Source organism: Rhinolophus hipposideros (assembly GCF_964194185.1).
Source record: "Rhinolophus hipposideros genome assembly, chromosome: 9".
Classification (NCBI taxonomy): Eukaryota; Metazoa; Chordata; class Mammalia; order Chiroptera; family Rhinolophidae; genus Rhinolophus; species Rhinolophus hipposideros.
Genome location: NC_138055.1, coordinates 10,902,400 through 11,045,675, shown reverse-complemented (window position 1 = coordinate 11,045,675; position 143,276 = coordinate 10,902,400). Strand labels below are relative to the sequence as shown.

The 143,276-nt window shown below is 48.7% G+C and overlaps 2 protein-coding genes across 11 annotated transcripts; both read left to right on the top strand.

The window, feature by feature from the left end:
- Window positions 1-64,008: 64,008 nt before the first annotated feature.
- HMGXB4 (HMG-box containing 4) lies at window positions 64,009-92,996 on the top strand (the record flags this gene model as incomplete). Of its 8 annotated transcripts, none has more annotated exons than XM_081061483.1 (12): window positions 64,092-64,168; window positions 68,693-68,897; window positions 69,413-69,561; window positions 69,823-69,901; window positions 70,009-70,123; window positions 70,987-71,933; window positions 84,900-84,981; window positions 85,574-85,638; window positions 86,631-86,736; window positions 87,708-87,874; window positions 92,222-92,344; window positions 92,833-92,996. In XM_081061483.1, the coding sequence occupies 7 exons, from the start codon at window positions 71,055-71,057 to the stop codon at window positions 92,875-92,877; spliced, it is 1,467 nt and encodes a 488-aa protein (XP_080917609.1). In that variant the 3' UTR covers window positions 92,878-92,996. The 8 variants fall into 8 exon arrangements, with proteins under 8 accessions (XP_080917603.1, XP_080917609.1, XP_080917608.1 ...); XM_081061480.1 differs by having other exon boundaries at window positions 64,098-64,168; window positions 68,693-68,791; XM_081061481.1 differs by lacking the exon at window positions 64,092-64,168 and adding an exon at window positions 64,803-65,185 and having other exon boundaries at window positions 68,693-68,791.
- A 1,889-nt stretch (window positions 92,997-94,885) lies between these two features.
- TOM1 (target of myb1 membrane trafficking protein) lies at window positions 94,886-131,492 on the top strand. 3 transcript variants are annotated; one of them, XM_081061487.1, is made up of 16 exons: window positions 97,885-98,021; window positions 102,405-102,463; window positions 109,500-109,584; window positions 112,790-112,868; window positions 113,814-113,963; window positions 114,284-114,418; window positions 114,525-114,671; window positions 117,161-117,277; window positions 119,574-119,707; window positions 121,503-121,536; window positions 121,915-122,008; window positions 122,664-122,784; window positions 125,199-125,274; window positions 129,535-129,594; window positions 130,459-130,498; window positions 130,584-131,492. In XM_081061487.1, exons 3-16 carry the CDS (start codon window positions 109,547-109,549, stop codon window positions 130,736-130,738), a joined length of 1,380 nt encoding a protein of 459 aa, XP_080917613.1. In that variant the 5' UTR covers window positions 97,885-98,021; window positions 102,405-102,463; window positions 109,500-109,546; the 3' UTR covers window positions 130,739-131,492. The 3 variants fall into 3 exon arrangements, with proteins under 3 accessions (XP_080917611.1, XP_080917613.1, XP_080917612.1); XM_081061486.1 differs by lacking the exon at window positions 102,405-102,463 and adding an exon at window positions 108,891-109,004 and having other exon boundaries at window positions 97,897-98,021; XM_081061485.1 differs by lacking the exon at window positions 102,405-102,463 and having other exon boundaries at window positions 94,886-98,021.
- Window positions 131,493-143,276: the final 11,784 nt, after the last annotated feature.

Here is a 143,276-nt window from a genome sequence, read left to right as displayed (position 1 = left end):
GCTCATCCACAATGCTTCCAGCGTGCCCAGTCTCCCCACCAAAGAAGTAGAGTTGGACTGGGTTACACATGAGAAAACGCTTCCCGGTGTTACAAAAACAAAATGTGTATATGGAGCGTGCCCACAAGTACAGGGCACAGGGGCAAGCGCTGGGGATGGGAAGAAAAGTTGCTCACAGCTACAGGAATCCAGGGGTGGTGGGGGGCGGGGGCAAAAGCTGATTTCTTCGCACTCTCAGGAACGCTGACTGTTTCCAGAAAGCCCAGCAGGAGGCAGGAGAGGGCTGGTACAGCAGAAAGGGTCCTGGATTCAGTGTTTAAAGACCCACGTTTAATCCTGGTTGTGCCATTACTGGGTTGCACGACCACAGGCAAATAAATCCTCCACTTCAATTTTGGGGGGAAAAAAGGGGGAGGGTTTGGTCGCTGACAACATCTCTAAGAAATTTTCCATTAGTAAGATTTCAAGATTCATAAGAAAACTGTGTACATAGAAGTTAGCACACAGACAACTGTACTGCCTGGCTTTGTAGCCTGCCTCTGCCTCTCCTAGCTCTGTGACGTGGGGCGAGTTACTGAACCTTTCTGTGCTTCAGTTTCCTCATCTGTAAAGAAAACCTACTTCTCCTTCATAAAGTTCTCAGAAAGAATAAGTGAATTGATTAAAAAACACTACCTGGCCCTTGGTAATTGCCACCTGAGTATTTACTATTATAATATGAAGTGCTCTTAACTCCTTATCAGTCCCTTTAAAAACCTCATTAAGCCCGGCAGAGTGAGAGAAATTCTGAAATGGTGAGGGTTCTAAATTATGGAATACTTTAAAACCAAGGCAGTTTTAAAGTGCTGGGCATAGGAGTACTTTCCCTGCCCCTTTGTTTCTGGTCCCAGAGCAGCTTTGCAGGGGAAATCCCATCCTCAACTGGCCTCAAAAATCAAACGTACATACATACACACACACACACACTTTTCAAGCCATCTCCTTATGAGCAAGGTTGGCCAATCAGAGCTCTCAGAGGCTCAGAGGCTCAGTGATTGGTTCAAGAATGGATACATGACCCAAGCTAGGCCAATCAAAGAAATCTCTAGAGCTAACTATTGGGAAAGAGACACCTCTTTTCTCTGGGATCAATAATTGTGAAGAACTGAAACTCTGGCACTACCTGTGTCATCTTAACTATCACAGAGAGAGCCTGCCTGAGAATGGGGCCAAAACAGAAGAAACCTGAGCCCAAAGATGGAAAGAGAGTTCTGAGGGTATCATTTGAATTCCTGACCGAGACAGTCCTGACTCCAAACACCCAAACTTCTGAGTTACATAGGCCAATCATTTCTTTTTATTTCTTAACCTGGATTGAGGTTTCACCTGAAACTTTACTAGAGAGTCCTATGATGGGTATTATGGAATGTCTCTTTTCTGTCCTGTGAGGTTCTAATCTAAAGTCTCTTTCTTTGTGGAGGAAAAGGAAACACCTGTCACCACAATGCAAGATGAGGGTAAGTGTGCCCACTGTACAGATGGGGAAAGTGAAGGCAGTCGCACATCAAGGCCACACAGGTGAGAGAACTCTATTAAACCTGGTCTATCCAGCTCCAAAGGCCATGCTTTCTACATTAATCCACACTGCCTTCCTTGAACCCACCACTCCCCTCCCCCTGAAGGAAACAATGATGTTAAATGTAGATTGGTGGTTCTTAAAAGGTGGTTCCTAGATCAGCAGCAGCAGTATTGCCTGGGAACTTGTTAGAAATGCAAATTCTAGGCCCCGCCAGACCTACTGGATCAGAAAACTCTGGGGGAGAGGGGGGTATGAATCTTTTAACAAGGCCTCCAAGAGATTCTAGTGCACATGAAAGTACGAGCACTTCTGCCAAAAGTGAACAAATCAGCTTCATTTGCATTTAATTAGGCATTTGCTGAGCACTGTTTGCCAGAGCTGGCAGTGTAGAAGTAAGCCAGACACGGCCCTTGACCTTGAAGAGCTCGGAGCCTGGTGGTTAACAGTCAAATCTGCACTCTACAAATACCCAACCAGCATCTCTGTTTTAGGGGCATCCGCCACCAGCATCCCCGTTTTCTTGGCCATGACAAACACCTTCAAAGCTCCAGATCTTCGTATACTCATCCCATCTGCTTCCATCCTCTCCAACTTGGAAGACTGCTGCTCTTGCCTCAGTATCACCTCCCTGAGGCCTCCCAGCAGAATTCATCAGCCCTCCCCCGGAGGGGGGTCCCACAGCAGGGCCTTCAGCCCTCTCTCGGCACTACTCACTGCATTCATTAGCCGGGCTTATTGAAAAGGGATGTCTCCCACCCAACTGTAAGTAATGTGAGGGCAGACACTGCGGTCCATTTCCCTTCTATCCCCAGAGCCCAGTGCATGGCCTGGCTCACAGTAGAAGTTAATAAATATTTGATGAATGGCTTAATAAGGGACTTAAAGGTAGTCTTGAAGGACAGGAACGGCTCAAAAGTACAGTCGCGTGTGGGCTGGGGGGCTGTCTACACCTCGCTCTTCCTTGTGCGGTCTGGGGCCAGCAGCATCCCCTGGGAACCTGTAAGCACTGCACCATCTCAGGACCACCTGGACCCACCGAGTCAGAGTCTGCATTTTAACACAATGACCAGGTGACTCGTGCATTTCAAAGCTTGAGAAACTGCACGGGGCAATCTCACCCCTCTGTATTCATGCTTTCAGGAACCATCAGCAGGGTGGATTTTATACATACAGAACTCATATATAGACACAGTTGGCTACAGCTTCTTTCTTCTCCTCCTGGGAAAACTCCCAAACTTGACACCTTCCAGAAAACGGAGAGGCCCAGGGACAGACCGCCTCTTCTGTCCCCACACCCAGGACATAGCCGCTGTGGGCAGCATTCTGAGAAGAAAACAGAAATACGGCTTTCGCTCTCGGCTGAACCCGTGGCGCGGCAAAGACTTCCAAGAAAGATACACAGAGCTTAGTTCTGGTCGGAAAGTCTCCACTCATCTAAGAATGCAATCAATAACGGCAAGGGGAAATCGATGGCCCAGGAGATCGATCTCTGTATTTATGGAGTGCGGATCCCAAGCTGAAGGGAGGTTTCGGCGGACGGGACAGCCTGTGCCTGCTTCCCAGAGATCCTGATTCCCTTCCCAGGAATTATGGGGTGTCCTTTGTCTCTGCTCGATAACACCCTGGAGTTACACAGCCATTTAGAAACGAATTGGCTCGTTTTTCTCTCTCCTCCTTGCTCACGGTGACAGGTCGTCCTAGCCTAGGAGTTATTAAAGGAGCAGACAGGACACTTTGCCCGTTCCATCTGGCCCGTGTCTGGCTTCACCAGCTCCCTCTGTCACCAGCAGGCCTTGAAGCTTTAACTCCTCGTCAGACATATAACATTCCAGAGAAAAGAAAAAGTTGCAAAATTGAGGAGTAGGCATTTTATTTTATTCCAAGTTTGTGTTTTTTCTCGGAGGGGGAACATAGCATTTTTTTTCTGAAAGATGTCCCATTTTTCCCACCTCTTTATATGCCTTACCTAATAATCCTATGAACAGATGGAGTGATAATACAGGGTTTATTTTTCCCCAAATTAGCAAAGCCATCTCCTCAAATTAAATTTACTGCAAGAGTAGGATCGAGACAAGGCACTTTAGCTCTGAGCCTCAGTTTCCCCATCCGTGAGGCTGACAATCCCAACTGCTAAGGTCACTTCAAGGAAAGTGCTTCATACAGTGCCCGGGGCATAGGATAGTCCAACAGTCATTAATTCATATCCATCTATGACGTGTTATTGTGAGACTGTTAACTGCCATTTACTGAGCTCAGACTCTCTATGAAGTTGGCGTCACTTCTCACAGGGAGGGATGCCCTGTGCAGTGGCTAAGGCTTTGGCCCTGCTGGTTACTGGCTGGGGGTGGGGCATTGGATTGGTCCTCTAACCCCTGAGCACCCTCATCTGGGAAATAAGGATGATATTAAGGAATCACACAGGGATGGAGGGAGAGTTAAACGAGAGTGAGAATATTTAGTAACTCGTCGGGAACAGGGCTTGGAATGGGCTACGCCATCGCATTTAATCTTCACAGGAACCTTGGCGCTCCTTGTCACTGCCCACATTATACCAAGGACCCTGAGACTCAAGTAAACTGCTCAAGGTCACACAGCCAGCAAGTGGCAGAGCCAGGAATTAAACTCAAGGGTCTGATTGCACTGGGTCTCACTGATTCCTGAGTAAAACCAGCTCAGCTTCAGAGAAACCAGTTAGAGCTGCCCCCACGCTTGTCCTTGAAGGTGGTAAGCCACCTGTGCCTCCAGGCTTGGAACAGAAGCAGGGTGACCTTGACCCAGAGACTCTCTGGCCCTCCTGCTTCCTGTGGGGTTCAAACAGTGGGAGGCAGCAGAAGGGGACTGAGGGCAGGAGGAAAGAGAGGGTGGAGCATTTATTCCTGGCTCCCTCCATGCTGGGCCATGGTTGGCGGTGGGCGGCTTTCTCAACCCCACGCCAGCTCCTGTCAGCCTCTTAGGGATACAGTGCCCTTCATTTCCTGAGAAGCTCCCTTCCTTGCAATTTCAAGCCCAGGGCTGATAGTGACTCCAGATATTTTGGGGCCAAGAAATCTTGACCATTCCCCCAGAGTTTCCTTAGCTCCACCTACAGTTTGGATAATAATCCCTTGGGTAAACTCTCTCTCCCCAGTTACTGGGAATGAGTGAGCCCTTTGTCTCCTGCTGGGCTGCCTGCATGGAGGAGGGAGTTGGACTGACTTTCCTCTGAGGTGTCTTTGAGCTCTGGAGATAGCTCCAGGTGGGCAGGTACCGTAAAACACACCACCTGGCCTAGGATGACATTTCCTCGTGCCCTCTGAAGCCCTTTGGTCCATTTTTTTTTTAAGATTTTATTGGGGAAGGGGAACAGGACTTTATTGGGAAACAGTGTGTACTACTTCCAGGATTTTTTCCAAGTCAAGTTGTTGTCCTTTCAGTCTTAGTTGTGGAGGGCACAGCTCAGCTGCAGATCCAGTTGCTGTTGTTAGTTGCAGGAGGCGCTGCCCACCATCCCTTGCGGGAGTCGAGGAATTGAACTGGCAACCTTGTGGTTGAGAGGACGCGCCCCAACCAGCTGAGCCCCTGTGGTCTTTGGCACAGTTAACCGTACAGCTCTCAGACCAAAGGCAGGAGGGTGGGCCCAGGGCCTTTGGGGAAAGCAAATGTTTTCCTCAGGCCTGGCCTCTCCCGGGTGGCACTGCAGAGGACTGTTTGGATCGCCTGACACACCCAGGGTACTCCCAACGCAACTGTAGTAACCACAGCTCTGATTGGTTCCCGCAGCCTGTCCCCAATCTCCCTACTCACCCCTCCCTGGACAGGAAATCCTAAAGCAGAAGGACTATGAATGGGACTCAGAAAAGAGCAAACCCACCCCCCCACCCCCCAGATAAATCCTAGTCCCTAGGGAGAACCCTGGAGAAATCTCCCAGCACACATAGCAGAAGCCCCGTGCCTGGGAAAGTGCAACAGAATGAACTGCTAGGTCCCTCTATCTTAATTCTAGCCTGCATTTTCCCCATGGCCTTCGGGCAAATAGCTCCTGTGAATAGATATGCTAATCATTAGAAGAATTCTGCTGGAGGCTTGAGTTTTTGGAAGAACAGCCCCTTGCCTGGGGGTTCCTCTCCCAAGGAAGTGGGGAAACATGCGGAAATAATGATTGTTTATCAAAGATTTACGGGAGCCTCATGACCAGGCTCCAATCAGCAAGTGTGAACGGACTGGGAACAGAAATTTCAAGATTTCTACTCTTCCCTCATCCCTGTTGGTGCCCAGAGGTCTGCGGTTGTCCTTCACCGTTTGCCCCTCCCATTCTCCCTTCCCTTGACATAAAAGAAGCCTGAATTCTGGTTTCTCTTAAAGTGGATTTGAGGAACCTCTAAGGTCCCCATCTTCTCGAGCTGGCACCTTCTCTCAATCAAAACACCTTTCCTTACTCCAAACTCTGACATTTTGAATACTGGCCTTTTGAAGCATCAGGCTCAAGGAGTTCAGACAGGTAACAAAAGGAATCCCTTTGGAAAACCTAACTGGCTTTCGGCTAATGCTTCAATGGACTGCTGTGTTTGAGGCTTGTCTGTCAAGTTGTGACTGTAGGCAGAAAGAACAGGGCTAGGGAAATGGGGGACTAACGGAAGGAAGACGTGTGGGAAAACAAGAGCAGCTGAGATCATTCCCAAGAGAAGGTGCAGCTACAGCTAATTGTAATAGATTGTAACACTACTAGTGTGGCAGGCAGGGAAAAATCGCTACCGGGTCGCCAGGATAGTTCCTACAAGGGAAGGAATCCCACCTCCTAACTGGAAGGAGTGGTCGGCAACAGCAAGGACCGGTGGGGCCCTGGGAAGGCCAGCGACACCACCCCTGAATATTTTGTGCCCTCATTCAAATATAATCCTAAATACCTTTGTTCTTCAGGGCAGTTGCCCATTCTCAGTAAGTCTTCGGCTTGCTTGGCTTTGTTTGCATGTATTAATGTTTTGGTGCGTCCAGGAATTTCTTCCAGTGATGTTTATTAAGGACCCTCTCATTCTCCTGGTAACAAAGTAACCTCTGGGGTAAATAACAGAATGGGTGAAAGTGAGCTGACTCTGAAGCCAGAGGTCTCCGAGTTTGAATCCTGGTTCTGCCTTTTACTAGTTAGTTTGAATAAGTTAATTTCCCTGTGCCTCAATTCCCTCATCTACCTGAAATGGAAGTAAAAATAGGACCTCACTCATAGGCTGTCTGTGAAGATGAAGTAAAAATACATGGAAGCCTCTCGCACGTATTAAATACTCAGTAAATATCAGCAATTATTCTGACATCCATCTCCTGCTCACAGAGCTGGCCCTTTTACGGTTCTGAATCTTTGCACATGCTGTTCCCACTATTCAAAATGCTGTTTCTCTTTCTCTGCCTGGTAAACTTCTATTCATCCATCACGACCCAGCTTAAAAATCACCTCCTACGGGAAGCCGGTTGGCTCAGCTGGTTAGAGCGCGGTGCTCTTAACAACAAGGTTGCTGGTTCGATCCCCGCATGCGTCCCTGTGAGCTGTGCCCTCCACAACTAGATTGAGACAACTACTTGAGTTGGAGCTGATGGGTCCTGGAAAAACATACTTAAAATAAATAAAAGTTTAAAAAGAAAACAAGTCTTAAAAAAATCACTTCCTAATGGAAGCCACCAACCAAGGATAGCTGTCCCCCCCCCACCCCCCGCCCTATAGCAGCAGTTGTCAACCTGGGGCCATCATATCCTAGGAGAAGTAAAGGGAGTGCTAGTGTCCATGATTCAAACATACACCTATCACCCTCTAAAGGCTAAATAAGTAAAATGCCCCACATTGTATGAACAGCTGTTCTGTAAATGGCTGCTGCTGCTATGATCGATAAGATACGAAATAATTAGGATGTTGCTACATTCATAATATCATGTCATGCAATTCTATTACTGTAGACCAACGGTGCAAGGACTGCCATCTGAGAAACCTTAACACTGTATTTTTGTCGTGTATTTTGTGTCTATGTGTATGCGCTTTTATGCTCATAGGAAAAGGTCTATACCACCAGCCAATAGTGCACACGCTGCAGAGATTACACTAGAGGGCTCTCCATATACTCTCGGGGAAGACTTCTCCTCTCCTGGGTCCTCAGCGGGGACTGGGAAGAGCCAGGACACTTGCCTCCGGTCTGACTCCCCCTTGGCCCTCCGAGCAGCCTTCACCCAAGCCCCTCCTGCAGACCTGCCCCCACAACTCCCCAAACTGCCTTGTGCTTGACTCAGCTCTTGAACTACCTGCCTCCTACCCTCAGCTACCCAGACACCTGGAGAAACAGAGAGTCAGTGAGTGAGGGAATGAATGCATGAAAGCCGAAGGAACCACACTGTACCAGTAAGAACCCGTGCAAACCTCAGAAAGCCCAGGTTTTTCCAGGAAAGACTACTAAAACAGACAAAGATGTTTAAAATCCTCATAAAAAATAAATAAAATAGGACTATTCTGCAGAAGGCTTGCTAAGAGTCTCAGGGAAGGACCAGCCCAGGGTCAAGGCCAGGAAGCTCAGTGGGCTGTGAGGCTCGCCCCTGGGTGGCATTGGCAAGGGGTGCAGTCAGCAAGCAGCCGAGGGCCACTCGTCTACAGGGAACAATGAAGAGTTTGGGCGTTCCGAGTGATGAGGCCTGCGGGTCAATGCCACGGGAGATGTCAGGATGTGTGGTCATCAAGAGGCCCAGTGAGGCCCACCAGGCTGAAAAGGTCCCAACCAGTGAGTGAGGACGAGGGAGAGAGTCTAGACTCTGGAGAGGGAGTTTGCTGAGGCTGGGCAGGGTCTAAGGACCCCCAAAATACAGGCCGCAGGGTCAGGAATGCAGTGCCGTACACATACAAAGTCAGGCCCGAGCCAAGGACAGGGCAACCGTGGCAGAGGTGGGGAGAAAGTTTGCCATGTGGCCGCCATCAAGATGCCCAGGACTCACCCCATGTGCCCCAGTGACTGGGCTTATGACAGCAAGACTGGCCTAGGCCTCACCAGCTGGTGGGCCTGTGGACCCCTCTAAATCCTGTCAAGTTTGGCTCATACAGCTAGTAATTGACAGAGCCGGGACTTGAACCAAATGGGTCCAACTCCAAAGCCATGATGGTGATACTAGGACTCACACTTCTGCACTGGATGGATGACTACAGAACAGCAAACCCAGAAGGAACCCCCCACACTAGTAGGTCCCCTCAGTTTATAGAGGGGGATATCGAGACCCAGAGAGGGGAAGGGTCCTGCTTTGGGAGAGCCGGGACTACAACATGCCAGCCTGGTAAGAACATGCTTCTCCAGGGGGTTTCCATGTGTGGTATCCCCTTAGCCCGCTGCCTCTCCAAGGAAGGCTGTCTCAGTCTGTTTGGGTTTCTGTGACAAAAATAATACAGACTGAGTGGCTTATAAACAACAGAAATTATTCCTCATCGTTCTGGAGGCTGAGGAAGTCCAAGGTCAAAGCACCAGCAGATTCAGGGTCTGGTGAGAGCCCACGGCCAGGTTCACAGAACGCCATCTTCTCCTCACAGATTGCCATCAACCTCACATGGCGGAAGAGGTGAGGGAGTCTCTGGAGCCTCTTTAATAAGGGCACAAATCCCATTTCTGAGGGCCCCACCCTCGTGACCTAATCACTCCCAAAGGTCCATCTCCTAATACCATCACATTGGGGGTTAGGTTTCAATATACGAAGTGGGGGAGAAACACAAACATTCCGTCCACAGCAGAGGGACTGTCTTTCTTTCAGTTGTCACTTAGAGGAGCATAGTTTCATCATCAAGTGTCTGTGTGACCCCGAGTGACTCCCATCCCCTCTCTGGGCCTTGGTTTTCTCATATTGGAAGGACTGGGTCTACACTAGATGATGGACGCTGTCCAGGAGCCATTCCCCTTCTAGGCGTTGTCATTCCGTTAGAAGGGTTGCTACAGCCCAGAATTTCCAAAGGGAACAGGAAAAGGAAGAAAAGATTCTCCCTTCTCGGATGAACCAGTAAAGGACCATTAAGCACTCAAAAGTATAAAGGGACACAAAAATGCTTAATAACTGCCAGGGATTATTTGGGAGAAATGGCAGAGAGAAAAGAAATGGGAGAAATGAACGATTTCAAGCCTGCAAAGTGGTTTTGCTCGCAGAGGGCCTAAGAAAGATGCTGAAAGTTCAACTCCATTTCAGGACAAAATGAAAGCTGCAGAAGCCGGGGCTGTGAACACAGCAAAGTGAGAGCAAACATTTACCAGAAATATTACAGAATAGGGATTAATCGCATTATATTCAAAGATATCATACAAAGAGATAAGAAGAAACATGAATCCCTAGTGGAAAAGTGAGCAAAGAATAGCTCATAAAACAGAAATGGTTAATAAACAAAAAAATACAAAACCTCACTAACATAGACGTGTATATTAAAATAACAATTAGACCCATTTTTTCTACCCATGAAAGAAGCAAAGTTGCTTCCTAGTAAGAAATGTCCATATGAACATATCAAAAGTTGAGATGATCGGTGTAAATTTGTCAAATCTTCCTTGAAACACATAACAATAATCATTAAAAATTCATATCCTTTGGCCATTGAATTATATTCCTAGGAATTTAACCCAAGGAAATAATCAAAGATGTGAACAAAGATTCATATATAAGGGTCATCATCACAGGATTAATTATAATAAAGAAGTATCGGAAACTACCCAGACATTGAACAACAAGCAAATGGGTTAAGTACATGCCTATAATATACATACAATGAACATATGATAGTACATTCATATAATGAAACGCAAGCATGCTTGAGAAGTCAGATTTCCCAAAAACATTTGATGGCATGAAGAATTGCTCCCAAATGATGTTAAATAAAAATATAAGACACAAAACTGACTATGTAATATTAGGTAAAAATATGTAATATTTGGAATACATAAACACAGTACAGAAAAAGAACACAGAAGAATATACACCAGAATGTTCACAGTGAGAGTTTAATCAAGAAAAAAAGTTTACCACCTGAAAATAATAATAATAATAATAAAGCAAATAACAGTTAAGATATAAAAGGCCTTCAGATAAAACTTGGGATCCTACAAGGAACTATTAGGATAAAATTAGATTTCCGCCAGGTTGGGGGAGCGGAGAATATACACTAATGATCACGGTAGAATACAGATGGCCCATTAGAAACCGGAGCAGGGAAGGACTAAGTCTCAGCACCCAAGAAGTTCAGGTAAACTTTCTTGGAGAGGAGGGGTCCAGGATATTTGAACAAGTTTTTGAACAAGTCTATAGAAGTTAGCCAGGTAGACTAAGAGAAGGCAGGAAATTCCAGGCAGAGGGAACTGCAAGTGTTTGAGAGGCAAAACAATGGCCCCCTAAGGATGTCCATCTCCTAGTCCCTGAACCTGTGACTATGTCACCTTACGGGGCAAAAGGGACTTTGTAGATATGATAAAAGGTTAAGGACCTTGAGTTGGAGAGATTAGCCTAGATTATCTACTTGGACCCCCATCTATAATCACACGGGTGCTTAAAATCAGAGGATCTTTCTTGACTGGTCAGAGGGAGATGTAACTACACAACAAGGGTCGGAAAGATCCAAAGTTGCTGGCGTTGAAGATGGAGGAAAGGGTGCCACAGGCTCCAGAAGCTGGCAAAGGTAAGGAAACGGACTCTTATTTGCCTGGGACCCCAAAAAGGAAAGCAGCCATGCCCACACTGATTCTTGGCTCAGTGAGACATGTTTCAGACTTCTAACCTACAGAAACGTAGCATGATAAATTTGTGTTGTTTCAAGCCACCAGGTTTGTGGTAATTTGTTACAGCAGCACTAGAAAACTAATACATTGTGCAGAGGCATGGAAATGGGAGGCGGAAATGCATATGGAAGGAACAACAGTGAGCTCAGTGGCGTACTATATAATGTTTATTGATCGCCTGCCACACATCAGTTCTTCTCTTCTGCTTTGTGCAGAACCTTGCAGAGCTCACAGAGCAGCGCTAGAAAAGTGACAGAGAGCTCTGGGAGGCTCCCAGGAGGGCAAGACCTGCCTGGAGGACAGGGTCATGGCTCCATTGAGAAGGGGATTGCCGGACTAGCCCTGGAAGAGTGAGTAGCCACTGGCCTGGGTGAAGGGCCTTCCAGGGTGAGGGACAGCAGAGCGAAAACACTGAAAATTGCTAATCTGGGGCATGGCAAGTGGGCGAGGGTGACCTGGAGCTTGGGCAGAGCTGAAGTGTTGGGAACTCAAGCGGAGCAGGAATGACCAGTTTCTGAAGGGCCTGGAATGGTGGGTTAATGACTTTGAACTCCACCCTGTACAGAGCAGGATGGGGCATCTGGTTCTTAGCAAACAATGAGCCTGCTTCTCTTCTAAATCCCTGGTGCACCAGTATTTTCTGGACAAGAGGACTTCCAGGTCTGGGGTGGTAGAAGACATTCAGACAGCACTGAGCTGGGAGGCTGAGCCATTCGGGATGTCAGTTTGGGACTGGTGGGACCAGCTGGCAGCAGCTTTGCTCACACCTGCCTCCAGGCAGCGCTCCCTTTCCACAAGGCATTCCCAAAAAGCAGCAGGCAGGGATTGAAGGCCATCAGACGATGGCCAGCCTCCTTCTTCTGCCCCTAGCCTCCAGGCGGCCTCAGCATCACTGGAAGGAAAGTGCATCTGGATCTCCATGCCTCCCCACACACACTCTAAAGTCCCCTTTGCTATGCCTTCCCCATCCACCTCAAGCTCACCACTGTGTACACTGGCCTTCTCTTTGACAAATAAAGATAGGGAGAGCTCCATGAAGGGCATTGTCTAAATCAAGGAAGGCTAGAGCACATCAACCATGGTACTTGGTCCTCCAGCCTTTTCTGCAGCCTGCAGCCAGGTTCAACATCACCTCCTCCAGGAAGTCCTCCCAGACTCACCCAGGCAATGCTAACCCTTATCTCCCACATGCCCCCATGTACCTGTGAATGACACTTATCTATGGAACACAGAGCATGACTGGGGTCTGTGTCAAAGGCTGGTCAGAAACTCACAAAACTTATACCCTCTTCTTGTGTTCACAGCCCAACTCCATTTCCCAGTCCCTCAGCATCTAGGTGGGACCATGGGCCTTGCTCTCAGTAATGGAATGTGAACAGAAATGAGGTGTCCCTTGCAGGACATGGCAGTTAGGGGCTAGAGTGTCTCCTCTAGGCTCCTCTTCTTCACCTCAGAGGCCGTGTACAGGGCTCCAGATGGAAGAAGCCAGAACCCGAGTCGCCACCAGGAGAACTGCCTGAATAGGAGCATCCACAGAGGACTGAGCCCATCATGAGCTCCTCAGGAAGGTACAGTCCTCTGTGGTGTGCCGGCAGATAGCGGAGGGCTGAAATCTGTAAGTGCAACAGGGCCAGGTCCTGAGGTCAGGGGGAGTGATGAGGAAGGACCCCCATGACCAGGCACAGGATCAGGTCTCTCTCCATCTCTGGACCTCTCTGTCTCGGCATTTCCACACTCGGGGCATCGCCCCCTCCATCGTGAGCCCCACAGAGCCAGGTGGTCTAGTGTAAGCCCAGATAGTTGCTGCTTTTTTGCTCTTTTTGTAAAGGAAGTGCCTGACTGAAGCTTTGATTGTGAGGCATCCATTTCAAAGACGGCCGTCTGGCCAGGTCTAGATAAAGAGCAAGGCGCCTCCCCCACTAAGCCTCCTGTTTTAGAGATTTGGGGTGAGTGTGATAACTGACCATTTGGGCCACTTGTTTTTTCTGTTCCCGGGCTTTAAATTTCTGCTATTGTATTTTAAATTCACCAATAAAGAGTCTATGAAACCCTAGGCCCCTACCCCCCACCCCAATAAAAGCAGAACCCCCAGTGTCTCTCTCTTTCTCTCTCTCTCTCTTTCTCTCTCTCTCTCTCTCTCTCTCTCTCTCTCTCTCTCTCTCTCTCTCTCTCTCTCTCTCTCTCTCTCTCCCCCTCCAGGTGTGCAATGTAATTCCCAGGACCTTTATTTTTCTCAAAGTTTCCTGATGGGTATGGCTGAGGGCATCTTGCAACCATAATAAGAATCACAAGGGCCAGTCCAGCCACACCATTGGTTATTAACAGGCTGAGACCTGCACAAAACAGACTGTGCCTTGGTTTCCCCAGAGCCAAACACAGTGATATCATAGATAGGAGTGTTTACGGATGGACCGATGGATGACACATGAGTCAATGAACAGAACTCAGGTATAAGGCTGAAATACAGTCCCCGAGAAGAGACAGAAGCCCATTCCTGAGGCACAAAGCCAGAGTCGCTCTGATAGGAATGAAACGAGGACATGGCATCAGTGCTATGACCTAAGGCTCTGCAGTCCCAGGAGCAGGCCGGCCCGGAAGGCGAGAGCAGGCCTGAGCCTTCGGGTCGAGGAGCTGCAGCTCTGGGGGAGGAAGGCCATGAACAGGGAGCAGGCAGGTCAGGGCCCCTGCTGTCTCCTCCCACCAGAGGCCTGGCTGCGGCTTCCTGCGTCCCCAGAGAGCAGGCAGAGTCAGTGGCTGTCACCACTTCCTGGACACCCCCTGGGATGCCCCTGAGCACTGTGTCAAAAGGTGACTCCTTTTCCTTCCTTTTGAGCCCCGTGGGGCTTATCATAAAATACTGTCTGCTTCCAAGTCTATAGGAGAAAATGCCTTCTAAATCCATTAAGTTGCTAATGCGTGCATTCGCAGACCAGAGAGAAAGGTGCGGGATTGATGGATGGACTTGTCATATTTATGGTTTGTAGCCATGTGATTAATGGGCTTTGTGGTTTATAATGCAATGCTCATTTCACTCTCCTCTTTAAGCTCCGGGTGATTTATAGGGCCCTGCATCTCGGAGCATTTCAACGGGATGACAGTGATAACATTTTATCACCCTGGATTATCAATTAGTCTCCTGTGAGAAAAGGATGTCCTAGATTCGGGATGGGAACAGGATGGGGAAAGGGGATGCTTTGTGAGAGCACCTGGGCCCAGCCGCCTGGAGATCACGGCCTGAGAGCTGTGTCCCTTAGAGCCGCATCCCAATTCAAGTCTAAGATGAGAGGCTGCAGGCATTCAGAGACAGGATAGGAGCTGGGGCATTCCAGACGCAGCGCCTCCTCTCACCCTCCAAGGCCAGGCTTCGCAGAGGCCGCTCACAGGTCTCCTTACCCCTCCCTGCCCTCGCTAATCCAGCTTCCACATACAGCCTCCAGAGGGATTCCTATGGGCTGACATGTGCCCCGCCACCCTTGCCAACTTTATCCATTGCAGCCCTAACCCCCAGGACCTCAAAATGTGACGGCATTTGGGGATGGGGTCATTAAAGAGGTGAGTAAGGTAAAGTAAGGCCCTTCGTGTGGGCCCTAATCCAGGATGACTGGTGTCCTTGCGGGAGGAGACTAGGACACAGACATCACACAGGAAAGACCACGTGGGACACAGGGAGAAGACGGCCACCTAAAGTCAAGGGGAGAGGCCTCCGGAGAAACCAACCCTGTTGACACCTCGACTTTGGAACTCTAGCCTCCAGGACTATGAGAACATAAATTTCTGCTGTTGAGCCCCCAAGCCTGTGGTCTTTGTTGCGGCAGCCCCAGCGAACCAATATAAAGATCCCCCTTTGTACATTCTCATCCTTTCTTACAAACTCCATTCTTCACTACTTTCTCACTGTGTGACCTTGGCCATACCAGTTAGCCTGTCTGAGCCTCAGCTTCCTCACCTATAAAAGGAAATAATAACGATTGCATTGCAGAGTAGCTGAACGCATTATATTGCCTAGCACAGTGCCAGAGACACAGCCTGTGCTGCAGCCATGCAGCCATCCAGCTGCTCCCTGAGGCCAGAATGCCCGGCCCCCTTCGCCCCCCCACCAGGAAATCACATCCCTCCTTCAAGTCCCAACCCCAATGCCGCCCCATCTCTGAAACCTCTCTGGTTCTCCAACAGGACACTGCTCCCAGGAGGCTTCTCTGTACCTGCCCTTGGGTCTGTGCCTGCCTCTCTTTGCTCCACCAGCCTTGTCTCATGGTGAGACTGTGAGTTCCTGTAGGGTAGGATTGGGTCCAAGCCTCCTCTATGAACCACACGTAGGGCAGGTCCGGGCGCACAGTAGGTGTTCAATACAAGGACCTGGGATGGCCAAGGGCAGGCTGAGTAGGAGGCTGGGGCATGGGTAGGAGCCTGGGTGTCTCCTGGCGAGATCTTAGGAACCAGACAGGACACAGCTGGTTAAGAAACCCAAGTGTGGGTCTAACCGACTCGCACGCAGTCACCTGCCCGCTTTCATCCCAGCCTCTCCCTTTCTCCCCATCCTTGTTCTGCTTCTGCCCTGGGTCAGTCATCCAACAGATATGAATCAATGCCCACCAGGTGCCAGGTGCAGATACACATGGGAGCCAGACAGAGAAGGCCCGTCGCTCGGGGGCTTGCAGCCTGGTGGGGAGTCCAGTAATAAACGAGTCAGCACATAAATGCACGATTACAAATTGGACATGAGCTATGACCACGCATGAGAGAAGGGAGGACCAAAATAGCAGGGGAGACCTACTCCAAATGGGGCACTGACACAGCCCTGAGCAAGCACTCGGGGAGGAGAGGACAGGCTGGATTTCAGTCCCTACTTGCCCCCCATGGTCGGTGTCCCTTTGGGCAGTTCACAACCTGCACCACTGAATTCAATGCCCCAGTTGGACTTGCGGATTCTGACCTTTTGTGCTTCCGAGAGCCTAAGTTCACGTTCATCACTTGTCCCCTCCCACACTTGGCTGCCCTGATCACACTCTTAGGACCCAGCTTGACTCTGGAAAGCAGACGTTGGTTTGAGCTCCTGGCTGGTGTTTCCGGGAGCTCGTGTCCGCCTCCAAACAAGAGGACAGAGACACCAAAGCAGAGAACTCGTCAGTGAGTTAGAAGTAGGTCCCCAGAAAGCAAAGAGGGACAAGGACAAGGAGCCCCACAAGGGCAGGGACCACACAGTACCGTCACCGCTGGGTCCCCAGCAGCCAATCAGTGCCACACACAGAATAGGCGTGCAGCAACATTGATGGGAGGGGTCAGGAGGGAAGGAGAGAGGAGAGAGGGTGAGGGGCGAGATAGGGAAGCATAGAGGGAAGGGAGAGGGAGGAAGGGAAGACCCTGGGGACAAGAACCCAGACAGGAGTTCAAGCAGCAGATCCGGGGAGCAAGGGTGGAAGAGGGACAGCAATTAATGCCACTGGTGTCATCCAGCTGAGTGACGACAGAGGATATAACAGCAGACCTAGAGAGAGTGGACATAATTGAGATATATTTGGGGAGTTATGAGGGAGAAGGAGGAATTAAGGATGATCTCTGAGTCTCTGCCTTGAAAAAATAAAGAGTGGACATAAAACCATTACTGAGATGGAGAAGACAGGGAGAAAAGTAGGTTGGGGGCAGGGGTGAGAAGCAGTAGAATCAGGAGTTATTTTTGGAGTTGTAAATTTGAAATGTTTGTGAAATATCCAAGTAGAAATAGATACCTGTCAAGCAGACAGTTGGATATACACATCCAAAGTCCAAATATGCATGGGCAGAAGATATAAATTAGAGAGGAGTGAAAGTGTGGAAGGGGTCCAGGAGCAGGTCAGCCTTTGGAAGACGAAGAGCCAGACAAGAAGCATGAGTGACAGTGATCAGGGCAATAGGAAGAAAACCAGGGAAAGTGTGGTTTCATGAAGCCCCAACAGGGGAGTACTTCTAGAAGGAAGGAATGACCAGCAGGATGAAAAGTTACTCCGAGGTCAGTTAAGACGAGCACACAAACAGCAGATGTGGCCATTTGGGGTTCAAATTTGTGGGAGATGTACGAGCAGATGCCTGATTGGAGTCAACAGTGAGTGAGAGGAGAGGAATTCATTCAAGGGTGAATGACGGGAGTATAATAAACCCTTTCAAAGAGTTTTGCTGTAAAAGGAAGCAAAGAAAAGAGGGAAGGGTGAGCAGGAGGGAAATGTGGGGTCAAAGAAGGGTTTTGTTTAAGACGGAAAATATTACAGCATGTGTGTATGCTGATGGGAATGAACCAGAGCTGAGAAGGAAATAGTGATCCCACAGGAGAGAAGAGAGAGCTGTTGTAGTAACGTCCCCAGGAAGACGGAGCATGTCTAGTGCACAGGTGGGGGTGGGGGAGGTGGCCTGAGACAGCACAGCTCATCAATTGCACCAGGAAAGTAGCAGATCTGGACGCAGACACAAGCCTCACACACACAAGATGCTCAGTGTACGTAAAAATTACTCTCTAAGGCGGCCGGTTGGTTCAGTTGGTTAGAGTGCAGTGCTCATAACACCAAACTCGCTGGTTCGATTCCCACATGGGCCAGTGAGCTGCGCCCTCCACAACTAGATTGAAAACAGCTTGACTTGGAGCTGATGGGTCCTAGAAAAACACACTGTTCCCCAATATTCCCCAATAAAACTTTAAAGAAAAAAACACACACTCTACCACCTACCTGATCCCACAGTGGTTCAGCTGCTTCTCATCTGTCTTCTTGGCCTAGACTCACTGCCTGCCCTCTGCTTATTCCCACAGACCCATGGCTGCCCGTGGCTGGCCTGGCGTGAATCCTCTGCCTTCCCCCATCGTCCCCCACCTGGCCTTTCCTCCATTCTCAGAACTCGCATCCCTGAGACATCAACAAGCAGTGCCCGGAACAGGCAGCGATGGGCAGGAGAACGTGGCCATGCCCTTGGGAGCCACGGGGAAGCTTCGAGAAGCTGGCAGCCGAGGAACTGAGCCATCTGCGCAGCCGCACACAGTCAGCGACCTCTTGCCAAATGTTAATGTCTTCACGGAAAATTAAAATGCTACGAGTCCCCACTCTCTGCTTCCTCTCTTCTCTGAAGCAAGCCCTTTCCACCACCATGTCCCCCAAAAACTACAGGAGCGAGGCTAAGCCAGGCATGTCTGCCAAAGCCGGGGGGCAGTCTTGATTGAAAAGGGGGATTGGAGAGCACGGAACATCACAGAAGCAGGCGAGGAAGGCAAGGGAGACGCAGCCAGTGTTCTCTGCGGGTTCTCTGGGCTGGAGTGTCCATCCAAGCACGTCCAAGTGTGTGGCACTGCACAGCGGTCGGATGGCTGGTAGGGGAGTAGGCACAGTAGGGACGCTCCAGCTGATTCCACGTGGTCAGGGTTAACTCCAGGTTTTCTTCCTAGGGAGCTGCTACACACAGAGCTCAACCGGCAGGGAGCTAGAGCCAGGACGCAGGGGAAGCCTCAGCCCAGCTCTGCAGCTCCTGGCCCATCCAGGACTGTTCTGACTGTTGGAGGCCGAAGACCATCTTCCGGTTAGACACCAGCAGTCAGCGCTGTTAGCTGGAAAGTGGTCGTTCACTGGTCGGTAAATACTTCAAAATGGTGGGAGATAGAAAGAAGTCTCTGCCTTCAATGCATCAGAAAGAGCGTGGCTCCCGAGTTCTCATCAAAACCTTGATCGATCTGTCTGTCTCTCTGACTCCGTCCCCCCTCTCCTGCTCACCCCCTTGGCGGTTTTCTTTTTCTCTCCTCCTCAGCCTGCCTCTCTTTTCTGCCTCATCAGTCCTCTTCCTTTCACTAGTTCTCTTTCTTCACAGCCATGCCTTCTCTCCTCACCCCCCATCCTGCTTCTAAAATGATTAAGAGAGTGTAGGTATTAATATTTGCTATTTGCTAACTAGCCACTATTCCCTGACTATTAACATCAAGCTCTGAGCTAAAATCATTAGCTAATTACACACACACGCAGACATATGTATATACGTATATGTACATAGATATATTCCACACAATAGCTGCAAAACATAAAAATAAAATAATAATTTATATTTACTGTATGCCAGATGCTTTTCAAAGTAGTTTCACAAGTATTAAAACACATTTAATCCTCACAAAAACCTTAAAGCCAGGTACTATGATTATTCCTTTGTGACAGATGGAAAACAAAAAAAAAACAGACGCACAAGTAACTTGCCCAAAGTCACACCATTTTGTACTTTGCACAGTCAGAATTCACATCCACGCAGTCTGGATTCAAAGCCTGGGCCACTGAGACTCAAAGAGTCTAAAGTCACGGAGCTGAGAACTGGAAGCAAGCTCAGGAATGTCTGATCCCAAAGCCCAATTCCCACCTCCCAACACAGGGGAGTGCCATTGGTCCCGGCTCCTAATTTGGAAAGCAAAAGAGATGGACATTCTACACTTTATTCTGTAATTCCTTGCCAGCTTTTATTTCTTTTATAGGGAACCCTTAACGAATATTTTTCTCCCTAGGAATCCCAGGCTGTCACTAGGATTAAAAAATTATCCACCGCTTAACCTACCTGAATTATCTCTCTTCAAAGGATACATACAATTAAGTACACTCCCAACTAAAATTGCCATGATCAGGTACTAATCGTTCGTTTTTTTTTTGAATATTCATAAGTGCCAGTGATTCACATGTATTAGATCATTGAACCAACATATTTTGAGTGTCCACTGTGTGTCAGAGATAAAGTGTTTCACAGCCTTCAAAAAGCATGCAGTCTGGAAGGGCAGATAAGAAAGAGCCATTAACTCAGTCAAGGTTAAAAAAATAGGTGATAGGAGCTTAAAATTGGAGCAGGTAAACATGAGAATGGGAGCTTGGGGGCTAGAAAGGTCCTGGAAGGCTTCCTGGAGGAGGCACTAGAGCTGGGATCCCAGACACGCTGGATTTGGATATTTCCTTTCCTAGAGACTGCAGGTATGAGGATGAAGAAGGTGGGGAGACTGGATAGACTCTATGTAATTCACGTATCGATGTTGGATTGTTATTCCTGTTAACCCCTCTATTCTCACCTGATGCATATCATTTTATATAGGATAATTAGTCTCTTTCTCCTAAAAAGAGGAGAAAAACGTTTTTCATGGTTTTCTGGTTTGTTTGTTTGTTTTTTCACTTCCTAGTTGCCTCAATAACAGAAAACCAAAGCTAGTCTTCTTAAAACATCATCTCACCCAGGCTTAAAACTCAATGCCGGGCCGGCCTGGAGGCTCAGGCGGTTAGAGCTCCATGCTCCTGACTCCGAAGGCTACAGGTTCGATTCCCACATGGGCCAGTGGGCTCTCAACTACAAGGTTGCCAGTTCAATTCCTTGAGTCCCGCAAGGAATAAGGGATGGTGGGCAGCGGCCCCTGCAACTAAGATTGAACACGGCACCTTGAGCTGAGCTGCCTCCTGGATGGCTCAGTTGGTTGGAGCACATCCTCTCAACCACAAGGTTGCCGGTTCGACTCCCGTAAGGGATGGTGGGCTGTGTCCCGTGCAACTAGAAAACGGCAACTGGACCTGGAGCTGAGCTGCGCCCTCCACAACTAAGACTGAACAACGACAACTTGAAGCTGAACGGCACCCTCCACAACTAAGATTGAAAGGACAACAACTTGACTTGGAAAAAAGGCCTGGAAGTACACACTGTTCCCCAATAAAGTCCTGTTCCCCTTCCCCAATTAAATCCTTAAAAAAAAAAACAAAAAAAAAATCTCAATGCCTCCACATCCCACATGACTGCAGGATTCCGTCCAAACACATCAGCTTGGCACTGAGGTCTTCCATGGTCTGGTTCCAAATGATGGTTCTGGCCTTATCTCCGACATTTGCATTCACTCTAGGTATATTATGGGAGTGACCCGTATGTTGAAAAACAACACAGAATGCTCTGAGAAGAAGGTCAAAGAAGCACCCAGGTAGTAAGGTGGCACTATGTAAACACTAGGACATTCCCCACTGAGCGTGTCCTTCCCCACTGAGTTTTCCCAACTAGTTCTTGCCTAAAAATCAGGCTCAAAACACACCCAAGCACTGACACAGAGAGTGGACCAGACAGGCATCCAGGGGGTAAATCAGTGCAACTCTGGTTGGCCCAAAACATCATTCAACCATGTGGTTCAATCATTATGGGATGTCTAGTAAGTAAGGGATACAACATAACATAATAGTCAGTAGACTTGTGGGACTTGCTTGAAAGAACAGGCAAGGAGGGTTGGGGAGATCCTAGGTGAAGCACATGATATCCCAATAATAATAATAATAATAGTCACCACTGCAGATGGAACCACCATCTCCAAAAGCTCAAGGATGCAAGAAATTAAACTTATTTTGCCATCACTGAATTTAACTTCTCTCTTAAGATTCATTTTCGTTGGTGGAAAAAAACTAAACCGGGTTTCTGGTCTGTTTTCTCACTGGGTAGTACTCATATTCTCAGGAGTTTAATGTCAACGCACGGGCATAAAGAACAGAATGTGGTCCTCAGACAGCTAACCATTTGGCATCTTCAGAGAGTCTGCATTGCTGTGTGCTTGTCCCAGCAACAAAGCCTCCAGGTTCTCTCACGGCTAAGTTCTACTCAAGGCCTTCAGAAAACCCACTGGGGATGGCTAAGGCTTCTCCTAACCTGGGTGATACAGCTGGGGTCCAGAGAAGTCCTTCTTTGCTCTCCAGGAAACTTATGAGATTCACCCAGTAATCTCTACCTGACAGACACTTGGAACCATTTCTACTCAATTCCTCAGGCCACGTGGGACACAGGAATATCATGGGGCATTACCATTTTCCCAGGGTGTAGACAGGAAAAGGGGCACATATTCCCTCGGCTATCAGGTACCAAAATTAATAGTCTTCACTGACTGTTCTCTCTCTCTCTTTCTCAGTTCCAGAAGATTGGTGTCTTCGCTGTGGTGGGAAATATTTTAAATCATAATGCATTGTCACCCTTATGTTGAGTAAAGTACAGACTTTATGCAGTGAGTTAATCAAAGCTTACATTTTTGTTTGAAAAAACTTTGTTTTAAATTTCATTTCTAAATTTTTGAAACTCAAAAATTTATTTTAAACCCACAAATCCAATAAGAACAGTGGACTCCAAGCAGGATAAATACAAATAAACCCACACCTAATCCCATCATAGTCAAAGTACTGAAAAGATAAAGAGTATTAAAAGTGTCAAGAGAAAAATGCCACATCATATATAAAAGGGACAATAATAAGAATGATAGCTTATGTCTCAGTGGAAACAAAGGTGGCCAGAAACAGAAGAACAGCATCTTTGAAGCGTTGGAAGAAAAAAAAAAAAATCTGTCAACCAAGATGTCTATATCCAATGAAAATATCTTTCAAAAATGAAAGTGAAAAAAAAACATTTTCAGACAGATAAAAAAGCTAAGAGAATCTGTCTCTATTAGACTTTCACTATAAGTGCTAAGCGAAGTTCTTCAAGCTAAAAGGGAATGAAATCAAATGGATGCCTAGATCTGTGGGAAGAGATAGAGAAATAAGAATGGTAATGATAAACATGAGGGTAGATATTTACGTCATTTTAGTTACCTTTGCTTTATATATTATATATTTTTAAAAGACTGTTTAAAGTAAAAGCAATACAATTCATTGTGGGGTTTAGAACGTATAAAGAAAATATGTAACAAGTGTACAAAAGGAAAGAAGGGGGTAAAAGGAAAAATATTGTTTCAAATTCCTTACATTGTGAAGGAGTATGATATTATTTGAAGGTACACTCATGAGTTAAAGATACATGTTGTAATTTCTACAACAATCACTAAAAAGCAAACAAAGAAGTACAGCTAAAAATAATGAAAGAGATTAAATTGAATACTAAAAATTATTCAACTCACCCAAAAAAACTTAAGAAAGGAAGAACAGAGGAACAAAGTATAGATGAGGCAAATAAAAAACTCACCAAGATGGAAGATCAATACAAAACGTAATCCATTCCAGAAGACCATTTAAGTTCTGAAATGTTCAAAAACCAAGGCAGTTTCCCCATTGAAAGTAATGCAAAATGGATTCATCCATTCCAGACCTTTAAAATCAACCCCTAAAACTGCAAGTTTAGCATGAATTTTACTATCTAATGATACCGTAGATCCATAAAATGTACGACATTCATAAACCAAAATGTTTGTCAACGGAGACATTCGAAAACCAAGGTACTATTGTACTTCATTAAACATAAATGAACAAGCATTCCAATTCTAAACCAGAGAGTTTTGATTTAAAAAACAAAAACGAAAAACGAAAAAACAAGACCTAACATGTTATTTGTGACAAAAACACCTTAAATATGAAAACTGACAGATTAAAAGTAAAAATGTAAAAAAAAATGACATACCATGTGAACACTAAGCATAAGAAAGCTGGTATGCTCGTATCAATACTAGGCAAAGTAGACAACAGATAAAGTGGACAAATTTCTTGAAAAACACAACTTACCAAAACCAACACAAGAAGACAGAAAATCCAAATAGCCTTGTATTTGTTGAAGAAATTGAATTCTTCATCAAAAATCTTTCCACAAAGATGATTCCAGGACAAGATGGTTTAACTAATAATTGTAACTAATAAATTCTAATACTTAAGAAATAAATACAACCAATTTTACATGAAGTCTGTCATGGATTGGGTTTCCCAAGAAATAGACTTTGAGATGGAGTTTTTGTGAAGTGGTTCATTGGGGGATGCTCTTGAAAACAACACCTAGAATGGAGAAATTGAACAATAATGGAGGTGCCACAGAGGTTTCAGCCTCTTTAAAGTTGTCCCAATCAGAGGAGGGGTCCAGACCCTTCGTAGTCCTACATCATGCTAGTCACTGGGTGCAGATGAGGTGAGAGGGCTCCATTTGTCCGAGGGAAATTCATGGGGAGGGGTCAACAGGCACCATTCCTGGGAGCTGGACAAAGGGGTATCTGGAGTGGATGGGGGTGCTATAGGATCTATACAAACTTTTTCAGAAATTGGAAAAAGAAGAAACATTTTGCAACTCAATCTGTGAGGCCAGCAAAAATTCAATAACAAAAACTGAAAAGGATATGACAAGAAAGAAAATTACAGTCCAATACTCCCCTTGAGCATAAATGCAAACTTTCTTAATAAAATATTGGCAACTTGAATTTGCAATATAGTAAAAGGATAATACATCATGACCTAGTGGTGTTCATTCCAGGAATTTGAGGTTGGTTTAATATAAAAAAGAAAAAAATGTAATTCACCACACTAAAACAACAAAGGATTAAAATCACATAATCACCACAAAAGATGCAGAAAAGACATTTGACAAAACTCAATTCACATTCGCGATTTTTTAAGTTCTCAGAAAACTAGAAATAGAATGGAGTTTCTTCAGCCTGATAAAGGGCATTTGTGAAAAATCTACAGCTAACATCCCACTTAATAGTGAAACACTGAATGCTTTCTCCCTACGATCAGAAACAGGTCAAGAATGTCTGCTCTCACCACTTCTCTTCAGTATTGTACTGGAAGTCCTATCCAGGGCAATAAAGTAACAAAATGAAATAACGATAAAAATATCTCCTTTAAGGCAAAATAGAAAAGAAAAATACTAGAAAAAATGAGATGCATAGAAAGTCAAAATTAGATGGCAGAAATAAATCTAAACATACATACGAGTATATATCACAATCAACATAAATGAGCTAAACTCTCCAGTTAAAAGACAGAGACTGTAACACTGGAATAAAAACCCAATTATGTGGGTTAGGGAATGGGTTCTGCCTGGCAGCCTCTAGGGATTTTCTGTTCTGATGCAATCTCTGGGTCAGTATAGGATGGGACAAGGAGATGGATGAATATTTATTTGCTGATACCCTATTTAATATCCAAAAGGAATCAAAATGGCTTACAGAGATGTGTAGAGTAAAACAATTATAATGAAATCAAAGCCAAAGGAAAACAGGGTGAAAATATAAGATGAAGGCATAGCAGCACTTAATGCATTCATAAAGCCTTGCTGGAGGTTGTCTGGGGAGTTAACTCTGAGACTCTGAGTAGCAAAAGCAGAGAGGAAAACATGGACATCATTATAACATTCCCAATGTCCAAAGCATTAAACACAAACCAGTCAGGAAAATGGCAGCTTTTCCTGGTACAGACCTCAGAGAAATTAGTCCCAATACAGAGGAAAGGCTGCAAGGTCATGGAGACCACTTTCAATGTACCCTATAACCAATCCAAGGCCCTGGTTTGTTACAATGTATCCCTATAACCAATCCAAAGACCTAGTAAAGGCCAACACGAAAGCAATTCTACAAGAGCCAAGACAGTCAAGTCCAGATACACAATTCTCTGCTGTCTCACTTGATCCAAGGACAAAATTGATAAGAACTGAGATAATGGTCCTTGATTGTTTGGGGTTGTAGGCCACTCTGAGAATACAATTAAAGCACAGAGGTGTCAGGAACATTTCCCGAAAGAAGTTGCACATTTGCTGAGTCTCAATTCCAGTGCCCATGAGACTTGCTACATTAGTTTGCTACCCTTGGGTTCTATTAGAGCCGAACAGTAACAACAACAATGATAAGCAATAACAATAACAGCAGCAGCAACAAATGCTTACATGGTACCATGTACCAGGCACTTTCTTAAGCATTTGGACAAATTTTGTAAACCCGTCCTCCATGCACACACACGTGTTTCTTGAGCAAGCTTATACACATAGTCTTTCCTTAAACAAAGATTAGGCATTAAAAGGCCACAGTAGGTTCTTTTAAGAAGTGGAGTAAGACCAAGACACCCTGTTTCCTCTCTGAGGAAGCTAAGCAACCTGAGATGAAAGAAACAAGAAGCAGGAAGACTGGTAGGGAGGGGCTGCAGCAATCTTGGCATGAGGTAGTAGAGAAAGGATTAAATACATACATATTAACAGAAGAGTCAACGATGTCGGACCAATTTGATGAAAAGGGCCATGGAGAGGGAAGAGTTAAATCTAAGTGGCTGGGCACAAGTTGCTCTACTCTGCTGTCCTCGGTCTCCCCAGCTGTAACACAAGGCAATCGGGCAGTCTCTGACACTCTGATCACGTGAGCTGGCTTAGCAGCAGCAGGGCAATGCTGGGTGATGCTTATTATGTGTGTTGTCTGATTTAAATTGATGGCCTGAAAGTGCTCCAGAGCCTTGTGAACACTGAGGAAAGATCAAATTACAGCCACTGAAGCTTTGTTGTTGGGAGTTTTTTTTTCTTTATTCATCAAGAAGCTTGAGAAAGGCTACCAGGTGCCATAAACTGAGCTGGGGACCCTGAGATAAAAAGAGACAGCTCCTAGCCTGGAAGAGCGCCCAGTCTGCAGGCTCCGACCTGGGGGAAGAAGGATCTCCTCCAGATGCTCAAAGCCTGGGAGACACACAGAGACACCCAGGGAGGGCCTGACGATGGTGAGGGCGTGCTGCCCAAGCTTGCACGTGGGAGGAATCTGGGGTCTGACAGGAGGGCATGATGGATTCCGGTGCTGTGCCTAGAGACAGGTAACTGATCACTGGAAAACAGGAAACCCCGTGAAGATGATTTTGTTCTCTCCAAAATGAGTTAAATCCTGAAACCTTATTAAGTGGGGAGAAAAATGGCAGAGGGCTTTGAATGCCATTAAAATATAACCAGGGCTCTTAAACACATTGGTTTTTGCCATTGCCTACGAAAACACACTTTCACCAAAAAATATATAGAGCTAAATGGCGGTCTCAACCTTGAGAGGCGGCCTGGTGGGGCAGGAAGAACAATGGACAGGGACTCCGTCTTGTCTGCCCTATGCGAGTCGTACCATCTCCTACACAACTCGTACCATCTCCGGGCATGTTAATTTCCCCGTGTGCAAAAGAGCTGTAACAGTTTCTGCCCTGCTTCTCTCAGGAACTTCACAGTTACCACTTATTGAACACCTACAATATGCCGGCCACCACACTAGGAAGTTTACGTGCATTTACCATGTCGATTCACAGGGGCAGCTCGTTATTATTTCACTGTGACCGAGGCCACGGGAAGCTGACATAACTTCATGAGTTCAGAGGGCTGTGTGGGGTGGGGGGAGCTACGTGCTCTCCCCAGAGCTGTCTCGTTGTGTAGCCTGTGCAACTGAAGTTGTTTTGGGGAGTATGGAACTCCGAGGAAATACATTTGGTAGAGATACGCCGGATTGGAAAGCACCATGAACACCAGGCTGAGGGACAAGGTGACACCATCCCCTCTTTTGAACCACATCCTCTCCTGACCGAGGCAACCCTGCAGCCAAAATTAAGGATCCAGCTGTCCAAAGAAAGACATAGGTTCTTAGCACGCGCCACTCAGTTGGCAGGTGCTTGTGAAGAAAGAATCACAAGTAGATGGAGTCGCGTGAAACTTTCCCTCCCGCCTCTTGCCTTCTCTCTTGCCTCAGACCCGTCCAAGTGCTCTCCACCCCAACCCCCATCTCCACAGAGCCAAGCATGCACGCAGACCCACAGGAATCCCGAATTAGCTCAACCTGCCTCCCAGCTGCTGGATGAGCCTAATTAGACCAAATTAATAATTTATTCAAGCAAAATGAGACATGCCAAGAATCTCCGGGGAGGCTGTAAAATGATAATGCTATCTTATTAGAGAAATGTGTCAACACCCCATGCAAACTGGTTCTGGGAGAGAAGCAGGAGGCCGGCAAGACCGATGTAATTCACCTTCTGGGGCCAGCCCCTGGGCCCACCTGCCTACATCTCTCCACGCGTGACGTCTCCTGTCCCACTGCACACGCCTCCTGTCTGTCCGTCCTCTTCCTCTCCCTCCCTCCCCTGTGGCTCCTCCCCCTCTTCCCTCCCCTTCCTTCACCCTGACACATCATTAACCTAAACTATCAGGATCATCCTTCCCCACCAGAAAGGAAAGCCGAATGACAAGCTAATATTTCCATGTCACACACTGAGTGATTCTTACGCAAAAATTAACAGGCACTTGACAAAATCATAATTACTAACTAATGATGCATTATGCAATTTCCATAATTAGTCATGTTATTGATATTTCCTCCCGACCACAGAGCCGATGGGGCCACCTTTATTTATAGCGAGAGAAATGGCTGGTCTGTGTGTGGGCTGGTAAGAGAGAACTTTGGGGATACACTTTCCTTCCAGTACCCACCCAGACCCAGCTCACAGCCTCCTGTGGGCCAGTCCCCTCTGACCTGGTTCTCTTCTCAGAGCGACAGGAACAAACCAATCAATGTGCACAAGTGTCAATTTGAGGACAGTGAGGATTGGCATGGGGCCAATTTCCCACTATCCCAGCCATTTGAGGCATGTCGTGCAGGGTCTCTGGTCCCACTCCCAAAACGAGAACGCAGGATGTGGTGAAGCCTAAAAGGAACACCAACGAAGCCATAGACAGGGGAATCATACCACTATATTCTTGTTGGAGACACAGACAGGAGCCACATGATCCGCAGCCTGCCGTCCGCTTCTCAGCCAACCAACCCCACTTGCTAACTGCAATCCGCGCTTGCTAGCGTAGCCACAGCAGCTAGATTAGTGGCTAATGGCTCACTGGTTACAGCTGATGGCCATCCAACCACAGCTGATGGCCATCCAATCACAGCTGATGGCCATCTACTACCCGAGCCAGCACCTTTCCATGTGAGGCCGAGAGCCTGGAAACTGTTCTCCTGGCTCTGTCCCCACAAGGCATGTCAAGAAAGCAGACATGGAAGCTGAAGACTTAAAAACTTTGCAAATAGCCTTCACTCACCATGCTCATAGCAATCCTCCTAGAGGTTGTGTCTATTAACCCATTTTATAGGTGAGAGGACTGAGGCTTAGAGAAGTGAAATCGTGCCCAGTACACAGTGAGCATGAAAAGCTGGGATGCACTGAGCTGAACAAAGCACCTTGGTAAGGTGCTCAAAGCTGTGAGCTGCTCTTTCTAGCACCACTTGTACTGTAATTATTCTTCCTGAGTGTTAAGCACACCCAGCTCTGTGCCAGGTGCAGTGAGCAACACAGCTAACACATTCAGAGCTGGAGCTAAGAGCTTTACACATATTACTTCACTTAAGCTTCACAACGACCCGGAAGTAAGCATTATTACTATCCCCAGTTTACAGGTAAGGAAACTGAGGCATAGAGAGGTCAATTAATTTGCCCAAGGTCACTAAGTGACAGAGCCAGGATAAGAAGCCTGGAAGACTGGCACCAGCATCCATCACTTTGGTCACTAAACAGCCTCTGCCTTGTGAAGATAAGTAAGGCAGTGTCTCTGCTCCCGGCAAGGGGACCAGGTACCCAAAAGAGAGTAACTGCCCCACCTATAACTGTTTACTTAATCAATTAATTACAACTCATTGCATTTGGGGGGAGAGGAGCCACTCTGGGCCACAGAAACTACACTGACTGTTTCCTCGCTGCAGTCAGCGTGGATTTGCCCTCATTTAAGCTGAGAGGTCACTTAAGTCATAATTTCAGCTTCCTGCAACTCTGGATAAATCAATAAAGGGCAACCCTACCTAAGATCTTTTCCTTTGAAGATTGGTGGGGAAAGGGGAGGGAGGCAGAGGGGGCCTGTGGATTATATTCAAGCTTGTATTTGAAATAATTTATAAGGTGTCACATGGAAAATGGGCCTTTAAATGGAGCCCGATGCTCCTTCATGCTGCCATTTCTCTTCTCTCCATCCCTGAGAGGTGTTCTCGCTTCACTCTCCTCCTTCCCCCACCTCTGAGCTGTGTACAGGCACATTTCGGAGGGGCCAAGAATTAAATCAAAATTACACTTCTCCGGCTGTCTCTCAGACGAGTGAAATGCTTCACTCTCATTGGCTCCTGGAGGCTCGGGGGGCCTGGGGAGGGTTAATAACAATAATACTATGTATTCATAGACCACTGTGCAGCAAGGAGCGCCTGCAAACATTATCTTGCAGCAGCCTGTGTTATTAACCGGTAACTGAGCTTTCAGCCCTAAGTCACAGGCTGTCATGAGGCCCCCGAGGCATGTGAGAACTGAAAGCTGTTTGTAAAAATGGCTCAATCAAAGGGTTAGTGCTCTGTGTAAGCAGCCAGTGCTTCCTTGGCACCTACCCTCCTACATAGGCCCACCCTCCTGTCTGAAGGTCTCAGTGCCTTCACCTATAAGATGGAGCTTCACAAGGGGGAGGCAGAAGGCCTCTGTCAATTAGGGATATTTTCTGCTGCCCATAACAGAACATCAGACTAGCACAAACAAACAAGGGGCTGCCAGAATGGATTCAGTATCTCAGTGATGTCAGGGCTGTGGCTCTGCAATTCTCTAGTCCTTTCCCTCATAGTGATAAAACAGCTGCTACAGCTCCAGGCATCGTGCCCACACTCCAGGCAGGATGAAAAGCAGAGGAGAGTAAAGACAAGTCTAGCTATCCCATTTCCCAGTAAAGCACAAACTTTCTCAGAAGCCCTGCCCCACACCCAGCTGATGTCCACTTAACATTTCATTGGCTAAAATGGAATCACTTCGGGGCCGGCCCAGTGGCTCAGGTGGTTGGAGCTCCATGCTCCTAACGCCGAAGGCTGCTGGTTCAATTCCCACATGGGCCAGTGGGCTCTCAACCACAAGTTTGCCAGTTCGACTCCTTGACTTCCGCAAGGGATGGTGGACTTCGCCCCCTGAAACTAAGATTGAACACGGCACCTTGAGCTGAGCTGCTGCTGAGCTCCTGAATGGCTCAGTTGGTTGGAGCACGTCCTCTCCACCACAAGGTTGCCAGTTTGACTCCCACAAGGGATGGTGGACTGTGCCCCCTGCAACTAACAATGGCAACTGGAGCTGAACTGCGCCCTCCACAAGTATGACTGAAAGGACAACAACTTGACTTGGAAAAAATCCTGGAAGTACACACTGTTCCCCCAATGAAGTCCTGTTCCCCTTCCCCAATAAAATCTTTAAAAAATAATAATAAAAAAATAAATAAAATGGGATCACATTAACACAAACACACCCAGCTGTATTCTAGATTAATCATCAAGGGAGCAAATTTTGGGAGAGGGTGTGGGGTTACCAGCTAACAGTGCAGGGCAGTGAAAAGAGCACTGACCTGGGAGTCAGACCATCGGGCTCTTCTACCACCTGGGTCTATGGTCTCAGTTTTCTCACCTGTAAAATGGGAGCATTGAACCAGCTGATCAATAGCTCTGACACTGAGTTAGTTTATGACTTTCCTGGGGCTGACACAGAAAGAGGGAATAAGCTGTAATGCCCGGCTCCTTGCTCCACTCTAAAATTATTAGCCCCAAGTACTAGAGGCCTTGCGAACGTAGTGTGAGAGGGAAAGAATTCTGGCCATGGGGAAATGAGAGAGACTGAGGGGTTGGGGGGTTGTTGTCAAGACACCTAGGTTCCCTTTCCTTATTCATACTGCTCATTTCCCAAGGGTTTGGGTGTGTCCAGAATACTCGGCCAAACAAAAATCACGTAACCTGAAATAATAGTAATAGCAAAAATATCAAACATCAAATGAAACTGCACTGTTCACCAGACACTATGATAAGAGTTTCACCTGTGTTATCTTATTAAATCCAAAGAAATCCCATAATGTAGGTGTTATTAATACACTCATTCAGTAGATGAGTAAACTGAGGCTCTAGGTCATGCCCTTGCCCAACTTCACACAGTTAGGAGCTGGGGTTGAAACCCAAAGAGAATCTTACCAAAAGCTCAGGTTCTTAACACAAGCTCTATCCTCTACCCATCCATTACCCTGCTTTTCCTCATTGCCATGGCAACCCTATAGGGTATACACTGTCCTCATCTTTTACAGATGAGAAAAGCGAAGCTCTGAGACATTACATGATTTACCCTAAAGTGACCAGCTGTGGAGGCCAAATTGGAATGGGGTGCTCGTTCGAGCTGTGCTCTTGCCACAATGCCACGCTGTGTGGGAGAGTGCCCTGGGAAGGGTGTCTGGGAGGCGCCTCGCCTGTGGACAGCCCTGCCAGCCTGGAAGGTTCCAGAAAGCCAGTCAGTGCTGACCCTGCTTGGCCTTTCCTGTTAACTCTGGAATCTGCAGTCCGAGGGAGTCTGGGGAGGGTGTATCCTGAGCCAGTTGTGCTCTTTTGGGGGATCCTGGGGAAGGCAGGGGGTGTTGGCAGAGCAGTGCTACAACTGGGGGCTGACTAACACCACAGCACAATCCCTACCTCAGCCCGCTGTTCCGAGGCGCAGGGTGAGTGGTGATGGGGTACAGGAAGGGAGACTGAGCCCCACAGCCGCCCTATGTGACACTCAGTTCCTACGGGAGTAGAAGGCAATCGGACGATGGCTGTGGCTCCCTGGAAGCTAAAACTCCAGCACGCTGGTCTGAGGAATTCTGGCAACCTGACCCTTCGGGGCCACCATGTAAAACGATGCAGTGTGTAAATTCCCTCCACATGTGGCGGCCCATGGAGCCTCCCCTTACGTCTCACAGCAGACCACGCCCAGCCATACTCAGCTCCAAGATGGAGGGAGGGCACGTCCTGTGTTTTCTGGAGTCCAGAGGAAGCTCAGGAGAGCTCATGCTCCAAGTCAGCACCCCCACCTCCTCCCATCTACACATCCCCACAGACAAGTAAAGAGGGAGCCCCAGAACAAGGTGGGCTCCCAGCCAGACCCTTACCTCCCTCTCCCCTGGCCCAGTTCTCACCACCTCACAACTGGGAAGGAGCACCCTTTCCTCCTTTAAAGGAGCACCCTTTCCTCCTTTATTTTTTCCCATGGCTCTCAGCCCCATATGAAGTTCTCTACATTTTACTCACTGAGTTGTCCGTTGGCTGCCTCCCACATCAGGAAAGTCCGCTCTAGGAGGACAGGAATGTCACTGCCTAATCCCCGGTACCTTGAAGCAGACCGAGACATGGTGGGACCTCCCCAGACAGTTTTCCAACAAATGAACCAGTGAATGAATGATGGATGAGTGCAGTAACGGATGCCGAACTAAAAGTGGGGCCTTTCTTATTTTATTCACAAGAAGTGCAGAGGCAGCGTGCTTCCAGGATGGGTAAATCGGCAGCTCCATGACATGAGGGAATCCAGCTGGCTTCTCTGTGGTCCATCATGCCTGCAAGATGGCTGCCCCAGCCCAAAGCATCACATCTTCATGTGACAATGTCCCAAGATAGGAAAGAGCAAGTCCCCGCCCTCCGCCCCTTTTTAAGGACAAGGAAATTTTTCCCAGAAGATACCTGCAGCCTCGCTGGGCAGGAGAAGGTGGGTAGTGTGTTCAGCCACCACCAATCAGCACTCGTTACCCCTCCCCCAGCTGGGAAGGGGCCCATGGGCTACCTGGGCACCCATTACCTGAATAAAGCCTGGATGCTATAAAAAGAAAGCAGGTAGGGAAGAAACGCCTACTGGGGAGGCTGTGCTCAGAGTCGGTCACTGATGCCTACATTTTAAATGCAGTCTCCTCCTTAATTATGCTTCTCACACGGGCAGTGCATTGAGTTGTTCCCTAGTGATTTACTGCTCCCTCCCTGTTCTGCATCCCTCACAGAGCCCGCATGAAGAAGGCACGGCAGATAATGTTGCCCATTCACAAAGTAGGAAACAAGAACTGAAGAAGCTAACATCACTAGGCAGTGACAAAACCAGAACTGAGTTCCATGAGTGTCAGAAACTCACGTCAAGGCTCTTTTCATGTCATATGTCTCCCTGGTGAGGGTTACTTTATGGAGAACTCTTTCCTTAGGAGAACCTGAAATCTCTCTCTCTCTCCTCTCTCTCTCTCCTTCTTCCTCCCTCCCGCCTTCTCTCGCTCTCATATATATCTTAGTTCTTTGCCACACCATTACTTTTATTCCATGTAACCCCTATAAAACCGAGCTGCCTCAGGGTCCTGCCTCACTAAACACAATATTGCATTTGAAGAAGGACTGTATCCTAAACTCTACCCTCTGGTTTTTTCTTTTATTGAAGCACCACCAATCCTCACTTGACGTCTCGCACTAAACTTCTAAAGAAGGACATTCTATTTGTAACATGCAACTAATATCTCACTATCCTCTTTCCCCAATTCTCTCAGCATCTCCCATGAACACCACCCCCCAAAACTCCTCTCCTCCCTTTCTCCAAACTTCCCCAATCACAGTCCACTTTGACTCGTGTCTTTCTCCACCTTCTCTCACCTTTCAGATGCATTCATTTTGCTTGGCGTTGTGTCTCTCTGCACATCCTCCTGTTCCCAACATAAATCAATCCAGCCAGCCTGAGTAACCGCTGCTGCCCCAACTCACTATCTCAGCCCTGCACAAGGGCCCAGGAATCAACAGGACAAAGACAGAACCCCCTCAGCAGCCTGGGGGGGGAGGGGGCGCCATGTCAGGTGGCAATATCTTTTCCCATCCCTATCACACATCAGAAGTTCAAAGAGTGTCTCACACCAGTGCTCCCTCTAGGAGCAGCTGGTAAGGAAAAACACCAGGAATGAGAAAACATGCATAACCTGGCCCCACATCCACGGTGCCTTTTCAGGGTCTAAAGACTATTCCCTTTACATTGTCTGGTCTAATCCTTACAACGAGCCTGAGAAGTGACTGTCATGCTCATGCCCATTTTACAGATGAGGAAATTAAGAATCAGAGGTATAGTATGGTTTCCCCAAGGACAGAGCCAGGAGACCTAGAACAATCCTGGAACATAGCTGTTGCAGAAATGAGTGCCCACTGGGATGAACGCATGGATGGATGGATGGATGGATGGATGGATGGATGGATGGATGGATGGATGGATGGATGACTCCAAAACCCATACATGTTTCAGCACATCCCCAAGACAAATGCTACTTCTGAAAACTTCCTCAAAGATCTCTTCTCTGAATCTCCTCCTTGTGTCACTGCTCCCCTGGCTGAGATGGGGGGGACTAGATGAAAGGTGAGTCCCTGGCAGGAATTCCAGAATCCGTTTTGACAGTAACACTAGATTTACTCTGTAGCCCCACAATCAGGTCCTGCCTGGGCCCCGATGCCCTGAGTTTTCCTCTGGCTACAACCAAGGCTATTTAGCAACCCTCCCCCTGCTGTGGGTTCAGCCCCACTCAGCCAGACATAAAATGAGGATAGAGTCCCCTCCCGATGGATTTAAGCACTTGACCCTCAAAGTGGGGTCTCCAGACTCACAGTATCAGCACCTACTAGGGGAGCTTGTTAGGAATGCAGAATCAGCACCCCTGACCTAATAAGTCAGAATGTACATTTGAATAAGATGCCCAGCAGGTGCCCAGGCGACAACAGCCCCAATCAAGCCTCCTTTTAGGATGCAGCCCCTGCTCATGGCTGACCCCTCCCTGTGCCTCACTTCTGCAACTAAGGTTTTGCCTTATTTCCAAGAGAGGTTCCTACTTCCATTCCACTTAGGATAGCTATATTCCGGCATTGTTCCCTGTAACTTAGTGCTTTTGGGGGCCCTGCCTGCTGGCCCAGGCTTGCTAGGGCTGGGAGCCCCCATTTAAAATCCTGCAGTCTTATTAGAAGAGAAAGCATGTTCCTGTGTATCTATATAGATCACAGACAGACTTTGGAATTAGAAACACCTGGGCTTGAATCCTGACTCCACTATTTTACTCGAAGTAAACTGCAAACGCTCCAAGCCCTACCTGTAAAATGAAGGCAATAAACCTCTGTTGCTGGATTTTTATGAGGATTACATGGATCACAGAAGAAAAAGCCATTGGCCCAAGGTAGGGGTTCCATAAATGTCTGATGCCCTGCCCCCCCATAGATGGCTGTGTCACACCTGCAGACAAACCTCTATGGTTCTGACATTGTGAATCAGTGATTAGTCCCCCAGGTCTGATAGGGTGCTCTGGGCTACAGGTGACAGAAGATCTGACTAAAACTGGTTTAGAGGATAAGGAATTGATTATCTCACATAACAAGAAGCCCAAAGAAGCTCAGGTTGGCAAGTTTAGTGGCTCAACACCACCTTCAAGGTCCCAGGTGCTTGCTTGCTTGCTGCTCTGTGATCTTCAGCATGCCTGATGGGCCTAAGAAGGCTGCAGCACTTCCAGGCATCACACATAACATCCAGCAAAAAGGACGCCATTTCCTGTCATGCATATATTTTTTTCCTAAGCTTTCCAAATCAACAGATTTCCTCTCAGTTCCATGGGCCAAGACTGGATTATACACTGATGCCTTAACTATTCACTGGTCTGGCCAATAATGATTTGCTCCCTGGAGCTGAGAAAGGGCCCAGCATCTAATGAAGCGCATAGTTTCTCTCAGCCCATCCATCAACACCTGCTTGCCAGGGTAGACCTTCCCGACACCGCCTGCTACACAAAAGCACCACCCAGAGCCCAGGGCCACACTGTCAATATCCGCATTCTGCCTAAAGCGCTTGTTCTCAACCTTGCCTGGGAATTGTTCGGAGAATTTTTGTTTTGTTTTTAAATACTGATGCCTGGTCCCATCCCAGAGATTGTGATTTTAATTGGTCCAGAGTGAGGCCAGAGCCTGGGGATTATTTAAATCTTGTGAGAGGAGCTAATGTTTAAGAACCACCTGTCTATGCCAGGTGTGCTCAACCTTTAACATACATTAGAATCGTTCCCCGAATTTCTGATTCAGCAGATCTGAGGTGGGGCCTGAGGGTCTGCATGTCTAACAAGTTACCAGGATGCTGATGATGTTAGTCCAAAGACCACACCTTGAGAACCACTGGTCTAGGTTAGTGCTTTTTAAACTCCATTTGCATATGAGTCACATGGACAATCTTGTTAAAATGTTGATGATGAGAGATAAAGGCTGTGCCTGCGTCCTTCCATGAACATACTAAAATTACAACTAAATTATAGAACAATGAACCTGGAGAACCATCTGAAGTTTAGCTGAACAGAAGTTTTATAACTAAGACTATAAAAAAGAAGTCACATCGAGACTGATAGGAAGAGCAGAGACGCGAAACAGGCTCCAAACCTCTGTATGGCAGTTGAGAAACAGGAGAAATATCTCAGCTGCAGAGATTCCCCCCGGGAGGAGAGAGGGACCCCAGCCCCCCCACACCAGGCTCCCCAGCCCAGAGTACTGGTGATGGGAAGAGGAGCCCACCTCTGGCTATGAAAAACAGTGGGGATTCCAACCATCCGAGTGGTATGGAAGGCTGCGGGAAACCCAGACACCAGACATTCTGTTAAAGAGCCTGACTACAGACTCACTCATTCGCAGGCACTCACCCTGGGCTCTGGTGGAGTGATGGTGACTCATGGGGTGTTGGAGGCATACAGGGGGCAGACTGAAGTGTGTGGCTCTGGGACAAGGGCTGAAGAAAATTATCCATTTTCCCTGTGTTGGGTCCTCCTTCCTTGCAGCCAGCCGGCAGGCACCATTTTTCCTATGTTGAGCCCTCCCCCACAGGCAAAATCTGAATCTGATTGGCCTGGTGAACTCAGCTGGGACCCCGTCCCACTCAACACCTCCAAAGCCAGAAGCACTTTCTCTTGAGTAGCCAGCCCCGCACGCATTGTACTTTCTTGGCAAACTATCAAAGTCCAGCAGGCCCTAGGCAGGCTGTGACTGGCCTCAGTGTGCTCTGAGATTTTTGTTGAGTAGCTCCAGGCTCAGCACTGGCACCAAACCAGAATTTACATTAACCTGGTGACCATAACTCTTCCAACTCTGGTGACTCCCCAAGACAATGCCTCACCCAACTCGTGTACCACACAAGGCTCTATCAGAGGCCAAACCTTAAGAGAGACACCAGGTGGCAGCACGCCTCGGAGTGTTCTGACTTTTAATGAAGTCTCCCCAGATGCAGTACTGGTGGCAGACATCCTTCCTTCACAGAGTGGCCTCTCCCACCTGCCTCTAGGTTTAGCACAGGCAGCAAACAACTGCGGATCACTTTGTAGCTCCTACCAGCTAGCCCCCAGCAGGTCACAGGAGGTGGGTGACCTGAGCCTGCCCTGGAGCCCCTCCCAAGAGGCCCCAGAACCCACATCCTTGGAAGTCGGCTTCAGACCACAGCAGAGCACCACCCAATTAGCCCCTCAAGTGTCACACACAAAGGGAAGACGCAACAGACAACAGAACCCACTGGAGTGGATCTCACTCAGTGGGGTAAGCCCCCCGCACAGCAGCCCATAAGCTATGGGCTCCCACAACCAGTGAGCCTGAGGACCAATGCCACCCACTCACGTGACAATAGCAATCAAGGCTCAACAGGAGGGCACACACAAGGAACACTCCTGGAGCACCCAGAGCAGGTGACCAAGGAGACTGTGTCAGGGCCCCACAGGACACCTACCATATTTCTCCGAAAATAAGACATAACCAGAAAGTAAGCCCTAGCATGATTTTTCAGGATGCTTGTAACATAAGTCCTACCCCAAAAATTAGCCCCAGTTAAGATCGTCAGCCAGACAGACACATTTAGTATGTTCGTTGCAATACACAAAGGACATATTGAATTATAAAATAATAATGTTAATATATAATTAAATATAAATATATAATATTATTGACATTAATACTTAAAATAAATTATAATTAAGTATTTGTAAATAACCAAGCAGGTACCTTTGGACAACAGGTAAATGCCTTTGAAAACAGATGAACTCCAGACTTATTGCCAAATGACCAATTGCAGTACAGACACAACGCACAAATAACATGTGCTCTTGATAACAAACGAACGTGGTTGTGTATAATATGAATCTTCATAATTCAATATGTCGTGTGTTGTAACTGACGTACTTAATGCACTCGTGTGAAATAAAGAAACACGTTTTCTGAATTTTGGTGCCTACAATTTTTCTTCGCTTTTGTGTGGACCATCATTCTTAACATGATTGTCATCATTTTTGTTGCCACTCCTGTCTCATAAGTCTTCAATTAACACTTGATTTAACAGTAGATTTAAAGGGAATCATATTTTGACCCGCAGACAAGATGGGTGCAAAAAGAAAGAGCTATTCCGTCGAGTACGAGACAGAAATTGTGGAGGACTCCCAGGGCAAGAATCTTACTGCTTTCTGCAGAGATAAGAAGTTGGATCTCCAAATGGTCCGAAAATGGTGAGCAAATACGATAATCTCAGTCAACAGATGAACGAGGGAAATGCTAAGAAGTGCAAGTGTGAATCAGGTCGGCAACCATTATTTCCTGTGCTGGAGGACATCATCTGTGAATGGATTGCTAACAGGAGAGCAAAGGCTTTGGTTGTGTGCAGGGCTGATATTCAAGCATTTGCCATTGAAATGGCATCACAGTTAGAAATATCCCCAGAAGAATTCAAAGCATCACAACACTGGCTGGATGGCTTCCTTCAGCGATATGAACTCTAAGTTCGACAACACTGTTCCAGCTGGAAGATACTGAAGTTATGAAACGTGCACTTGCATTCAAGTCCTTTGTTGATGGCATTGACTTTTCTAAATATCAACTGTCCGACATGATGGCTATGAATGAAACTGCAGTGTTTATGGGCGAAGGAATTCAAACGACAATTATCAGAGGGGTGCCTCGTTAATCTACATTCCCTCTACTGGTTACAAAAGTGCGCGTGTTACCTGTATTTTGGCAATTCGTCTGGATAGAAAGAAAGCCCCACCTCTAATCATCACTAAGGGCAAGAAAGATAAGGTTGAATGTGTTTCAGGCATTTATGTTCTTGAAACTGAAAAAGCCTGGTGCACACAAGCAATTACAAGGAAGTGGGTCGATTTAATGCTTCCACTTGTTTTGTGAGGTGGTCAAAGAGGTCTGCTAGTCTGGGATTCAGCCAGCACACACTGTGGTAAAGACACAAAGAACTTTCTTGTAGAGCGAAAAATAGATCAAATAATGATTCCCACAGGAATGACTGCGTATCTCCAGACTCTTGATATTGCAATAAACAAGCCATTCAAGAACCATTTGCACATGGAAATCAATGAATACATTGAAAAATAGAATGGAGAGAAATCAGCATGGAAACTTTGTGAAGCCTAGCCTGTAAGAGGTCATACTTGGGTGAAGAATTCATGGGATAGTCACTGACAGCTGTGCTGCCAATGCACATGAGCAGGCGACATGGACAAGAAGTGCTCATTTAAGGAGAGCTCCATTGCTGGACATGAGAGATTGGGGCCAATGGTTCTACAGGAAATGGAGTCACAAGAAATTCAAGCTGGAATTCGGGGTATGGAGAGTTATGACGATGTTCCAGAAGAAGATGACTTGATTGTATTTGAATAAATGTAGATTGTTGTACATGAAAAAATAAGACATCCCCTGAAAATAATGAGTCTTTTGGAGCAAAACTTAATATAAGACCTGGTCTTATTTTCAGGGAAATGCGGTACTAAATAAGGCCACCCGGCCAAGACTGGGAGACATAGCAGATCTACCTAACACATAGAAACAAACACAGAGAGCACCCAAAATGAGGAAACAAAGAAATACAGCCCAAATGAAAGAACAGGAGAGAACTCCAGAAAAAGAACTAAACAAAATGGAGGCAAACAATCTACCAGATACAGAGTTCAAAACACTGGTTATAAGGATGCTCAAGGAACTTAGTGAGGACCTCCAAAAAGCAATAGCAAGCATTAAAAAAGGACATAGAAACCATACAAAAGAACCAGTCAGAAATGAAGACTACAATAACTAAAATGAAGAATGCACTAGAAGGAATCAACAGCTGACTAGATGAAGCAGAGAATCAAGTCAGCTCTTTGGAAGACAAGGTAGCAGAAAACACCCAATCGGAACAACAAAAAGAAAAAAGAATCCAAACAAATGAGGACAGTTTAAGAGAACTCTGAGACAACATCAAGCATAACAACATTCATATCATAGGGGCACCAGAAGAAGAGAGCAAGGGATTGAGAATCTATTTGAAGAAATAATGACTGAAAACTTTCCTAACCTGACAAAGGAAACAGACGTAGAAGTCCAGGAAGTGCAGAGTCCCAAACAGGATGAACCCAAAAAGGCCCACACCAAGACACATCATAATTAAAATGCCAAAGGTTAAAGACAAAGAGAGAATCCTACAAGCAGCAAGAGAAAGGCAACTAGCAACTTATAAGGGAGCCCCCATAAGACTGTCAGCTGATTTCTCAACAGAAACTGCAGACCAAAAGAGAATGGCAGGAAATATTCAACGTGATGAAAAGCAAGGTCCTACAACCAAGATCACTCTACCCAGCAAAGCTATCATTTAAAATGGAAGGACAGATAAAGAGCTTCTCAGATAAGAAAAAACTAAAGGAATTCTTCACCAGCAAACCAGTATTACAACGAATGTTAGAGTGGCTTCTTTAAGATGAAAAAAAAAATCAAAATTAGGAATAATAAAATGGCAATAACTACATATCTATCAACAATTACTTTGTTTTTAACTTTCATTTATTTTAAGTGTGTTTTTCCAGGACCCATCAGCTCCAAGTCAAGTAGTTGCTCCAATCCAGCTGTGGAGGGTGCAGCTCACAGTGGCCCGTGCAGGGATCAAACTGGCAACCCTGGTGTTACAAGCATCGTGCTCTAACCAACTGAGCTAACCGGCCACCCCAACAATTACTTTCAATGTAAGTGGATTAAATGCTCCAATCAAAAGATATAAGAGGGCTGAATGGATAAGAAAACAAGACCCTTACATAGGCTGCCTATAAGAGACTCACTTCAGATTGAAAGACACACACACAGAGAAAGTAAAGGGATGGAAAAAGATATTTCATGAAAATGAAAACCGAAAAAAGCTGGGGTAACAATACTTATACCAGACAAAATAGACTTTAAAACAAAGGTTATAACAAGAGACAATGAAGGACCCAGTACTCCCACTTCCTGGTATTTATCTGAAGAAACCCAAAACATTACTTTTGAAGGGACCATGTATGTTCATTGCAGCACTGCTTACAATGACCAGATGTGGGGGCAGCCTGGGTATCTACTGATGGAACAACGGATAAAGAGGAGGTGGTACATATATACAATGGAATATTGTTCAGCCAGGGAAGGGAGTGGGTTCTTGCCATCTGAGGCGGAATGGGTGGACTTGGAGGGTATTGTGCTGAGTGGAGTGTCAGACAGAGAAAGACAGATGCAATGTGGTTTCACTTATATGTGGACTCTAAAGAACAAAAGAAACAAACAAAACGCAAACAGACTCACAGCTACAGTGAACATATTGATGGCTGCCAGATGGGAGGGAGTTGGGAGTGTGGGTGAAAAAAGAGGAAGGGATTAAGAAGTACAAATTGGTTGTTACAAAGTAGTCATGGGGATGTAGGGTACAGCATAAGGAATATAGTCAATAAAAGTTGCTAAGACATCCATCCCGCCCCCATCGCACTGAGACACACATCGCTGTCTGGACTGAGCCATGGCATGAAGCCACAGCCCCAATGTGCTCCTCAAAAAAAGTACGAACTGTTCTCCCTGGAAAGAAGGCAAAGAAAGACAATTACTGGCAACAGGAGGTGGCTTTTCAGGCCTCTGTGTCCAAACGCAGTGGACAGGCCCTTGGCGATGGGCTCCAGTTGAAGTACCCCGAATCCCCTGATTAAAACACTGGCATAGTCCTTTAGAACACCTCAAACCCCAGTGTGAGAAGGAAAAATGTGGTTTTAAAAAATTAAATGGGCACTGCCGTCAAGTCAAACAACAAAAGCAGTCCTGCCACGTTCTCCAAAGCCATACAATGTACACGAAGACTGAACCCCAATGGAAACTATGGACTCTGGTGGTTATGACGTGCCAGTGTAGGTTCATCTATCGTCCCAATGCACCGCTCCGGTGCTGATGTTTGTAACGGGAGAGGTTGTTGGGGGCGGGGAGAGCGAGGCAGGGGATACATGGGAAATCCCTGTACCTTCCCTTCAATTTTCCTGTGAATCTAAAACTGCTCTAATATAATAAATAAACAGTCCGGCCACTTCACGACACACTCTGAGCTTGGGGGCATCTAGAGGTAGTAGGCGGGTATGTATTACTTAGCCTCCAGAGCGCTTTCGCCCTTATTCTGGAATCGCAGCTCCCCTCTAGAAGATGCTTCCACTCCGCCCAACCAAGGGAGCTGCCATCCTCCTCAACCTCTGTGCTCCTGGCCAGAGGGGATGGGCTCTGGAAGAAGCCCTGACTCGACTTGGGATGGTCATAGGATCCCGGCACCCTGGCCTTAGGGGACTGGCCTAGAGCTGGGCTTCTCACTCATGATGGGCCAATCAGAGCCCTTCCCTGCAGTATTAGGACAGAAAAAATGAATCTCCATCCCTCTCTGGTCAGGAAGTTGAGCTCTGTGAGGAAAGAAGTGTCAGCAATCACGTGTCCCAGCATGGGGACAAAGCCAGCCTGAAAGACTGAAGCCAACAGACAAATAAAGCTAAGATTTGGTGGAGAGAGAGAGAGAGAGAGAGAGAGAGAGAGAGAGAGAGAGAGAGAGAGAGAGAGAGTTCTTGCAGCATTCAAGACCCCATTGAATGCTGGGCCCCTCCCCTTGCCATCATCATTTGAGCCGAAACATCCCCTTTTTTGCTCAGACTAGTTTTAATTTGATTTGTGTGGCATGCAGCTGCCAAACAACACATGTCTGAGAGTGCATACTGTGCACTGGGACTCCTTCAGGTGGACCCAAGATGCAGCACCACGTGGGTGGGGCTCAGAGGAAAGAAAATAAATAGGGTATGTTTTCTGCTTTTATACTACAGGAAGGAGGAAAGGACATGTATTCGTTGTGTTTCTGCAGCAATAAAGCTGCATGATTAACTCCAAAACTCAGTCTTAAAACAAGCACCTATCTTTTGTACACCAGGTGTGACGCCCTCGTTCTACTGAGGTGGAATGGATTATTGTTCCCAATCCTTCACTCCCTTTTCTGTAATAGAAATGCATGCCCTTTGCCATGTAACCCTCCAGCCCCTGGAGAGATAGCCTATTTTCCCCAACCATTGACCTTGGATTCGATCATATGACTTGCCTTGGCCTGTGGAATGTGAGCGAACATGAAATAGACAGAGACTCTAAATGTGCTTGTGTGGTATGGTGCTAGTGCTGTCACAGCCCTGAGGGGAGCATGCCCTGGGTAGATGCCGGCCCCATAATAGAGACATGTGGAGCAGACTTCTACCTGGAGACAAGCCCACCCAAACCCAGAAGAAGTACAGCTGACCCACAGGCACATGCCAGAAAAGCAAACGCTTGTTGCTGTATGCCAGGGACTGTGGGGTTGTTTGTTACTCAGCATTATTTCAGCAGACACCTGACTGATACGGAAGTCAGCGATGTAGGAAGTACTCACTACACAACAGGCAGTGGGCTAGATGCTGAGCACTTGTTTTCTTATTTAAGCCTCCCAATAACCCTATGAGGTAGACCTTATTATCCCCATTTCATAGATAAGGCAACTGAAGTTTATGGAGGTTTTTTTCCCCCAGTTTAACATCATGGATAATGACAGGATCTGATTTTGACACCTACAGACCCATTACATTGTGACGCAGTCCTCTTACAATGCATGTACATTTTTTTGAGTTAGAAAAGAAAATGTTTAAAAGGGTCCCTGCCCTGATGGTTGGACATCTGTTATCACAGAGCCATTATGGTACAAATACAGTGGAGCTCAGTGGGGGCTGCAGCTGTCAGCCAGAGGGAGAGAAAGTTCCTTCTAGCTCTTGCCAGGCTGAGGCAAGAGGCCTGATGTGCAGGTTCAAGGTGTGGAAAGGGTCATGTGTACCCCCCTGTTGACATTCAGTTTTGTTCTGTCAGATACCAACGATGGCCTGTCGAGGTGCCATCTCCCCCCCCCCCCGCTTAATAACACATCAGTTTCATGCAGGTGACAAAGTCCCCAGCTCAGGAGATGAACCATGATCGATTGGTCCAAAGTCGTCATGCACTCTTATTTCCCTTTGCCAGGTACTAGGGCCAGATATGGACATTTGACCCCATTCTGGAAAATATGTTGTTCAGGGAAGTCTCCAGGTACTTCTGGAAAAGCTATTTCTCCCCAAACAAGAGAGAGAGACCTTCTCCCGTACTGCTGGCGAGGACGCGATGCTCGAAGCTGAGGCAGCCATACTTCAATCATGATAGGAGACATCACCTAACACACTGAGAATGACAGAGCAGAAGGAAAGACCTGGGTCCAAGACAATATGACTGAGTTGTTGAAACAACCCTGTAACTACCTCATTTCCTGTTACACAAACAATTCATCTTTTTACACGTTAAGCCACTGGTAACTGTGTTTTCTATTCCTAGCAGCCATACACATCTGGTTTAGTTACCCATGGCTGCATAAAATTACCACAGACTTAACCATTTCAAACCATAAACATTTGTTGTCTCACTGTTTCTGGAAGCCAGGAATTTGGGCACCACAGAGCTGAATTTACGCTGCAGGATGTGTCGAGAGACGGCAGTCAAGGTGTCTGCTGGGCCTGGGGTCTCACGGGAAAGGGCTCTGGTTGTGACAGGATTTGGTGTGGGCCTCTCTCTAGGGCAGCTCGCAGCACAGCAGCCAGCTTCATCAGAGCCAGCAAGAGAGAGAGGCCACGAGTATCACAGAGGTCAGAACGTCCGTAATCTAGTCACCTAATCTAGTCATAGACAACCCTTCACCTTTGTCACAGCCCATTGCTTAGAAGCAAGTCACAGTTCCCGCCCACTCACAGGGAAGGAATTAGACACGGGGCTGACTCCCAAGACGTGGCAATTACTGGTGCCATCCTACTGCCTGCCCCTCACTCATCCTTATTGGTACATCCGTCCATCAAATTCAGAGGAAAGTCCTCCCCACCCACCTGAGTCAAACAACCCAACTCCTAAAAGATACCCTTGAGGCACGTGGGAAATTTGGAATATAAACTACATATTAGATGATATGAAGAAAATTGTGTTATTTTGTTGTTGTTAGGTGTGCTAATAGCATTGTGATTAGGTAAGAAAATGACCATTTTTTTGGAAATACATAATAAAGTATGTTGGGATGAAATGCCATGCTATAGGAGATTTGCTTTCAAGTATTTCAGCTGGGAAAAAGTGAAAACAGAGAAGACAGAATAAACATGGCCAAAAGCATGGTAATTGTTGAATCTGAGTGATGAATATATGAGTATTAATTATACTATCTCAACTTTTGAGTATGTTCAAATTTTTTATAATGATGTTTTGTAAATCTGGCTAGCCTTTTATGACCTCCATAAAGAACTCCAAATGAAACATAGGGGAGGGAGCGAACGTGTGTTGAGAACACAAGGGTGGCTCTAAGCTGACAACGGAGTTGTCCTGGAATGAGACAGTGGTCCCTGCCTCCCTGCCCATCCTGCTGCTCTCCTACACATATGCTGTACCCCTGCCATCCCAAACCACACCTGGGTCCCCAAATAGACCTCACTCCTCATGGCCCCACCCCAAGCTTTTGCATTTTCTAAATCTTTGCCTGGGGATTTTCTCCAACACCTTCCTCAATGCCATCTATCTGGTCTACCTCCAAAATGCAATTTAAGGACCAAACCTTCAGTGAGGATGTCCCTGCCCTGAGACGTAGAATGGACCCTCCTTCTCTGGAGCTCCCACTGTGCCTTACGCAGGTGATTATCATTGGATGTATCACAATATATCACAATGATTTATCTTCACGTCTGATTCCCTCACCAGGATAAGAGATTCTTGAGAAAAAGAAAAAAAAAGGTTTCTCATTCATTTCAGGATCCACAGCAATTAACACAGAGCTTGGCACATGGTAAGTGCTAAATAAATGTTTGTTGAATAAATAGATGAATAATTAAGTGAATGAAAAAGAGGTAGCACCTTGCAACAATATCTATACACTCAGTTTCAATCTCTTGATGGGATGGAGATGAGTTTTGGAAGAGCTTCAGCTTACTAAGTTATTTCTCCAACCTAGCCATGCCCTCCTCCACCAGCTGAGTCCCCCTTGGTCTAACTAAGGGATCATTGCAAATCCCAGTACAGAAGAGACTCCGGGACACAGGAATTAAGACAAAGCACCAAGTGTAATTTCATCGTATGGCTCAGAAATAAGCACCAAAAACAACGCCTAAAGAGAAGCTTCAGGAATTGTCTTAGAATTCGTCTTAGAAAGGATAGCTCTGTTGGCAGCTGCCGTTGTATGCAGGAGGCGCTCAGAACAACAGGGCTATGTGATAGGAAGGCAGATCTGGGCTCAACACCAAGAATTTTCTTTAAAAGTTTGAGTTGTACAATAGTGGAACAGGCTACCTCATAGACTCAGGAGTTCCCCAATCACCCAAAAGTTAACAGTTGTTAATATTTGCTGAGTCCCCACTGGTCCGCGTGTTGGATTACAACAGGATGCAATATAGAAAGGTAACTACCCCTTGGAGATGATATCCTGTATAAGCCAAGGCAAAGTCTGGGCGATTCCAAGAACGCTGCAGAGGGGGTCCTCTCAATCTAGACTCCCAAACATTGGACCAGATGACTTCCAAATACAAGATCTGTTTCTCATAGCCTGATGATCCTTTCCCAGGTAATTTCATGGAAGACTAGTGCCTTCTAGGGATCTCCTGGAGAGACTGGAGAAGATACTAGAAATCCAGTACCAAAGAACAGTGGATAACTTAAGTCAACTTACATCTCAACAAAACTGGGGAAGCGGAAGAATGTAAATCTGAACCTTTGTTCATCCTACTTCCCCCGCACTTAGGTCCCTTTCCTGGCTTAGGTGCACCAGCCCCACGTAATTCTCCAAACAAGCATCACCCACTATCAAAACATTCCTGACCCTCCTTACATTTAACCTGTACAGAGGTCAGGAATAATGACAGCAACGATGAACACTTGAGCACTTACTATAATCAGGCACTCTGCTTTGCATTTGTCATTTAATGCCAAGCCATCCACTCTTGGCTAGGCACTACTATCCCCATTTTACAGATCAGGAAACTGAGGCTAAGCATCTTGCCCAAAGGGCAGGGCCCAGATTCAAACCCAGAGCCCACAACCTTGCCCACTCTCTGCATATTAGCACTTCATCACCTGACCTGTTTGTTGCTTTGTACCCCCCCAGCCCCCACCCGACTCTGAGCTCCCCAGGGCTGGGACCTTGTCTGATCTGTTGATCCATCTCTGCATGTTTGTGCTTCCAATACCTGGCTCCACGCCTGGTGCATGTTGGGCCTCACAAAGTCTTGGGGAATGAATGAACAAATGAATGAATAAATGAATGAATGCATGCCTCCACCTCACACTGGTAGCCACCTGTCACAGTGATCAGAAAATCTGCAGTCCCTTTGACAGTGGTTATTAACAAAGAATCTCAGTGTGGGATAATGAAAGTGACAGTGTGTGCCGTCTGGCCACACAGCCTCCCTCTGTCTCCGTGCCTGCACGTCTGAGTGAACAGATAACTCACGCTGAGATTTACTTAAAAGGCATTTAACTCAACTCACACGTCTGCCGACCAAGCCTATTTACTTGCAGTAATCTATTCCATGCATTACCATTTTGATTTTCAGCACGGAGACAGGGTGGTGGCTTGGTAGGATTTTGTTTTTCCCCTCTCGCCAGTTGAGTTACTGTCTGCTTTTGTGGAATAAATTGCTATAAATTGAGTTACCAGCACTCTAAAAATGGGGAAATATATTCTCGATGCTATATGGGCAGCTGACAACTTTGTGGAAATATACAAACTGTGTGTCCACGTCAATGTGGATGGTGATGAGCTGTGATGGATGATGGGAGAAAGGGGGCCACTGTGGTAGAGACACACACTGTACACCCTTCCTCTGACTGCAATGGGTTCAGCCTCCTAGAAGGGAGGCCTAGAGGTGGAACGTTAGGAAGACCACACAGCTATGAGGACAAACAAGGGGGCTGAAAAACCAGCTTGGGAAATCCAGTAAAACCGGTCCAGTAAAGAGGGTTCTGGGGACACCGTCGGTGCCCCACCTTTATCCACTGACACGGCTCTTCCTGGTCCTGTGTGCCCATCTGCCAGCTTCTAGGCACTTTGCTTGTAAAGGCCGCATCTGCAAACTCTCTTTGGAAGCCTGCCTTGGGCTACTGGAGTGGCTTTGCAGCTCTGCAGGCCCCGTGGGGCAGCTCTTAGCCAAAGACTGTCTGATGTGAGAATATGAAAGCCCAGTGACCTTGCTCCCAGTGGAGACGAGTGGGGACAAGCTCTGAAGTCTAATAGACACTCCAGAGTGTCCCACGGAATCAGACAGATGTGGAGGCTTCACCTAAAGTCACACGTTTGCTTGACTTCTTTCCCTTCTCTGTCCCCCTTTCCCAATGTGCTAACGGCAATGAGATGGTGTAACAGACGCTGGCTACCCAAAGCCATTTGCACCCCACTGTCCCCTGCCTCCTGCTATATAGAGTGTGGAAAGTGAAGCAGTCACCCATCCAGATTCCCCTGCAGCCGGGGGAGTCATGCGACACGGCTCTGGCCAAGAAGATGCAGGTGGAAGACCCCAGAGAGTGGCTACCTTCCCGAATAAAAAGACGAAGGCTCTCAGTCAGAAGGAGCTAGGGCCTGGGATGTGGAAGTGATGCTTGGAGAAGCAGCAGCTACCTTGTGACCACGAGACTCAATGCCAAGACTGAGGATGGTAGAACAGAAAAAGCAGGAAAAGCCAAGGTCCCCCATGACATCCTTGGGCTCCTGGTCCAGTCCTGAGCTGCCTGCACATGACAAATGTACCCTTTACCTTTTTAAGCCTCTGTAGCAGAGTGTTCTTGTACTCAGTCCTAGCTGATAGGAATGATGAGGGCTTGCCCCAGAGGGACAGAGGGGAGAATGTGGGTGATAAGACTTGACGCCTGATTAGACATGAGAGGAGGAAGGCATCAGGATGAAAAGAGTGAGTATCTTTCCCCAGATAAAGACGAGAGGAATACAAACACATTTGAGTGGACAGAGGCAAATAAACACCATTTTAATAAGTTGCTATGGACTGAATTGTGTCCCCTGCCAAATTCATATGTTGAACCCCAGTGTGATGGGATTTGGAGATGGGGCGTTTGGGAGATAACTAGGATCAGATGAGGTCCTGAGGGTGTGGCCCTGATGATGGGATAAATGACCTTCTAAGAAGAGGACGGGACACCAGAGCTCCCTTCCTGCCATCTGAGGACACAGCAAGAAGGCAGCCGTCTGCGAGCCAGGAAGAGCATTCTCACCAGAACTGAATCAGCCAGCACCTTGATCTTGGACTTCCAGATCAGTGAGAAATGAGTATCTGTTCTTTAAGCCACGCAGACTACGGTATTTTGTGTGGCAGCCAAGCAAAGTAATACGTAAGTACTGCGTGTTGTGCTCATGAATGGGTTTTTTCTATTGTCTTCCCATTGTGCATAAACCCCCAAACTGAGGACAATGGGCCCTCCATGCTCTCCCGTCTAAAGGGAGCTGTGACACAGCCATGAAGGAGGAGCTAGGAGAGGACAGAAGCACCTCTGCTCCCCAGTCATTAGCCCTTCCCCCCAAGTCCCTCCAGGCTCCATTAATGCAGAAGAGCTAGACGAATGCAAAGGGACAGGGGGAGAGAAGGAGAGAAGGAAGCCTTTGCACTAGGGGGAAAGGGCTGTGACTTTTGCTTTCCTGCTACACACACACACACACACACACACACACACACACACACATACACCAGCCAACTGTAAGAAAACCACCTACAAAGCTGAGGGCTCTGTCTCAGTTTGGGTTCTCCCAGAAGGAGACCTTGAAACAAGGATTCCAGGATGAGTGATTTACTTGAGAGGTGATCCCAGGAAGTAGCAGAAGGGGAGAGAGACCTCAAGCTACAGAAGGGAAGGCAGTGGAAAGGGTATCGTTATCGAGTGATTCCTCTGAGCAACAGGATATTAATCCTACTGGGGAATGCTGGGGGCCAGCGAAGAACAGGAGACCCCCGGCCCATGCCCCTGGAAGGTAAGGGAACCGGGTATTTATCCACCAACACTCATCAGTCATTGGTCCAGGGCTGCGGCTGGGTGTTGACTCTGCCCTTCTGGCTGCCACTCCTGCTGAAGGAATCCTAGAAAGCTGTGGGGCAAAGAGACGCAGTTGCTGCCCCCGAAGTCAGCCCGTGAGCATCAGGGCCAAGGACATGGGCGGGCACCCCAGCACCTGCTTCCGGCTGCCGGAGACAAAGGGAATGGGTCTATGTGAACACCACAGACTTTCTGACCTTCCCGCGAGGTCTAACTGAACAGGGCAGAAAAGCTTTGTAGGGGCTCCTGGAGAAGCAGGAAGCTGTGAGCTCCACTGCCCGCGATGCGGCTGAGCAGTCAGAGGGCCCCCATGGAGCTACCGCCCACGTCGGAAGGCTGGACAGTGGGGACGACTCCACGGGGCCCTCTGAGGAGTCCACACGGGGTAAGCTGTACTCTCAGCCTTCCCTATCCGCCTGCCAGCACAGGTTCCTGGGACCACAGGTCAAGCCTGACCTGGCGAGAGGGAGACCGGCGCTACGTGGAACCTGGAGTTGAGGTTCTCAGCTGCAAATAACCAACGAGCTACAGGGCCTGCCTGCCGTGTTGTTGGAGGGATACGGTAGCACATACTGTGTCCCACCTGGTTGAGAAGGTCCATACATCCATAGGTCAACCAGCTACTGAGTACCAGACACAGAGCCAGACGCTGGTCATGGGTGAGGTCATTTTGTCCTCTCAACAACAGAACGAGGAAGGTATCAGTGGCCCTGCCGTGCCGCTGAGACACGTGAGGCTCAGAGAAGTCCCCTGGTAACTCAGGACACACAGGCAACAGGTAGCAGAATCTGAATTCCAACCCAGGCAGGTCTGCCTGGCTTTCCGACTAATGTCGGATGCCTTCTTCACTGATGGGTCGGCGGATAAACGAATCATGGCCTAGCCACACAACAGACTACTGCTCAGTAATAAAAAGGAAAGAATTACTGATACGTGACAGGACATGGGAGAATCTCACAAACATGATTCTCAGTGAAAGGAGCCAGACACAAAAGACCACATGCTATAGGAGTCCGATTATATGAAATTCTAGACAAGGCAAAATACAGTGACAGGAAGCAGATCAGTAGTGGCCAAGGATCAGATTGGGGAGGCAAGGGGACGTAAGGAACCTTGGGAGGGAGAGGGTGATAGAAATGTTCTATATCACGATTGTGGTAATGGTTACACCTCTGCATGCATTCGTCAAAACTTAGAACTGGCCACTTGGAATGGTCAATCACACTGTATATAAATCAAACCTCAACAAAGCTGGTAAAAATCTTGGATGACTTGAGTTTGAGGTGCCAATGGAAAAATGGTAGAGATGAGTCTGGGGCTCAGAGGGAGTAAATGGGCTGCAGAGAGATTTGGGGGGTCATCCGGATATCCACAGTAGATCCTGGCGTGTGGATGAGGTTCCCGAGGGAGAGTGTGCTGAGCAAGAGGAGGGTGCAACCCTGTAGAACCCCAAAATTGATGGGACGCTGCATGAGAACTATCAGAGCAATGAAGGGAAAATCAGAAATGGTGTCCCAGAAGTGACCAGAGGCCTATTCTCTCAGTCCTTAATGTTTCCCTGGCTGGGGTGGCCCTGGGAACCGTGGTGACTGAAGTGGGAGGACGAGTGACGCTAACGGAGGCAGCAGAGATGGATCAGGCAGAAAGGGCCACAGAGTCATTCCCGGCACCTGAGTGACTGAGCGCAGGTTGGCTGACCCTCCCCCTCCCCCTGCCCACTGTATTCACCCAGGGTATCTTCGGTTTCAGACACAGAAACCCAGAAAAACACACTCCACTGAGGACTCAAAACCTTCCCCTAAGGGTGTTATCAGAACTAAGGGCATTCTGGCCACATTAAGGCGTGGGCTGGACGGAGGGAGGACAGAGCTAGAGAGATAAAAAGAAATTACATGCAAGGTGGCGGAGTGGGAAAAAGGGAGAGGAGCTAGAGTAAACATCTAGCTGGAGACAGCCTTAGAGGTGAATTCTAGACCCACGTCCCCTACACGTGAAGTTGAGAAGCTGAGACCCAAGGGGATAAAGAGGAAAAGATAAAAGCAGTGGCACTGGTGGGTGTTCACCCCTCACCCATTTCCTCAACTACCACTTACAGACCTCATACTGTGCTCTACATACCGGGAGGTCAAGGTCAAACAGGGCAGAGTCCAGCTCTGTGGGAGGCCACAGCCCAAAGCAGGGGACGGCCTTGTCCCGTGGAAATTTCTTCTCCATGCAGCTCAAGAGTAACAGCGTCCTAACTCCCAACCCAGAGTTATTCAAGTGTTTGCATGAGACGGGGTGAATACAGATGTTGAGGACCTCAAGCCTATTCAGAGCCCTATATGGAAAAGTAATGCAAAATTGGGTTTACAAAAAAGTACAAGGGGTCTATACAGGGGGGAGACCCTGAAGCTTAAGGGTGTTTTGGCTTTTATAGCAATTCCTTCTCTGACCACACCAAGTTCAAGAGGGGAAGTACTTCTAAATTGGGCCAACAGCATCCTCTAGTGGACACATGGAGGAACGCCTCAAGGAGCCCAGAGCCTCCCAGGCACACCCACCGCACATCCTACAGCCAGCCAGGCGGGTCTCCTTTTGCGCCATCAGCTTTCAGGAAATTTCTCGGCGGCCTATAGCGCCACCCTCCCAACGCCAGAGTCGTATAATCATGATTAGGGGCTCAGAGATCAGCATCTGGATGCAGTTACTTAAAGTTTGATTTGAGGCAAGTAACTACCCTTTTGAGCTTCAACTTCCTTTTTTGTAAATAAGATGTATCTAAATAAAATTGTCTATTTCAGAGGGTGATTCTAAGGATTTAATAAGATGACTCTGATTCAATGGCAGTGCTTTATACAAAGGGCTTTGATATGTCACTTATTTTTCAAGCAAAATTTATTGACGTTGACATATTTTTCTGCTCCTACATCAACTCTTCTGAAGAAATCATGGTCACTATGCACTCAAGAAGGCCCCATTTAAACTGTACAGGGTAGAGAGAAGGGTGTGTGTGTGTGTACACACCTCATGCACCACTCTGCAAACCCCCAAAGAGTGATGTGAGAGTTTATTCACCTCCAGAGTCACCCCAGCATGTCCTGTCTCATGGGCAGCACGGGCTTTGGAAAAAATCAGGGTGAATGGATAACTAGAGAGGGCCCCCTACACAGATGCATGATGGGTGGGACTAAATGAGCATTTGCTTTCTTTTTTACTTCTGGTTATATTTGGATATAATTTCAGATTTAGAAAAATGTTGAAAGAATAATGCAGACTTCTCGGGTACCCTTCACCCAAATTCCCCACATGTGCACGTGTTCCTTATCCTTTTCTCTGTCTTCTCTCCTTAGAGGCGAGCGCCTGTGTGGCATCTTCACAACCATCTGGAGTAAAGTGCAGACATGACGCTCCTTTGCCCCCAAATCTTCAGTGTGTATTTCCTAAAAACAAAGACATTCTTTTACATAACCACAGTCCAATTACCCAAATCGGGCAATTCACGTAAATACAATACTATTGTCTACTGCATGAATTTCATTTAGATTTACCAGTTGTCCCAGTGTCATCTGTACAAAAGAAAATCCAGGCTCATGCATTGCATTTAGTTGTTCTGTCTTTTTAGTCTCCATTAATCTAGTCTCCACTAATTATGCGCGCGCGGGCGCGCGCGCACACACACAGACACACACACACACACCTGCACACACCTCCACGCATGCTTCATGACATTTTTTAAGACTTCTGTAGAGAAGTTTTAGGTTTACAATAAAATTGAGAGGGAGGTACAGAGATTTCCATTGACATTTTCAAGAGTACAGGCCAGTCATATTGTGGGATGGCCTTCATTTGGGGTTTGTCTGGTGTTTCCTCATAACTGGATTCAGGTTATGCATTCTTTGGTAAGAATACCAAACATGTATAGTGCCATCCATGTAGTGTGTGACCTTGGAAAGCTCACTTGACCTTTCTGAATGTCATGCTCCTCATGTGAAAATGACAGGATGAGACCAACCAGGTACTAAAAGGAGAATAATTGGTGTATCTCAAACCACTAAGCACATGGCTGTGTGGGGACACGTGGGCTAGGCGGTACGGACAAGTGCCAAGTGCGTCCACCATGTCGATTTCTCGCACACTGGACTTGACCAGGAGATTGCAGCTTTGAGAGTATTTTGAAAGAATAAACTTCAACAGGCTATTCATGTTATTTCAGGAGGTCTGGATGAAAGGCGCAGTGTTGTTCCATCATCAGGGATCAACCTTAGTCATCTTGTAAATACTAGGAGGTACAGAGAGGGCAGGAGAAAGATGGAAGCCCCCAAGTCAGACATAGAACAGAACTCAGGAAGCCAGAGGTAGGAAAAATACGCAAGTCCATTCAACCACTCTGGAAAGCCACTTGGCAATATCTGGTAAAACATGCCTGAGACACAGCATTACCACTCAAGGAAATTCTCACACAATTGCCCTGGGGACTTGAACGAGACCGAGTGCTACTACTTAGAGTACTTTTGTGAATGGATGCAATTTAAATGCCCACAGTGATGAAAATGCATAAATAAAATGTGGTCCATTGCCACAATAGACTACTACACAGCTGTGAAACTAAATTACCTGAGTGCACAGGTATCGACATAGATACATAGCAAAGACATAGTAATTCTGTGCGTGCGCGTTTTACAGCTTGTTTCCAGTGTTGGTATTTTACGCCTTCTCCTTTTTTTTCCTGATCAGTCCAACTAGAGATTTATCAACATTATTGATTTTCTCCAAGTATGACTTTTTAAAAACAACCTATTTAGAATGATTTCAGACTACAAAATAGTACAGACAGTTCTCATGTGCCCTTCAGAGTTGCAATTCCCCTCAATGTTTATTATCTCACATTACTCTTGCTCATTTGTTGAATCTGAGAAACCAACACTGGTACACTAAACTCTAGACTTTTCATCTTACTCTGCAGACACCAAATGAATAATAAGGGAATACCAAGAACAACTCTATACACATCTGTAGGATTGTGACTCAGTTTTGTTTTGTATTTGACAAATAAAAAATTGTATATATTTAAGGTGTTCAGCATGTTTTGATATATGCATACATTAGGAAATGATCAATCAAACTCATTTACACATGTATCACCTCCCAGAGTTACCCTTGATCGTTATTCCTTTTCCTTCACTCCCCCAGCCTCTGATAACTACCCATTCTACTCTCTGTTACTATAAATTTGAGGGTTTTATTTTTTGTTTTTGTGGGCTTCTTTAGATTCCACATGAGATCATGTGATGTCTGTCTTTCTGTGTGTGGCTTATTTCACTGAGCATGATGTCCTTTTTTATGGCTGAATGATATTCCATTATAGTATAGACACACCACGTCTACTTTATCCATTCATTTGTCAACAGACACTCAGGCTGTTTCCATGTTTTGACTATTGTGAACAATGCTGCAATATCTGCAAGGGCACGCAGATATCTCTTCAAGATACTAATTGCATTTCCTTTGTATAAATACCCACGAATGGGATTGCTGGATTATATGTTTGCTCTATTTTTAATTTTTTGAGGAACCTCCATACTGCTTTCCAGAGCAGCTGCACCAATTTACATTCCCACCAGCAGTGCATATGGGTTCCTTTTCTCCACACTCCAACATTTATCTTTTGACTTTTTGGTAATAACTGTTCTAACATGTGTGAGGTGGTATCTCATTGTGGTTTGAGTTGCATTTCCCTGATGATTAGTGATTTTGAGCACCTTTTCACATACCTGTTCACTATTTGTATGTCGTTTTTGGACAACTGCCTATTGAGGTCCTTCGCCCATTGTTTTAATCAGAGTGTTTTCTGCTACTGAGCTGTATGAGTTCTTTATATATTAATATATATGTTCTTTATATTATATATATATATATATATATATATATGTAAACCCTTATCAGACATGTGGTTTGCAGATGTGTGGTTTCTCCAATTTGGTAGGTTGCTTTTTCATATTGTTGACTGCTTCCTTTGCTGTGCTGAAGTTTTTTAATTTTGTGTAATCCCACTTTTTTTGTTTGTTTTTACTTTTGTTTGTTTGTTTGTTTGTTTTTACTTTTGTTGCCTGAGCTTTTGGTGTCATGTCTAAAAAAAAAATAAATTGTTTTAAATCCTTCCCAAGACAAATGTTAAGGAGGTTTCCCCTGTTTTCTTCTAGGAGTTTTATGGTTACGAGTCTTACAGTTGAGTCTTTAATGTATTTTGAGTTCATTTTTGTGTATGATGTAAGAGAAAGGACACATTCTTTGGGTTCTTGGTCTGCTTTGTTCTCCCCAACTCTCAATGTCTTCTTACATTTGTTTGTATCGGATGTCCAGAGTTTTTTAGTTGTACTTAGCAGGAGGAATAGGGAAAAGTATATCTACTCCACCTTCCCAGAACCAGAAGACTTCTTGAGTTTCTTTTATGTTATATCTTTCACATCTCTGTTTAGCATTCTTTATCTTCTCTGTACCTTCTTCAACATATGGAATATAATTCTGTTTTTAATATCCATCATCTCTGTCTTTTCTGGGTCTGTTTATATTGAGTGATTTTTTGCCTTGTTATGGGTCATATTCTCTGGCTGCTTTCTAGGTATGTCTGGTTATTTTTATTGAATGCCAGACATTGTGAGATTACCATGTTGGGCGCTGGATATTTTGTATTCCTATAGAGAGTCTCCCACTTTGTTCTAGGATACAATTAAGTTACTTGGAAACAATTAGATCCTTTCAAAGCTTATGTTTAAGCTTTGTGAGGTGGGATCAGAGCAGCCCTCTGGGGCTAATGTTCCCCCAATAATGAGTGCTCTAGTAAATATCCTATGAATTACAAGATTTTTCCATTCCGGCTAACGGCAACCCGAACTGTTCCCACCCCTGCATGAGCTGCAGAGAACATTCTCTCTAATCCTTTGAGCAGTTCTTTGCCCAGCTTTAGGTAGTTCCTTTGCACACGTGAGCTGATTAGTCCTCAGCTGAAGATTTGAGGGGGACTCTGTAGAGCCCCCCAGAGCTCACTCTCTGAGCAGTGCTCTCCTCTTCTGTACTCAGCCTGAGAATTCCAGCCACCTTGATCTCCCAAAGTCCCAGCTCCATCTCCTCAACTCAAGGAGACCACCAAGTTCCACCTGGTTTGCCCTTCCTCACACTGCAGTCTGAAAACTTCAGGCAGGAAGCTGAAATAATCGTAAGGCTCACATTGTTCTCCCATATCTCGGAGATCACTGCCCTGGGCTGTCCAGTGTCTGCAATCCCTTGTTTCATATATTTTTCCTAGATTTTTTTTTAATTGTTAAAGGCAGCAGAACAAATCTGGTCCCCATTATTACAACTTGGATAGAAGCGAAGTCTCTCAAAAATATAATTTTGAATGAAAAACACCAGTTGTTACCAACAGGTACATCTGGTTCTATACCACTTACGTAGCTTTGTAAAACAGTGCTTGTACAGTGCACTATAACATAACACCCTATATTATTAACGGATAATGATAGCTAACACACATAGCATCTTCCAGGTATTGGGCACTGCTGTATAAGTGCTTTGCTTACCCTGTTTTTATTTTGGGAAGACAAAGTCTGGGGCTCAGAGATGTCTAGTAACTGCTCAAGGTCACACAGCTAGACAGGAACAGCGATAGACTTTAATGTAGGAAATATGGCTCCTGAGTTAATGCCCTTAACCATTCCGTGGCTCTGCCTGTCATGCATATCTGTGATCAGAACAAGGACAGGAAGGACACAGGCCAATTCCAATTCCTCTGAGAAGAAGCGGGGCAGGAGCTATGGGTGCGGGGGATAGTGAGGGGGCTTAAGCTGTGTTCACGTTTTCTCTCCTAAAATAATAATAATAATAATAATAGTAATAATAATAATAATAATTAAAAATAAAATGTAAAAACTGAAGCCATTATAAGTAGAATAATATTCACATTCATTCAGTCCTGGAGGTGGGTACATGGATATTTGTACTTTGAAATATAATTTTAAAATATTTTCCTGTGGCGGATAAAAAGGAAAGACAAAATAAAGGGTCACTACCACAGGCTAGAAATGTGCAGTGGGAAGAGAAAGGCAGGCAGGTCAGGAGGAAAAGGCAGGGGCTGGCCCCGGCCCTTCCAGACTAAGTACTAATTCTCCGAGTGGCCCCACCTCCCCGAGCTCTCCAAGAAACTGGCCCCAGACACTTGTCATTCTGCTTGTCATTCTGCGGTTATGATGCAGGATGAGCCTCCTTTCACCTGGTTGTCTCATCCTACCCATGGGCAAGGACCAGCTCAAAGGCTTCCTCTTTCCTGCAGCCTGGGGACCAGAGAGTGCCTCCAGGGTCCAAACAGCAGGGGAGAAACACGCCAGGTTACACAAAAGGGGCAGGGGGGATTCTGGGCTCACGTGATAAAGCATGCCAGGGGCGGGAATGGCTTGGCCCACACACTGAGCACCCTTGAGCCTCTCTGTGTCTTTCCCATTTTCTCAGATAAGCTCCTCCCCACACTGGGAGGCATGGCTGTTGGCATCCCCCAGTTCATATCCTCACAGTTAGGAGGAGAGACACAAAGGACTCCTTGCCTTCATCTGATGTTTTAAAACAGCCCCAGGAAAGCTCAGGCAGAAGTGTCATGATTACCACCGCTGGAGTTCTGTGCCCACTCCTGAAGTCCGGGCAGGGGTGTCAGCACAGAAGATGAGGCAGCCCGAGCGAACCAAACCCATCACCACCACACCCTCTATAACTCTCCCAAGCAGTTTCCATCTTTGTCTCCTAAGTCACAAGAAAAATGGTTTGTCCCATTCTTCATTCAACATCATCTAACCCAAAGGATTCGCCGAATACCTACTGTGTGCCCAGAAGGACAAAGACAACTTAGACCCCAACGTCGTGGAATAGGGAAATCAGGTGTGCAAAAGGATTTTTTACACAATGCAAGGTAGGACATTAGTAATAAAAGCATGTTATCAAGTGTGTGGGAACCCCAGAGAGGGAGGGAGGATTCGAGCTACATCTTGAAGAGTAAATAGGAGCTTTCTGGGTGCAGAGTTGGCAAAAGTGGTGGAGTGTGGGGGGCACACCACAGACAAGGAAATGTGTGTCCAATGGCACACATTGGATGCACGATGGGGCACTGCAAGCTTAGGGGACGGAGAGAAGGTCACTGGCTGGGGCCGGTTTCAAGGGATTTGGAGAATCAAGGCTGGAGAGGAATTCGAGGCAGATTAAGAAAGTTTTTTACTTTCCATAGTAAAGGGTTCGCTCTCAATGGTATAGGCAACATGGAGCTGTTAGAATTTCCTGAGCTGGAGCATAACCTCATCTCAGCTGTGCTTTATCCTGATAGCTACGGGGGGATAGACTTGGAAGTGGAGAGGGGGCCCTGGAGGACAGGAATCAGCCATGAAGCTGCTGTAATAGCCCAATGAGGTGAGGTCATCTATTGGGGGACATCTTTCCTTTCAATTTTTATCATGGTTTTTACAGACTTCACATTTCCCACAGAACACACACACATACACACACACACACAGAGGATAGTAAGCTCCTCAAAAGCAGGAACGCAGAGTATCACTGCCTCACTATGGAGGATTTATTATTTGTCTTTCCAGAATAGAATCCTCCGTTCTTTTGTGGAACGACACCTGTCCCATTCCAACTTATGGTTCTGCCAGAAACAATCCATCACAAGACCGACTGAGCACATGACCCCAAGCCAGCCAATCAGAGTTCTTTCCTAGAATTTTTTCCCATGGAGCTGGTGTGGGAAAGCTCTCTTTCCTCTCTCGTCTGGAGGCTTGCAAGGAGGTAAGCCTGGGCTACCTGTAGCCATGGGCACTGCCAGCCTAAGAGAACAGAGCTAACAGGGAGGGATTTAAGTCCCTGGACCTGGTTGCCTCGAGGGCCAGCTTCTCTCTGGCTCTCTGTGCTTTTTTACATGAGGCACAATTTTATTCTTGTATCTTAAGGTAGTTTTAATTAGGTCCCATCACTCCCAGTCAAAAGGGCCCTGACTCATGTTCGTACCCATCCCTGCATCACCCGTCTGGCCTGACACAAAGAAGCTGCTCAAAACGTAGCTGGAAGGAGCAATGCATGGGAAAAATGGTCTGAAAAGGAAAATGTCCAAATCAAACCCAACTGGATGGGCCACCACCTGCTACTGCCAGGCACCGGGCAGTGTTCCTCGGGTCAGGTGGACCACAGAACCACCCCAGCCCATGGGACAGCCAGTCTTCACATATCTCCAATGGCATCCTCATCATAGGACAAGGCGTCCTACTCACGAACCCACTGTGACAAAGTTCCTCTCCATATCAGGTGACCAAGCAATCCTTCTTTTCCCCTGTCCAAGTTTCAGAAGCAAAAGCATCACGACAGGATATTCAATAGAGAGTATTTTCCCATCGAGGCTCAGAGGAAGACTACAACCATTCGAGGAGCCATGACGTCCCCGTCCCCACCACCCACCCACTTCTCGCTGAGCTATCTCCCTCCAGGGGACGTCTCATCAGAGAAGCCTCTCCATCACTGTCTTAAAAAACAATCCTTCCCACTTCCACTCCCTCCCAACATTTTTCTCCACCTTTGATCATCACCTAAGGTGGCATCTATTTATTTGTTTTCTGCCTCCCAGGCCAACTAGAATGTAAGCTCCAAGGGAGTCAAAGACTCGATTTTGTTCACTGTCCCAGTCGCAACACCTAGGACAGTGCCTGATGCATGTTTTCAGTAAATATTTGTTAAATGAACGAATGTATATGCAGTGATACAAGATTGGGAGCAAGTTAATAGAGAGCAGACTGAGGAACGATCTGGCTTGAGATCTACAGGAAGTTAAGATGAGCAATAACTTCATATGTCCATCCTCAGCGGAATAAAGAAAGAATGGGACAAATGGGACTCAGGAGGCTTTCGGGTCCAAACTAGTGGTGCAGTTGGGTGGACAGCTATTGTTTCCACCTACCTAGCTGCCATTCACCCTTCTGACAATAACCCTTGATTTTCCTGGAGTCTACTTTGGAGGATGAATATTTAACCTGATTTAGCCAATAGGCATATCCCATGCTTTGGTTGTGACTGTTTTCTGTTTGGACACATGATGCAATTCAGCAAGAAGAGTAACACCATGACGTCTGCCTAAACGAATGGGAAAAAGAAACTTCTTCTCCAAGGACACTGTTAGTAGTAAAGATGATAAAACCTGGAGCCGTTGGAGTCACCACCTGGAGCCTGAGAATAAAGCCAATTCGGAGGAAAGCACCCTAGAGAGATGGCAAGAGACCTAGTCCCTCCCTGGATCCAGCCACGCCTGAAGCTACTGGACATTTCAATAATGTCAGCCAATAAATTCTCCTTTTCTGGAGAACCTCTTTGAATTGGGTTTCTGTCATTTAAACTGAGAAAATCCTGACTAATACTGAAGAATAAGAGGGAAATACATTCTTAAGCCTCGTAAATAGCTCACAGGGAAGCCTAAAATCAAGCCAGGTATCCCAGAAGCACAACTCCACACCTTTCAGTGAAATTCATTGCCTGTCTTTTTGGTGAGGAGGATGGGGGTCGAAAAAAAGAAGGCAAGAATGCTAGTTTCATTTATTCTTTGCATTTACATTTGGGGAATAAATTCAGCAACTTTGTCTCCAGTGTTTTAACATCTCAGCGTCTCACAGTTGTAAGAGCAGTGCTTAAACAGCATCTGATATGCTTCTCAGTGCAGAGGGAAAGAGTAGGAGATGGTGAAAAGAGCACTGAACCAAGAGTCCAATAATCTGGCTCTCTTCTAATCCTTATCTGATCACTAATTGGCCGTGCGATCCAAGACAAATCATCTTGCTTCTCTTGGTGTCAGTTTCTAAGTCTGTAAAACGATCAGCATGACTCCATCACTTTCAGGCACCTGTTCATTCCCAGAATGGCAAGACCACTAGGACAGGGGTTCCTAACCTTTGATGGGATGTAAACCCCACAAAAACAACCCTGTGCACAAACACATAATTTTGCCTAGTCTCCTGGGGCTCACAACTCTAGAAGCCAATCTATATCTCTAACCGCTCTGCTGTAAACTAACTAGAACACTCCTGCCTGGATTCCTCTAGTGACGGGGAGCTCACTACCTCACGAGGTCGTCAAAGAGACTTGAACTGCTCTAGAAAAATAAGTTCTTCTTCGTGTTGAACTAAGATCTGTACGCTGTAGTTTCCACCCATTCGTTCAAACTCTCCAGACACATCAGAAAAACCCGTCTCTCTCCCGTGTGCGAAATGTCTTCATTTCTCTGGAGACTGTTTCTTAACTTTTAAATGCAAATAATGTATAAGGAGAAATGCAGATGAGTTGCCATGCAAATTATTTTACAGTGCACCGTTCTAAAGGTACGTTCTTCCACCTCAGCCCGAATATGCCAAACGTCCAAATGCTGATGCTGATGCTTCCAAACAGGCACCCCCGCTATTGATGTGCTTGTATCTAGGTTTTGCAAAGAGGAGAGATACCGCGTAAAAATACCCTGAAGGAAATGGTAGGCTTTTGGAAAGAGCACTGCGTTAAGAACCAGAAGACTTGGAGCAGCACCTGCCTCCCACTCCAACTAGCGGTGTCTCCTGGGGCAAGTCCCTCACTCCGAGGCTGTTTCTCATGTGTAACACGTGAGGAAGCCCAGCTCAGTGAGATGGAGGATGCAGGGAGGCCTCAAGGATAGCATGTCCGCCAAGCTTCGAGCCCCAGCCGGGCCCAGGGCAAGTTCGACAAGCACGAGTCGCGGCGCTCGGCCGGCCCCCGCGGCTCGTTCGATGCGCTCGGCACTCCTCCCCGAGCGGGATTCCCCTCCGCTCGCCCGCGCCTGCGCTCTGGGCTCGACTGAGGCTCCCTGGCCGCTCGCGCTTTTCTCTCCTTCTCCAAGATGGCGGCGATCGGCGGCGCGGAGGCGGGATCCGGGCGAGCCGAGTGAAGGTAGCGGCAGGCGGAGCCCCCACGCGGCCGGGCCGGGCCCCCACCCCGAGGCGGCAGCGGCCCCGCCCCGCCGCCCCCCGCCGCCCGGGCCCCGCGACACCGCCGCGGGGGCGCCCCAGGCCCGTCGCGGCCTAGCCCCGGGGCCGAGCCGGGGACTGGAGTAGCGGCTGCAGTCCGCCCCCGGGAAGGGGCTGGCGCGGGCCGAAGGAGGAAGGCCGGCGAGAGCTATTCAAATGGGGAAGGCGGGAAAGCTGCGGGGCCGGGAGGGGGCGTGCGGCCGCCCCGGGGGCCTGCGGGCCGGGGCCGCCCCTCCCCCGGCCGGGGCCGTCTCCGCCCTCGGGGGCGCGGGGAGGCCGCCGGGGACGCGGGACGCGGGTCCTGCCGCGGGGCGGAGGGGGAGCCGCGCTGTCAGGGCGCAAGGGCGCCGGGGCCGGAGCCGCGGGAGGCTGGTCCTCGGCCGGCGGCGGGGGTGCGAGGGGCGTGCTTCGCCCCAGCTTTGCTGAGCGGGCCGTCGCTGCAGGAGTGCCGGGAGGACCCCTCGGTTGGCCGCGGGGAGCACCCAGGGGGGGGCCCGGGGCTCGGGGTGTCAGTGGCCCGGTGTCGTGCATCCTGTGCGTGTGACCCGGTCTGAACGCGCCTTCTCGCGGGGGCTTCTCCGCAGGGGCCCCTTCCCCGCCGCCGCCACTTGTAGGTTCCCCGGGTTTGATGCGCGAGAGGAGAGGAGCAGCTCGCGCTCTCCTTTCTGATGGTGAAGCTGGCGGGCTGAGGATACAGCCTCGCGCCGCGGCGGCATAAATAAAAACCTGGATCCCAAGTCCAGCCTGTTGATTGGAGGAAGCCTGTCAACATTGGTGTTGCCGGTGGTTTTGTTTTTTTTTTTTGGAAACGTGTGTGGTCGGCGGATCTGTGCGGTGGTCGTGGCTCCGCTGAATGGCACTGCAAGGAGAGGAGGCTTCCGTCCCCGTCCCGGGCCCCCGGCAGTGTGCAGAGCTGGCAGGGGCTGTGAGTGCTGCATAGGTAGGTTCTGGGAGGAGGGAGTGGCAACCCTTGGGAGTCGCTCGGGGGCGAGATTGGAGGAAATCGCGACGAAAAGGACAAGATGTCACCGGCTCGTCCCGTAGAAGTAACGACAGTGACACACATTGAGACGCGGGCTACAGCAGCTGGATGTGCCTCTTGCTTTTTCTGCACTGCCTGGCGATTTGAGTTCCAGAAAGGGGTTCTGGAAGAAGAGAACCCGGAATCTTGCTTGACCAAGGCTCTCATCCCGGACTAGACCTGGATTCAGGATTTCCCTCACTGCCCGGTGTCCGGGTTTACTTTCTTCACCTTTTCAATACTCATTCACATTCTGGGATGAAGAACCTTGTTGGTGATTGCTAGGGCTCAGATGACATCTAACACTCACCTTCTGAAACTTTTTTTTTTTTTTTTCACTATTTATAATTTGGACTTTGAAAATAGCAGAGTACTTGACTGAGGATTGGGGGCATTCTGCTAATTACTTTGGTAATCCGGAAAGCTGTGCCTGAACATGATGTGTATACTTATCTACACGAAGAGCAACTCTGCCACCTCTTTTTCACGTTCTGAAGAAAAATCCCGAAAGAGCCGTTTAACAATTTGCACATTTCACAAGTACACAGTTTTATGACTACGTGTTTTTTACTTCCATAAACAACATTGAATAATGAACTTTTCCTTATGTTGTCATTTCTTAGCACACTGATGAGAGGAGCAGAATTGTAAAATTATCCCTGCCTCTTGAAGTTGACAACATTGAATCCTATACACCAAAATTACAGAATTCAGGAGAATGGGTTTTAACACCTGTTTTTATTTGCCAACAGTTAATGTAATTATGGCCTGTTTTCTAATGTGAAACATCAAACCTAACAGTTTTCATTTTCACTAACCCTCACAACCTGCTGCCTAACCCTGAACTCCGAATTTGTCATGCGTAATATTCGAGACCCAGAAGGAATATCGGGAATCATCTGATCTTATATAAATGTTGCCCTAACTCTGCCTTTCTTCCATACTGTTGCTTAAGACTTCTTTATCTGGTTTCATCTTCTGTGAGTCAGCAACCAAAACTAACCCCTAGGCTGCAGTAATATCCTGATCTTTAAAGCATCTAGAAATTCAGGGTCGGTCAGTAGTTACCCAGCTGTGAGAGACATAGTTCGCTGTGTTTTTAATATTAGTTGTTTAAGCTCGTGGCTGTCCCAGTTTTTTAGTGACTGGCACTTGCCTTCAGGCCACGGTCATTTTTTTCTTACAGGTTATTGAATCCTATAATTTATGAAATGCTCTTCAGTGTTTTTTACGAAAATTTAAGTAGTAGCAGGCCTAATTCTAATACGTGATGCTAACACCAGCACTTGTTTTCTGTGTTGGCCTGTGCCTATGAGGATCGGCTCCTCATTTTCTGTTCCCTTGCACAACTTTTTAAATTCACTGGTTGTTTTTCAAAGCAGTCAGTTTTGACACCGTGAGCACTTTTTCATAGTCCAGTAAGAGACCATTATTTTCTTTTTCATAGTGTCTTTAGAGGTACTCATTCCTGTTTTAACGCTTAGTTGTTCAACTCTGTTTTATGTTTTGGTGTTACAAAGGGAAGCCCTGGTTATAAGTCTCAGGACCTGCCTCCGCTTCATATAGAAGTGCATATTGTTGTCGACCACGGATGGTGGCCATATTGATGATGTTGAATATTTAAGTTTTTTCCCCCCATTATTTCTCAAGCATTGTTTGCCAGAATTCATTTGGCCTGGGAAACATTTAACTTCAGGTCTCAAGCTGCGGTATTTCTTGGCATTAGCAGCCTATGAAAACTAATGGGATCTATATATTTTTCTAATAAATTTGATATTTCAGTGTCAATGAGATGATATACTATTTTCAAATGAATGGATGTCATTCCGTATGACATTCTCCCTCCGTTTGCCCTTTTTGGAGTTAGTGGGTGGAAAATGGAAGAGACAGTAATTTCTGTTTTTTAGAAAGTTTAATGCTTAATACTAAACGTGAGAAACTGGCTACGTTGTGTGTCTTGCTTCCTTATATTTCTACATGAGACCTGACCTTATATCCCATTCGTTTCCTATGAAAAGGCCTTTGAGCAAGCAGTTTTCCAGTTTATCTTTAAAATAATTCAGGTCATTTTGCTGCTTTTCTTTACTCTAGCTTCCCTTACCAAGTCCGTTCTTCATTCCCCTTCTTAGAGAAGTGAAGAAATGCTTTTTTGTGTTTCTTTCCTTGATCTTCTAAATCATTCTAGGTAATACTTTTTTCTGTTTTCAACTTAGGCAAATCTATGCGTTGTGCTTTATCTGACTTACACAGTTAAGCCTTTTCATTTCTTGTAAAATATAACTCTTGTGAAAGTTTTCCTTGTGAATTAAATTTGTCTTGTTTCACAAAAGTTACACACTTCAGTATTATCCATACCTATGTGAAGGGATTGGCAATGTCTCAGCGAAGTGTTCTTCAGCATTTCTAAATCCCATTATAGTAATGAAGGTAAAATAAGATTTAAATAAATGACCAATCAGATCAACTTTTAAGCATCTCACTAAGTGGATGAGAACATTTTCAATATATTTTGTGTGTAATTTTTAAATTTAACGACTTTTCATGCAGGAATTGTGACGTTGCCTGTCCCTAATATATTTGAAGAATTTTACCTTAGAGTACAGTTTATGGCTTGTTATCTTCAAAGTCAAAATGGACATATAAACTTGAATGCCAAAAAAAAATAATTTTAACAAATTCAAGGCAATACTTAGAGCATTTAAGTCATACTAATTTTTCAAATTACTTACTAATCACAATTTTGTCACCAGTGGACAAATGACAATTCTTCCCTGTTTTGACCTGGCCTTTAAGAAAGGCTTGATAGTATTGAAAGCTGCCGTATGGCCAACGAACATAAGTATACCTACTTTTACGCTTCTGTGATTTTGAGCAATTTCACATAGCTCAACAAAATGCATACAAAAATATGTGTTCTAAAGATCTTTAATGTCCCTGTAATGTGACCATTTCTGTCTAAATTGTCGTACAATAGATTTTAGCCTGTCACCAAATGGTAGGAGTTTATGGTCTCAAATGTGTGGTGTAATCTCTCTCCCTCTGCATCCTGCTTATCTGCATTTTATAACCATGATTGAACCTCTCCCTCTGACTTAATGTCGCTTTTTGCCCTGTCTCAGTGTTGTCAGTCCTGTTGGCATTTCAGAAATTGTCATTAATTTGGAAGTATTCTTTACGTGGGAGGTATTTCATATACTTCCCCAAACAACGACTTTAATTCGTGAGCCAAATCAAATTAAGCCAAGTGCACTTCCTACAGTTTCAAGCCCAATATACTTACAAACAGAATGAGGAGGTGACAAGACACTCCTTTATTTCTTGCCGCCCTTCCAGTCTGCCCTTGGATCACTCTGCATTTCCACCTGGAAGGTTGCTTCTCCACAGTGATTTCGCATTACAGGAGGGTTTTCCTTCTTTGTTCCTCAGGCCTGGTCCTGTAGCCGGGAAGGAGCCTGGACACAGTGACACATTCTCAAAGGCCCTGCAGGACCACCATGGCTTATGATGACTCCATGAAGAAAGAAGGTATGACCCCTTACTCTGAGAAGCTTTCCAAAGGGTGTGTGCTCTTCAATCCCTGCAGCCCATGGACATAGAGACCAGGACTGGCCATCACAGCCTGGACTCCCAGGTGATGATCCAGAGCACTGTTAAGCCTCCACGTCATCCCCAGACTGGGCCCATGGAAACGAAAACCAAGACAGGGTTCCAACACAAGAGTCTGAAATAGTCCATTGGGGTGATCCCTTGCAGCACTCGTGGTCCTTGCCAGCTCCAGTGTGCAGGAGTCTGGAGATAGCAGTCACATGTTGGACTCCCTCAGCACAGCACCTGAATCCTTATTCTTTTCAGCCTTACCTCTGCAAGTCTATGTCCACCTGCCAGATCACAGCTAAGGAACCATTTCTGAGGATGCACATTGGGCCTTTGCATAGCGTAGAACCATTGCTTCTTCAGGTTCGATTCTTGTGTTTGCAGCCAAGCCATCAAGAAATGCTCTGGTCCCCTTGGATCTAGACTTGTTCCGGTGGATTTAAGGAAACAGTTTCATTTGGAAATGGAGGGGCTGTGGCGTTGCGTATGTGGTGGTTTGGTCGTTACTTACTTGACTGTCTCATTTCCTTTCCCAAATGAACCTGTGCTCAGATTGCTTTGATGGTGATCACAGCTTTGAAGACATAGGACTAGCAGCTGGCCGAAGCCAACGAGAAAAGAAACGTTCTTACAAAGATTTTTTAAGGGAAGAGGAAGAAATTGCTGCTCAGGTCAGGAATTCTTCCAAGAAGAAATTAAAGGTAAATCCTACACATGTGAATTAGGAAAATTGTAAACCATCACCCATCATATTCCTGGTATTTGAAGAATTATTAGGAATATGTTTACTTTTAAAAACTTTTAAAAAGAAAAGTAAACGTCCTTCCCGTCTATCTTTATTATTTTCTGTGTTTTACTTTGTTGTCTGATGTCAGAAATCATCAAAAAGCAAGATTAGTTCCGCACTGCTTTTGCCTCATCATCTTGTTCATTGGTCAATTCTTCTTCCTCTTGAATTCTAGGATAGTGAACTTTACTTCTTGGGGACGGACACACACAAGAAGAAGAGGAAGCACTCCTCTGATGAGTACTACTATGGAGGTAAGGGTGGGGAAGGGCAGCAGGTGGGACAAACACATCACTGGTTCTTGGAGTCGGGGTAGGGGCGAGGGGTCCAGATGTTGCTGACTCAGTGGCCTATTTAACAGGACAGTGGTTCTTGTTCTGAGTGCCGATGAGCCATTGTGAAGGAGGAGAGAGGTGGAGGGCTGGTATTTTGGAGGATTCAGCATAGAAGAACAGTCTTCATTTGTGATACACCAGGTACCAGGTTCCTTCTCTCCCCAATCATCCACTTATCTTGTGCCCATCGTTACCCAGCATCCCTTTTGCCATCTGTAGTCCCGGGCCCTCTGGCCTGCCCCTCTGGGTTACTTCTCAGTCCAGTGCATATCCACTCACAGACCAGCTTCTTTGAGCTACATTATGCACATAGCTGACAAGACTAACTCTTTACTAGAATGGGTTTGTGCTGAACACAAACAATACTCTGTCTGCAGTGTAATCTAGATTGTAACTGCAATTGACCCTTGAACAACATGGAGGTTAGGGGCGCCGACCCCTGTGCAGTCGAAAATCTGCACATAACTTGTGACTCCCCAAGAACTTAACTGCTGGTAGCCTATTACTGATCGGAAGCCTTACTGATAATATAAACAGTTAACGTATTTTGTAGGTTATATGTATTATGAACTTTATTCTTACAATAAAGTAAGCTAGATACAAGACAGTGTTATTAAGAAAATCACAAGCAAGAGAAAAGTACATTTAGAGCATTTATTGAAAAAAATCTGCATGTAAGTGGGCCCGCGCAGTTCGAACCCGTGTTGTTCAGGGTCAGCTGTACTTATAACCCACAGCTGTAGCCATTCTTCTGGGGATGCTCTCTGGTTGCTTGTGAAGACTCGGTGAAGAAACACAACTCTAGTGGCGAGAACTGTCTCCAGGGTCAGAGGCAGAATCCACCAAGCCAAGAAGCTCAGGGGCATCGTCTCTGAATGTTAAGAATTGGTTGAAGGGCCTCCCCTTGAGTTATTCCTCGTGTTAGTTGGGTGTTTTGGGTGAGAGAGAAAACTTGTTGGAAGTTGCTTTGTTGTATGGACACTACTTCTCTTGATTATTTCTAGATATTTCGTCTTTGGAATCGTCACAGAAGAAAAAGAAAAAGTCCAGCCCACACTCGGCTGATACCGCTATGGACCTGTTAAAAGCTATCACTTCCCCCCTGGCGACAAGCTCCAAGCCCTCCAAAAAGACAGGCGAAAAATCCTCCAGTTCTTCAAGCCATTCAGAGAGTAAAAGGGAACACCACAGGAAGAAAGTCAGTGGGGAACTATCCCTGGAGGATGGTGGTTCCCACAAATCCAAAAAAATGAAACCGCTCTATGTGAACACTGAGACACTGACCCTTCGTGAGCCTGATGGTTTAAAGATGAAACTTATTCTCTCACCAAAGGAAAAGGGAAGCAGCTCCGTTGATGAGGAATCTTTTCAGTATCCCTCTCAGCAAGCAACTGCGAAAAAATCCTCTAGGAAATCGGCTCGGGATGAGCAAGGTGCTTTACTCCTAGGACATGAGTTACAGAGCTTTCTGAAAACAGCCCGGAAGAAGCACAAATCATCCTCAGACACACATTCATCTCCTGGCCCCGAAGGCTGTGGGTCTGACGCTTCCCAGTTCCCAGAATCCCACAGTGCTAACCTGGACCTTTCAGGGCTTGAACCTATCCTAGTAGAATCCGAGTCATCCTCTGGTGGGGAGCTAGAGGCTGGCGAGTTAGTGATAGATGATTCTTACCGGGAAATCAAGAAAAAAAAGAAATCAAAAAAGAGCAAAAAGAAGAAGGACAAAGAGAAGCATAAAGAGAAACGCCACTCCAAGTCCAAGAGAAGTTTAGGACTTTCTGCTGCCACAATGGGAGAGGTCACAATGACACCTGGCCCTCCTCCCAGCATCCCCTACTCAGGAGCAGCTGCCCCTCCCCCACCACTTCCTGGCCTCCACACAGATGGGCATAGTGAGAAAAAAAAGAAAAAAGAGGAGAAGGACAGAGAGAGAGAAAGGGGAGAAAAGGTAAAACTTTTTTTTTTTAAGTGGTGGTGATAAAAGATGAAGCAGGTTTCTCCCTGATGGTAGTAAATGGACTTGGAATTAAGCAGCTCAGGTGAACCACTGGAAATATAGCAAGGTAAATCTCTTGGCATGATACAAAGTATAAAATACCGGAGGTGCCAAAAAAATGTATACAAGTGGACACTTTGGTCAGCGTTGCTCAAGCAGTAGTTCGCCGTAATCAGAAGTGTCTGGACGCTCATGGTAACCACTTTGAGCACCTCTTATAATTGCAGAAGTCAAACGTGACTTGTATTCATCTTTTATTATCGGTATATATTGAGTATTAAAATTTTAATACAGTTTTCCTTAAAATGTGTATACATTTTTTTTTGGTACCTTCTGTATTACCAGTGGCCGAGTCTGGTACAAAAATAGGAGCAATCTTAATTATTTGTAGGTTTTCTTAATACAGTTGTTGTCCTGTTGCGCCCGGCATAGATTTAGGTATACCAAGGCTTATTCTGACGGGTACTTAGCATTCATAGAAGAAGCCAACCCCTGTTTCTTGCACTCAGCAGCACTGTCTGCCTGGGGCAGTTGAGAGCTATGAAAAGGTATTCTGTGAGTTCATTTTGAAAAATAGGTTTTCAAAATTCGGAGAATCATAACCAAGTTAACAGAATGAGCTAATGGTTTTCCACTACCTGGTGTTGGCTGCGTTCTGGTGTTTTTGGTAACCAGTGGGTGTTCTTTCACCATCGAGTGCTTACCGTTTGCCAAGCCCGGTGCCACAATAAGTGCCAGGAGGTGCAGAGGAGCAGGGCCTGCTTGCAGACCTTAGGGAGCGCCCTGTTGAGGCAGGAGGAGCAGTTAGCCACCCTGGCTTGATTTCTTCTTCACAACTTGAGAAGTTTTCTAGCAGTTGTACTTTAGGGGCTCATGACAATATCACTAAAGACTCCCTTTTAAAGAGAAACAGTTTTTCCTCTGTTATCAAGGGAATATATTTTTGTATAAATTTAGAAATTCAGAATCATAGAAAGAAAAAAATCAATCATAGCTTTGTCACCTAAGGACATCCATTTTTCTTCCTTTGTTTCTAGTTCTACAAAATGAAATGTCAGAAAAATGTGAAAGAAAAGCTACTAAGAAAGAGAAAATCAAAGATACGAGGTGTGATCAAACAATATGGTGAATGTTTAAATTTAAAAAAAAGTTATTACAGGGCAGCCAGTTGGCTCAGTTAGTTAGAGCACAGTGCTCATAACACCAATGTCACCAGTTCGATTCCTACATGGGCCAGTGAGCTGCACCCTCCACAACTAGATTGAAAAGAACAACTTGACTTGGAGCTGATGAGTCCTGGAAAAACACACTGTTCCCCAGTATTCCCCACTAAAAACATTTTAAAAAAAAAAAGAAAAAATTTTTTTAAAAAAGTTATTAGAGTAAAAGACACATTGCCATTAATCCCCCTCAAAATACTCCCCGTCACATCGAACACACTTATCCCATCATTCTTGCCACTTTCTGAAGCAGTTCTGGAGGTCCTCTTTCATGAGTGTCTTCAGTTGCACTGTCGTGGCTGCCTCAATGTCCTGAAGCAGTTGAAAACATTTACCTTTCATTGTCATTTTGACTTTGGGGAAGAGCCAGAAGTCACACGGTGCCAGAGCCAGTGAATAAGGTGGATGAGGACACACCGTAATGTTTTTATCTGACAGAAACTGCTGTACCAGGAGCGATGTGTGACACTGAGCGTTGTCATGATGGAGGATGATTTACGGCACACTTTAAAACACACCTTCTCCCAGCCGTAGCTTACACCCGACTGACTGTACTAAACAAGTTGAAACTTGTCACACACTGTTACTAAGGTTTGACACGCCGCTTCCCGTGTTGAAGATCCCTGCCTTTCCATTGGATGGCACTCGGCAGCGGCATTCATCGTATTGTGTAATCACAACGAAAGTCTCCATGTCACACATCGCTTCTGGTGTGGCAATTTCTGTCAAATAAAAACAGTGTGTCCTCATCCACCTTATTCAACGGATCTGGCACCGTGCAACTTCTGGCTCTTCCCCAAAGTCAAAATGACGGTGAAAGGTAAATGTTTTGAATCGATTCAGGACATCAAGGCAGCCATGACAGGGCAACTAAAGACACTCATGAAAGAGGACTTCTAGAACTGCTTCAGAAAGTGGCAGGAACGATGGGATAAGTGTGTTTGAAGTGAGGGGGAATATTTTGAGAGGGATTGCATTAATTAATTAATTAATGTGTCTTTTACTATAATAAATTTTTTCAAATACTCACCATATATTTTGACCACATCATATTATTAAGAATTTGGGAATGGCAGTTTCATTTCAGTTTATACTTGAGGTGCAAGTTATTTTCCCTACTGCAAAGAGTGCAGAAAACACGTCTTAGAAAGAAAAACAAAACTATACCTTTTGAGCCAAGAATCAACGTGAGCTTAAAGAACTGGATAGTCAAATGCTAGGTCAGGTTTTATTCATTTGTTTGAAAATTGCTTCATGAAATAGTATATATTCTGTGTAAGATTTTATTTATCTTAAGAATTTCCATTCTAGTGATAAAACATCATAAGTGGTCTTACAGAGCTGAATGGGGGAGGGCAGGATGGTTGGAGAAAGCTTAAAGAAGAAAAAGGATTTCCGTGGAAGGGAATGCATGGGGGCAGAGAGGTGTTTAGGAAGTAGCACTGCAAAACAACTGAACTCTATATACCATGTTTCCCCCAGAATAACACCTAACCGGAGAATAAGCCCTCGCATGATTTTTCTGGAGGACATCCCCTGTACATAAGCCCTAATGTGTCTTTTGGAGCAAAACTTAATTCCATGTTTCCCCAAAAAGAAGACCTAGCTCAGCTCTAATGCATCTTTTGGAGCAAAAATTAATATAAGACCCAGTCTCATTTTTATTTTATTTTTTTAAAGATTTTATTGGGGAAAGGGAACGGGATTTCACTGGGGAACAGTGTGCACCTCCAGGACTCCTTCCAAGTCAAGCTTGCCATCCCTTCAATCTTGGCCGTGGAGGGTGCAGCTCAGCTCCAGGTCCAGCCTCTGCTGCTAGTTGTAGGGGGCGCAGCCCACCATCCCCTATGGAAGTGGAGGAATCGAACCGGCAACCTTGTGGTTGAGAGCCCACTGGCCCATGTGGGAATTGAACCGGCAGCCTTCGGAGTTAGGAGCATGGAGCTCCAACCACCTGAGCCACCGGGCCGGCCCCAGTCTTATTTTACTATAAGACCGGGTTTATAATACAATATAGCATAATATTATCTTTATTATAATATATAATAAATATAATATACTAATACCTGGTCTTATTTTGCTATAAGACCGGGTCTTATATTAATTTTTGCTCCAAAAGACCCATTAGAGCTGGTTGTCTGGGTAGGTCTTATTTTCGGGGAAACATGGTAATCCTGCCTTTCTCACTGCCTGAGAAATCTTTCTACCTGCATGCCTTGGGTACCTCAGACTCCTAAACCTGCCTCTCTTCCTCCATCTCCTATATTCCTCATGGCCTACCAGTCAACCCATACACAACACTTTATGAAATTTTTGAAACAAAAAGAATTGAAAGAATTGTACAGTACATACGCCACTCACTAAAATTCTACAGTTAATATTTTACTCTTTGCTTTATCATACATCTATCCATCCATCAGTCCATCCTATCTTTGTTAATGTATTTGAAAGTAAATTGTAGATATACATACTTCACTCCTAAATACTTGCGTATGATTAACTTAAGCTCATTTGTTTTCCGAGCTTTTTTTACATAAAATTTATGTGCAACAAAATACACAAATGTTAAGTATACATTTGATGAGTTATGATAAATGCACACACCTGTGGGACCAAGCCTCTGTCAAGATAGAGACATTCCTACAATCCCACAGACCTCTCTCCTACCCCTTCCCAACCCCCACCCCCAGAGACAACCACTGTTCTGATTGTTTTTCATGGGTTATGTTTACATTTCCCTCTTCCCTGCCCCCCTCTATTTCCACTCAAGTGTTAAGCCTGATAGTCTTCCTCCTTAACAGCTTTCACACCACTACCTTGGACCCCATCCCTCCCTGTACTCTATAATAAATGGCCTCCTTTCCATTTCTTCCCCCCACGCAATTAATCTTACGCATTCATACGAAAGTTCTCTGTTCTACATCTTCAGTGCGACCTTCCTGCCTGTGCAGTAGAGGGGAACCTCCAGAAGGACCGGGATCAAGTTTGTTTTAGTCTTCACTCTACCCCTCGTGCTTCCTGAGTGGTAGATAGTAAATACTTGTCGAATCAATACATACTGAAGTCCAGACCCTTGGCCCAGCTTTCACAATTATCTGTGATTTAGCCCTAAACCTCCCTTCTCAACTTTGCCTCTTAGTCTGCTTTACATATACTGTGGGGGAGCCGAGCTTGTTTCCCATACTTTCTCATCTCCATTCCTTGGCTCATTCTTCTCAGTGCCTTCTTCCCCTTCTCACATACATTGAAGCTGTGCCTTCCCTGCAAGACCTAACCAAGTGCCACCTTTTCTAAGACGTCTGACCCTCCAATCAGAATTGACTTCTGGGCTCCCATAACACCTTGCTATCTCTCTCTTACTGCATTTTTCCTTATAGAAGTTACCTTTGTACATGTTCCATTTCCCCTATTAAAGACTATAAGCTCCTTACAGGTGTTTTAGCTCCAACTTAGGGACTCTCTTAGTCACCTTAATGGTGCCTTCAACTCCTCAGTATCCTTCGTAGCATTTTGTGGCATGTCAAATGAATGACTATATGGATGAAAACGTGAAAAAGCAGATTCTAGGGAGCAAACTGTAGAGAATTTAAATGCCAACATGAAGGACTTGGCCGGGGGCACTTGGGGGGTTGTGGGCATGTTTTAGACGTGCTCTAAACGGTAATTTGAGAATAAAAACAAAAGAACTGTACCAGCTGATTTAGACTAAGAGAGACTTGAGACAAACCACCCAGCAGGTTCTTATAGTCCAAGGTCAGTAATGAAAGCCTGATAGAGATAAAATTGAAGAGACAATCAGGAGATACTCTGAGAAAATCTGACCACTGGGCTTTGAGCTGGCAAGCCAGAAACATGAATGAGTGTAAGCATGTCCCTGAAGCTTTTGAACCTGGGTACCTGGGATAGTAAAATTACAGCCTCCTTAAGGGTAGGGATTTATTTATAATTTCCCCATGTGACTGGCAGTTGCTAGTGAAAAATGAATTCGAGTTTATGGCAAAAACCTTATTACGAATCAATATTTGATCATGACGATCCAACTCTGAATTCGTCATATTCTGAATGTAGCCATTTATTTATCCAACAATCATTAATGGATATACACCGTGTTTTTCAAACCTGACCTATGCATAAAAATTTCCTGTGGAGCTTTAAAAAAAACATCCTTTCCTAGGTTTTGTTTCCGTATGAAAAAGAACTACCTAAAAGGCCGCGTAGGGGCTGAAAGGAACATGTCAGGATTGGTGTTCCCTCAGCCTGCAGCGAGCAGACCGGAGAGCTAGCTGGTAGGGATGCTAAAGCCTTCGGCACGCCCTTCCTGCCTTACGTAGGGGCCGTGGCCAAGACTGTCTACAACTGGAGAAGCAAAAAGAATGGCTGGTTTGGGAGAAGCGCATAAGTTAGGTTTCGATTTTAAGGTATAAACATCGAGAGGTTCAACATCCCGAAGTGGTGAAGAGAGTGAGCAGATAGGTAAAACTTCAAAGGTGCCTTACTTTGGGTTTTACTAAATCAGTAAAAGCCCATCCACTGCCACTCAAAATGGTATCTCTGATGTCGCCACTTCCGAGGCATGCCCTTCAGTTACCTGTATGTTCCAGAATGTTCACATTCCTCTAAGCAAACCAAGGCTGGCCTGGTCCCTTGTACGCTCGGGTATTGCTTCAAAATTCTGAGCTGCAGCTAGACTCATGATGGTACTTAGTACATAAATTCTATCTCTGGTAAGCTTGAGGTTGAACCACACTAAGTGGTCAACGCTAGTAACTACTATCTGTTGAGCGCCTGCTACGTGCCAGGCTCTCCGAGGCACTTGACATATACAGCGGTAGTGACTGGTAGGAGTTGTTAGCCCCGTAGGACAGAGGAAGAAACTAAAAAGACATGGAGACAGAATTTTCATACAGATTTCTTTAACCCCAAGCCTGTACTCTTTCTGCTCTACCACATGCCTTTCTAAAACTTTTATTGATGGCTACGCAGTGGCATAATACATCTTTGATAAGGCTAAAAGGAGGTTAGAGGAAACCAACATAGTGTGCTGCTGTCTGAAATTAGTCCTATGAAGACATACAGATGTTTTTAAATTGAAGAGGCAGAGTGTAACGAAGTGGCCGAAAGCTGGGGCTCGAATTCAGCAGACTTCAGCAGAGGGATTCTTGTTCTAGTCTGCTACTTACTAGCTTTGTTCTCTTGAGGTTGCCTCCTCACTTCCCCGCTCATTTGTAAAATAGGATTATTTAGATTAAATTAGGTGAAACATGTAACGTTTAGCACAGGACGTGATTCAGTAACTAGCTGTTGTTATAATTACAGTTGCTTTCATTCTAAATTCTTCAGAAGCATAAGATATAGTTGAAAACATATTTTTAAAACTTTTTTTCAACCACTCACATTTCACATTTGACTTAGCAAAGGAAACTACACTTTTTAATGGTTTTGTTTTTGTTTTGCTTTGCTTTTTAATAGAACACCCACCTTTTAGGAAGCAAACTACAGTTATCTCACTTTTTGAAAAAGTTAAGAACCAAAAAGAAAACAGGATCTCGTAAGGAGCCAAGTGGATGTTGTAAAGCGAGTTTCTTACAGCTCATTGGAGCGCTTCGTGGATGCTGGGGAAAGGAGCGCTTGCTGGAGACGTGTCACATGACCTCGCTCTGAGCCTGTTCTGTGCAGGACAGCGAACTGGCTCTCAGCCTCCTTCACCTACAAGGGTGTTGTGAAGATGAGACGAGGTCATACAGATGAACGCACGCTCTGGCCTTTTCACACACAATTCTGAGACTTTCTTACTAGTTCAGTACATATTTATTCTGTGCTTCCATCGCTCCAGGCACTTGCCAGGTAAAAATGAATAAGGTAGTATCTGTTCTCCAAGAGCTTTGGCTGTAGTAAGAAGTGGGCAAGTATTCAGTGGTGAGCCCCAGCAGAGCGATGCCGAGGGAGTACATACAAGCAGAGCATGGGAATGGCAGGCAAGGTTTCCCGGGGCGGTGTCATCAGAACTGAATCTTGAGGCCAAGTGGGAATTAGGAAAAAAGTGGGAGAGCTGAGTAAGAATTAGTAAATTTCTACAATAGCTATATGTATAGATGTTTTACTCTATAATGTTTTAAGCACTGCACTAAGTTTTTTGTCTGGTATATCAGTGGATTTTCACAAGAACCCAATGAGGTGTAGATATTATCTCCATTTCACAGAAGTAAGCTTAAAGAAGTGAAACTATCTGCCTCAGGGCATACCTGTTACAGTGGCAGAACAGGAACTTGAACCCAGGTTTTTCTGATTGCAGGGTTCATGCTCTTTCCATACAGGAAGAGTGTTTATATTCAGTGGTGTATTATTAGAGAGAACAGAGGCATAAAGTATATTTTAGAAAGATTTCCATTCAGAATGGTTAAAATTAAAGCTTTGGTGTGGAAACCTTACTACTCTGGCACCCTCTTCATTAGCCATATCAGATTTAGGGATCGCAGTCAAGTTCATTCAGAAGAGTGTCAGATGGTGTAATGGTTATAAGTACAGGCTCCAAAGCTAGACTGACTGCGTTCAGAGGCTGGCCCCGCCTCTCCCTAGATATATGACTGTGGGTCTCAGTTTTCTCATCTGTAGAATGACAGTAATGACGGACGGCACTTACCCTCGGAGGGTTGTTAGGGGGTTTATGTAAGTTTCTACAGGTAAAGCTTTTATAACCGTGTCTCCTGCACAGTGTTAATATCCATGAAATCGGGTTCCTGTCAATCGGCAGAAGAAAGCCAAATTTCCTTTTTAAGATTCACAAGTAGTGTTTTGCCTTAACCCCCAGAAGTTTTATCCTTTAAAACAGGTGCTTAAACTAGAGTCATGGATGGGTTTGAAGAGGGCTTTTCATCAGATTCTCAAGGAGCTCTATGACCCTAAAGAGTTAAGCAGGACTGCTTTTTATAAAGAGCAGTAAGAAGTTGCTCTTTGAAAGGTCTTGATATTTTGATAAATGTCATGAAACATTTAAAAGAATGTTCTGGCTCCAGTATTACAACATTGTGAGTCACACTTAGTAAATGGACTTGTTGCAAGTCATTTGCTACTAATAAGTATCCAAGTTTTCAAAATATTAACATTTTATTCAATTAAAGGGGAGTCCATGGTATTCCAGATGCAATCACTGTGATTCACTTGCAGTACTGTATTTTTTTTGCATGAGAGAATCTAGAGTAGAAATACTGGCCTTGCATTTAGAATCACGTGGAAATGTTTTGTAGGTATAAAGATCATCCATTACTCTTATATTTATTTCAACTACTGATTTAGAAAAAATGAGCCCTGGAAAGATTTTAAACCTTAAGTTTGAATTCCGAATTTTAGGTCCACAGACTTGAGTTGCATTTTACACACTGGTTAGGTTCGAAGGTCAGCACATAAGGTGAAAACTGTCAGTTTCCCTTGAAAATCCCCTAGGAAGGCTCCACAATGAAGGCAAGCAGATTCTGAGTCCAACCGAATGTCATCAGTCAAATGCAGCTAGATTTTTCTCTCTTCAGCACCAGATGAAGTCATTGTCATATGTTTCCCCAGAACTATCGGGAGAAAGCAGATCTATGCTCTGTGTCGTACTCACTCCGTGGAATAGATCCCTGTGGAATCACCCAGAGTAATCGACCCAGAGCATGAGTGCACCCGTTCTCCCATCCCCCCCAATGACCAAATATAGAATTCAGGTAAACGTGTGTGTGTGTGTGTGTGTGTGTGTGTGGGGTGCCTCTGCATTGCATCTTGGGCCCAATAAAGGGATTTCAGAGGAGGGAGCCTTAGTTAGACTACTTACAGCATTTTGGGGCATGAAGCTGCGGCTAAATCAATACAGGAGCTACAGCGCTCATAACTGTAATATCTCTAACCGGGACTGGCTCCACCCACTGAGCAGTATAAATGGGAGCTTTACTGTTTAAATGAAATGTTTCAAGTAAAGGCCTTCTTTGTCTGATTTAGGTCATATGATTTCACTCAATGCTCCTTCACCAAAATTTTCTGTTTAAAAAAACTTATATTGGCTTTTTAGATGCCACAACTTCTATTTTGAAAAATACAGAGGGAATAGCAAAGAACTCATCGTTGTTTTCTCTTGTAGCAGAACAAATTCTCACCAACTCAGCAGTATAAAACAACATTTATGTGTTATCTCACAATTCTGGACATCAGAAGTCCAGCTGGGACTCAGCTGGGCACTCTGCTCAGGCTCTCACCAGCCTGACCGGGTGGGAGCCACGTCTTCCGGGTTCTCATCTGAGCCTGCAGCTCCTCTTCCGGGTTGGTGGCAGTATTCAGTTTTCTGCCACTGGAGAATTCATGGCAACTTGTTTTCTTCAAGTTCAAGGCCCGTCAGAGAGCGGGCCGGCTGTTGCATCTTGTCTCTTTTACGGGCTCGCTAATAAGGTCAGGTCCACACGAGATAATCTCCTTTGTGATTAACTCAGATTCAACTCAGTGGGGACCTTAAGTCCACCCGCAAAATCCCCTTTGCCAGGTAACGTATAATAGTCATGAGCATTGGTGTCCCATCGTATTCATCAGTCCTGCCCACACTCCAGGGGAGGAAAGCAGACAGGGCGTGTAAACCAGCGTGCGGAAATCTGGGGTGCGGAAATCTGGGGAGCCGTCTTGGAAGTCGGCCTGCCACAGTGATAATTGATAATATTACTGAGTACCTGCTGAAGTGCCCTAGCCCGTCTGATTAATTCCTGCCTTTGAGTGAAATGATAGTTCCAAGTTTGACTCACAGGGAGACTAAAGCTCAGGGAAATGAAGTAATTTGTGTGACTCGCAAAGAGTGTGGTCGGGACGCTAGCCTAGACGTGCTGGCCTCCAAAGCCCAGGCTCTGTTTTGCCACTCTCTCTTCCCCTCCTTTCCGATGCGTTTCATTTTCTCCAACCCCACTGTTGTGGCTGTAGGTCGTTGTCAGCTGTCATCGTCCCGGGCAATGCAGCAGCCCTCTGAGTGGTCCTCCTCCCTGTGCTCTCGCTCTTCTCCAGTCTGTTCACCACCGTCCTAAAGTGCAACCTGACCGTGTGACTTCCTGCTTAAAAGACCTGAATCGCTTCTTTCGGGTACAGTCCGTACTCTTAATACAGGTGATACAGAGCCGCTCTGTGGGCTCTGCCTGCTCCTCCCCTCTGTTTAATGGAAGTACCACATATTTCCTCTGCCTGGAACACTCTTGACTGCTCTTCATCAGGCTAATTGTACCAGCTTTTAGGTCTGGATTAAATGTCACCTCCCCCATGGGCTTTGTCTGACGGCCTCATTAAGTGAGGTGCTCCCACGGCTTGTGCCTATAGCATCCACTACTTTCTCTATAATACCATTGCAGTATAACAACATGTTTATGTGTCTTATCTATTGGCTTATGGGTCTGATTCTTGGCTATATGCCCAATGTCTGGCACATAGTGGCCCTCTAATAAATATTTATTAATAGATGAATGACGGAGTACTTTGATAGGTTACTTTTTTATGTTGCCTTTGAAATCTTTCCTTTTTACTCTCTGCTTTTCCTCTTTTGTCATTGAAATACTTTTAACATCACCTATCAGAAGAACCATCCACTTTATGTGTTTTACTTAGGATCAAATTGTATACGGTGAAGCTGGGAAAAGATGGTGGGCCTTTAAACTTTAAATTTCCACTATTTTGTGCTGCTTAACTACCTTGTATAAGATCTGGGCTTTGAGCTTATCCTCCTAACTATTCATTGTACCCAGTACAGGTCTTCAGTAAATAATAGTTTATTTTCTACGTAATTGAATAAAGTCCTTTATAAAAAGGAGCCCTTTCTTCAGTATGTGTATTTGAACCATATATATTGGCCAAGAGTTGTGATTAATTTTGTAAAGTTAGTTTTAATTTTATGTTGCAACTATAGATAGCTTTGTGGAATCGGGAGCAGTAACCTTTTGCAGTATTACATCATGTTTAAAAAAACATTGTTAAAACTCCTTGCGAGTTTTATAGGACCAGATGAGCTGTGAGCTCTCTACAGTTGAGAAAGATTTGGCTTTGTATAGACTTCCACAAATTATTCTTTCATCGTGTACTCTTGTAAATGTCAGGCCTATGGATATGCTGTTTTAAAAGATTAGTTTAAAATTGTTGAAGCTAAATTTGTAACAAACATGCCACAATTTTTATATCCAAAGACTTGCCCTCTCATTCCAAGCGTTTACTGTGGAAGGTGTTACAGAAATGTTTCCATTCCTCAAAATGACTTCAGAATTCCTTTTAGAATTAAAGTCAGAGCCATCACCTAGGTTTTTTATTGCCATGAGTCCCGGCTAGTCTTTGGCTTTTGAGGGCAGTGACAACAGCATTAAACACTAAGTCAGGTAGCAAAGCATGTGACCAGGCTTAGTTTAAAACAAGACACAATTCTCAGGTCATGAGATAGGACTGTGTTGTTTGTTGGTTTGTTTTTAGTCATAAAATCGGACTCTTAAGGCAAACAAAACCCAGTAATTTGTAAAGCCTCAAACGTTCATATCATTTTGATAACTGCAAATCCAGAAAGGACCATCTTAGGAGGAGATGGAGGACAGTCATATTTTGATACTTATAGATGAAATTTTAAAGGAAAGCCATACTGAAAACATCTCAGTTTATTAAATAAAGATTATAAAGGGATAATTCTTTTCTTCTTAAATAGTAACGTTTTTTGTAAAGAAGCAACATGTTTTCTTTCTTTGGCACATAATGTGTAGCCTGGAAGTCAAGCTACCTCTGTGGTGGTCGGTCCTTCTGGTGTTAGAACTAGCTTAGCTGTGGGACCCAGGCAACTCACTGTTTCCTGATTTTCCTTTTTCTCATCCTCAAAATGAGAGGTATGGACAGATGCTATCTAATGTGTCTTTTCAGGTAGGGAAACTTTTTTCCCCTCAGTTTATGGACAGTTGTAAAATGGGTAATATATAGATAATATAATCTTTTGTTTTAAATATCCCTCGCTGAACTGGTTATTTCTCAAAAATCACGCTTTGCTCTTGGAGATTTTACAATACAATGAAGACTAAACATGCTTCAGGTAGTACAAAGCAGTTTGTTGAAGTAAAAGAGGTTCATCTTACATTGACTACAAAGGAATTGTCTTTGTTATTTACTTACCTCTCACCTTGGACCACAGGAATGTGAACAATAAAATAATGATAAACGACCAGTGACAGTAAAAGCAGGATCAGGGAAATTATAAAATTAGAAATCAAAACCAGAACAAAAAGAACATGGATTTGGCTCTTGGCTTTCAAAGTTTAAAGAGAAATTACATGGTGGTTATTTCCTGAAGATGAGAAAATCCCAGGAGAGGTAAAGAATTTTCTTAGCACTTAATTCTGAAAATATATGTAACATGGGGTTATATATAGGAAGAATGAAGGGCTTTACAAATAATTATCACGCAGCTGCAACGATCTGAAATATCTAAAAATTAGTTAGCATATGTTTTTTTGGTTTTTGGGGTTTTTTACCTTCTAAGAGTAAAACTGATAGTCATCTCTGAGTGATAAGTAACATGGATTAAAAATTAATTTTCCTATTTAGGAAAGCTCGTCAGTAGTTTAGAACTCTTTCCTTGATGAAGAAGTATCTTTCCTGTTTTGTGACCATAGATTCAGGTTTACTCAAATTGTGTTCTAACTAAGTCTCACTCTGTTCTGTTTTTCTGTGGCACCAGCCAAAAAAGAAGAACATGTCGGCCTACCAGGTGTTCTGTAAAGAGTATCGTGTAACCATTGTGGCTGACCATCCCGGTATAGGTAAGAACGTTTCTGAGCTGGCGTTTTTCCCTCTCCGTTTGTATCTTTGAAGCGGTGCAGTTAATTCAGGCAGTCAGCAGGCAGCCTCTTCCCACAGTGGTAAAAGAACACAAATCTCATTTTTTCCCCTCAATTCTGTACTTTAGATTTTGTCTGGGTTCACTGCAACCATAAAAAGAGATAAGCTTTTTATTTCTGTCTCTTAAATTGATAAAACAGGAAACCGTAAAATTAAATGTTACGAAGCACAGTACGTAAGCATGCAGTTATTTATTTCCAAGATTCCACACTTGCCCTTTTCCTTAAACTGCCCTTGGGTGTGGAGCCATAGTGAGATGACTTATATTGTTGATATTTGTCTCTATATTAGAAGTTAGTGAGGTGAGAAAAACTACACTACAGACCTTGGACAGGGTATTTAACCTCTATAAATCTCACTTGTCTAAGGTGTAAAGAAGCTTTCCGAACTTCTCATCAAGGTTGTTGTGAGGCATACGTCAAGTACCATAAAAGATGCGAATGTGTGGTCTCATCAATCTTCTGTTTTGTTCATAAACTTTTACTTCATTGGGTTTTTTACTCTTTTCGCCAGATTTTGGGGAACTTAGTAAAAAACTGGCAGAGGTGTGGAAGCAGTTGCCAGAAAAGGACAAATTGGTAAGTACACTTTCTTACAAGCATGAGTTTGAATCGCTTTATGCCTTCCAAAATACGCGCTTCTCCTATAGACCTCTCAGCCAAACAATGCTGAAAACAGTGAAAATATGACAAATCAATGGAAAATGTTTTAGTAGAAGCGGACGTTAACACTGGTTGATACACGTTTATTCTAGATGAGGATTTAGCTGCAGGGACGCTGTCTTTTCTAACCTCTTCTAATTTTTTGCAACATCCTTACATTTGAGCCAAAAGATGACCTAACTTGGGCAGTGATTCAAGTGTCAAAAGACAAACTCTAAAGTCCCATTACACGAACACCTACTACTTGTCCGTGGTCTGAGAACTGAGGAAAGTCATTCACTTAATAGGCACCGCAAATAATAAAAACCTGGGACTATGTTTACTGGGTAACCAGGTCGTCATCCTCACCAGCCACTACCAAATACTGTCCCCTACTGTCAAAAAGCTGGTAAGACACTGATAAATGGTCACATCTCAATCGTTCATAGAGGTTTTCCAGCTGGATGATACCGAGGTGGTCTTCAAATTGGAATTATCATCTTGCTTTAAGGTGCAGCTCATCTAGGTGAAACAACTGCAATATTTTTCACCCAGATGGATTATCTTTAGTTGCTGTTTTTGTGTCAGTGTTACCCTGCTATTGCTATTAGACGAAACATTTAAACCTCATGAACATCATACTGAGCCAGATGTTTACCCCATGACTTTACATTTGGACCTTAGAGGGATCGAAAAATCAGGCTGAGATCCGACCGTTAGCACTGAGGGATGTTTGTAGGCCTCTTCCAAGCTGTGCCTGTAATTACTGCCCGTAGCCTGTTCCGTGGCCCTGGGCTTAAAACTGAGCATTAACCCTCTGTCTGCCCCGCCCTCCACTCTTCTCTGTCTTGTCTTCATTCCATGACTGCTTTCCCTTTTAGTTTTTGGTCCTTTTTAATTTATTTTATTTTGCCCTGATCTGACTGCAGATTTGGAAGCAAAAAGCTCAGTATCTGCAACACAAACAGAACAAAGCAGAAGCTACAACTGTGAAAAGAAAAGCCTCCAGCTCAGAAGGTTCCCTGAAAGTAAAAGGTAGTTACCACATCCCTCTCCTGCTTTGAATTCTTTTCTGTAGAGCACTGTAAATTTTCTTCCTTACGGAGAAATTGGGAGAGCAGCCTATGTTAGAAGCCGATGTTGATACCCAGGTATTACTGAAACCAGGGGCCAACCGTGTGTGGGAGCTCATGCAGCCTGCACCGCTCAGCCAATAGACCCACAGAGGAGTTGGGTCATAGAATAAGTCTTTATTACCAGAGCACCGGTGGTCTGAGAGGGCAGTGGGTTAACACCTCCACAACCTGCCTTCACATTCTTAGACCGGCTGGGGGTGTTTAAGGGAAGATATGGGCGTTGCTTCAGAGGTTTTGAGGGTTCTGGGGGTCTACATGGAGTCTTCCCTCTGGCAATGTGGTTTTCTGGTGGAGTCAGCAACCCAGGAACAATGATGGGAGTAGCCTGGTGGACCACTGAGATTGTGATCAGTAAGCCTAAGGCTATTGCTAATCGTAAATTTCAGGGTAATTTTCTAAAATGGAACTGGGTGGGAATAGGGGACATTCCGAGCTTGAGCGGCAAGGGGACGATCTGTCCTTAAAGTATAGCTCAAGAAAAGGTGAGACTGGGGAAGTTGCGAGGCTTCTGTTACGGGGTCCCAACCGGGCCCTGCTTCATTACTGAACATTAGAGGTTGCAAAAATAATTTAAAAAATGTAAATCAGCAAACATTTTCTGTAAAGGGCCAGAGAGGGACTATTTTAGGTCTTGCATGCCATGTGCACTTTCTGTCACATAGTCTTTGTTTTTTCTATAGCCATTTAAAAATGTAAAATTATTCTTACCTCACAGGCCATACAAAAATAGGTCATAGCCAGACGTGGCCCACAGTCCATAGTTTTGCTAATGCCTGGTGGAGCTCATGACAAAGGACAATCAGGAGGGACATTTTGTGGTGTTCAAGGCCATGACAAAGCTTGATCTCTCTGTTTCATCTCTGCTCTCAGCTTCCTCTGCAGTGTTGTCACCCCAAAAGAAATCCCCGCCCACCACCATGCTGTTACCAGCCTCACCGGCCAAAGCCCCTGAGACAGAGCCCATCGATGTGGCTGCTCATCTGCAGCTGCTGGGAGAGTCCCTCAGCCTCATCGGCCACCGCCTGCAGGAAACGGAGGTGAGCACTGCTGTCAGCAGCATGACGCCAGTTCTGCGATCCTCTGCATCCATTCGCTCATTCCGTATACATTCATTGAGCAAGTGCTTTATGCTAGATTATGGCAGGTGTCCAGGAGACAGCGATAGAGAAGACATCCGATGATAGAAACATCTAGAGATTTGGAGTCAAAGTTTACACTAATACCATCCTACTGAAACAAGAGCACAAAAGAGGTCAGAATACCCTACAACTTGTTTTCCAGTTTTATGGAGATACAATTGACATATAACCCTGTAACTTATTTTTATTTTTTAAAAATGCAATGGGAAGACTGAGTACAAATCCCATGCAAGTTTTGATCACTTATACTTCTAAGACAGTTTGAATTTTTCTGTGCATTTCCAGCAAGGTTGTGAATAGACAAATTAGATTGTTTTCGGATTGAGAGTTCCCTCTACTTTTTTGAAAATAGGTAGCAAATAGGGAAATTGAGGTTCTCAAGCTCTTCATTACTCTGTACTGTACTTGAATTGTGCAGGTCAGCATGCCTCAGGGAGATCTTTTAAGTTTCAATTTCAAAATCACTTAACCTGCAAAGCAGTCATGTTCCGTTTCTATAATCATATTCAGTTTGTAATCATATTGCCCCTTTGACTAACCTCACTACTGATTCTAACTCAGTAGTATAGTATTTTAGTTTTCTACTGGGTTCTAACAGGATACGTCAGCAAAGAAAGCAATCTAAGCTGCCAACGCCATTTTTAACCTGAGAAATCAGGGTAGGAATTAAAATTATTCATTTGTTTTGAATTATTATTCAACAAATAAAATGCCAAAGGCCAGTGGGGACGAAGCTGTATCTGAGTTCTTTGGCTATTTTCAAAAATTTAGCAGGTATCAAAACAGCTATTTGAATGGACATAGATATTTCCAGAGTAAAATATCCTAGAATCCTTATTTATTTTTCACATTTAGATATTCTTATGTTTCCTAAAAAGTTAGAATTAAACATAGTTTGTTTTATGCACCATCCATATTCCAGGTTTTTCCTCATGTTTCCATTTAGTTTGGCTAATGTTTGTTGAGTACCAAGGAATTATTCCAAAAACTTGGGGGAGTAGAAAATCTGAATAGCTTCCTGATTATTTCTATCATTAGGAAGCTTACAGTCTAATTGGAAAAAGAGAATAGATATGTAATTAGCAAATTAAAAGAAGCCAGTTTCTGTGAGCGGTTGTTCTGAGTTACACACATATATATATATGGTGACCAGAAAAGAGAAAGAATTTTGCAGAATCTCTAGTCACTTTTTTTCATATAACAGTCTTATTGAGATATAATTCACATACCATAAAGTTCACCTTTTCAAAATGTACAATTTAGTGGATTTTAGTATACTCACAGACCCGTGAACTCATTATTAATTCCAGAACATCTTCATTACCCCCAAAGAAACCCCAGGCCCATTAGAGTCATTTCCATTTCCCCTTCTACTTCACTTTTTCCCACACTTTAGTTATTTGCATTTATCCTCACAATTTTGCAATTTTCATGTATCATTTATGCTAATATTTACATTTTTACTTAAGTAAATCTGTCCATGCTTTCACAGTGATATCCTTGATATTATGTGTGATATTCTGTTATTTTTCTAATATGCATCAAAACAGATGTATATCAAAATAATTAATGTTCACCTATGTGCCACCTAAAATTATCTATTGCACTTTAAGGAACATTGATTTTCTACAGTTTGCCCATTTAAAGATTGAATACCTGAAGCCTAATGAAATGAAGTGACGATTACTAGTTTACACGACAATTTTTGTAACAGAGCCCAGCTTGCCTCACGTCTACCCCTGTACTCATCCTGATGTTATGCACTCGCTGAGGCAGTCAGAGTAATGTTAGAGAATAAAGAGAGTGAGAGGGCGTTGGGAGAGGCTCTCTGAGTGGGAGGTGGTATTCCCACTGGACCTGAAAGGATAGAGAAGCAGGAATGTGTCTCGTGGAGATGTTGAAGAGAGACATTCCAAAGAAATGTCCAAGAAAGCCATGTACTTCTCTATTTCTCAGCCTCGAGGTCTTCTGCAGAGATGGGTGAACGAAGCCTCCATAAGACCCACACTCACACTTGAACCAGATCGTTTACCTCTTTGATATATTGGGGTTCCACATAAGTTTATTTGAAAAAGGTTTTTACTGCTAAAATGATGACAAAACGGAATATCCAATGCCTAAGGTGGCGGAATGTTGACTATTAAGGCTCCAGCCCGAATTACAGAGGGTCTTCACGGGCATTCTAAGGGTCTATACTTTGCTGTCCGGAAACTGCTGCAAGTTTTTGAGTAGAGGGTAATGTGATCAGAGCTCTCATTTGGTTTTCTCTGAGAATAGCTTCTATTTAGATTATGAGTGAAAAGAGACGAGAATTGAAGAGAAGTTGCAATAAGTCTAGTCTAGATATCACAAAGATTTGAATTAATCCAACAAATGTTTCCCAAGAGCTTACTATATGCAGAACACCAACAGTTATTGGGAAGATATAAAAAGGAACAGAACATGGTTCCTGCCCTCAAGTTGCTTATAATCCATTAGGAGAGTCAGACATAAAGTATTAGCTATAATTAACAATAGGGTAAAAGTAATGGAATAATATTACTGATAGCTAACTTGAGTTGAATGCTAACTCAGCCAGCTTTGGTTCAGAGTGTTTTATATGTGTTTTTTCATTTAATGCACATGGTACCTTTGAGGGGCAGAATTTGTATTTCTCCTATTTTGCAAAAGAAACAGACTTAGAGAGGTTAAGCAACTAACTCTGGAGTTCAGCCCCTAAGTGCTGAAACAGGCTGGAATTTGGTAGCTCGAGGTCCATGCTCTTAAACCCTTGCTGTACTGCCGCCCCTGGAAGGGGGAGCTCCTGCTGTACATTGGATGGGAGGGGGAGGGGAGGGAAGGATCAGTGACAGCAAGGCCTTGAGACTGGGCAGTTGTCTGAATGGTGGTGACTTAGAGAAAGGGATGCTGGGAGGAGGGGTAGGGTCTTTCACATGACAGCACGCAGACCTAGCAGGCAGCCAGAAACGCAGTTTTGACAGTGAGGATGTTGGTATGTACCAAGCAGCATCCCCACTGCCTTGTGATCTCACACCCTGTGCTACAGGTGCTGTTAGCGCAGCACAGTAAGCTCTGGTGCAAAAGCAGCGTGTGGCACAGCCACGTCCTCGCCCCAGCCGTCCTGGCCCAGAGCTCAGTCTGTGAAGGACTCTGCTCTGTGGCCTGCGGGGGTGACACAGCCTCACAGTACTTCTAGTTGGAGCAGATTATCAAGAGCTGAGCAGTGGTGTTTGCAGCAAGCAGTCTTATTTCTTATCTCTCTGAATCACAGAGAGGTAGACAATAGGAATTGTACAAGATGTTCAAATTTGAAATGAACCAAGTTTACTTCTTTTTGAGCGTGAACAACTCATCCCAGAAAAGTGATACCAGCTGTGAAAAGCTGCATAATGATGAAGAATGTTCAAGTTTGTGTTTAATGTTAATGTGTAGGGCTATAGAATTCTCTTCGTTCTCCCGTTTGAGCTGTGTTTGTGGCGTTCATCAGAAACATAACTTTTGCATACGTGATCTCCACAAACCTTTCCAGCAGTTCTCCAGCGTAGGTAAGGCATTTTTACTATTCCTAAGTGTAGACTTTTTTTTTTTTCAACTATTCATAAGTGACTAACCCCAGGTTGCATAGAGGGTAAGATGGGTAAGGGACGTAGAAAAGACACCTGGGGATGCATCGTAAAAGTTTTCGCTTTTCCCCCCCTTCTGCATCCCCCCACACACTCCGGTTCAAGCTGTTGTTTCTCAGTCTAGTTGTGTAGGACACAGCTCCCAGGCCCATGCTGGTGTTATGGGCCTTGCGCTCCCCCGCCCCAGGTCATTGGTCACCGGTCATCTGTGGGCAGCTCACAGCAGCTGCCGGCTGCTCACGATGGCTGCCGGTTAGCCGCTCATGGAGGCACAAGGTGGCCCATGGCAGCCCACAGCAGCCCACGGCAGCTCACACCAACCTCCAGGGAGAGCCGTTGTTCACAGTCTTAGCTGTGAAGGGCGCAGCTCACTGGCCCATGTGGGAATCGAACCAGCAGCCTTCGCAGCACATCACTCCAACCACCTGAGCCACCGGGCAGGCCCAAAAGTTTTCTTTTTAAACAACTTAGAGTTATCAAGGCAGATACTTCCATTTTTGCTGCCAGTTTCATAGAACTGCCTAAGACCTAAGAAGCATGTGAGGAAATGAGCCCCAACATGGAGGGACTGTTGGGGGTGTGATTTGCCTTACCACCTCTCCTTTAATGCTCTCCCTTTCAGGGTATGGTGGCTGTGTCGGGCAGTCTGTCAGTGCTTCTGGACTCCATTATCTGTGCGCTTGGCCCCTTGGCGTGTCTGACCACACAACTGCCGGAGTTGAATGGCTGTCCCAAACAGGTCCTGGTGAGTTTTCCTTGGAGTTTTTGGGCCAGACCCCTTAGGAGCCAGAGAGGTGCTGCCTTAATGAGCTCTATCAGGCCTCCTGGCATATAGCACTCCCTTCATATGTCAGCCCAGGCACATGACACTCACTGTATTGTTGAATGCATGCCATGCTTTCAGTGAAACTAGAAAACATGCCATTTCCTAAAACAGTCCTTTGGAGAGACGCATTCAGCCCTTGAATACTGCAACTCCTATGTTTCCTGTTTGCTCTTCTACACACAAAGGAAGTGCAGGAGTCTTCTGGCTTTTTTTTACTGGGATTAATGGGAGAAGTCAGCAGAAAAGTTCCTAGCATAACAGACAACAGGGTGCTATCTTCATTCTCCCATTTTCTCTAACTCTGGTTTTTTTCTCTCATCTCTCTCCCCTGAGCAAAGAAATATGTGTTGGGGCACTAAGGTATAGTACTCCTCAATTGAATCTTTTCCCTTTGTTTTACTTTGCAGTCAAACACGCTAGACAACATTGCTTACATCATGCCTGGACTGTGACAGCAGAGAATCCTGGGACAAAAACCTTATCTTCCCGCGTTGTTGGTTTGTGTATATATATGATTGTTCCAGATCCCCTCACTGGCATCTGGGTGTAGGTTTTAAATTTTTATATACATACATATATATATATATATATACATATATATAATGTACAATATATACATAGGACTGTAACTACTTTGCTTTTAATAATTTTATGAAATGGCAAAGGTTTAGCCAAGAGGAAACCTTGGCATGAATGTGGGCTTGGAATTCTTTTTTCTCCTGTGGTGGATAAATCTGCCTTAAAAATCAATGTAACTTGGGGGCTGGGGGCTTGTTCTGGGTGCCAAGTGCATCTCTTTGTAGACAGCTAAAATGTGATTTTTTTTTCCAAACTCGGTTGTACCTCCAGACCCATCACTGACCATTTGCCTTACCTGTCTTATAGTCTGAAATGTAATAGGAAAGATTATGGGAAGATGCCAGTTGACTGAAGTGCAAACCTTTCAACTTGAAGTGACCCAGGTGGGAGGTGATAAAACCGTTCCCATCTTAGAATTATCGCGATGGCTTAGGTGAACTTAGTACAGGGTTCATGCCAATTCCTGCTATACAGGTGTCCATGTCTCAAAAATTATTGTAATCATTGGTACCATTGGCAGCCTCAGGAGGGGCCGAGGAGTTTTGTGAGCCCTGGCAACATAAAACACCTTGGAGAGGGCAAAGCTGTCAGTACCACCAGTTGAACTGCATATATTGTGAGTTGACCCAGAATCTTTGGTCTGCAGAACGAAGAGCTGGTATCTTCCATTGGCAGCATTCGCTTAGCTGCCAAGTCTTCACAGGGCCCGCTGCTAGTTGCTTGGTTGCTGTGGATGATGAACTTCGCCCAGCGGGATTCTTGGGTTCATCTCATTGGCTCCCCTGGGGGGCACATACACCGTGTTCTGCATTCCACACACGAGTGAATTGCAAAAAATAGTACTCGATTCTCACGTAGGTTTATTTATGCGCGTGTGTGAATGTGTGTTTTAATTATGTGTATTTAACTCTTTAAAAATCTTAGATTTTAATTTATCCTGTAAATTTCTGTACATATAATTTAATAACAAAAGCCTCCACCAGCAACAGCATGTGGAAGATACAGACTTGTTAATTTCTCTCCCCCCCCTTCCTTCCTCCGGCCTCCTCTGAAAACTCCCATCTACATTTTAAGGTATCATGCATCAACAAGGTATCATTATGTAAGGATTCTAATTCCTTATAATTCAATAATGTCAAGAAAGTAAAATAAAAAGGAATGTTTCCCTTCCCAGCTGCCCTTATTTCCAAAGAACCAGACTTTTGCTTCCTGGTTCCAAAGAAGACAGTTGAGCGCTTCAGGGTTGTTTTTAAATGTGGTGTGAGATTCCCTGCCAAAAACCAGCTCTGAGGTAACTGTGCTTTCTTCTCGGGCCTAGACGGAGCTCCACAGCATCAAGGTAGATCGCTGAGGACAGTGCAGCCAGGCTGCATGCTGTTTAATTCCTTCCCTCCTCCCCACCGGTGGGGTCACCGGGCTGTTTCTTAAAGGTATTCTTGCTGCTAAATGCCTTTCTCAGCTCAGAGCACTTCTGAGTTTTCATTGGGGAAACAGAAGGAAACAAGAATGTCTGGGAACCAAAATCAAGAACAGAAATCTTGTTTTGATTCCGTGTGTTAGAACTTGTACTTTGCCTCATCTGTACCCCTGGAAGTTTCCTGTTTGACACAGGGTGTGAAGGAGGGGCCTTGGAGACATGGATTAATACGGAAAGAAGTCCAGTCCTGCCATTGTCATTTGAACACATTAATGAAATCCTGATGAGGACCTGTTTTTTGTTTGTTTTCCTTTAAAATCCAATCCTATTGTATTTGTATTTAAAATTTGTACACATTTGTATAATAATCTGTATCTTGTGGTATTTGGTACTATTAGAGGAAAAACTTTGGATTCAGACCTTGCAGTTTTTATATCATTGTTTTATTTTGTTTTTTTAAATAAATTCTAGCGGTTTGATCCAAACTCCATTACAGTTGTATAAAGAAATAAAATTTTGTACTTATATTATTAAAAATCACATTTTTAATATTTGTAGTCCAGTCTCAGCTATCTTTTCCCTGCTGCCAACCAAGATTGCTCCAAAATTATAAAACCTGTTTTCCACACTATATCCTACCATAATTATCTTAAAAAGAAAAACCCATCTAGAATAGAGGTCAAGTTTCTGATCTTAGCCATTTTCCTAACATACACCTTCCTCTGTTTCTATTAATATTAACTCTGACATTGTGGAATCGCTCATGTTCTGTCTTTCGCAGATTGCAAGCCCAGTGACTTTGATAAAGTGTAGTTCTGTTCATTGGCAAATAAAATTGTATGTACATTACAGTGTTTGCCTAACTCAAGAAAATATCCATCCGTAAGATTCACATCGGAATCATGTGCTTAATATGATATATTTCACGCTGTTTCAGCACTGTCCTAACTTGATGGTATTGGATAAGTCACTTAATCTTTATAGGGGTCCTAAGTCACATCTGTAAAATAGTGTTCATGTCACTTCCTTGTCTCCAAGCCAGCAGCCAGCCAACCTGACATGAATGTTTAGAACTATTGTGAACATTTAATATAGGGAAATTTGACCTTTTTCAAGGTAAAAATTTCAATGCAAACACAAGGTGTTATTAGTCATAAAGTGAAATATTATGATTGAAAGGCTAACTTACAGAGAGGCAGCAAGAAAGACATCACCATATTGCTGAATACTGTTATAGAGAATGACTTGCATAGTTTCTCTCAGTTAATCCTCCCAAAAGCCTTTTGAGTATTATCCCCCATTACAAATAAAGATGCAGAAAAGTGCTTTCCCTAAGGTTATACAGCTAGTAGTAGATGGTAATGCCAGAATAAGCACAATGTTCAAACTGACCCCAAAACCTAGGCTCTCTTCTACCCAAAGCCACTTATGTATGTAATCCATCAGAATCCTCCGTTATCTACAGTACTGAGTGATTGTCGGAAAACTATGAACTGTTTCATTGTTCAAATGCCCTTTTGTCCTAGGTGACTTTTACGATACAGGCCTCACTTTCTTGTCATACTATTGTCTTTAAACTTTGTTGGCAAAGTATGTTGATTTTTGTCTAATAGCACTTAATGGCTATGATAGATGACATTGCATTTAAGCAATATGTCAGTCTTAAGGGACATAAGCACTTTTACCTTTGAGGGTAAAAGGAAGGCATTTGATATTGATAAAACACTTAAAAGGTAAAATTAAAATGGACTTTTTACTAAATGACTTTCTTGCTAGCAAAAATTTTTTAAACATACTTTTAATCAGTTTTGTACTAAATATTTTCCATTTATATTCCTATCGTTTGTGTTGACAAAATCCACACTTCCATTTCTAACTGAATAGATACACAGTATTGTTTGCATGGAGTTGAGATAATTCTACTCTGCTTGGCGGGTATGTGGGTCGTTTCTGCTTTTTTACTCTGAAGGATAAAACTTATAGTGGTTTTATTCGTGGCAGTAAAGTCAAGATCTTTTGCCCAAAATCACTTTAAACCAGAGTGATGCAGGAAAGCAGGAACTTCTGGTAAATCACCACCCAAAGTAATGGAAGAAGCCAAAGGAAGTTCATGCTAAACATACGCCATACAACCAAGCAATGTTCTTAAAGGAAGAAAAATATGCATGGTACCTGACATGAAGTTCATCTTAAAGGTACATGCCCCCCTCCCATAGTCCGAATACCATTATGGAAAAGTAGAATGATTTAAATGTTGTTAGCCCTTGTGCTAGACAATAGTGGTGAGGAAAGGAGACATAGCATCCCAGCCCTCCTGGAGCCTCTAGACTGGGGGGGGGGGGGGAGGGCATTTATTAAAAGGATGTGCATTATTAAAACAAAGCACCGGAGTGCGTGACTCCCATAAAGCTTTTATGTTGTGTATTAAAGATGTCAGCCCTCAAACAGGTTGACATCTGTTAAACACGTTAACACACAGAAGTGATTAAGTTCTAATTTAGGTTTTCCATCCTAAATTGGTGCACAATTTCATAGGCTTTCAAATTTAAGAATCACAAACATCACGGTCAGTAAATCCTAAAGCCACTGACTACCAAAGCGGTGGTTACTGTATCTTCTGGTGTACGTGTCAGAAGGAAAGAAACATAACCAACAGATGAGACCTAACGTGCAGGCAACCTCTGGAACACGGCAGGACGGGAAGGCGTAAGGAGATACCGGAATCACGAAGCTGGGCAAGGCCCTTTGAATCCTAATTCTTGAGGTCCACAGCTGTACGTCGGCCATCCCAGAGACTCCCTGAAGTCAAACGGTGTCTCTGCCTTTTCAGAAAGGCTCATGGCTGCCAATTCTCAAAAGAGCCTGTGACCTAAAAAAAAAATCAGTCCTCGATCTAATTCCAGCATCCAGAGACAAATGGAAACTCAGTGCTTGACTCACACAGTAAATGGCAGAGACGGGCCCTGCTCGCTCGTGGCTACACGTGTGTGCTGTCTGCTGGGATTCACTGAGTGGTCGCTCAGTGTCAAAGGATCTCACACCGCTGGACCTCGACCTCCGGTAGGAAGAGTGCTACCAAGGCAAGGAGACAACCGGCCAAAGGGCGTCAACCCCGGCGGAAGGTGCGGTCCCAAGAGCTAAAACACTTAGGAGTGAGCACCGTAGTCTGGGCTCGCGCTGCAACCTCACCCAAGTCACTTCTCTGGCCCGGACCCGGTTCCCCCGGTGCGTTACGAGAGCACTAGGCCACGCCCCCAAACCTGAGCAAGCGTCGAGGGCGTGGCTTAGAGGTCCAGGCTCTACCGCGCTACGTGGGGCGTGACGTCCGCCGACGCCGAGTGAGCCGCAGTGAGGTCACCGCCCTCCTGTCTCAGTGATCCCGACCCTCCTCCTCAGGGGCGGGGCCTGTGGCCACGCTCCAGACTCCCTCCGCCCTGCCCCCACCGGCGCCACCTCGCGGACCATCCGGCGCGTCACGTGACGGGTCGAAGGCGCTGGCGGTTGCTGTCAGCTGATTCCACGGGTTGGTGGCAGCGGCAGCCGCAACGATGGACTTTCTCCTGGGGAACCCATTCAGCTCTCCGGTGGGACAGCGCATCGGTGAGTCCCTGGAGTCTCGTCCAGCCCCGACGCAGGGCTTTGCGCCCGGCCTCGGTCCCCGCGGGGCTCACCCACGTCCCCAGTCACACACCGGAGGGAGGCAGGGAAGGGGAACGAGCCTGGCGCGTCTCTCCGAGACTTGGCCCCGCCCAGTCTCCCGCCCATCTTGATTGACAAAAGCCTTGGTCCATTAGGGAGCCTCGGATTGTGATGGATACCTGGCACAGCCAATAGCTAAGGAGAGAGGGCGGGTCCGCCCTCGGCTCAGCCAATGCGCGGCTGCTGGGGTCGCGAATGCAGGGAGAAAGTTTAGCCGGTTAAAGGGACTGCCAGCTTTTGCAGTCCTTGGGCTCTTCGCGTCCCCAGCTGGGGTCGCGCAGCCCGGGCTCTTTCCGTCTCCTTCCTGGGTTGCCAGGCTCCCCGGATACGGATACCTGAGAAGGGCTAGAAGTTCGTTCTCCCAGGATCAGGGCTGGGCGTCTGGGCAGCGGCTGGCGGGGACAGGGCCGAGCAGCCCTGCTTCCCCGGGCCTGACACTGGGAACCCGCCGGACGAGGCGGGCGGCCTGGGAGACCCGGGTCTCGGGACGCGTCTTGTTCGGCAGGCAGTCCTCCCCCACCGGCGTCAGCTGCGCGGCGTGGGGCTGCCGGCGCTCGGAGCTGCGGTGACCTTAGACACCGCCCGATCCGGCCTCCTTGGCCCTCGGCGGCGCGGACAGCCCAGCCCTGCGGCCGGACACGCGGGCTTCGCAGGGCCCCGGTGTCCTGCCTGCCTGGCTCCCGGGTGACGGGCGCGTACTGGCTCGTGCCGCGGCCTCTCCGCGCCGAGCTTTCCTTCCTGTAATTCGCGGCTCGTCGGGGGTGGTTGTGCAGGTTGAAGTCATTGATACACGTGAAGCGCTTAGAGCCGCGCCTGCCCGTGTTCTGCGGGAGACGGGGGTGCGTACGGCTTGTCCGCGGTACTGAGACGCCCGCGAGGGGGCTCGGCGGCTCCCGTGGGGGCTCCCTGTGCCCACAGCCCGGGCGGACCCCCGGGCCCCCCCACAGCGAACCCTCCCCCGGGGTCTGGCTGCGTCCCGGCTCTCGGGAGGAGACCGCCGGCCGTGCTGTGACTTCTCCCTCCATCTTTCTGGGTAGTTGAGAGCCTGAACCCCAGACTGGGAAAAGTGGGTCTCTTAAATAAGACATTCTTTCCATTCTTAAATGCCTTGGAAGCCAAACCTGACTTCAGGCTGTCGGCCCCGCTCCGTGGCGTAATTGTCACGGTGGCTGTGGCTCTTCTGAGGTTTTGTAATCAAAGCTCTCTAACGGGTGTGACAGTAGAGGATTTACAAATCAGCGGGAAGCTCCTGGACCGAGTGGGGAAGCTGTCCTCCCAGGACCACCAACACCCACCGCCTCCGCTCCGCACACACACGCGCGCACACACACACACGTGCACACACGTCATTGTTCTAGAGCTCAAAAGAAGGTAGCTCTCCTTTCATCTTTATTTCTTCAGCTACAGATACCACTGCTTTCATCACATGCCAAGTTTGAGACTTACCTGCTTAAAACAAAACTCTGCCCTTCTAAGCCAGCCTGTAAATACCTGAGGCTGTCTTGAAAAGCTCACCTGAACTCTGGGCCTCAGATGGTCAAAGAAAACAGCTTCTCTTTTTACCCTGAAAGGGTTGCCTGCCGTGGCTAAGAAATACTCTGTCCAAAGAGAATGCTACTAAATCACAATACCGTAGAGCACAAACCAAGTTTCACTGCTGGAAGGATCCTTACCCCCCGGGCTCTTCCAACCTTAGGTTCTCGTCTGAATCCCCCACCGCAGGCTGGGCCCCACCCCCAGAGCTTCTGACTCTACAGGTCTGGGGTGGAGGCCTAGAATTGGTCTTGTTAACAAGTTCCCAGGGGATTCTAATGCCACTGGATTGGAAACTGCATATTGAAAACCTGTTTCAGTCCATCGTCTTCATTTTACGCAGGAAAATGAGGCCCAGACAGGGGAAGCTAGAGACTGACTCACCCAGGACCCCGGTGAAATGATAGGAAAGATGAGATGAACTCCCCAGAGCCACTGAACTTTAGAGCAGAAGAAGCTCTAAAAGTAGAAATAAACCAAGAATATCTGCCCTCGGTATTCTATATTTTTCTTTAGATAAAGAGGCGGAAGTACCACTGACTGGCTGTGATTATTGATGACCCAATATTAGCGGCTCGTATTTCTGTAAACTACCCGAGTACAATAATCTTGAGCCTGCCAATTCCATCCCTTGGTGAGGGTAGAGCCTCGTAGAATTGATGTCCCTGGACTCAGCGGATTCTGACGCTGTGTTGGGAGGTGGTTGTGTTGTGTTATGAAACATGTGCCCTGGTACCTGCTAGACAGTTAGTGTCCATAATCGTTAGCCATTGTGGTTTTTCCCTGGTGTGATCATCGTTGCTGATTCAAGTGCCAACCAGGGCCCTGACTGCAGTGCAGCCTCTGGGCTGGTCGCGGCATCAAGGGGAACCAGCAGTCACTGGCTGGGTGGCAGCCACATTCACAGACAGGTCAGGTTTCAGGCTGTGGGGTGGAACCGGTTCTCACTGGGGAATTAGAGCCTTTGACTGACCCTACAGCTAGAACTGGTAAATAGGTTTTGTGAATCGGTTTTGTTCCCTCACTGAGTCAAAGAAATAAGAGTCAATCCCGGATTTCCGCTCTTTTGGATTTAGCAAATAAAAACCATCAGTGTCTTCTAATTAGCCTAGGGCCATCACCCCGTGAAAAGCAGGGGATTCAGGACAAGTTAACTCTTCACCTCCCTACCCAGGAGGTCTCCATCTAGGCCAGTGCTCTCCAGACTTCTGTCCTTCACACACCACCTTTATGCTTTATATCTGCCCCTCTGCCACTTTTCGTTTTATTTTCATAGTATCTTCCTGTTGTTGTCTCGCCTTTTAAAGTTTGACCTCATCCTATGTAATTATGTCCATGAAATCATTACTTTGACGAGCTAGCTCATGTTTTGGTTTTTCTTCCTATTCCATGTTAAATTAAATATGTAACTCCAAATACGTCTTTAAGTTTGCCCAGGAGCCCATCTTACGTGATCCTGAGTAGCACATTTTGGTCATTCAGATGTAAACAGTCTGAATAGGGTCAGAGCTGGGATCCTGCATCAGAAAATCTGTGTTCAGATACCAGCTCCACCCCTCCCCAGCTATGTCCCCCAGACAAGTGACAAACCTCCAAGGGACTTATGGCTTGATAGACGTGGGAAACTTGGCAATTGGTAGAGCACTGAGAAATGCCATGGAGAGCCAAACTGCTGTGCAAGACCCGAGGACAGGAACTAGGCTTTGATCCCAGTGGGGAAGGTAAAACAGGGAAGGAAGGAATCCCGGGAGAAGGAGGGGAGAGAGGAGCCAGTCAGACCACAGGAAGCTGAGACAGGGAGAGTTTAAAGACACCTGTCACCTGTTGGATTGGAACGTGTTTGCATTGGTTAGTATAAACCTCTGGGGTGGTCAACTTTATGTGTCAACTTGGCTGGGTCCTGGGACCAAGATATTTGGTCAAACATTATTCTAGATATTTCTCCAAGGTATTTTTTAGATGAGATTAACATCGAGTAAATCAGATTATTCGATATAGTGTAGATGGGTCTCAGCCAATCAGTGGAAGGCCTTAACAGAAGGAAGACTGGCCTCCCCAGATGAGGGAATTCTGCCAGCAGACGACCTTTGGACCCGAGCTGCATCTCTTCCCTGGGTCTGCAGCCTGCCGGCCTACTTGTAGATTTTTGGACGTGCCAGACCTCCATGATCCCATGAGCCAATCCCTTAAACTAAATCTCCCTCGATAGAGAAAGAGAGAGAGAGAGAGTTCTCAGTGACACCTTTCACACTCATGAGTTGGAGCAGGAAGAAAGAATGTCCTTGTACACCTTGGCCAGCCACTTGAAGCCTCTGTTTTCACAGCCTTGCTCACTCTTACCTGGGTAGGTTTCTAAAATCCTCCTCCATCTGCTGAAATAGTTTTCAGTTAGGTACTCTAGTTAGTTACATCAACTTTAGAATTACGGGTTGTCTTCTGTAAAGTATTTTAGAGTTCCTCTTGTGGTCTGTGGTTACAAAATGGCAGGGGAGAGGCAGCCAGGGTTTTGAAGAAGGACTGCTCAGCAACTTAGGAAACTGGTAGAACTTTCCAACCTAGGTCTGGAAAGAGTTGTTCATTTGAAAAGTAGGCTTCGAGACAGTTTGCTGGCTGGAGAAGAAAAAAAAAAGTGGATTTTGCATGTATGTGACTTAAAAATCTGTTTTACGAGAGTGCTTAAAATTCTCAAACAATTTTTGGTTGGTAATTTTACAGTCGGTAATGTTTGTTTTGGTGCTTGCCTTGTGCTAGGTAAGATGCAGAGCGCTTGAAGTGCATTCTCTCATTTCCTCCTCACACAGCGCTGCAAGGTGAGTGCTTTAGTTGTCCCCACTCTGCAGAGGAGGAAATAAGGCACAGAGAACTCATCCCGGTCACACCCCTGGGAGGACCTGAACTGGGATCTGTCTGTCCTCACTTTTCTCCCTCCTTGCTTCCCCTTAGAATTGAAAGGGACCTGCTGGGTTTTGATGAAAATGCCTGCGTTCCTGTGGAATGAATCTGCTCTGTATTTCTTCCTTCTCCTGCCCCTGAGCACGTTGGTTTCATCCGGGTGCTCATCCTCACATAGCAGGAAGCTTTCACTGCCTCTGTTATCAGGAGAGCCAAACCTCCCCCAGGAGCAGGAGAATTCCACTTATCTCTCCGTGGCCAGAACGGGGCCACGGGGCCACTTGGAGACAGAGAAGCTAAATCCTGTGGGCCAGGGTAAAGTGTCTTTCCCCATGACAAACTGAGTCAGCTCCTTGCGGTGGAGCTAAGAAACATCTAGTGTCGTCCCACAAATGCCATATCCAGTGAGGGCCGGTGAGTGTATTCCCATACTGCATGTCCAGATGGATAGCGCAGCTGCCCTGCGTCCCGATGGGATCTATCGGAATGGTGAAGGCTCTAGAGATCATGCCCTGAGTGGAGTGGTCACAGGACCTGAGGACGTTAGATTGGAAGACAGATTAAAGAGGGACGTGATGCATTCTCAAAATACTCAAAGGACTGCCGATTGGAAGAAAGGTTAGGAGTTCTACACATCAGCTACTCAGGGATCAATGGGGCCCAAAGGGTGAGAGTCTGTCATTTACAGTGTTAAAAAGGTTTATTGTCCTGGTGAGTGTGATGTCATCCTTCAGTCATGTGGCAAACAGGTCTAGTGGAGAGAATTTGGCGACTCATGGACATAATCACCACCCTTGTGTTCACAGCCTAATGGGAGATACAGACAGAAACAAAAAAATCAATACTATAGAGTTATTCTAACCTCTCCACGAAACAGACCTCACAGTCATCTGTGCAAAATGCTGCTGGCCCAGTGAATGAAGCGGCAGGCCCTCTGGGGGGGGGTCAGGGCAGACTCCACAGGGAGGCCTGACCTTGAGCTGGGCTGAGGAGCCTGAGTTTAGGTACAGAGGGAGGAGCACATCCCTGGAAGGAGGACGGCCTGCTCACAAGCACAGAAGCCTGAAGGACCAGAACTGGGGGTGCTAGCAGAGGCCTGGGCTGGTAGGAAGGGGTGTGGGGAGAATGGCTGGGCTGCGTCTCCACCCAGCGTCCTGCCAACCAACCTTCCATGACGTCCATGGTGGCTCCATGCCATAGCGCAGCAGTCCCTGGGGAAGCCAGGGCAGCGGCACTGAGAACACGATGAGGAATATCAGTCGGGTACCGTGGCTGCAGGTGACAGGGGACCCAGCCACCACGGGCCGGGCCTGCCACCAGGTGCTTTCTTACCTAACAAGAAGTCTGAAGGTCGGTGGTTTCAGGGTTGGCGTGAAACCCTGGGTTGGTGTGACAGCTCGGGCTCTTTTGTTCTCTGTCCTTAGCATGTCGATACTTTGTCCTGAGCTTGTCACCTCCTCGGCTCCAGGCCAGGGCACCCCGTTCCCATCCTAGCCTCCTAAGTGAGAGCAAAGAAGAAGGGGAAGGAAAGGCTTCCCCTCCCTGGGCTGTGCCCCTGCGTCCCAGAAGGGATGCCTCCCGCCACTGCTGCCCAGCAGACACCCCCTTTCTCCCCAGCATCAGAACTGGGTCACTTGCCCACTTCTGGACCAGGCGCTACAGAAAGAATGGGATTGCTGCTTTGGGAGGGGGAGAAGGAAGGGATGGCTATGCGATAGGCCAGGCAGGCGTCTGCCACCGTGGTTCCGTGCCTGATTCCATCTCTCCAGCGTACGGTTGGTCTGTCCTGAACCATCGGCATATTTCCTTCTGCCTCAGCAGCCACTCCTTTTTCCTCTGGCTGCCTCACTCCCTCCTGGAACCTTCAGCCTCCCACTGGTCGCTTTTCTCCCCAGTCCCCGAGACTGACGCTCAAGCCCTTCTTCTCTTCTTCCTTCCTCCTCGGTGATTCATCATCAGTTCATTCATTCGACAAATGCCACTCCTCTACCGGACTGTCCCTCCTCCACCTTCCCCAACCTGGTGACTCAGCCTCTGTGCTCAGCTCAGGTGGCACCTCCTTGCTGGACCTTCCTAGTTCCTTCTGCTGGTGCTCACCCCTCCTCACGGCTGCCACAGCACCCTGGACTGACATCCGTCAGTTCACTTAGCCCATTTTGCCCTCAGAATGTTTGTCCAGCTGTTACCTTGACCACTTTGGGACCTCCTCAAGGGCAGGGATTCTGTTTTTCTTCATCTTTGCTTCTCTAGCACAGCTCCGACTACTGTGGGAGGGCAGAGAGGTGGGTGGGAGGGGACTAGGCCGGCCGGAAGAAGGCATTTAGAAGGGAGGGTGGATGGGATAAGGGGGCGCCAAGGGATGGAGGCAGATGGTGGGTGGGGAGGTGAACAGAGCTGTGGGTATTGCTTCCAGCAAATTCCAAACATCATATTGTCTTATTCATAAATATTTCACTGTCTCTAAAAGGAATGGAATGGGGTTATTATTTAACAACAAACAAACCATAACCACAATACCCTTACAGACTTTAAAAAATTGTGCAGATGTGTTTTTTAAAACCTGACAACAGTAAAGACTAGAAGGAAATCTTCACAAAGGTTTACTGTGGCTCCTTGAGTGATATGCGTAGGTGACTTTTACGATGTACAGATGGCATTCAATAAACGTGCTCCAGAAAGGAAATGGCTGTGCCCTTGCTGTGGTGCCAGTCGTGGGAGGAGCTCTCAGAAGAAGGCCTGCGGGAGCCACCGAGAGCTCATGCAACGTGTCACTGTTTTTTTTATCATGCTCAACTAGCTCCTCTGGGTCCCTCTCCCCTGGGTCAGTGAGCCCTGCCCTAGACTTGGTCATAGTCTCGGCTGGGACTAGATGTGCTGTTAGCACTGCCTTTAAGACAGTCCCTTACTATTTACAAACCGTATTTCATTGAATCTGAGATACTGTGGAGTGTAAAAAGAAAAAGCTGCCAACGGAGCTCTGGCTGGTCATCATTTGTGAGAAACCTTGTATCAGAGGGTTTCAAGAGTGGAAAGGGGAGCTTAACCGTGACACACCGTGAATGCTCTCCAGGGTGGGGTGTGGAGGGGACTCAGTGCTGCACGGGAGCGGCGAGGCCGTCTGGAGGTGGCCGGCCCTTCGCACGCATTGAACAAACCTCTGCTGTCCAGCCCAGCAGACGGCGGGCCCAGTGGGAGAGGCGCCCCCAGGAGCCCCGAGTCCAACCGAGGCAGGCGGAGACGTCCTCCAAGGGGGCAGAGCAGAGTGAGGGCTCACGGCTTAGGGCCACACAGGACCTGCTTCTTCCGCCTCCAGCCCTGGGCTTTGGGCATCAGCTGCCCCACATATTGTGGGTGGGGGCTGTGGGGAGGTGACACAGGAGGTAAACCAAGCATCCTGCACAGCCTGAAATTCAGTGAATGCTGGTCCTTTTGTCACTGTTACTCAGGATGTTACTGGCACGGCGCAGGATGACAGGTGACACAGTCTGCCCAGTGGGAGGCAGTGCTGAGGGCCTGGCTCTGGGGGAGGGCCTTAAACGATGAGCGGAGAATAGCCAGCACATCCAAATCTCACAGCCCTCGTGCCGTCTCAGCGCCTGGTCCTTCCTATCATGGCATTTTTCCTTTTGCGATGTCAGCCTTCCACTGGATTGTAAACCTCCTGAGGGCAGGACCTGGTCAGTTTTGCTCACCGACGTCTCCTGAGCCCTGGACAAGTATTGAGTGTGTTTAAGAGGCACATACAGTGGTTAAGAGTCTGGATTGGGGAACCAGGCCTCTTTGGGTTCAAATCTCTGCTCTGCAACTTACGAGTTGCGTGACCAGGGGCAAGTCACAGACATCTCTGCGCCCCTCGGTTTATTCCTCCTCCGTCTAAGAGCTGTGGGGAGGGGTAACGGACTTAGTGAAGTGCCGAGTCCCATGCCTGGGGCATGCTGAGTGCCAGTCCTCACGATCGTCATTGTCACCTGTGAGCCGATGCCTGACTAAAAGGAGGAGAGGCATTCCAGGCAGAGGCGGGAAAGAACAAGTGGGGAGGACACAGCTGACTGTGACCGAGTCAGTCCCGACTGTCCCTCGGCCCTGAAGAGTTCCGGTTTTTGCCCTCAGGCAATGAGGGGAAGGGGGCCTGGGACAATTTTTAGATGGAAAAGTACTGGTTGGATTTATGTTTGAGGAGTGTGGAGGTGATGGTCCAGGCCTGGAGGAGGTGACGGGGCCTAAAGCAGAGCTGTCACAGTGTCGATGGAGTTGGGGGGCAACTCTGAGCAGCTGGAATCTACAGGACTTGGAGACCGAATGTGCAGGGTGGGGAGAAGGTTCTCGGCTGCTCCCCTCCTGGCCGACTTGGGGAGTAGGAGGTCAGTGAGCCCCACGTCCATGACGCTGACCACGGTTTCAGTGAGCACCGCAGAAGTGGCCTCCTCCAAAGCAGTGGAAGGAGCAGGGTTTCCCCTCTGGCTGGGAGGGCCTGCTGCCCCCCAGATACTCGGGGTCCCCCGGGGGCAAATAGGCTGGGACCACGGGCCTGGAGCAGCCATGTTTTGGGTGGCTGCTCTTTCCTGCACTTGGGCCAAGTCACGATTTTGGTACTTAGCAGTTACTGGTCACTGCTCTTGCTGACGTGGTACATGCATTATCTGACTGAAAAGTCTTAATGTCCGTGAAGCCGTCAGTCTTATCTGGGTTTGACAAATGAGAAATGGACACTCAGAGGGCTTGGATCCTTGCCCTGGGTCTCTGAGTAAAGAGGTGAGGCCAGACTGCTCTCACCTCTGTGCCTGTGTCCAACCTGACTGTGCTTTTGCCACCGTACTGAGCAGGGTCTCTGGAGCCCTCGGGGGATGGTGTGTGCACCAGGCCCAACGTGGAGGGACAGGCTCCTGAGCACACAGACAGGCAGGCACCCAGTGGTCCAGACCCACAGGCCAGCCAGCTCGAAACAGCAGTGTGGCTGGTGGAGGTTTGCAGGGCCTGGCTTCCTCAGGAGCTGGGACAAGAGCAGACCTGCTCCTGGGGGCTTTGAAGGTTACCGCCAACAGCTCAGAGGCGAGGAAGTCAGCTGTCATTCTCTTGGAACTGGTAACCACTGTCAGAGTTCTCATCTCCCCTTCTCAAAATAGCAAACTGAGTTACTTTTGTGGTTAAACACGAAAGCAAAACAAATATCCCCAGATTCCTGTGGGTTTAAATGTCTGCCCGTAATAGAACACACCTCCCCCGTAGAAATCTTTATTAAGGAAGTCATACATCTCTCCCAACCCTGCGGTCTACTGCCAGACCTGAAGGAAGTTGGCAAGTCATGGATGGGTACGTTGGTCCTGTCCAGGTCGGCACACCTTTCTTCTGCTAAAATTGTCACCTGGATCTTGTCTCTCTTTTGCCTCTGCCTCTCCCCTTTCCTATTTAGGCTGACTGCAGCCCCCTTTCCCCCCTACCCCTGCCCCGGAAAACACTCCATGCTCTGAATGGCTCTGCCCACTGCTGGCACTCAGGCCTAAGGAACTGAGGCCTGCTGGTGGAGCCAGGGGTCCAGGAGGAGGGGCAAAGGGCCTGAGTGCTCCAGAGGACCCCCTGGGAAAGCAGAGCTCCCTGACCCCTGATGAGAGATGGGGCCAGTGGCATCAATGGCCGCTCCTCCCTTACCACACTGTGACACGTCAGTTTCCTCATTCGTTGTCAGTAATGTAGGGCTGTGAGGACAAATCACATTCTTTATAGAAACAGCTAACGGTATTTGGTGCTGCGCAGAATATAACTCAGGAAGTGGAAGCGTTACTGTCATGGAAGGGTCTCGAGGCCTGGCTGAGGGTGAGGGGGCCTCTGAAGATTTGGGGCACAGATGGAGGCCTTCGCCTTCAAGCTTCAGGACGTTCCCTCTGGGCTGCAGGGAGAATGGATGGGGAGGAGCGAGGCACGAGGAGCTGAGGCGTCCGTTTGAGAGGGAGAGGGTGCTGGCCAGCTGGGCAGCCCAGAGGCTAGGGCAACAGGGAATGGGTAGGATGGAGAGTCAGGCCAGTGAGAGGTAGCCCAGGCGTCAGGGATGACCAGTGCTTCTGGCCTCTGTGCGGGGGATCTCTGAGAAGTGGCATCTGAAGGAGGAGGAGGTTCTGCGTGGGTGATTAGCCACTACTCCCCAAACTCTCCAGAATCGGGTCCAGCCCCTCTGCTCAGAGGGGCACTTGTCAAGCTCTCTTTGTTTCTTCCCATTTGGTTCAGTAAGTGGGTGAGTCCCCAAGGGTGAGGAGTGTGACACAAGGAGCCACACTCAGAACATACTTGTAAAGTGATTGAGTCCGTCTTTCAGCCCTTTTAAAGGGAGCCTTTTCTCATCCCCTCCCCCAGCCATAATCTAGGGAATAAAGCAACCCACCCTGCTGCTGGGTCTCTACCTGACGCCTCAGCTGCCAGGCATGTGTCCTGGGCCACACTGGCATCCATCTGGCCACAGGACCCAAGGTAGGACCCAGGGTGGAATGAAGTCAGGCTAATTTCAAAACCAAGGTCACAGAAGCCACAGTTACCAGGAGCTGCCCGTGCTGGCCCTGCCCAGTCACATGGCGATGGCCCCCCTCTGCTTGGACAGGCCCAGGCTCAGAGCCTCGGCCTCTTGGGCGCCATAGGGTGGGGACCGCGTCCATCGGGTCTCTTTTTGCATCCCCAGTGCCTGGTGCAGGCCTGACACATCCGTTTGGTACTCTGAGCCACAGCTTCCGCAGTGGTCAAAAGACAGTGGTTCTCCCAAGTCCATGTGGCTGCTAATAAGAATTAAGTGACACGATGGGACAATGTAGAGAACACAGTGCCAGGCCCATCTCGGGTGCCCAGAAAGCATCCATCGTCCTCCCTCTCCATCTCTTCTCACCCTCCCCGCCCCCCACACAGCCCCACCCCACCATGTGAGTTTGTCATCGGGGTCACACACCTTTGTGACTTGTGGTTTCTTCTCCTCAGAGAAAGCTACAGATGGCTCCCTGCACAGCGAGGATTGGGCCCTCAACATGGAGATCTGTGACATCATCAACGAGACGGAGGAAGGGTAAGTGGGGCAATGTGGGGATGGCCACCTGCAGCGCTGCGTTAACCTCTGCGCCCTGCCTCCTGCCAGGGGCCCCCGATCCTGGTCCCACTACTTCTGTACAAAAACCAGGCGCTGATTGTGGTCTTCAGGGTCAGGAAGGTCTGCAGAGGTTGTCTGAGCCCCACCCCACGCAGGAATGTGGCATTTTAAACATTTTGGAACCAAGATCCTGTCTTACCCTCTCACTAGATGCCTGAGAAGCCCAGAGATGCCAGGTGCGCAGCTGGCCAGCGGGCCCCTGGGTGCTGCTAGCCCACACAGCCTCGCGGCAGCAGTCCCGCCAGCTGATCCTAGAACATCAGCGAGGCAGCCTCCTCCTAGGACAAGGCCAGCCTGCGAACTTTAGGATGAGGAAGTGGCCCTGAACACCCTTCTGCGTCCCATAGGCTGGAATGTGTGTTAGGGACTCCCAGCTTTCTCAGTGAGCAAGAACAGACTTTCATTTCCTTAAGATTTGAAATCAGCAGAGAGGGTTTGGGGGTCACGGGGAGGGCAGTGAAAGTGAAGCAGAACTGAGAGGCTAATCAGTTGGCCTTTGCCGAACGCTTCCAGTGCACGGTTCACGGTGTCCTTCTCGTGCCGAGGAGTCCTGCCAAGGCACTTACGTGACATGGGGGCGGCGTCACCGCCCTGGCTCCTGATCTCTGGCTAGCCCTCACTGACCAGCTACCTGTGTGACCTTGAGCCAGTGACTACCTCTCTAAGTCTTTCTCCTCAAAGGCCAAGCTCCTTTCCGGCCTTCCAGTCATGTGCGCAGGGCCCTGCAGTGAGCAGACTGGGGATGCTGGCTCCACTGGCCTTCTCAGGAAAAATCCAGGGGGGTGGGAGGGGTTGTGCTGACCACAGCCAGGGGACATGCAGCCCCACGACGCCTCTATTCTGGGAAGTCAAGATGGGCGGTTGGAGCGGGATCTCATTTCCCTCTCCTTTTTCACGGAGATGATCCCGTTGACCTGCGAGGGGTCCTCTCAGCCAGGCAGTGCTTTGCATGGAGAGGGGCAGGCGGGAAGCAGGCAGCGGGCAGGGAGCACCCGGCCCAGAGCCCCAGGGAGGCTGTGGGTTTCAGCGTCACACAGCCAAGGCCAAGCCGGGGACACAGTGGCTGCTGGCTCCTCCCAGTGTCCCTCAGCCAGGCCTCTAGACCCATGTGCTTGCCCAGGCACCAGGAGGGACGCTATACCTATGTCTGGACTCATACGCATGAGGGTGAGAGTGATGGGCAGATGGGAGGGCCACCCAGAGAAAAGGCAGGAGGCAGGAAACGTCGTGGAACCTGTGACAAGGCCTGGGTCTTCATGAACGTTGAGGCTGAAAGTCAGCGCTGGGTCCTTGGAGAGGCAAGGCCCCATCTGTCTCCCTTGTAGACTCCGGCAGGACTGGGGCTCAGACTCACTGAGGTGCATGCTGTTGCTTTAAGCACCTCCTGTTCTTCAGGCACTGTACAAGGCTCTAGGGAACCAGCAGTGAGCAGAGCAGACGTGACCCGGGCCTTTCTAAGCTTGTCGTCGAAACTTTAGTCTGTTGTCCACTCCCCCTTGGCTTGTGGCCTTCTTGGCATCCATGTTGTGCCCCTTCCTAGCAGAGTACGAGGCCCACAGGAGGCCCACAGCAGTGGCACACAAGCCAGAATTCCTGGTTTCCTATGCTGTGGCCTTTCTCTGGGCCACTCTCTAAGAGGTGGACACAGTCCTTTTGAAGCTGAAGTGGCCCCAGGTGAGCAGCCCGGCCAGGAGTGGAAACCAGCTTCCGCCAGACGAGCCCCGAGGGTGAGGAGCTGTCCCAGGGCCCTGAGTTGAAAACAGCTCCCACACTTCTAGGACTGGGTCCCTCCCCCTGCGTGTCCTCTCCATCACAGCCCCGACATGGGGTCTGTCCCCAGGAAGGCTTTCCTGCCACCTCCTCTTATGTTGGGGGACCCATGTCAGGGTTCCCGACTCTCCTGACTTGCCCTTGGTGGTCAGCACTGACAGGCAGACAGACGCCTGGTCAGATAGCAGGACAGGTGCCAGCAGCCACCTGCTGGCCTAGGATGTTGGCCCCGGCAGAGCAAGGTGTCCAATAGGTGCCACCCCTGCCCTCCAGGAGGTGCCAGTCAGTGCCCTGCGGCAGCACATGCCAGGGAGATGGAGGACTAGGAAAGCGTCGTGGGCGAGGACGTGAAAGTTGGGGGGCCACAAAGGCCTTAAAGCAAGAGCAGTCGGCCGAGGCAGCATGGATTTCACCTGGACAGGGCTGGGGGCGGGGGCAGGTGTGAGGTGTGGGGATGGCAGTAGAGTAACGACGGGACAGGGAGAGCAGGCTGTCACCAAGGCCTTCGGGCTCCCTGTGCACTTAGGTGCGTCCACCCTCCCTGCCACGTTTCAGGCCCTCGCTCCACCGCCCCCACACTCGGCGTGGCCATGTCTCAGTTCCTCCTCACCCAGGGCCCTGCCCCGAGCTTTTGCCTCCACCTTAACCACTTCCCCTGCTCTGCCAGCTGGTGCCATCTCCACCTTCATGCTCAGCTGTCATGCCACCTCCTCAGAGAAGATTTCCCTGGCCCGCTGCCCCTTCCCACCTCCACTCGCTCTTACCCGCTTATTTCCCTCATTTATGCCCATCTCCCTGGAGCGTGTGATCTTTGAAAGCAGGGCTGTGTGTCCTTGTTCTCCAGTATGTCCCCAGCACCCCGCATGGTGCCAGCACATGTGGGTACTTAAGACTTGAGTGGAAGAACGGATGGGTAGAGGAACCTGGCCAGGATGGGGCAATAGGACTCTGTGCCCACCTGTTATTGGTTCATATTAAACGTCAGTCTGTATAAGAAGCCCGTGAGGCCTGGTAAGCACGCAGATCCCCTGAGAGTTTGGTTCAGAGGGCCAGGTCAGGGCCTGGGGTTCTGCATTTTTAGCAAACACTCGCACCTCCCTCATAAGGTGTTCTGGTGCACACACATTGGGAATCCCTGCCAAGTATTCATGATCTACTGGGAGGACTTTGGTGGGGCAGGTGGTGTGGTGTGATTAGAACCTGATACACAGAAAACAGAGGGGACCCAGGGAGGATGGTTAATAAGAGCCATTCCCTTTTCCCAGAACCCCCTGATCTTAGACAAGCAGCCCCCCCATGTCAGAGAAGGGGGCCCCATGCCTCAGCCAATCCTTCCTTTCGTCCTTCTGCCCAGTCCCAAAGATGCCTTTCGAGCAATAAAGAAGAGAATTGTGGGGAATAAGAACTTCCACGAGGTGATGCTGGCTCTCACGGTGAGTGTCCTATCTGTCTGTCTGTCCGTGGACAGCCTCCATGGACAGGCACTGTGGCGCTTCTCTTCCAAGGGCTGGGAAGGAAAGGTCCGTGGGCAAAGCGCCGTCCTGTCTATACTGCTGGCAGACATGCAGTGGCAAGAAGGGCCATTTGAAAAGATGTTGTCTCCAACCTCCTGGCATGGGGAGCTGGCACACTGAGGCCCCCATCCCTCCAGAACCAGTCGTGGAGAACTCGGGCCAGAGGGGCTGCCGGGTAATATAGACACTCAGTGAACTCAAGCTTCTCAGGGGCCAGACAGCCTGGCAGGCCAAGTTGGGTTCTGAGTGGCACTTGGACGCCCTGAAAAATGTACACAAAACAAATGCCAGTGGCTGAGGACAGTCTTTGCCCACAGTAGGACAGGCCAGGTGTGAGTGGGCATCCTGGCTGTCAGGATGGGTTTGGCTGGGGAGTGGGGACGAGAGCATTCTGTCCCAGCGTCCCCCACAGCACGTTATATCCAGGTAAATGCGGCTACACTGAAAAGTGAGTTCTGCCGGGAACGGGAATAAGGAGTGGAGAGGGGAGGAGAGCACCTTTTCCTTCAGCTGCAGGATCACCATTTGATTGAAAGTTCTCTTTGGTTTCTACCCAGAGAGCCACGTCCCCTCCAGACTGTATTCAGCTCAGAAACAGCATCAGGACAGGGTTCTATGGGCACTGAGGCCACTCAGCAAGGGACCTCTCGCCAGCACACCGCCCTCTGCCCCTCCAACCCCGCTCCCCTCCACACCCCCTTCCTCCCCAGTAACAGGGCCCCATGCCCCAGCGTCGTCCCTGCTTGTCCATGTTCCAGGGTCTCATCTCAGGCGCCCTCTGGGACATAAGTGGAGTGTGAGCATGGGGGGCCTGGGCGATCCCCCTCCTCTCACTGGTGCTCACGGGCACCTCACGGCCTCCAGGTCTTGGAAACCTGCGTCAAAAACTGCGGGCACCGCTTCCACGTGCTGGTGGCCAGCCAGGACTTCGTGGAGGGCGTGCTGGTGAGGACCATCCTGCCCAAAAACAACCCGCCCACCATTGTGCATGACAAGGTGCTCAACCTCATCCAGGTGAGCGGACAGGCAGGGTGGGATGGGGGAGCTCAGTGCCAGCTTCCTTCCCTGGCAGAGAGCTCTGGGCCTGGCCAGGGAGAAAGATACCCGTGCCACTGCTGCTCGTTTTCTGTTGACTTCCATCTGCTGCTCGTTTGGGGCCACCTCCGCTGTCTGCTGACTGGACGTTCTGAGTGCGATGGGGTGGGCTGTCTGCGTGATGTAGTCGAAGGACCCGAAAGTCGGGGCCGGATCTCTGCTCTCGGGGGGCCGGTTGGGCGTTTCCAAGAGCATCCCTGAGCCGTGGTCACCGGCCGTGTCCCCTTGTTCCCTCTCAGTCCTGGGCTGACGCGTTCCGCAGCTCGCCCGACTTGACGGGTGTGGTCGCCGTGTACGAGGATCTGCGCAGGAAGGGCCTGGACTTCCCGATGACCGACCTCGATATGCTGTCGCCCATCCACACCCCCCAGAGGGTGAGGAGACGCACCGGGGCAGAGGGTGGGGGCGGCACGATGCTCACCAGAGGGGTTTCTGCAGCTATTTCCCGTCACCCCTGACTTCCAGTTGTTTGCCCTCTAGACTGTTTTCAGCTCGGAGGCACCATCTGGACAGAATTCGGTGGGCACTGACGCCAGCCACCAAGCGGACTCGAGCCTGCACACGGCCCCTCTGTCCACCCCGGCCGCTCTCTCCAGCGACACACCCATAGCACCAACTCCCGAGCAGGTAAACAAGCCTGGTTCAGAGCCACGACGGGCAGGACGGTGGTTTTGGCCCCTCCCTCACGTCATGGAGAGGCTCCTGTCATTCGTGGGGACTCCATTCAGTCCTCACAACAGCTCCACAGGTGTGTGTTATTCTTCCTGTTTGGGAGATGAGACTGAAAGGGAGAAATTCACTTGCCCAGAACCACACAACTCATCAAAGACAGAGCTGGGTGGGATTCAAGCTCAAATCAGTCTTACTCCAAGCAGGCTCTGTCCTGTGCCTAGGCTGTTCTCCACACCGTGTGCTCTGTGGAGCCCTTTGGGCAGCACCAGGTAAGGGAAGTGCCCAGAGGGTAGCCCGGCAACCATAGCAGCTCCACCTTCTCCGGATGGTGCATACGATTTCATCTGAACAGAGGTTCTGGCTAAAAACAGTTTTAAGACATCCACACAAAAAATAATTTTGAAAACCCCTTGCACTGTATGCTTCATGTGAAGCCCCAAGAAGATGTGAGGCCCATTATAAGCTTCCCAGGGCCCTGGGAGTGGCTGTGAACAATTACCTTTCTCCTGGGCAGCACCCTGGCTTAGCCCCTGTCCTTCAGTTGCTTCCTCCTAAAGCTGGAGGTGAGGTGAGCCACCTGTTGGCCCTGAGCAGTTTGTGGCATGTAGAAGCTGATCCCCTTACAAGGGCCGTCCGCAGCCAGGGTGCTCCATCATTTTAGACTTGGCTCCTGGGGTCTGGGTCAAAGCCTCGCACTGTTAGGGTGCCCACTTTTGAGGTGTTTTACACACTTCAGACCCATCACATCAGCTAAGTATAACAGCTTAGCTGCTAAAAGTGCTGGTGAGAGAGACACAGGTATGTGATGGAAACAAAAGTGAAACTTGACTTTCTAGAGTGTACCCACTGATCCTCTCGTACGGTATCGTTGGGATGTTTATAAATAAATCAACTTACCAACAGCCTTTAACACCCTAACCTATTTGAAGAGAAACTCCTGTACTTTGCTATCTTCCAGCAAATTATAAAATCACCTCCCAGAGTTACAGATATTCTTAGAAACGTGTTCCTAACTGGACAAGTAATTAAAGGTACATAAAAATTGCAAAATCACCCTGAGATCCAAAACATATCTAACTTGCTTGTAATTTTAACCACTTTGCCTGAAGTCTCGCATGTCCATGGATTAAGATTCTGATTATATCCAGTGGAAGAAGGTTCTTCCTAAACAAAACTGAGTAGTCTTTGTTTAATGTCAGAGTCCCCTTTTGTCTCCTGGGACATGTTAAGATTTTCAAACACCAGTGATGTAACTCCCAGAGTCGGTGGTAATTGGGTCCCATCTGACCTGGACACGCTGGGTTTGTGATCAGTAGTTTTTCCACTCGCTTATACCAAGAGTGTTCGTTAAATAGGCCAAATGTATCAAACGTTTTTCGAGTTTTGGAAGGTGTCAGTGGACCATCGTGGATGTACTGCCTGTGTCTGCGCTCCCACATCTTCACATGTAAAGGCTGGGGGTAATGATAGGTGCCTCATAAGGCTGTGATCAGGTTTAGTCAGCAATATACGTAAAACGCTGGGTACTTAGTAGCTGCTGTCACCGGCAGCATAGCAACACTCATTCTGAAATCAGCGAAGTCACACAATTGAGACTGAGCCTTTCCCAAGATGTGAGCCACTTACTACTAGACCCATGAGATATTCCCAATCACAGGCTTCTTCAGCCAAATGAATTTGGGGGCTTCGATGCTGATCCCTTCCTGGATCCACAGTGTACAGTGTTCACAAGGAAACTAAAGGCCCCGGGAGCCACACAGCAGGAGACACTGGCCTTCTACCACCTCACCTGTGCAACTGCAATGCCCCAGGCCAAGGCTTGGAACCTTTGGTCACTGAAAGGCTGTTAACGTCCCTTGAACAATTACTGTATCTGAGTTGCATACTCCAGCAGGGGTACTGGGACTCATCCTTGCAAGAGCTTGGGACACCAAAACATTAGGGGGCACAGACCAGGAACAAGACAAAATCCTAGGAGAGGAGAGAGGGTGAAGTCCTGTCATCCTAGGGAACAGGGTAAAATTCCATCCCCCAAGGAGGGAATCGGGTCTGCTGACTCCCTCCGCTCCCCTTGGGGGACTGCCCTCCGGGACCTCGTTAGCTGCCCTTGAACTGAGGAGGTGCTAGAGCCTTCTGGCCGTGCTTCTGGCCGTGTGATGCACTCACCCTCTGCTTCTTTCCCTTTGGCCTCTCGCTCCACCAGGCTTCCCATTTCGGACATGGTAACGGTTGGTAATGCCTCTGTGAGGGGGGCCTGTGGGACTCGGGGCAAGCCCATTACGGGCCTCTTAGTGCAGGGCTGTGCCCGGGAGCCGAGAGAGGGTGCTAGAAGGTCAGCGCCTCCCGGCACCACACACAGGGCCGGCAGCACCAGGCCCTGGCCCTGCGAGCGGCAGTGGCTCCCACCTGTGGCCTCTCTCACCACACCCAACCGTGTGTTTCAGATTGGGAAGCTGCGCAGTGAGCTGGAGATGGTGAGTGGGAATGTGAGGGTGATGTCAGAGATGCTGACGGAGCTGGTGCCCACCCAGGCAGAGCCTTCAGACCTGGAGCTGCTACAGGTGAGCACGCAGCCTCCCCCCAGGTGACTTCTTGCTCATTTGCCTACGCACGTTTTCTTCCCCACCCACACTACAATTTTCGTGCTTACTCGGAACTCCTTGGTCACCATGGGAGATGTTAAACCAGGGACCTTGCACTCCATCAGATTGGAATTCGGGGCTCTACAGCTTTCTGATTTGAACAGAGTAGCCCCTCTGCCTCAGTTTCCTCATCTGTAAGATTGCTCTAATAATCACCTTCATGGTCAAATTTGACATGAGAATTCAGTAAGGTTTTGCCCACCTTGTGCCTGGTTCAGAGTAAGCTCCCAATAAACGGTATTGAGAAAAAGCTGGAAGGTGAGACTTCCACCTTTCAGAATACGGAGCTTAGCAAGCAGGCGTGAGAGCAGTGCTGGCTTTGAAATGACAGCAGCTGAGCTCGGGAGTTGAGGCAAGTGGCAGCTGTGAATTTCACTCCTATGTGACACGCGATATTCCCACAGTCCCATCCCTAACTTGTGGGGGCAGGCATGGAACAGAGGTGCTAAGTTTGGGGAAAGGCACTACTTCCCCACACAGTCCCACCGTGGAGATCATAGAGGCTCCAAGAAAGCTGGGGGATCCTAAGGCCCAGGAGTCACCGGTCCCCTGAAGGGCCGGAGTGCTTGGTGTGGTCGTCTCATTTTGTGTCGGTCTCCCACAGGCCTCAAACTCCTTCAGAACAGGGCTGTGTTGTCCCCATTCCTGTGTCCCTGTGCCTAACCCAGCTGACAGTGTACTCGTTCAGGAGTCTTTACCTTCAGATGGGAGTGAAGCCACAGTCTCGGAGTTTAAGGAACACATGAATATGAGGATTACATGGGTGTTTATGAGAGGAGCTTGGGTGAGAGAGGAGGCAGCAGGATGGCTGTAGTGCAGTTCATCTGGAATGTCCCGAGCCAGGGCCATTGCTGGAGCCAGCAGGCAAGGTTGACACAGGGACAGCTCACATGCTTTCAGCACTTCCCATGTGCCAGGCTCTGATGTGGATGCTTGTTAAACATTCACTCACTTAATCCTCACCTTCTACCTTGAGGTAGATAACTCTTATATCCATTTTCCAGGTCAGCAGACTGAGGCAAGGAGAGGTCATGTAGTGTGCCCAGGGTCATATGGCTGGTAAGCCACAGAGCATTTGAACCCAGGGGCCTGGTTCCCACTGCTGATCTTCTGCTCTTGAGAAGGCAAGCAAGTGGGAACAAAGCCATACATGTGTTTGGTCGTGGGAAGAAGAGAAGGAAGGGCCACTTGCTGTTGAAAGTCACTCAAGCCCACCGTGCCCCTCGCGAAAGGCTCATAAGGACATCTCAGAAGAAGAAGACCTCCTCTAGGAGGGGGTAGGTAACATGTCCAAAAAAGAACCAGAATCACTCCTGGATCAGGGCCTAGTCTTAAGGATGCCTTCGGGAGAGAAGAGCTGGTGTTAGCCAGTCATCAATGCCTGGCAACTGTCTGGACCTCAAGGCCGTGACCCAGGCAGGCACCTGTCTACCTGATGGTGGGGACCCGAAAAAAGAAATGCTCAGTCTTACCAGTGAAAAACTTACAATGCTGTGGCTTTAAATTGTTTTCTTTTCCCCAAACAAATTTAACTACACAACACTTACTAATTAAAAGTCAGTCAGTGACGTGGCGACTGAATGCAGTGTGGGATCCTGGAAGAGAAAAAGGGCATTCGTGGAAAAACTGGTGAAACCTGAATAAAGTCTGTAGATTAGTTAATCGCATGTCTTAGTTTCGAGAAATGCCCGCCTAAGGAGCAGCTGGTGAAGGGTTTACAGGAACTCTCTATAGTCTTGGCGGCTTTTCTATAAATTCAAAATTATTCCAAAATAAAAGTTTTGAAAAAGAAATAAGTCGGTGAAAATTTTTGAGGCAAAAATTCAGAATTGGGGTTTGTTGGAGTCATCCTATTTATTTTTTAATATTTTGGTTACAAAAAAAACCCAGTATACCCGGAGAAGTTGACGTTCGTTTAGCCAGCCACCTGGAAGTTTCGGATGGCAGCCGGAACGTTCTTCTGAAGTCTGCACAAAGCCAAGTTCCGCCAGCAGCACTGTGTAACATGCTGGGTATCTCCTGTGTGGTGAAAGTTAGTGTTAGAAAAATTCAGAGGCTTGCTTGCAGAACCCCCAAAGCTTTTCTGTGCAGCTTGAGGTCCAGCCTGGAAACCTCTCCGTCCTCCCAGGCACACCCAGAGGCCAGAGCCCGTCCATTAGAGACGACCTCACTGAGGGTCCAGTGGCCACAGTCGTCTCCCTTCCTTCCTTGGCAGGAGCTCAACCGGACGTGCCGAGCCATGCAGCAGCGGGTCCTGGAGCTCATCCCCCGAATTGCCAATGAGCAGCTGACAGAGGAACTGCTCATCGTCAACGACAATCTCAACAACGTGTTCCTGCGTCACGAACGGTAGCCCACCTCTTCCCCCGGCGTGTGGCCAACTGCCTTCCCCTTCTCCCTTCCCTTCCCCTGTTCTAATCGCCTCTCACCAGCTGACCTTCTCGCGTCTCCTTTTCAAACACCAGGCCGGCCAGCCAGAGCCTGTGTCCCCACCTGTCTTCCTCCAGGGTGGGCGTGCATGCCCAGCCTTCTACTGCTCACATCTCCTTGCCAGTTAGCACTGCACCTGTGTCCCTGTAGCCAACCCCCAGAGATGGCAGCGGTGGTGGCTGAGAGTGTGGGCTCACAGTCAGACAGGCCTGGTCTGTCGTTGCTCGCTTCACTACTGCTTGGCTCCGGGGCCTTGGACCGCTTACTTGACTTAATTAGGGCTCATTGACTGCAGGCTACACAAAACATTTCTGGCTGACTTCAGCAGAAAAAGATTAGGAGAATAGCCTCTATTAAATGGATAGCTCTTAGAATCCAAAGAAGAGTGAAACCGTGAGGCGATCCCACAGAGCAGGAAGGACAGACCCCATGGCGGCTCTGAGGCCTTAGGGACAGAAACCGCTGGCCCACATCCCCAGGGTGTTGCCATCAATAAATGGTTCCAAACGCTGGCTCACCTTGTATCGTCCTGTTCAGGAGTCAGCTCTGCGACAGAAACTCTGATTGACTCAGCTTTGTTGTGCCTGGCAGTTGGGAGAGAGAGGGGGGCCCCTTGGTGGCAGCCCCACCAGGATCACAGGAAATGGGGCAAGAGCAGTTCCCCAGAGGAGCGCTTAGGTGCTCTTATAATCAAAGAGAGAAAGGGGTGCTGGGCCTGTAGGGATGACACGTCCCCCACACTCTCTCATATCTGTAAAACGGGGCTCGTGGTGGTACCTGCCGTGTAGGGTCACTGGAGTCCACATAGTAATGCCTGTAAAACACTGAGCACTCAGTGATCAGGACACCAGCTGTTCCAGCCTCCTCTGCCCCATGTTCATTTCATGTCTTTATCCATCAACAGACATTCTCTGAGTGATTCTAAATCAGTTGAGAGTGTGGTGGGGCTGCTGCAGGCCACCTCGGCCCCGCCTGTCCTGCTCAGTGGCCCAGTGGAACAAGAGTCCCCTCCTTGCCATTTCAGGGTGTGGGCTGTGAGGTGACTGATACCCACTGTCATCAGGCCTGGCATTTGCCTGGGGCTTTCCCGTCCACAGTTACTCAGTGTATTCACAACTGGGAGGCAGGTCCCACTGTCACCCTCTTTTTAATAGCCAGGAGACTGAAGTTCAGAAGTGATCTGATTTACCCACAGTCACAGTTAACAAGTGGCGGGGCCAAGACTCGAACAGACCCCAGACCAGGTCTCAATTTCGTCCCCACCTCCTGGCCCGTCTGAGGGAGGTCCCGTGGCTCCGTGCAGAGTAAGGATGTGTGTCTTTTGTAGGCACTTCAGAGAGACACTGGTGCACATATTAATACACAGGCATATACTGACTGAGTTTCATAAAACAGTACTTACCTTTACCGTGTGCTGTGCATTCCCATTTTCTCTCCTAGTCTATTCTTATTCATTTGCCTACTGCTAGTCATGACTAGAGTGGCCAGGTAATTGAAAATCCAAATTGGGATACTTTTGCAAGTGAAAGAGAGGTACTGTTAATTATCCCCTGGGGATAGCAGGCCTCAACCGGGGTCTGTCCAGGACAAACAAGATGTGTTGTCACCCTAACTGACCCACTGCATTGAATTTGAGCCCTGCAGTGTGAAAAGTTCTGCCTGGAGGGCCCTCTCTCAGTCTGTCTTCTTGACACCATTCTTTTTTGTCCTGCAGGTTTGAGCGGTTCAGAACTGGCCAGACTGCCAAGGTAAACTGCTTCTTTCCTGTGACTAGATGGTGCATTGCTAACAGGGAGAAAGAGAGCTGTCCTCACCTTCCTCCCCACCCCTAGGTATCCTGAACAGGATGCGCCTTCTTGTCTCGGCTCCTAGAGAAGTCCCCTTCTCACTTTTGTCACTGTCCCTTTAAGGCTCTGCTAACAGCTGATGCCCAGGGGTCTTCCCACCCTCCCAGAGGGAGCAGAGTTAGAGGCCAAGGGGAGGAAAACAAACTCCTAAATTATAGCTGCCAGGGCCCTGGTGACAGCTTCTTGGGCAGAGAATGCAGGTGCCAGAGCTTCGGACAGCAGGGAATGAGGCTGCAGGCAGGGAGGATGATGGTGGCGTCCCCCTTCCCCCGTCCCCAGGCTCTGAGTGAGGCGGAGGCGGCCGCGGACCTGATCGTCATGGGCCCTGAGTCGGCAGCCACTGGCGGCCTCTCGTCCCAGCTGGCAGGAATGAGTAAGTGTGGGGCACCCCTGCAGTTCTGCTGGTGCCTTCCTGTTACACGGTTGGAACTGGGGCACCACCAGCAGAACCTCAGCCCAGACCCCACCTCACCCCAGTGTCCCAAGCTGACTCTTGCCACAAAACACATGCCCCACAACTGCTGGGCCCTCTCCAACCTCAGAAATCCCACTGTTCTGAGATTGGCCCTCGACACTGAATTCTCCATGGCCTGACTCATCTGGGTGAGCTTGGGCAAGTCACTTGAACATCCTGTGTCCCTGTTTCCTCCTCTGTAATGGGCAAGAATGGGCTTTTTCACAAGACTGAGTCAGCTCATGCATGAACCTGGCTTAAACTAGAGCCAGGCCCAGAGTCTACTCCTAATACGTGGTAGCAAATGCAGGCGTATCACCATCCTTGGTTTTAATATTATTGACTGCCTGCTTCATGCGAAGCCCTAGGAAATAATTCCGAGAGGAAGTGACTACCCACAGTCCCTCTGCCAGCAAGTGGCCTGCCCCAGCCATGCGTCCCATCCTGTCTCCACCCCACCTGTGCTGCTTATCCAGAAGCAGCTCTGGGTCTCGGGTCTGGCAAGGAGCAGCTCGGCCAGGGTATGTACAAGGATGGCCAGGTGGACTTCTATGTGGCCTTTCTGTCCCTGCAGACCTGGGCTCCAGCAGTGTGAGGGCTGGCCTGCAGTCTCTGGAGACTTCTGGCAGGCTGGAAGACGAGTTTGACATGTTTGCGCTGACGCGGGGCAGCTCACTGGCTGACCAACGGAAAGAGTGAGTGGCCTGGCCCCACCCTGGCCCCTGCAGTTTGGATTGCTCCCTGTCAGAAGACAGCCTCTCTACAGGTCCCTGAACCTGGCTTGTTATTGGGCACACCGTGTGGGAAAGCACACAGCCCCCTGCCCACACCCGCTCATGATGGCCGAATTCCTCCCCCAAAGTCAATCCCGCATGGCCTGCAGAGCCGTGTGGCCAGGTGGCAGACTGCTGCCCGCAGGCAGGGCTGGGTGCGGGAGGATCGCCTGTAGGATGATGACCAGCTGTGGGCCAGAATCTTACATAGTCTGATGAGATGAGGAAACAGGCACGGAGAGGCTGGGTCATTTGCCCAGGTCAGGCAGCTAAGTGACTCTCTAGGTTGGGAGGCCAGGGCTGTCTGGTTCCAAAACAGTGTCTCCAGTCCAACCCAGACCCCCACTGCACTGTACACTGCACTAAGCCCTCTGGGAGGCAAGGAGGTCCCTGATAAGTCCTCAGGGGCTTGTCCAGGTGTTTCTGTTGTTCCATAGCCATCCGTAATCTCCAGAGAATTCCCTGTTGCCGCACTCGGGTCTGCCCACTCCGTACCAGAGCCAGGGTTCTGTCCTTCCATAGGGACTGTCCTTCTTCATGAAGATACTATCAGCAGTCTGGGTACATGGCCAAGTGTCCACCAGGGCCACCCCCTTGCGTCAACTGCCCATGACGGGCTCCGGTCAGGTGTGTCAGGGAAGCAGCCCCTTGCTTATGACCCCAAGGTTGAGCCGGGGGCAGCCAGGATGGATAGCCAAGGAAAACTCTGGATTAAGGGACCTTTCCAGTAGACCCCTCCCCAACCCCACCCCCCCTGGCTCCCTAGTGGTCATTTTGGTGTCTTTGGGAACTGTCAGTAGACCTCCAAAAGGCCAAAGATACCCTCTCCACGCCAGCAAATCTGGATGTCGCCCACCCAGGTCCGTGGGTTGCCCACAGCCCTGCCCCCTGGCCATAGCCAGTTCTGAGCTGTGAGTGGCATCCTTAGTCTGAGGCAGAGTGTGTACTCCCATGCCCAGGTGCTCAGGGACAGCAGCTCACGGTTGCCATGGAGTTAGGGGCACTGTGAGGCTGCAGTGCAGGCAGAAGCTGATGAGTCCGGTGGGACCTGCAGGCAGGAGGGTGGCCCGCCCGTGTGGGCCCCAGCAGGCAGCACCCCGGCCACGCTGGAGAGCCCCTGGCACCTGGCTCAGCTCAGCTCGCCAGCCTGGCTGAGGTTTGCTGTTGCAAAAAGGAGTTGTCACTCCTTCGGGGAGCAAGGCCCTGAGGGACAGAGAAAAGCACCCTCAGAGCGTGCTCTCCAGGGCCTGCGCCTGGGGAAGAGGGATGTGCATGCAGACTCCTGCCGCGCAGCACTGAGTGCTGTCCTCCAGGCGCCTGGACAGTGCGTGGGGGTGGTCAGCAGGGCCGTTTCGGGCCATGGGAACAGCACTTACAAAGGCTGGGAGGCAGGGGAGAGCATGAGACACCAGGGCGGAGCGGCTGTGCTGAGACATACCCCGTACCTTCCGGGTCATGGGTTCTCCTGCAGGCACACACCTCCGCACACACCGCTCCCCTGCGGTTGGTTTCCACCATTGCAGAAAGCACCCTGCATGGCCAGGAATGTGCCCCAGCTTGAAGTTCCTCTTTCCTTTGTTCTCCTGCCTGGCTGCCCCTCCCTTATGCTTCAGCTCAGTGTCTAGCCCTGGTCACCTGACTCCTCACCTTGCCCTGTGCCCAGGGACTCTGGAATCCTCCCAGGCCTTTTCTGTCTACCTGGTACCTGGGCCACGCCTCCTTCCCACCTGTGTGTGCCGGCTCTACCTGCGCTCGCAGGGAAGCGGGCTCCTTGTCCATCGCGCCGCTGAGACCGGGGGGCGGGGAGGTCTCCGTGGGCGAGCCGTGCAAGCTGGCACCTGACCCGGCAGTCTGCCCGTTTTCAGCAGCGGGATGGAATTTCCCATTCAAGTGCAACCTGACAGAACCACAATTTGTAAAATTACCAAATGGGGGCTGCTCAAGAAAGGGTCTGTAGATAGCAATTCTCCATGAGCATGCAGTCATTGGTGCTGTTTCTCATCCCAGGAGTTTAGCCAAATCTGGTGATACCGTAGCCACTGGTGATCTTGTTCTTTGGCCATCAACACCCTCCCTCACTCCTCCAGCCTTGCTGCTGCCTGTCACGCAGTCAAACCTGAGTGCAGTTCCCAGAGTCAGGAAGCACCCCAGCCAGGCCTGAGGGCTCAGAGCTAGAGCCTTCTGGGGGCCTGAGCCAGCCCCGCTCAGGCACAACCTGAGTTCACGGGGAATGTGGGGCCAGCTTGTCCCCAACCACGGCCTCTATCCTCACATCAGGTGGCACACCTGGTACGGCAAGGGCAGCATCTAACAGCCATGTGGCCTCTGCATTTCAGGGTAAAATACGAAGCCCCCCAAGCTACAGATGGCCTGGCTGGAGCACTGGATGCCCGACAGCAGAGCACCGGAGCGGTAAGCAGAGGGCCCCGCTGCCACCCAGGGGCCCATCTAGAAGGAAGGCGAGGGAACGCGTGCCTCCCAGTGCCCCATGTGCCAGGCACTGGCTTGGCACGTCCACTGCCTTTTCCTCGTTTTGTTCTCCAATTTCCCCTTTGTGGCTCAGGTGATTGTTCCCATTTCCGAGCTGCGAAAACAGAGAGGTTAACTCATCTGCCCAAGTTCCCACGGCGAGAGGGTTAGAGCAAGGAGTCAGCCTGAGTGTGCGACGGAGCAGAGCCCAGCAGCCAGGTTCCCAGCCAGCTCCACTTTCCAGCTATGTGTCCTGAAGCAGATAACCCGCCTGCCCAGCCCTCAGTTTCTTCATCTGTATAGTGGGGCTTATAGTAATGCCTACATTTTTATAATAGGATGCGTGAGAGGGTGTATTTAAGGTGCTTGGCACACAGTGAGAGCTCAGTCAGTATTCTACCTCGTGGCCTCTTTTAGAGACCTGTTATTTGCAGACATATGGACAGAAGGGACAAGAGAACAGAGAACAAGAGCTGCAGTATCAGCCCCTGCCCGCTCCCCGCAGTCCATTAGCCTTGCATTTCCTCCCAGCTCCTGGCCTGCCTTCCCACCTCCGACCCTACAACCACAGGGAGGCGGCACCCTGGGCATCATTTTAGTGCCATTTCATTGCTGACTGTGTATTGAGTGACAGTCACGTGTCAGCACTGAGCACGCTCTGTGGGTGACCCCTCCCCCTTGGCAAGAACGCCAGCCACAATGCTCATACCTTTGAATGTGTTTCTAGATGCCTTTCAAGCAGTGAGCATTTTTGTGCCAGGAAGTGCCCAGAGTGGCTCCTTGGGAGGTGGTTAGAAACAGCAGGACCCGGGGGTTGGAGAGGTAGGGGCAAGGAAGTAGCTGGCAGAGGAGAGGGTTGGTGACAGCACAGGCTTCTGAGGCCAGGGTGTGACTGGCCGGTGGGAGACAAAGCCTGAGGGGCAGCAGCCACCAAAGGGCCTGAGGGCAGCTGGGAGGGCTCTGGGTTTGATTTTGTGTGAGGTAGAAGCAGTGCACAGTTTTGAGCAGAGGGGGACATTTATCTGACTTTTCATTTTAGAAGGATCCAGTGTAGAAGCTGGGAGAGCAGTTAGGAGGCTGTGGAAGCCACCCAGTCTGCTGGGGTTGGGGGGAGGCAGGGGGTGTCCCAGCCAACCCCCAGTGATGTCCCCAGCATGTCAGGGGTCATTCCCAAGTCAGAACAGGGCAAGGCCGGGAACACTGGGGGCATCACAGTGACGGAATCAGGCGTCCCCTGTGTGCACTGTGTGACCTGCCACCCGCAGAGCGCACTGACGTGTCTCCGAGCGTCTCCTCATTTTTCTTCGTAAGCAGTCGCTTGTCACACCTGCGCTCTGTGCCAGGCCTGTGCTGAGCGCTCTACCTGCCCCCTTACCGAGTCGTCACACAGACCTTAAGGCGTGTTACTGCCGCCTTCACAGAGGAGCAGACAGTCCCAGGGAGAGGTTAAGTGAGACAACAGAGTAACCTCCTGAGCGTGGCACCTGGCACCTGGTGAAGTATTTCATCTTCACAGCACTGCTCTGTGGTTATGCCACGTACAGAGGAGGACACCAGGCTTAGGACTGTGAGGTAATCTGCCCAGGTCTGTCGGGCTCTGAAGCCTGACAGTGCTGGTAACAAGGTCACCAGGTGGCCTGCAAAGCTCGAAGGAGCAGACATGAACGCTCCCTGCCTCCGCTGTTCCTTCTCCAACGGCCGTCATTCTGTCCCAGACGCTCTGGAAGCCTGCGGAAAGCATTTCCCTCTCAGGCCCCTGGCCTCTGGTGGGCAGCAGTCCCAGCCAACCCCTTCCTGTTGCAGATGAGGGAGCTGTAGCCCAGAGATGGGTGTCACCTGCCCAGGGGTACACAGCAACTCAGGGGCATGACGAGCACTAGATGCCCAGTCTCCTGGCTCCCACACTGCCGTGCAGCTAGCCACAGGGAGGAAACACACTCCTCTACTGGCAGGAAAGCAGAAACTGATAAATTATGGCTCCCTCCTCTAATAAACTTGAGCGATGTCAGGGACTTCCAGCAGATCAAGGTCTGACTTGCTTAAAACTGTCGGTAATCACCTGCCGCCAAGGTGCGTACGTCTGGCTGGTGGTAAGACGCTCCCACTGAACCGTCAGAATGTGATTCCAACCAGCCAAGTACAGAATGGAATCAAGTGGCAGCCAGTGTTTGCCCCTGGTTCACAAGTCCTGTGCTGTGTGGATGTGTGTGCCAGGCCCCTTGTGGGGTCTGTCCAAGGTGGGGAGGCAGTCAGTCACAGGTGAGGGTCAGGAGACAGGACTCTTGTGTTCCTCTCCCACCAATCTGTGTTGGGGTCCTAGGGAACCTCCAGTTTGCCCCTCGATAAAACATGAGGGGACTGGGTAAGCCAGTGTGTCTAGGCCTGAGATGCCCATCAGAATCCCCTGAGAGCCAGCTGGCTGGCTAAGGGCTGCCTGCTCTGCTCTTCCGGGATTGCTCAGATCCATTCTCCAGGATCTTTTCGGAAAGGAAGGAGTAGGTTCGACCAGGTCACTCAGGGCTCTGGGGGCCCAGGGCTGTTGTCCACCCCACAGTGTGACACCTCTACTGCTTTTTGTACCCTTTCACCTGTACACACACACACACACACACACACACACACACACACACACCTAAGTAGGAGCGGGCCAGCAGACCCACTACTTCTCCCTGTTGGAGAAGGCTGCCAGCGCACCAGTGGCCCTGCCCTTCCCGCCACCCTTAGCGTGACCCTTTCTCACCCAGATGGGAGGTGGCAGTGAGAAGAGCCTCAGTGACTGGATGGTGAGACAAGGCATGGTGAGGAGGGGCTTCCTGGAGAGCTGCGGCTGCCACTGGCAGGGGTCCCATCCCAGGGGTGCTGTCAGAGGGAGTGGGACCAATAGACCCAGAGGAGAGCAAGGGCCGCTGTGAGTGCCTGGGCAGCCAAGGGCCTCCTGGGCCCAACCCAGCACTCAGTGGGGTCCCGCTCCCTCCACTCCTGATTCCGGTTCCTAACTCGGAAGCAAGGCTCAGGCAGCCCCACTGGCAGCTGAGAGGTGACGGGGTTTCACCTGGTTTGGGGCTGAGTGCTGGCAAGAGTTGAGGGCGAGAGGGAGCTTGTGGGGGCAGCCCAGAGCACTGGTGCTGCTGCTGCTACTGCCGCTGGTACTGCTGGGAAGTCAGCTCCTGCCTCTTTTCTGGGCTTTCTGCTGCCCACCGGGGGCCGCAGGTGCTGGGGACAGGGCTTGGGGACTGAAATGGCTTGTTTGGAGAAAGACCCACTCTCCACTCTTCCCCAAAGTAGCTAACCGGAAACTAGCACTTCTTGGGCATCCCCTCTGTGCCAGGCACTGTGCTAGGCTCTCTACCCATCATGTCGTTTACTCCTCACAGTAACTTGGACGGTAGGTACTGTCATTATCCTCTCTAAAGATGGCCAAAGTGAGGTTCAGAGAAGTTAAGTGACCTGCCCAGAGTCACAGTGCACTAAGGGGCTGACTCCGAAGTCTGTGCCCAGAACCTCTACTCGCCTTCTCCTGAGGAAGCGTTCAGAGAAGGCAGCCCCCAGCCCCTGTGCAGGAGCCTTTGTGGCAGAGCCCATGGCCCAGAGCAGAATGTCCCCGTGCATAACCACAGCCCCTGTCATCAGCCCGGCCTTTTCAGGTCGGCCCGGCACCTCCCTCCACTCGGCCCTTCCACCATGAAGTATGCGTCTGCAGACATGCAGGGAGACAGAATCTGGCAGCCCCTGGCCCACAGCTGGGACCCCACCCCAACCTTGGCAGCTGGCCCTCCCTGGGCTGCGTGCCCTTGAGCACCTGTGCTCAGCCCCTGCCCAGCCCTGGAGCCCCACCCCCACTCTCAGTGTGTGGGAGCCAGATGTCCATTCTTTCCTCGTGACCCTGCTCCAGCTCTTAGGAGACCCTTTCCCATCCCCTGCTTAGCCCACTGGCCCTGGATCCCCCTTGCCTACAGCCTGGCACTGTGGGCAGAATTATGGACCCCGGGAAGCTGGGCAGGAGCCATCTTGGAGGAGATGCCAGGGTCTCCACCCCCAGAAGGGGACGAGGCAGGTCCGACTGGCCCCATTTCATAAGTGAGGAGGCTCAGGGGTGCGTGAGTGCCCCAGGCCACCCGGCCCATAGACCCCTAGCTGGTGGGGCCTTGGCCTTGTCACCCAGTGTGCTGCCCTTCCCTGCCTCACCCCTTCCCTTCCTTCCAGATTCCCGTCACCCAGGCCTGCCTCATGGAGGACATCGAGCAGTGGCTGTCCACTGACGTGGTAAGTCGGGGCCACCCAGCCCAGAAGGAAAGGCTCAGGCCCACTCCTCACCCACCTGACGGGACCCCTGTTCCTCTCCTGAAGAAGTGGCTGGTCGTGGGGCAGGGTGACAAGCTTGTGGTGACAAGGGGAGCATTACTGTGGGACACCTTAGTAGCTGGAAGTGTCCCATCTGCCAGCCTACCTCCTCGCCCTGGGCGTGCCGCACCCCGTGCAGCTGCAGGCGCTTTCTCTTCCCCAAGCGTGCTGCCAGTGTGAGGTCCCACTGGGTGTCGGGCTCTCCAGAGCCCTGCTGCACACCACTGAGCTCCCTGTCCCCCGGGCGCCAAGAACCAAATACCTGGGCACTTCCAGGCCCAGAGGCTGCCCTCTGCAAGCCACTGTGAAGACCACGTTTCTGCCCACGGTCCCGCGAGGGTCCGTGTGTTTCTGTCTGGTGGCAGAGGCTTACCCCCTCCCAAGCCCCCAACTTGAGCATGCCCGGCCTCAGTCTGTGGGTGTCAGCCTTTCCACCATAGAGGTGAGTCCTTCCACCCCCCTAGACACTAGAAGGAAAAGAAGCAGCGTTCATTGAGGACCCAGTGGCATCACCCCCTGTGCTTGGCACTCTGCCTATACTAGTCCATCTTATCTTCCCGACGACCCTGTGAGTTTTACCAAGCAGAAAACCAAGGCTCTGAGAAGCCAGGCGATGACACCCAAGGCCCTTTGGCTCAGGAGTGGGTGGGGCCAAGGCTCAGGTCCCCGGCCCACGGAGCCTGAGTCCGGATTACGTGGTTCAGCAGCCTGAGCCCTGCCCCGCCGTGTGCCCCACCATGTGCCCCACCGTGCCCAGCTAACGTTTCCCTCCTTCTGCTTTCCCAGGGGAATGATGCGGAAGAGCCCAAGGGCGTCACCAGTGAAGGTAGTAAGGCCCTGCCTTGCCCACCCACCCTTATCCCCCGCTCGGGCCCCAGAGCCCACCCCCAGCCTCTTTCTTGTTCCTCTAGAATTTGACAAGTTCCTGGAAGAACGGGCCAAAGTGGCTGATCGGTTGCCCAACCTCTCTAGCCCCTCAGCTGAGGGGCCCCCGGGCCCCCCTCCTGGCACTGCCCCTCGAAAGAAGACGCAGGAGAAAGATGACGACGTGCTGTTTGCCTTATGAGTGGGGTCTGGCGCCCTGTAGCCCGAACCCCGACTGTTCCCACATCCCTCGGCTGGGGCCTCGCTCCCTGTTCAGTGTTAAAGCTGCTTTGGGGGTGACTTGTTACCCACTTCTCTCCTCCTTGAGGCTGGGCCATGCTGTTTAGGGGTGTGGGGAGGCAACCAGATAAATTGGGGGAACAGGTCAGTTCTGTGCTGGGATCCTGGCCGGTCCTGCCTCCTTCTCCACCCTAATCGACCACTACGACTTGGCTGAGACCCAGAAGGCCTGGAACAGACAGGCTGGCTGCGTGGTTGCCCCAGGGTGAGTCTCCTTGCCCTGGGTGATCCTGTCCCTGGACCCTTTCTCAGAGCCCACACTGCCAGTCAAGGAGAGGCTGGAGATTGAAGCTTCTGTTGCAGCCTCTGGTCCCTTTCCCGGCCCCTGTCTCATGGAGCCTGAAGGCTCTGGCCAGCTGTTGAGGGCAGGTAATGTGGCTCTCTGCTGAGCCGCACCCTATGCAGGTACGGAGCTGCATGTGGTGGGGGGAGGCGAAAGTTCCCCAGCCCCAGGCTGCAGGGGAGGCTTCCGGGGGTGCCTGGAGCACCTGTGGCCCCCAGTCTCCTCCACTGCCTTTTTCTCCATCCTTCCTCTTCCTACTGGGCATGGGCCCACCTACCTGTTGGTCGATCCTACTATACTGGGAGATGGTCAATCCTACTATACTGGGAGAGGTGCCTTTTGTATCCCTAATTAAAAGTAGAAAACCACCCTGGTAGCAGTGTTCAGTCTCCAGGTAGGAAACGGCTTCTTGGTCTCAGCAGTGGCAGGGACTGCTTTGGGATGGACATCAGTGGGTGGTATAGGCAGGGGCAGCAGGGCTAGGCACCCAGCAACACCTCACCAGGCGCAGGCAGGTGCAGCCCCCTTGCACCTCACACCCAGGCTCCAGCCATGACTTGCTCTGCTGGGAGGCCCCATTGCTGTCCCTCCGAGTGACGCCCCTACATGCTCAGGGCACCTTCACACTGCGGTCACCCCTCAAGCCAGTCCTGCCCTGCAACGGCGGTACCACAATCACAGGATGGGAGCAGCGTGTTGGGGAAATGCTCCTGCAGAGCGGAGAGCAGCCATCCTGTCTGAGCCTACGTGCCACGCACTGAACTAGGCCATATGTGGGCTCATGGAACCGTCACGACAGCCCTGGGCGAAGTGAAGTTACCATCTCGTCGCACAGACGCCAAGTCTGGGACTTGGTCACGTAGCTGCCCAGCCCAGGAGAAAGGACACAGATGCAGTTGTTTGTCATGTGCTGGGCACTGTCTGCCTACGTGCACTCTCCTCATTTTTCAGATGACACCAAGGCTCGGTATGGGTGACGGCACACAGTTTAAGGAGCTGGGTCATAGGTCAGGCACAGACAGGCCATCGGTTCTTATCTCACTCCTGGCATCTCAAGAGCCTCAGGTCTTGGGTACCGCCTTTTTCTACACCAGGAATCTCTGCCTGGCCCTGGAGAGTCACTGTTTGCGACATGTCAGCACCTCCTGGCCCAGCCAGTGGTGTGGTAGAAGAGAGGGAGCTGGCGTGGGGCTCAGGAGCTTGACCTGAAAGGTCAGCCCATGGAGGAGAGCAGGGGGCCCAGGGCTGCTGGAGGGGGCCCTGAGTGTCTGAGCAGCCACCGGCGCCAGTGAGGTGTGGCCTGGAGCTGGGCACACTGGAGACCGGTCCCAGCCAGCGTCCAGGTGGAGTTGGGCAAGGGTGGCAGCTTGGGGACAGGAACAATGGGACCTTAGACTTGTCCATCCCCTAAGCACGGAGGGGGGTGGGAGGCTCATAGTCTAGGCCGAACTTCAGAGCTTGCACACAAGCCAGATGCGGAGGAAGGCGACAGCTGTACCTTACGTCTGACCCATTTCCCCATCCTAACCTACTTCTGTGGGGGGAGCAGCTGTCCCACTCTCCCCTGAGCAGCCAGCCATCACCAGGAGAGGGGGGCACCCTGGGCCCTCGCCCTCCAGTCGTCCAAACTGGGTGTTACCGCCTACATCACGCATCTGTTAGCTGTGTTAGCCCTGGGCACGGGAAGCCTGCGGTCGTAACAAGGTGCTAAGCGTCTCCTAGACGTGAGGGCCAAGCTCGCTTGGTTCCTCTGTGACCACCGCTGTGCTGAGGGGGCGGAGCCTGGCCAGCCCTGCCCAGAGGCCACTCTTACTCCCAATCGGGAGGAAACCAAAGTTCGTGTGTCATGCAGTCACTTGGCTACTTCTGCCTCCACGTGGACGGCAGTACCCGCTCCATCTTACACTGCTTTCGGTCACACAGAGGTGGCCAGGTGCTGGGCGTCTGGCCCTGCTGCGTCCTCCAGTCAGCACTCCTGACAGCACATGGTTCCGAGGCCCCTTCCTGGACTCTTCTAGACTGGAGCAGCAAGCCGAATGGTGTGCTGGATTCCACCTGTGGGATGAAGGCCCCTGAAGCCCCTGGGTTTTGTGACCCTCTTGGTCATGATATGCACCGTTTTCAGCTGGTCCACGCATCCTCGCTGCGATAGGCAGCATGCGGGGGCCAGATAGGAGCTCTGGCAATAACTGCTCACTTATTCCCCACTCCCGGCTTAGCTGGCCTGCTGGACACGTGCATGCGCACACGCTTGTATTTAGTGGGGCACGCTATCCTGGTGAGCTCTGACTCAAAGATATTCCAGGCCTGACCTGGGAGACCGGGGCCCTCTCACAGGGCAGGTGAGGGACGGGCTTCTCCCCTTCCCCTGCAGCCCCCGCCCCCCGCCCTCCCGTGTCCTCCCCCTCCCCACCTACATCCAGCTGAGCTGTTGTGTGCAGTACCTGGCCTGGGCCTTTCCACACCTCACAACAGCCCTGTGGGGTCAGTGGTTTTGACCACTTACAGGTGGGGAAACTGAGGCCCAGGAAGGAAGGACTTGCCCAATCTTACACTAAGTAATGGAAGAGTGGGACCCAGTCCTTTATGCACTGCTGCCTCCCCTCCCTGTCCAACCCACACCCCACTGCCTGCCTCCCACATTCTCTCCACCAGGTGAGTGACAGCAAGGGTCTAAGCTCAGGACTCTGTCCCAGTGTTAGCAGGAAGCCCAGGGAACCTCAAGTTCATGGCTTCAGGGGCTCGTGGCCCTGTTGATGGCTGAAGTTGCCAAGTCATTCTTTCCTATGTATGATATTCCCTGAGCATCAACTATACATCATGCATGGTTGTAGGTGCTGGGAATACAGAGGTGAATGTAGCCAAGTGCCAGCCCTGGTAGGTGACAAGGAAAGAAAGGGGACAATAAGGACATAAATTGAAAAAGTGCCACCTTCTGTGAAATGAAGGAAAGGGAAACAAGCAGAGTGACAGGAGCTGGGAGGTCTAGGAGGACTCTGCCAAGGGCCCCAGGCTAGAGAGAAGGTGGGCAGGGTACAGAGAGCCAGGCCAGGAGGGGCCAGGAATGTCCCTGGACTTCCTCTGGATGTGGCAGCACTGAGCGTCCCTTCTTTAAGGGTCCCTCTTCCAGAGAGAAGACTGCTGGGGGAGGGAGCGCTGGCAAGAGCCATTAGCACTGGCCAGGCTGGGTTTCCTTGGTGCAGGCCGTCTGGGCTGATCACTCAGCAGCAGCAGGAAATCCAGTGGCCCCACAGAAAGGAGGCCCAGCTGCTGGCGGAGGCCTTGAGCTGTGCACAAGGGACAGGATTAGTGAGGTGCCAGCAGCTCCTGCTGGGCCCTGCTCCCTTGGAAGGTGACACCTAGCCAAGGACATGGAGAAGTTGAGTGAAGGCCAGCCCAAGGAAAGGGGAAGGGGCGACTAGAAAGCAGCCCCTGGGGATGCCCAAGGAAGCCCTCACCAGGGCTGTCTGGAAGCCTCTTGGCAGAGCCTCCACTCCCTGCTGGCTTCCCTGGGCCACCAGGACCCCACACTGGCCCTGGACACTGACCCCTGCCACCTACGCCCTGCCCCAATGTCAGCATCCAGTTCTGGCATGGCCACTTCAGATCTGTGTGACCTTAGGCAAATTACTTAACCTCTGCCTCAGTTTCCCCACTTGTCAAATGCATTATAGCAGCCACTCCCTCATAGGGTGACTGTGAGCATTAACTGAGAGGACAGCATAGCACCTGTCAAGAAAATGCTCCACGCGTGTCGTCACAGGTGGTAGCCCCTCCATCCAGACCAGCCAAGGCACTGCCCCTCTGAGTCCCAGGTAATTTCAGGGACCCCAGCTCTCCAGGGTGCTTGCTGCCTTCAGACACCCTCAGTTCCCGCGACAGTGCCTTTGCGCCTGCCTCCTGGGCCTGGGCCGCTGCCCCGACGGGGGGGGGACACGGGAGTGAGGCACGGTCCGCCCAGGGGTGGAGGATTGGGCTCTGCGGACTTACACTGGCACTTCTGGGAGCCCCCTCTTTGGAGATGGCACGGGCTCAGGTCAGTGTCCCATAGTGACCACAAGATGGCAGCAGTGCCACACGTGTGGGCACCCGCAGGGGCGCAGTCCCTCTCCACTGCGCCTAGGGGGAAAGCAGGGCGCGGGGCGATAGCTCCAGCGCTGTCCCTCTCCGCCCTCGGTGCCGCAGCACAGAGGTGTTTGTACCCTAACCCAAACCCCACTCAAACTGCCTTGCCCCCTGCCTCCCCAAGCCCACACACACCTCTCTGGTGGGGCTGGAAGCTATGTGGGGGGCAGACTGGACAGACCCCAGCCCTTCATTACACCTCCCGACCCACAGGGTTGTGGACAAGATCCGATGAGAGGAGCTGAGAGCCAGCTAACGGGAGCTCTGGGTGGGCATGTCCCCTCTGAGTCCCCTGAGCTGTGGGCACTTCCTACAAAGAAGGGTGTGCTCACTCCTACGGGGCACCCTCCACACACGCACGCCTCCTCGTGGGCACAGCATTCAGATCTGTATGTAGTTCTAGTTCTGCCTACATATGTAGGCAAGTACGAGTTCACGCCAATAACCAGTTGTGGTCCAGCACCGTCGACTCCTTCCAGCTTCCCCCTTCTGTATTTGGGACTTCCTTCTCCAACAGGGAGAAACCTGGGTCCCAGTATGGGGACAGAGTCCCAGAGAGCAGTTTCCAGGCTCTCGGCCTCACGTGGAGAGGTGCTGGCTCAGGTGGTAACCATCAGCTGTGACTGGTTGGCCATCAGCTGTAACCAGTTAGCCATTAGCCACTGACATGACTGCCGTGGCTACGCTAGTTGGTTGGTTGGCAGAGAAGCGGGCGGCAGAGTGCACATCCTGAACCTCCTACTTCGTGTGTGTCTCCCGCTGCCACCAGCGAGACTGGGGTGCAGGCAGACCCCTTGTTGGGGTACCAGCGGATGTTTGCTCCCTGTGTCTCCAGTCCAGCCGCCAGCGAGAACATAGTGGTATGACTCCCCTACCTAAGGCTCCGTGGGTGTTCCTTCTGGCCTCACCATGTCCTGCGTTCTCGTGTGGGGAGTGGGACCAGAGTCCCCGCACGACACGCAGTGTCCTGCATGTATTGACTTCCCTGCTTAAACCTGTCAGCAGCCAATGCCAATCTCCTGCTGCCACCACTGCCCCATGCTGCCACGTCCTCTCACCTTGCTTAGGTCCCCACACACCTGGATGGATCACCAGAGCCCCTGCCCAGACCCTCCTCACCCAGCACAGGCTCCAGCACCCCACTCGGGACCACTGCCACCCACCCCCACCTCGAGCAGCTCCTGCCCTGCTTGGTCCCATCTAATGGCGTTGGGATAGATTGTTAAGGACGAGTGGAAGAGGAAGAGGTTCCATTTTAAGAATGATCAGAGTTAAGCCTCTCCGAAGTGATGTCTGAATCCCAGCATCCGAACATTTGTGCAGTTCTTGTATTTACACCTGGAAACTACCCCTGCCTGCCCTTTGTATCAGAAAGCACCGCAAAGGCGTTTGGTCAGTGTGTTAGTTAACAGGCAGCCGTCACCGAGTGCCACAGGCTGGGGACTTAAACAGCAGAAATGTAGTATCTCCCAGTCCTGGGGGCCAGAGGCCAATGAGCCAGCGGGTTTATTTCTTCTGCGCTCTCTCTGTCCTTGGCTTACAGATGGCAGTCTTCTCCCTGTGTGTCTGTGTCCTAATCTACTCTTAGAGGGACACCAGTCAGATTGGATTAGGGCCCAGCTCACCCCAATGTCCTCATTTAACCTTAATCATCTCGTTAATCATCTCATCATTTAATCTTAATCATCTCCGTCTCCAAATAAAATCAGATTTTGAGGTACTGAGTGCTAGGACTTCAACAGATGAATTTGGAGGGGGACACACTCAACCCAGAGTGGTCAGATCCACTGATTACCCCTGGACCGACCCTCTGGCCATTCTCCCAGACACACCAGCTCTGCTCTGGACAAAGTCCCAGGGTGTCATCACCCCTGACCCCCACAGGCTCTGTAAGGTGGCCAGGTGTAACACCCAGTCCACTTCCCTGCCTCCTCTCCTGGTAAGGGTGTGAGGGTGGCTTGTAGAGCTTCCCTGGGCCAACCTGGCCTTGGGAGCCCAGGAGACACCAGCCATTGGGGCCAAGGGATGACCAGAATGGGAAGAAGGTGGAGGAAAGGAGGCCACAGGTGTCCAGAGGCGGGCTAGAGGCTATTGTTTTCTAGGCGGGCGCCACCTATTGTTTTCGAGCAGATCCAAGGCAGTGAGCCGGCAGGGTTCACTTCTGCCCTCGCTGGGGCAGGACCATGCTGGGAAAGACAGCCTCACGGGGCCCTACTCCTCCCCTTGCCTCTAACTCAGGACTGCTACTATGGCCTCTCCAGGTGGCTGCCCTAGGCCAACCTGCACCCTCTTTCCTTCACTGTCCAGGCTGGTTTCATACTCAGGCTGCACCTCCGGGCTTGGCCAGCAGAAGGGAGGAGCCCAGGCCAAGCCGGCCCCACATCCCCAGTGAGTCAGTCCCAGCAGCAGGGCCACTGTGCTTTACAGGGAAACAGAGGGGCAGGGAAGGAGGGGGCTGCCTCAGCTGGTGTGCTACCCACCCACCTAGTGCAGGGTCCTGGGAGGCTCCTTGTTCCAGCCAGGCCTAGAGAGGAGGCAGCACCACCCGACCCCAAGAGCTCAGGGAGGGCAGTGGGGCCAGGGGCTGTGGGGACTCCAGCACCGGCTTGGAGTCAGCAGACCCAGCTTCTAGCCCACACATCCACTGACCATTTGATTTGGGGCAAACCCTTTCCTCTCTCTGGGCCTCAGTTTCCCCATCTATTAGCCGAAGGGAGTGAATTAAGTGATCCGAAGCCTCTTCCCACCTGCTATTCTGCCCACCCAACCCCCAAATTCCACAATCCTCCCTCTGGAAGAAGAAAGAAATGTGAGGCAAGAAATCCTGATACCAGAGATGGGGACATGGGGCCCCTGGGCTCTTCTCCCACTCCAGGAACCACAGGTGGGGGAACACCTTCCAGGCAGGTGAGCAGGACATGGTGGGAGATGGGTGGCTGTGGGTTCCAAGGCCCTGGGTGGCCTCCTCGCTAGGGTGCTGCATGCCCGCTGTGGAGCTTGGCGGGCTCGGGGCAGGAGGGAAATGAAACCCCAGTTGGGAACATCTTGCACTGGCACCCCCCACCCTGCCGCCCCACCCAGGCTAGCCCCCAGAAACAGGAAGCAGATGGCTCATCGAGGAGGAGGGCAGTGAGGCTGCCCGTGCTCCCTGCTGGGTTGTACTTGGGGTGGTGGCACCCTGCCTTGCTGCTCCTGAGACAGAAAGAAAAGGAAGCTCCATTTTACAGAGGAGAAAAGTGAGGCTCAAAAAGGTCAGCTGACCAATCTAAGGTCACACAGCTGGGAAGTAGACAGGCTTCACTGAGTCCTTTCTGGAGAGAAAGGTCCTTGTGGGGATTGGGGTGAGATGCATTTTATTCTGCGGCTGTGGCTATGTCTGAGACTGTTTTGGGGCCACAACAGTGTGTGTGTGTGTGTGTGTGTGTGTGCATGTACACATTTGCACAGGGAAATGTCTGCATGGCCCTAAGCCTGGTGGGCTAGATGGCACTATTTAGTCTGCAGAAGCTTCCTGGGAGCCGGATCCTACAGTTCCAATGCCACCTGGAAGAGGGGAGGCAAGGAGAGAGGAGCCAGGAGAGACTGTGCCCCCAGACTACCAGGCAAAGGATTCTGGGAAGATCTGGAGAGGAATTACTGGTGTGGAGAGGGGAGGGAATAGCATATCCCAGAAAGGTTTGGGAGACCAGACCTATCTAGTTCTAGTTCAAGTGTGTGTGGGGGGCCTGATGTCACCCTGAAATATTTAGTAAATGCTCTGCTCACAAGTATTTGTCAAGAGCAGGGTTTTGTGGGAATGGAGAAGGGGGAAGTGTAACGTCCTAGTCAGCAGAATGGCCAGAGAAATTCCTGAGGAAGGAGCAGGAACAGCAGGGCAGATGGTGGAGATAAGCCCCCAGGGATCTCAGAAATTCAGCAGGACTTTGGATGTGAAGTTAGGGGATTAAGGCATCGACTCTGTGCTCCCCTCAATGTCTTCCTCACACGCAGCCAGAATCAATTTCAAAAGGCTAATCTGATTGTGTTTTATAGCACCCACATCCCAAATCCCACCACATACCCCTGAAACCCTTCACTTGCTCTCAGGCTAAAGACTCAATTCCTGGCCTGGCCTCCAAGGCCGCTGGGGTCTGGGCCCTGCCACACTCTCCAATTCTCTGCACTCCAGACACACGGGCTGTCTTTCACACCTCAAAGTTTCACACCTGATCACAGGGACTTTGTGCGTGCTATTCCCTCTAAAACTGCCCCACCCCCCACAACCCGCAGTTAACTTATGCTTCAGGGCTCAGCTCAGACAAGTGACTCCTGATCTCCTGACCAGGTCACTCATCCACCTTGGAATTCACCTCCATGATTACACACCACAAGATGGCTTATTAGAGTTCACACCTTAGACCAATTATGATTCATGCCCTGGCACGGCCCAGCTTCTGTAAGTATGTTTCTGTTTGAATCCTGAACAAACTGGGGGTCTGTCCTGCGGTGGGGGGGGCGGGGGGGGGGCTGTTGAGTGGACAACCAACAGTGTCCGCCATATTACTATGCACTGCACACTCCAACTCACCCTCCTTGCAGAGGTGGAGGGAGGCTAGCAGACATTTCATGCAGGTGATGGCATGGGCAGGAGCATAAACTTGCCACATCTGGGGGCTGACGAGACTGGGGGCCGTGTGAGGTATAATGGAGCCTCATTACTGCACAGCTTATTTTTGAAACAGGTAAACTGCAGGTAAACTGCAGGTCAAATCATGTCACCTGGGACACACACAAAAAGCCCACACAGCAAAACCTCCCACCTCAGTCCACAACAGGTAAGGCTTTTTGTCTCGCCCTTCAACAGAAACCTGGTAAATACTATTACGTGGTCATAGACTAGCAGTGCCACTCAGCGAATCCCTGTATCTCACGTCCAGTCTTTGTTTGCACGCCTCCAGTGATGGGACACTCACCACCTACCATAGGAACCCATTCAACGTGGCCAGCCCAACAGTGACCCATCAATTACGTCATAAAATCTCATTGGCATATTGTTTAATGGGTACAGGGTTTCAGTTTGGGAAGCGAAAAAGTTCTGGAGATGGAGAGTGGTGATGGTTGCACAATATAAATATACGTAATGCCACTGAACAATATACTTGAAAAAGGTTAAAGTGTTTAATTTTATATTATGTATATTTTACCCCACACAAAAAAAATGCACTGCCTCTGGCTTGACAATTTACAAACTGTGGCTTTAGGTACCTTTTAAGTAACCTTTTTAAAGGTCACTTTAAAAAAAGCTAATTGGCAGTTGTGACAAATTGTGAGGTGTACCCCACCCTCATTAATCCTCATTTCCTTTTTTCAGTCTTGTCTCCCCAGCTTGGAAATCTGGGCTCAGTATTTCTAGCTTCAGATCCTGCCTCTGTCCCTGCAGGGGCTATAGTCACTGTGACCCACCCCTGCTGTAAGCCTACTATGTGCCAGGCTCTGAGGTTGCCTCAGAGAACAACCTCACACAGGGAACAATCCTCCCCCACACAGGGAACAATTGAATTTTGGGGCAGAAACCTACAGAACTGCAGTCTCCATGAAACTGGGCCCAGCTGCCGAAGTCCCATGGGACTGGCCCACAATGACCTGTCCCTGAAGACCTCACTTGGCTGGAATGATGACAGCAGCCAAGAATGTCACTGGTCCCTGAGCACTCAGGACACAGAATGTTTGTGGGGGTGCCACCTATGGCCTCCTGGGAATGCTCGGTGACACGGCAACACAGGACGTGCCAAAGGACAGGAGGCAGGTATTACCATCTCTGAAATTGCATCCCAGATCAATCCAATCCAACTCCCCGGAAATCACGGACCCACCAAATAATCAGAGAACTAGAAGGAGAGCAGGAGGGAACAGAAAACCCAGCTAACCCAGAGGTCTCACACCGGCAGCTCACAGCCGTGTCAAGTCTTGCAGAGTGGTTTTTTTTTTTAATGTTTATTGGCAATGCTTGAAAAATGTGAAATTTCCCATTTCTCTTAAAAAGCAAAACATATAAGGATGTCTCATCTCACATGGCAAGACTTGCTGGAGCTGAGCCCCAACTGCCCGTTAGATGGGGCATGTGGGTCCCGACAGCCATGGTGCCACCCACTAGCTTCACTCGCTCACACTGCCTCTGGGGCCCCTGACGGCCTCGGAGTTCAGGATTTGTGATCTAACCCAACATTCCTGTGTCCCAGAGGCATTCGTTCAATGAGGCCCAGAGGGTGAGTGACTTTCCCAGTAAGTGACTCATCTGGGACCAAGATCTAGAATCTCAGGGGACCACCCAGCACCCATTCCAATTCTCCAAAGTAGTGGCTCTGCTGATGAATGGTGTGGGGACAGAGTCCCAGGGAGCAGTTTCCAGGCTCTGGGCCTCACGTGGGAAGGTTATTAGATGGCTGGCTCGGTTATTTGATGGCCATCCACTATGGCTGGGTGGCCATCAGCATCTGTAACCAGTTAGCCATTAGCCACTAATATAACTGCCGTGGCTACGCTATGCGGGGTTGGTTGGTTGGTTGGTTAGCAAAAAAGTGGACAGCGGATTGCGGCTGGCAAGTGAGGTTAGCAAGCGTGGGTTGCAGATCGTGTGGATCCTACTTCCTGTGTCTCACCCGGCCGCCAGTGAGACTGGAGTGCAGGAAGACCCCTTGTTGGAGTACTGGCGGATGTTTGCTTTTTTGTCTCAACCAGCCGCCATCGAGAATGTCGTGGTATGACTAGCAAGTGGGGTTGGTTGGTTGGTGGAGAAGCGGATGACAAGTTGCGGATTGTGCGGCTCCTGCTTCCTGTGTCTCCGACTCAGCCGCCAGCGAGACCATAGTGGGATGACTCCCCTACCTATGGCTCCGCGGGTGTTCCTTTTTGGTCTCGCCATATTCTGCGTTCTTATGTGGGGAGCAGGACCAGAGACCCCGCATGACAGGTGGCAAGGTGGGCTCACCTCTGTGGGGAGGCTGACTGGGAAACCTGAGGACACCAGCCAAGTGTCCCATTCAACCACAGACGCACCTCTCTCCAGGGCACACAGTCAGTTGAGACGCAGTTGCCACCTCTCGCCACCATCCCTTTCTCCCCTGGTCTAATCTTGACTCCATCTCTCCTCACCAGCTCTGGAGCCCTGTTTCTTTATCCATAAAATGGGGGTCCCTGCTGTGGCAGGTAGAATTGAGGTCCTCTCAGGTAGGTTTAGGAAACAGCAGCTGGGCTGTTTCACTGGCCAGGTGTGTAAGTTGAAAGGCATTTGGAGAGGAGCGTGGAGAGGAAATGAACTGGTGAAGACACAGAGAGAGGCAGGAAAGTGGAGGCAGCCCCCAGGAGGAGAGGAACTTGGCAAAGACAGCAATGGTTAAGGGGCCATCAGTCAGGCCAGGCCAGGTGCTGCTGAGGTAGTAAACAACCCCTCATCTCAGCGAATCCAAACAACAAAGCATTACTCCCCCCACCCAGTTTTATTGCGATATATTGACATATAACACTGTATTTGTGTAGGGTGTACAAACGATGACATACGTATATGTAGCAAAATCATCACCATAATCAGTTTAGTTAACATCCATCGCCTCACATAGCGACGAATTTTTTTCTTGTGATGAGAATTTTTAAGACGATTCTTAGCAACTTTCAAATACACAATAGTCTTGTTAACTACAGTCATTGTGATTACATTACAACCCCAGAAGAAGGGTGTTTCCTGTGCAAGCCCATGTCCATGCAGGGCTGACGGAGAGGCTGACCCAGGCAGCTGGATATGCCAGCATCTCAAACACGGCCTATCCCAAACCAGGGGAAAAGAGCTTTGGAGGGTCTCACTGGCCACGAATGCTCAGGCCTGAAATGTGACACGAGTCCCTGCCAGCCTCAAGACACTGGCCTCAACTCATCACACAGCCTTGCCCCTTCCTCAAGGGGGTCAAGAAGTACATTCACCAGGGATACATGGGAAACAGTCCCCACCAGGGACTGAGGTTCCATGTGTGGAGTAGCAGCCTCTTCAGACACCATTCAC

Coding starts and splice junctions, on each gene's coding strand:
- TOM1 (XM_081061485.1), top strand. CDS start 97,970: ATGGACTTTCTCCTGGGGAACCCATTCAGCTCTCCGGTGGGACAGCGC. Junction 114,419..114,524: donor CCATCCACACCCCCCAGAGG/GTGAGGAGACGC, acceptor TTTGCCCTCTAG/ACTGTTTTCAGCTCGGAGGC. Junction 122,009..122,663: donor GTCCCAGCTGGCAGGAATGA/GTAAGTGTGGGG, acceptor CTGTCCCTGCAG/ACCTGGGCTCCAGCAGTGTG.